General features: G+C 34.9%; 4 protein-coding genes across 4 annotated transcripts; 2 read left to right on the top strand and 2 right to left on the bottom strand.

Moving 5' to 3' along the window:
* Positions 1–41,852: 41,852 nt before the first annotated feature.
* Positions 41,853–47,940, bottom strand: LOC138334425 (phospholysine phosphohistidine inorganic pyrophosphate phosphatase-like). The gene is made up of 4 exons (XM_069283090.1): positions 47,755–47,940; positions 43,602–43,789; positions 42,216–42,369; positions 41,853–41,934 (listed from the first exon to the last, which is right to left on the bottom strand). The coding sequence occupies exons 1-4, from the start codon at positions 47,871–47,873 to the stop codon at positions 41,853–41,855; spliced, it is 543 nt and encodes a 180-aa protein (XP_069139191.1). The 5' UTR covers positions 47,874–47,940.
* Positions 47,941–47,948: 8 nt separating this feature from the next.
* On the top strand, positions 47,949–60,443 carry LOC138334837 (spermatogenesis-associated protein 24-like). Its single transcript, XM_069283603.1, has 6 exons — positions 47,949–48,145; positions 52,390–52,467; positions 53,438–53,500; positions 56,180–56,310; positions 56,817–56,887; positions 58,420–60,443. Exons 1-6 carry the CDS (start codon positions 48,020–48,022, stop codon positions 58,677–58,679), a joined length of 729 nt encoding a protein of 242 aa, XP_069139704.1. The 5' UTR covers positions 47,949–48,019; the 3' UTR covers positions 58,680–60,443.
* Positions 60,444–61,661: 1,218 nt separating this feature from the next.
* Positions 61,662–99,930, top strand: LOC138334422 (erythroid differentiation-related factor 1-like). Its single transcript, XM_069283089.1, has 20 exons — positions 61,662–61,828; positions 65,228–65,515; positions 66,621–66,746; positions 68,648–68,704; positions 68,983–69,062; positions 69,851–69,977; positions 79,919–80,068; positions 88,329–88,476; positions 90,691–90,902; positions 91,331–91,459; positions 91,822–91,989; positions 92,187–92,526; positions 92,939–93,139; positions 94,997–95,209; positions 95,679–95,905; positions 96,287–96,445; positions 96,930–97,079; positions 97,577–97,724; positions 97,969–98,182; positions 98,571–99,930. Exons 1-20 carry the CDS (start codon positions 61,793–61,795, stop codon positions 98,752–98,754), a joined length of 3,357 nt encoding a protein of 1,118 aa, XP_069139190.1. The 5' UTR covers positions 61,662–61,792; the 3' UTR covers positions 98,755–99,930.
* A 7,459-nt stretch (positions 99,931–107,389) lies between these two features.
* LOC138334421 (uncharacterized) lies at positions 107,390–143,586 on the bottom strand. Its single transcript, XM_069283088.1, has 15 exons — positions 143,574–143,586; positions 142,870–143,181; positions 138,543–138,671; positions 137,712–137,816; positions 136,422–136,535; positions 135,451–135,656; positions 134,466–134,736; positions 133,979–134,074; positions 133,517–133,699; positions 131,864–132,040; positions 129,058–129,234; positions 124,082–124,264; positions 121,836–122,015; positions 111,476–111,652; positions 107,390–111,046 (listed from the first exon to the last, which is right to left on the bottom strand). The coding sequence occupies exons 1-15, from the start codon at positions 143,584–143,586 to the stop codon at positions 110,583–110,585; spliced, it is 2,787 nt and encodes a 928-aa protein (XP_069139189.1). The 3' UTR covers positions 107,390–110,582.
* Positions 143,587–144,179: the final 593 nt, after the last annotated feature.

Raw genomic sequence — 144,179 nt, 5'->3', positions numbered from 1 at the left:
TAAATGACATGCACAATATGTTGCATTGTGTCATTGACTGTATGCTTTGGGAGGCTGCGGCATATTCGTGTTGAGTCTTCTTTAAGAGATGAACTCTTTTCCTCTTTTTATATTGCCATCTCACTGAAGCATTATCTTAAGAAAATGTGTTGTAGAATACATCAAGCACGCAATCTTATAAATACCGTACATAGAACAGTATTATTAGTCATTTGATTTTGATCAAATAGAATATTATTTCCCCACGAAAATCCTCAATTATGAAATATCTCTCCGCAACATCACCATGAAATACTGTCTTCAATAGCACATTAAAAAGACCAATAACGCGTAGCTGTGCTTCGCTTGATATTACTTCATCAGGACAAGACGGAAAGCTGATAGATAGCATTATGTAGAGATATCATACGCTAATACCTATCGTGGTGTGGACCATTATCTGTCTTAAATAATCACTTCATTTTTCTAGATGTGATCTGACTATTGATTGGTATATGTTAACGTCCTGTATTCAGGGTCATTTAATGACGACGTCCCATTTGCACAATGTGTTGCGGTGTGTCAATGTATGTATGTTTTGGGAGGATGCGGTATACTCGTGTTATGTCTCCTTTAATAGAAGGACTCTGGCCCTTGCTATATTGATATCTCACTAAAGCATTGTTGTATATATTGAGATATTGTTTCTGGTTACATCAATATTTCTGAACACAAACTTGAAATCTCCAATACGCTGCACAATGATTATATACTCCAGCGTTTCTCACTCAGTATCAGAGACGGACTTCATCTTACCTGCTGTTACAGTATATATATCGCTTGCATTTATATGTTATTTCAGAGTTTTAACTTAAAAAAGAAAATACCTTCGCCAGGCGTATAGGGTCTTACGTATGCCTGACTGCTCCTTTAGGGAATTTTATCTGCTTCAGGGATCTCGTGTTTCCCACCGCACCTTTCATCTTTCAATCTGAGAATTGACTCTGTTTTACACCTTTCATTAAGCCGACATATCCCGCAATCTTTCGTCAGCGATATGATGACTGCGATATTTAGCATTTATAACAAATTACTGGCTGTAAGTTAACATAGACGAATTTGTACTTTGATAAAAAAACAAAAACCTTCACATTGCTAATCTGACATCATCTGAGCGTTGAGCAGAGATATACAGAGATTATTACATCACAAGTGTGGTAATGAGAGATCAGACGTAGGGCGGGATTAAAGGGGAGTCAAAAGGGATTCACTTATCGTGACGTCAGACCAAATATTTCTGAATACCTCAAGTTAAGAAAGAGAGGAAAGCTGAGCTAGCACGAGCATATGGCGTTGAGTAATTACATGCACATACACTACTAGTAACCAACATGCACCAAACAAATTCTTATTTGAGGTAAGTTGTTCCTCTAACTTTAAAAATAATACATATAAATCTTTAATAATTTTCAACAAATAAATTATTTGAACAAAAAACATCATAATCCGAGCATGGCGCTCTGGTGTTGTTGTAACAAAAGGCAAATGTTCATAAAGCAAAGGTTTTGTTATAAGAATGGATTCTTTAATTGGTTGGTTAATTAAACTGAATTGATCTATGTTTAAGACAAACATATGAACGTATCTGTTTTGTCAAATGCAAAACAAATTACAAAAAAAAAAAAAAAAAAAAAAAAAAAAAAAAAAAAAAAAAAAAAAAAACAAACAAAAAAACAACGTTCATTGGTCTAATCGTTTTAAAACAAATCTCACTTTTCTTTGAATGCCATTCTATATACTGTAAACGACCTCTATTCTTAGGTGTCGAGTAAATCATCGAAGGCTACGGTACACAAACGTGCACAAAAACAGACAGTATCAGATTTTATGCTAAATCATTTATTGTGGATTTAAACATGCTTCACACAAATCAATTAGAGCAAAGCCCCTGGGCCACTCGGGGAAAACTTAATGCCTCTCATGTCGCTAGCCTGCTGAAACTGAAAAAAATACTGAACGCTCATTTTAGGATTGCAGGCCTTAGTGTGTCAAAATAAATCGATACAAGCCAATGGGAATCCCCTGGGGCGAAAGGTGCCACGTGACCGGGAACAGAAATTGTCTCGGATTTCGTGACAGGGTCTCGTACTATCGCGTGCCTGTCAGTCATCGTTGTTCGAAATAGCGATAAGTGCCGCAGGGGAATCGAACCCCACACCTCGGCTCACCAGTACTCTATGGAAGGAGGCGACGCGTCGCGATGAAAACATTGGCATTAGGCTGATTGGTCTGTAGAGTGAGTATCTATCCGATCGGTGATAATCTGCAGTATCGCTTGACAATTAGGTAGATAGCACTCGTAACAGGTACTCTTTATGGTCGTTATATATTGGTGTTTTTTTCTAAACAGAATAATACTAATTAAAATCATGGAGATGGGTAAGATATATGACATACTATATGATTACAAAGATTTTTTCTGTTCGACGTTGAATAAACAGCTATTGTTATTTCAGGAGAGCACCATTGTTTGAGTCGTGTGTGCGTGATTTGGAGACTGTTATTGTACCACGTGTCTCCTTCAGTATAAAATCTGGAGAATGCGGTATACCTATGTCATGGTTCATTGCTATATTGTGATCTGAACACTACAGTATATTGGTTACATTGAGATGTAAATAATCAACAAAATACGTCGATATATGCAGGTATATAACCTAAAGTGACTAATCACAAACAGTGAAACACTTGATATTTTACACCATAAATATATGAACTGCAACATCTGCTTAAGACTACGTTTTTGTTGTTGTGATTTGTTTGTTTTGGTTTTTATGCATTTTATTCATGGGATTTCTTTTAAAAGTACCAAGAACAAATAATTGTTTCGAAGAGAATATTAAATACAGTATGATGAGTCGAACTGACCTACGAGATATAACACTTTAGGCTTCTGAGATATTTATATCTTATTGTAGTTAAGGCACCTCCTGTAGCGATCTATCCTCAACTCTCGAAAGGACGACGCAACGATTGGGGAGTAAACTTCTTCTCTTTCTGTGAAATACTCATTGATTCACCTATCAAATTCTAAATCAAACATGCTGGCACGTAACCAAATGAAGTGCTCTGATTTAAAGTACTTTTCCTATTCCCGAATATTGGTGGTTTCCATGCACTGCTGAATTAAGCCGAATCCAATCTTGTTCGCGAGTTTTATGATGATAAGACGCTATGCTTTTAAAATGGCATTTGCAGAAAATCGAAAACGAGACTGGTTCGACCGTTCGCTGTTGATATGTTTATGTTGGCACATTCGTAGCAATATCTCATGTGACAAAAGTCAGTAGGATAATAAATAAGTCATCACACTTGTTTATCCTACTATAGGGACCCAACGCGCATGACGAAACGGAAATGCTATCAAAGTCAACAATGACTTTGTATTAGTACTTAGGGAAAACCTGTGGAACGTAAGGTCTGTTCCTATGTGTAATGTAAAATTACAGTACTTCCGAAACACTGTCTGAAAAAATATAAATAGTAGCAATGTTCAATGTAGAACACTTACTATCGCAATGTTCCTCTTTACTGGTTCTAGATTTTATACTCCTCATATTACAGGTATTATTCAGAGGCTTACTGCCATTACAAAATAATGATATCTTCCTCACAGATCTCAAATAAAACAACCAGGAAGATTGAAGACAAGCTTCAGCTTGATGACAAGAGCTGCGCGTTCGGCTGTAAAATTTGTCAATTTATGGTATGAACATTTTACTGCCAAACTTAACACTTCACGAATTTCATAATTAGGCATTATACGGCATCCATAACACATAAAAATGCTTCCAAAGTGTTAATGGCTTCTAAACGTCCACAGGAGAACAGCTGTTAATGGTGACTTCAAAATTATGATGTGGCAGGGAATCTTAAAACATATTCCGTTCTGAACTGATATCTGTGACTTCAGTACTTACGGAATCCCATATATAGCCATCACCTCCAACAACAATGGATTTATATCTTACGAAATGACAGAAATTGTGCAATATTTGCAATTTTAAATGCTTAAGTCATACTCCTCTTTGTATTCAAGTAAGCTTTTAATAGAGAAATGACATTTCAAAGGCCTTGGGTATTAGAAAGTAATGTGCCGAACATTTTTAATATTAAGTTTCTAGCAAACGAAAGGTACGCCATATTTTAATTAGTAAAAAGTTTAATTTAATTGAATTGCACTATAATTATCCAGTATAAAATCAATATAATGGAGAACATTTTGTAAGTAGGGCGTAATAAATGTACTAGCTGCAATATTGTGGCTCAAAAGACTTTTAGACAGAAAATGGTGTAGTCTTTAGAGGTACAATTGGTGCCTATTACTGCAAATGGAGCAAAGTAATGATTTTGCAAACTTTGTTTGTTTTCATTTTATCGTACTTGTTTGATATCGCTTACCTACAAGGCAATAATACTGAACCACATAAAATATAAAATACTCATCGAGGCATTATTTTTCTTACATGATACATTTGAAGGTCTTTCTGAAAGAAACTTAAGCGGCAAGTCCAAATTGTTAATTTGACGTCCTGTGAGCGGTACGGTAGATATTAAGAAAGGTAGTTATGTTTGTTTTGGGCAAAAAAATAATATGCAAATGCAAGTATACGCATAAAATAATTGAAAACCTATAAACAATTATACAAAACAGTACCCGAGTGATTTTCGGAGGCAGTGCTCCATCACGACACTTAGGGACCAACTCGTAACCGGCCGAAAGGTATATTAGGCCGGGTACGTATATTCGTTCTATAAATGTACCTGCTGCCTCTATTGCATGATCATAAAAGGCAACTAAATTTAGGATATTATCCTGGTGTAGGGTATGTTACCTGTTGTCTTCGACGGCATGCAATATGAAAAGGACAACATTTCCACCATTAAAGACGAAACAACACGATTAAACTGCAGTCTCCAAAAACACACATCCGCACTTCATACATGTATTTTTTGTTTATTTTATTAATAAGCATCCAATTCACAATTAACAGCCAGGGTCATGTAAGGACGGCCTCCGATGTATGCGGTGTGTAGCGTGTATGTAGTGCGAGATGCGTGTTTTGGGAGACTGGTATGTTCGTGTTGTGCCTTCTTGTATATTGGAACTCTTGTCCTTTTTTATAGCGCTATATCACTGAAGATTGCCGCCGAAGACACCAAGCAACACATCCCATCCTGTCACATTATACTGACAACGGGCGAACCAGTCATTCTACTCCCTGTATGCTGAGCGCTAAACAGGAGCGGAAACTACCTCTTATATAGACTTTGGTGTGTCTCGGCCAGGGGACAGAACCCAAGGCCTTCCTCACATGGGCGAATACTCAACAACAAGCCAAAAGTGGGACGGTGTCAAGGGGGACGTTGGGAAGAATAAAGTCAATAAGGAAGAAGAGAAAGATAAGATCCTAAATTAAGTCGCCTTTTGCTATCATGCAATAGGGACAACAGGTACAAAATACAACACACCACATACATGGGAGACCGTCCTTACATGGCCATGACGATTAATACGACGTTATTTCACCAAACAAATAATTTTTTTCATCTTTGGTATTCAATGGATTAAAACAGCAATTCGATATTAAAGATTCATTCATTATATATACAGGAAGGCAACTACAGTTTCTTGCTTCTAACGACATAAAAATACCAAAGGTTTCTCATTCTAAAATTCATGTTTCATAATTACAAAATACTGTCTAACAATGATAATTAGGTTCTCGAAGAAATCCTAGAACATGGTAATGGTAAATCTATTCGATTGCATTTGGATTCAATTCTAATTAAAAGTCCAACTCTGTCGCTGCACATCCTAACATAATTACACAAATTTGTGTTCGTTTTCCGGAATAAACTACATCTTCGTCGTAATTTTTTGTATAATAATTAAATATCGCGGTTGTCGTTAGAGTTGCGCGTGACAGGGACTTTACTATATAACCAGGTTTGTAATCGTAACTTAATGAGCAAAAGGAACATTGCTCTTTGTCTTTCTGGGTCTAATTAGCTTAAAACGACGTGTTCGGTATTGTCTTTGAGGTGTTTTTTTATGTTGAATATATGCTTGTGTCAAATTTTGAACCTAAAGTATATCTTAAACTAGAAAGCAATTTGTAAATTTAATAACAATTTTGAAATAATAGTCTGTTCGTTAAACAACGATCAAATAGCAATAAAGAAACTAGATAGGAACTCCATCTTAGATCTTACAATATATATAACATATTGTAAAGTTCTCTCACGATGTTAAAATCAATTAAGATAGCACAACCGTCGGTACAACACTCTGTTCGTGCGCGGTATAGTGACAATAAAAGTTAACATAGACACTTATCACATCTGTGCGCCTCTAGTATATTAACAATTTCATACCTTTTAGAAGAATTCTAGCGGTAGGTTTGCACACGAGTAAATGATAAAGCAGTTTAGAAAGAAATGTTTTCCGGATGATTCTTCAATTGTGCATGAGGCAGCTTGTCAAACAGCACCCGGAGGCCCTTTATCTGAGTCTCTGTTACAAAGGAAATGCTGGATAGGATTTATTGATCAGATTAACAATGCTCAGGCATTTTACGTATTTAATTTCGCAAATCGTTTCAAATAATATTTACTGGCAAATGCACTAACAGACAAAAGATAAAAATATTATAAGACTCTTTCATAATATGTGGATATGAAGGATAGGGATACTCTACCCGAGGGTATATATTGTGATCCCGAAGGAAGAATATGCCTATCCTTCATATACACATTCTGAAGGATTTTTTCTTTTGGGTCTCGAAGATACTTACAATTTAAATTTTTCAATTAAATTCATATTTTTTATATTCTTACTTGCTAAACCAGTATTGTTTCTGAAAAAAATGTTTAAATTCATGCAGGCATTAGAGAAAATATATCTATATACATTATTGCTTACTATACGTAACTAAGAATAACAATCGATCCCCGGACGACATTATTTTCAAAAGGCAAAGCAGAAATGGATAATTTACAAAATAAGGAAAATTCAAGTATTTGCCCTGCGTGTAATGCATTAGAATGGTACCTGCTGCTATCATTGTATTGAATTATAAAAGGCGACTTAATTTAGGATATTATCATTTCCCATATTATGTTCTCTTCCAAATGACACCACCTCACTTTCGGCCTTGAGTTGAGCGTTCCCACGTGTAAGGAAGACTGTGAGTTCTGTTCACAGGCCGAAACACACTATATTGGTATTTCTGCTCCTTCTTTGCGTTCAGAATCAAGGGAGTGGGAACGACTGGTTCGCCCGTAGTCAGTATAAATGTGATCGGATGGGTACGCGGTTGGTGTCTTTGGCGGCATGCTTCAGTGAAATAGCACTTTAAAAAGGGTCAAGAGTTCCACTATTATAAGGAGATACAACACAAATATGTCTTCTAAACATCTACAAAACGTTAATGATAATATACATACACATTATATTGCGTACAGGAGATGCTGTGCCTTAATGATCCCATCTGTTGATAGGGCTTAACGTCCGCATTTTACAACTTCAAATCACTTTTACATTGATTTTTATCTCAAGAAATGATATAAACGTTTCAATTTAAAACCATTTATCATTTTTTGTTATTTTCTATCATCTATCATATCTATTGGTCTCTCCTATTGGTTTATGTCATTACGTGAAGTGCCTGGTACATTACACACTAACTCCCGTTTACATTCCTAGCATTAGGCAGACATATTTCAGTTAGAAGCTTAACGCTAAATGATAATGATATCGCTCCAATAACTGTCACTTCTCAGCAAGTCGCAGGACTTTACGATGCTCGTGAGGGCAGTTCGTGGGATCATCCCCTCTAAGTACCCGGTTATAGCTTTTTTACGGGATACCATTTTACAGCCTTGATATAAAATGAGAAAGAGATACGGCCTCTAGACTTGAGGTCGCAAACTCTCCACCAACAGGGTCTCCACAGACAAAGCTAGTGTGGTCTGCGGTATACAACAGCGACCATTTAGCGGTTAAGATAAATCTTTATATATACGTCAGTAAATTTTAGAGTGGGACATTTATATACAACTTGATTATTTTGGCATATGGTCACAGAGCTGTATACAGTATGGACATTGAATTGTAGATAAGATGTATAACACGAAATGTATAGAATTCATCGCTGATATTGTACTACAGTCAATAGAAGAATCAACACAATAGATATTCCCCTTTATTGGAAATATAATATTTTCTTCTTATTCAGTAAAAGAAGTGTTGAAATTCTATAACCGACAAGTGTTTTATATAGACCAAATCGCAATGCCAGAATTTGATTAAAACATTAAGTAAATATATCGACGTCACAAAGAGCATCCTTATTGATTACTTTCTGCAGACTTACGACAACCACAAACGATTTATTTATTTATTTATTTCGATGTATTATAGGATGTTTTAACAAAGCCATGTAACACAAGATTCCCGCTATTTTGCTATTACCATTGAATGTATTTGTAGACAATACACTGAATTTGAATTGCATATTGCAATGCAATATTGTGTCTTGTCGCCTGCAGTCGATTTGTAGGATACAAGGTAAATAGACATACAAATGTGCCTCAGGTAAAAGGGAATGACACAATTTATTAGAATAGTCATAATAAATTCGTGTGAGTCTTTCTAAAGAACGAACTTTACAAAAAATCACTTTAGTTGAATAATAATTTTTCATTTTAAACAACGTCAAAATTGTTTAAAAAAATAATTTCATTTCAATTACGGCTGCATAATTAATGTGCGGCCTATGCTGTAGATAACATTTTGTAATTTGTCAAACGCTATAGACTGACAGGAGGAGTCTTTGGACTGGTATCTTCATTATATCAACAAACACCAGGAAGGCATAACACAGAAGCCCGTGAAAGTTGAATTATAAATTTATGTGAATTTAACGCTAGTGATTTATTATATTAGTATAATGAATGTTTAAACTTTAAAAGATATGATTTAACGATAAAACAGTTGTCCTGGCTAAGGACAATGCATTCTTCACTTGTCAAATACAGTAAGGTGTCTTCAAAAGTCATTAGCTACATATTTCTTCTCTACGTGGGTTTTACCTCAGAGTACGCCTTTAGATTTTACCATTGATAAAACGATTGTTGTTTCGGCTGTAAATCATCATGACAGTCAGAGAAATGTTCCAGACTGTTGATACAATACTGGCTGTTTACATCGAGGCACAATGGAAATCAAGTTTGACACCGATTATAATAGTCATATGATATTTATATACTTAAACAACGAAATTATTCCCAACGTAGACTTCGATGTGTTTAATTAAACAGATATTCTTCTCAATGTAAATTTTGATATATTTAATTAAACAGACATTCATCATTGGTATGAATTCAGGATATTCAAGAAACAGGAGCCGTATTATAATTAGTGTGAATTAACCAGACAATTTAGCGATGGACAGACAAGATAATAAAACGTGTATGGACAAATCTGGCATTACATGATGATCACATTATACTCAAGATAAGGTATTGCTATATAAGCATTGATTAAAACAGGTTGATAACCATGTAACTATCATGCATGCACTCATTACATGATGATAGAAGGTGACTAGATAGGAAATCTTGCCCTTTATCTTTTTTTTCAAAATAATAGTATTTTTTCTTATATCTTCCTTTGCATCTTCTTCAGCTTCTGCCTCTGGGATGACGACTTTGGACTGTGGCCAAGACACACCAGCCTTTATAGAAGTGGTCGATTAGGCGTCAACTTTTAATCCTTTACAAAATGTATATTCATTCAGTCCTTTAAGGACAGTATGCAATAACAAACCCTTATATTACATCTGGACACACAATAATTGGTTATTCTCTGCTATCTTTAACTGCTTTTATTCATTAATTGATTATTATCAACATTTCGATATTTGTGGCACATTGACACAATTGTAGCTGATTTAATTCTGTATTGAGATGTTTCATCGATTTTTTAATCTGGACATTTATTATCAGTTCTATGGAAATCTCCTTTTAAAGTCCTAATTGTTTGGATAATTATGCGGTAAGCGAGACCTGTCGTTGAACAATCATCACGTAACTACATGGTGCCGATTAGTGTTATTACTTATCACATCAAAAATAAAAATCTTTACTTTCTAGATAGTGTAAACCAATTGTCATTTCAAAATATGTTTGCGAAGATTTACTTTCGCGAACATTTTAATTGAATAACAATACCTTTCAATGTATGGAGATTGAAATTTGTTCGCGGAGAATAATTGTCGCAAAACTTACTTTTTAGATGAGTAAATCGCACGCGAAACAGTAGTAAAAAGTGTTATCAATAAAACAAAAATGCTAAATTGTATTCTTCTGGCATTCCTATAAAACATTCCTATGTCTAATAACGTAGTATCATAAAGCGAAAATTTAGTTCATTATGTTTTATAAGCTTGTCTTGATTTCGCTCATTTATATCGAAAGATTAAATATGGGAATTAATGTTTTACATCGTGAGGTAAAAATACTAGCTTTATTTCAAGGACATAGATTATTGCTAATTTGAAGATCATGAAATGAAGAGAATGGGCTGTATCAAATTGACCTAAATCTTGCACATTTGTTTTCACTATTTGAGTATTCTTCAGAGACTCCGAGACGTCCCGGTACTTCACGCACTGCGGATGTACATCGGCGAGAGTTCGCGTTGTTCTTCCTGTGTAAGGCAATTTATAACGAAAAGGCTTTTGAAATTAACTGCGAAATTGGTCTTAGGAATGGTTTTGGGCGTGTCCGCGTCGAGAGATCACGACTTTAGGACAGCTTTATTTATAGACATTGGAGATAAAGCTTGTCAGCTGGTCTAGGGAACCCCAAATCACTTTGTTTTAATCTGATCGTTTGCTCGTTAGATAGTCTCAAGTTTAACTTCTGCCGGAGAAGCTAACAGCTTTTACAGCCGTCAATCAACGTCCACGATCCATTTACGTTTACATTTAATGGAATGACATTTCACTTTTTTTTATTCATCTAAGGCTTTTTGTGTTTTTGACGTTTTGAATTATAATTGATTTGACATTATTTGGTAATAGTACTGTTCATCGGTGCCTTTAAGCGAACCCCTAGAACTTGACATTTACAGAAAGGATGACTCCCTTCCTGACATGATCTGGAGGGAAGCTTTACATCGCAACCCCTGTTAAAGAAGCATGATGCTAGTCTGGAAGGTGTCACGTTCTGTTTCCTGAATAAAGGTCACTTTAATACTTACTAAAGATGAGTCAAGCGCCACCATGCATTTACAGAGTTACTGGACAAATAGTGTGAAAAAGGTTGCGTATATCGTGTATCACATACTGTGCTAATTCATTATTATTGTGTCTCAAACGTTGGCATTTTGGTGTTTTGTTTACAGCGAATGCCATCGACAATTTACTTTTCTCAGAAGTTTTTAGTTCTGTTGACCAAGACATGTTGTCCCATTGATACAACACCAACGATGGTTTGCAGGATATCGCCACGATTATTGAACAATGACAGGCAAAGGCAAACTGTTTTCAATTGTCAGCAGGATAATTTATTTTTACATATCTTGTTAAATGTTCCAATGACACTGCACATGTCTGTTTGAAGGAAGCGTCATTACCGTCACAAATGGAATTTCAATGAGGAGATGTTTCCGAGAATTTCGATCACATAAATCAAAACAACTTCACAGAACATCCATCCCTTGACTTGTCTGAGTAATTTGCTAGGACATTGGTCAGGAATAGGAATGGTTTTTTTTTTAAATATTGCGTTGGATAACAAAACATATAGAATATTTATTTTGGATGACCCATTTCTATCTTTTGTAGCAGTTATTAAATGTGCAACTTTAAATTCATGCAGTATTGATAAATAGTAATGTGTCTCTATAATATATTATTATTTACTAGTCCGTCCAACTATTTCATACGACCGTGTCCTAAATATCGTCACACATGAGTAAATAACACCAGTATGACATTGGCTGATAATAAAGTCTTACCGAATCCTAAACTTTTGAAGAGAATTTTTGGCAAATCCATATTCAATCATAAATATGCAATATAACAGTGAACCCATACGAATTCGATTCCATCTAACCTCGATCTATTGTCATTCACTGTGTTAGTTTAGTTAGTCATATTCAAATCCACTAGCAAAATAACTTTGATATTGGCTGTTAAAACGCATAATTTAGATGTCAAATCTGATTAATGTTATTTGATTCAAAGACGATAAAATTGATTGGGGCTAAGTGGGGGACATTTTAAAATGATAATTGATGGTGTAGCAATGGCGGTTAAATTGGAGCGGAAAGAGATCGGTTATCTGTCTACCCACGTTTTGTTCACTTTTAAAATTGCACGCATAAAAGAAAAACTTTTATTCAAATGTCTTGAATGATCTAAACAAAATGACATATCACGGTTAGGACATACAATATCGGCAGAAATTAAAATTAATATTTAGAACAAAGAAACATTGTCACAATTAAGATAAACTAGTTTGATATGCAAAATATTGAGATATGTAAAATTATTACGAATTGACCTTTAAATAATCAAATGAAAATCAAGGTAAACATGTCAAGTTGAGTTGAATATATTGGTAGTTGTCGTGACTCGTTTTGAACGTTTTATGATATTAACAAGTCACTGTTATGAGGAGATGAGTACTTTTTTCGGCATATCAACTATCTCTATGATATACCATATAGCCGATTACTTTCGCAGGGATGTAACTTACCTGATATTTCGAGGAAATGCTGAAATCACAAAGATTGGATACATGGGCTATTGAAACATATTGAAGCTTTTTAAAAAAAAAAACCGCTTTCAGCAGATTTGTTGTTTTTTTACGTCTATAACAGCCAGGTCATCATTTTGTGTGGAGAAAGCAGTACCGGAGAAAAACCACGCCAGCGGTCAGTACCTGCAACTGCCCACATAGATTCGAACCGCATCCAGAGGTGGAGGGCTTGTGGTAATATGTCGGGACATCTTAACCACTCGGCCACCGCGGCCCCATCGCGAAAAGCTTGATCTGCGTAAAACAGATTTTTACTGTGAATATTAATATTTCAAACATATTGACGATAATGACAAACAAGCAGCCAACCATTCGGTGATACAGAGTATAACAGAGACAATCTGCTAAACCTGCCTATATCATTAGGCCCTTTTTAGCCTAATGTATATTAGGCAAAAAAACCTAATGATATAGGCATGTTCAGCGGACGAAACAGTAGAAAGTGATACTGTCTGGCGATATCTAATAAACATTGTAATATTCAAACCTGGAGCAAATTATCGATATTCTGCACAAAGATAAACTTTTGTCCTATCAAATAATGCCAATTTGGCATTCCAGTTTGAGCCCGGTACCGGCCAATCTCCGGACCAATCTACTATAATGGACATATATGACTGAGTCCGAAATGTTTTTTATTTCTCTTTTCTGTCTTTTACAGTCACGGTGCCGTGCATGTGCACGGTCGATGTCCCGTTATCAGATTGTAGTGTAATACACGTCCCCTTCAATATATAGACATGTGGCATTGAGGATTGTTTACTGTGTCTGTTTACTATTGCTTTATTATAGACATTATATTGACTTTAGCTGAAGTTTTCCCTCCACATTATTTTCCGCAGATTCCCAGATGGATTGACGGCTGTGTCAACTGTTCTTATGTAAATACTACCTGTACAAAGTTGTTTTTGTAGCCTTCAGACTATCGACCAGTGTGTTAAGAAATTAATTATAATCTTTCTTGAAAACTTCGCCATGGAAAAATAGCTATGACCTTGACAGTCCCTGCTGTACCCAGTGTCTAACTGCCTCACAAAGACTAAATTGGCCTTAACCTGGAAGGCACGGAGTGACCTCACAGTACCGGGCACCGCTGGACGAGTTCAAGGACGAGAACACGAAGTGTTTGGTTTTAATGATAGATTTATGTCTTTGTTTTTCTTTCAAGGTCCGATGCTACCTCTCCTTGATGCACCTGAGAAGGAAGAATCTGTTAGTTACCATACAATTATCATGCAAAAGATACGAAAACGTATATCGATAAAACATATCAATTCAGTATTGATGATATAAATTGGTTTTAAATTGTTTTTGAAGATTGTTTGCTATATCTATTATTAATATTGGCTAAAATAACCTAATAATAATAATATGTTAAAGTAAGCATGCATACGATATTATCGTAAATGTGTGACATCAATAAAATTGATACGGACAAATAATGAACTTAACGTGAATGAAACATATTTTGAATTAAATGTACGTTCTAAAAAAAGTAGGATGGAAAAGATATTGATATCAAAAGAGTAAAACCAATAATTTTCCATTCAATATTTCAAAGTATTAAAACGATCGTGAACGCAAGATAATTTTCATTGTTTTCATTTATTTGTAAAAAAAAACCCACTCAAAGCAATTTATAATCACAGCGGTCTACAAGGCTGTACATATTGGAAACCTGCAAAATATCTTTGTGATTATCAAACAAGGCGACGAAGTGTTCGAAAAGAAAGCACCTCACAGCGTCTTTATCCACTTACATCAGATTTCGTCATTTAAACTACATATTAACAGTCGAGTTTAAACTTTACACAACTCAGCATGTCTCGGTAAACATGTCCCGTTTGTTTGTGTACTTGAGTGTATACTAAGTGGAACCGTCTGCATATAAACAGAACGCTGTATCGCTTTAGCAGATATAACTATACCCATGTCTTGTTGATATAAGACCCACTTATCACCACAAATATATAGATGCTTATGGAAATAAAATAATTGGTTTACTAAAGTTTAACTGAAGGACAGAAGGCTTTCTGTTGAATTGAAAATTGCAACATCAGGCACTATAGAAAAAAGAGCAAGTTGAAAGTTTGAAATATTCGTACACCATGTCTCTTAATTTACGACAATATTGTATTCCTATACTTCGTCTGTAATGACGGAGCACGACTGACACAAACTTTCGGAAGCACGGTGGTTTGTGCTGGTAGCATTATCTTTTATTTCGATATTCTGTAGTCGTTTAAGGTTGCTTTGCTATAGTGGTAACGATGGAATAATAAATGTAATATATCGTTAAAAGGCTGCCCATATATCAGGGCTCTCTAGAGACGAGCTGAAGCCACTTTTGTGTAGGGTTGAAATGACTGATGAACGTAAAGAGCGTATCAAAGTTATTCAAATGAGCATTAATATAGCTTTTTGACATGATCTATGTACCAAAATGGTAGATATTTTACTTATATGGGTTGCATCCAGCGGTGCTGTGACAAGCAGTGAATTCGTTGTCAGGGAAATGTCGATCGAGGCCAGTAGCGGTGAAAGAGTCTAAGGGATATGTCAGGATTGGAACAGAGCAGAACACGGTACAATTCCATATATCCAAGGACATTTCATTGGTATCCTAAAATATATAAATACAATAACCGAATTTACTACAGCAGATAACTCCAGTGATGTTTTGAGAGCCTCGTTATCATATCGAGGCTACAGAATCATGTTCTGCCAAACGTTTTATGTGTTACAGATCGGTGAGTAAGCATATCTCTAACCATGTGTGCAATCTTACGTGCTAGGATGGAATTTCGCCACACATTTGCTGTAACTTAATAAAATATTGATAGCTGTTTTTATTGTGTTGTCTAGCCCGAAGGGCTCAATATAATATTAGCGAAGGGAATTTGTAAGAGAAATGACACTACACTTAGCGATAATATCAAATATAAACACAAACCGTATCGTACGTATCCAAATAGCATGCTTATTCGACCATGGACAAATCCATTAGATTGATTTCTAACCCGGGTTTTTCAAAGTTAAAACTCGTTGACTTAATTAGACAAGCAATGTACCTACGTTTCAATCAGTAATGTTAAATCGATCATTAATGCTAAATAACTTCATTCCTGCAATACAAAGTCTAATTCCTTCCCTAATCAGGATGCGGACGTTCAAAAGGTGATTAGATCAATAATTGTATTAGTGAAATTTTCAATTTTCAATGACTGCAGAACCTAACATCCTTTACATGAACAAGTAGGTAGAGAATGGAATACTTCAGAATTTCGCAAAGAAAACATTTTTTCTTGATTTGGAAACTTGCCGTCAAAGCAATCGAAGTCAATATTTGAAGCGAATATGTAGAGAGAAATATAGAGGTGAGTAATGATTTATTTCAGTGCTGGTATTTTGTATTTCAGGTAACAAACGAATAACCAGTTTCATTACAAACTTCTTTTTCATCACCATAACCTTTATAGAAATATATCGAAGTATATTGTTTGCTTTTATTGAAAGATAACAAAATGCAGATACTTATATAATTAGTTATATAAACAAATAAAAAGATAGATTGTGTAATTGTATCGGTTCACGTTATACTTTATCTCGAATTTCAGTATAAAAGACTGTATAATAGATTACTTGACTCGTCTTTAATATTATTGATTTTCAATTAAAATAGCATAGCATTCTGTAGATACTGTGTGAAAGAATCAATGCTCAAGTCTCGCTATATTTGATCAAAGATGAATCTGTATTCTGTCTAGTGTCCAGTACTGTATTATCTTTGGCAGGTCAGGACAGACCAGGGTCAAAACAACACGCTGAGCGCCATCGAGCCATGGCTTATAGTTTATCGTAATAATATTTATTAGTTAGAACAACATATGGTCGTTATACTGACGGACAACAAGTGTACAATATTATCATCTCGGTTGGTCTACTTCTTACTCGGTCATCAACAATTTGATGTAAACGAAAAACACATACTCATTATCCTGGAGTAAGTTTGGTGTGTGTTCATATATTGTTGGTTCTCCTTGTTGGTTCGCTGAAGTAACGTTGTATATAACCGCAATATACAGAATCATTTCCAGCACATGGAATCTGAAGTTTGTGGAATCCTCTTTTACATCCCAGCTTGTGGCATTTTGACGTTGTTATCGGGATTTTATTGTGATTTTATTGTCTGACCTACATTTTGAATCGTGGTGGCCTTATAATGAAATGACTGGTGCCACCTGTGGTGCAGGAAACTATCACATTAACCACACACCTGCTCATGACTCCAGAATGAGGAAGAGTAGTCGTCAGTTTTTGTTTTATCCGCTTATTGCAACCTTTATATTCATGTACATTTTAACGATCTAACATTAGGTGATATGGTTGTCCCCTCATGTTTACAATTTCCTATATGTAAATTCCTGTATTTTCTAGCTACTTAGTCTTCACACTTCAGATAGAGATTAAAGTCACGTTCGCGATTTACCGAAGGAGACACATTCCTATAGGTGTAGCGTTTGATACATTGTAGGTAGTAACCAAATCACACGCTACACCTATCCTATTGTAGCTTCGAGTGTTGTTAATAACATCGGCATAAAATTGATCAGCGATATTTTCCGAATCCGAGTTCATATAGGAGTCAAAGTGGTCTATATACGGTTAGTAACATACATATAGCTTCATAGATCTCTCATTACAATACACAGGACGGACAAAACTCAAAACGGCCAAGGGAAAAAACCTATCGCAGGATTCGCGTTGAACATGAAATTATCTATAGTAAAGAGGAAATTGCTTTCTGCGGGCAAAATGTCACATGACATTGGATCTAGTAAAAATAATCAAGCAAATTTCAGATGCATTTGACCTTTTCTTCACACAAAATTAATCTCATTTTCAAGTGAATTTCAGGTCAGGATTTTTTTTCATGTCAAATTTACCTGCATATAAAATGTGAAAGTGATCTATGATCACTATGTTGCAACGTGAAGACGCTTTTTATGATGGAGACATTTGAGTACTCGTTGAACTTAAATACAGAGATGAAGGTAATAAATCGTGCATGCATTTAAATCTTCTACGAGCAGTCGACATTAGTATCACTTACTATGTATCACAGAAAATGTGGTCTTATAATAATACGAAAAAACGTTTAAATAAGACAATCTACACGTGTTTAAAACAAAACCTGTTGCATTCGTTTTTCAGTACATTAGCATTCAAATTGCCAAAATAAATTATCAGTGCAAATGTATGTGATTGTAAGATAGTAAAGCACGAAGGATGTGTAACAGATACCAACGTGGGTTCAAAGTGCATACTTCTTGGTGAAGGAACAGCAGTATACGGTGTCACATGTGATTGTGGGTGGTAATTAAACACAACACTTATAAAACGTACTCAGATAGCACGTCACGTATTCATGACTAATTCCTCTGTATAATGATGTATCTTAAATCGAGCATGTTTGATCATTAACAAGGTTAGGAATATAAAAGCCTGTACTATATTACAAATATCTACATGTTAAGTGCATATCTCGTGAAACATGTTTCTACGCCTTCACACGCCTTTTCATTACTTTCGCATCACTATGTTCTCATTATAGCTATGTGAAAGATTTCTGGTTGAGTGTTTCTGAGTTTCTGAATATGATGCTTTCAAACCGATATCTCTGAGAGCAATTGCAAAGAACAATGACTGAATAAGATAACAATAAGTAAGTAAATAAAGCAATAAATAAAATCGAGTATAGGACAGTACGACATGACCCTTAAAATGTTGCCAACGAGGAGTATTCTGTATGATGTCAATATGTGAGAGCTCCCTCTTTATCTGTCATGCCGGATTCCTATGGTTTTCCCAGACCGAAAAGGCGAATCTGTTTTATAAGTTCAAAATGGTGTTTTGTCTTTGGATTGGCTCGTTATAAGTTATGCTACTGAGGCTTTATCTATGAGAACAAGACAATATAAATTGATAAAATTTATAATCAGAAGTAATTCTGTGCCCATATAAAGGAAGGTATACGTAGTGTTAAACCATTATATGAATACATGTGACTTAATCATTGCTACTGGTGTGGCTAAAATAAAAAAAAAATAGGTTCAAAGCAAAACGCAAGAAGTACCTGGTGTTAGCTTGCCGTTACAACTGTTTTACAACGAGGATGACAAGTGATTCTTAACGCTCTGGACGTCAAACATGGCGGACATACCTGGAACTGCACCTGTTCTGTAGGTGGTTCCGAACACATCATGTCATGTGATGTACCGATAAAATCTCACCTCTATCTCGTAAATGTTGACTTGTCATGTAAGGAAGACGCTGGTATAGCGTGTCTAGAAGAGTCGGGTTACGTCGAGCACGTGTTCTAATTAATATTGTATACATGGACAAACAGGTGTGCAATAATCGATATCGGAGTTTTATATTTGTGAAAATTATCTTATTATCTGTGACCTAATGCTGCTTAGAAAATCTATATATAAATAGTAATACTTGCTTTAAATGTTTAATTATGATATCATCTAAAATAGCCATTTTACAATCCGATGATAAGTGATATAGCTGATAATGAAAACGACAGGAAACATAACTCAAAACCGTTGTTATACCACCTAAAACCGCCAGTACCATCACACGAGTTATGTAGAGCTGTTACTAAGGTAACCTGATACTACATTGGCAACGGAATAAGATGTCACTCTTTGAATGCTGGATGGATGCATAATTATTCAATACATGCCAATCATAGGTAAATGACATCACTGACATATTATTTATAGCATGTGTGTGTCTGATACTGATGACAAATGTTTTCATATTTTTGGTCATGCTGTAATGATAATGACATTTGTGGAAAATGTCAAATGTAGAATGGAAATTCACGAGAGTAGGGATCGATAGAATCGGGATGATAAAAAACCGCTTGAAAACATAATTACCAAGTCCTAATTTGTAAAATTATTACTTTGTTATCTTTTAACATGATGAACTTAATTTTAGCTATAACAACGCTAACTAATCATAACAGCAGCGACTCTGTCATAAGTAAACATACGGCTGAGAAAGACAAACGGAAGAGTTGCATGTCTGTTATTATAGTGTAAAAATACGACAGAACTAACTTTAGATGTGAAATATAGACGAAGAAACATAATGGCGGTTTGTCTACTGTTTCTGATAGCCTATCCATGTGAGTTTATATATCCCGAACCAATCCCCTTATTATTGTTATTGTCCATAATTCCTGATAGGTATTATTTCAAAACAGAAAACAATATATGCAATAATACATTTTCGCTTTTATTGGAATTGTATTATTTTGATTATATTTTTACTGTGCACTGGAGGCAAAATAATCGCCGTGATATTTGACATTCTTCGAGTTTTTTATCAATCTGTAGAGTTTTATCGCACTATAGGGATATAATGGCATTAAAACAGTTACTGATAATGCAAGCAAATATTGGGTTATGAAAGTCAAACACAATATTGTGATGGCGCAATTATCGGCACCAATTAAAGTCTGTGTTCGCCGGGTGGTAGCTACAGCATGTAAAATGACTCTGTACTAACCATATCACATACATTTTCAATTCGATTTTGTCAGGGTTTAATATATAAATTGTAGATTATCATTTTTTTATGTAAATGAAAGACTTCCTTCATGCACACCAGGAATAGGAAATCGGGCGCAAAATGCGTCAATGAAACGGAGCAAATTGGCAGGAATAGTAACACAGTGAGAAAACTAGGTCAAATGTAAAACGGTTCGTATCTGGTTCTGAAAATTGAATGTCATTTTCATTTCCCTTGTGCTTTCGTACCGGTTATTAAAGAATCAAATAGTCTGTAATTCAGCTCAGCCTCATTTCCTTTCTTACCAAACCCAGGAAGTGTGTGATCGTCGTTTGTGTTGCCTCAAATCACAGTTGAGTACTAACAATTTGCTTATATACGGATAATAAATCTTCCAAAAGAATCGGTTTCTCATTTCTTTTATTTTTTAATGACTACTTAAAACAAAGTAGTATTATATGTTGTTTAAACTTAACAAAATATTGCTATCTTTCCAATAATCCAGTAAACCCCTTTATTACATTTTAGCAGAGAAAAATAAGGTTTTAGGGTGAACATAAAAGCGATATATTTCTTTCCAGTGAAAATATCAATTTTGATATTATCACTCGATTTTGACCAATTGGAATGCAGCATTGACAATATAATGAATATATCATTTTGATTGTTACGTCATACGCGAAAACGACGTCATATATTTGTGTAGAAATAGGACGTTATGCACAAAAATACGACGTAATAATTGCAAGGACAAATAACTCTGTACAATACAATGGCGGAATAATCTTTGACGCAAAGTGTTGATCTTCTGTAAATGGAAGCGGGAAAACAAACGTAATAGAATTTCGCACTCATGAAAAATATCAAAGTTTCCACCTCACTCGATGAAATATAACTGATATCCATCAGGAAACAAAGAATATCCTATATTTATTTTTTTGTATATAATATGTCGCGTCTTCATTAATTTCTATATATTCGTGAATACATAAAGCAATGACGCTTACTGGCAGTATGGCCACATATACGTTTTATGCACACATTCGCGAACCTATCGGAAAATGTTAGTTTCGCGAAAATACATACAGTGATTTTCGATTCATGTAGTATATTTTAGAATACCCTTAAACCATATTTAATTGCACTTTGATTACCATAATGAAAAAGAAAATACTTCGTTTTTGTTTTCAAATTCTTTTACTTCTTTTGAATTGGCTAAATTCTTAACAGTAGGCAGATGTATCATAAAATTCCAAGAACTTAAACCGCCAGCTCTGTAAAACATTAACATGCTACAAGCGCGAACATTTCATGAGCCATTCCAGACACACTAAATTTTATTTTTGGATTATTCCCTTTAATGATTAAACCGTATGATTCAATAAATATAAAAAGCACACTACTAAAATTGAATTATAGCCGTTGAAGGAGTTGTAGGATACATGCCTGTTCGGTAGGTTGTTAAGTTACTGTGCGCCTGGTGATGGTCTAAGTTCCATTGTCTCCCTGAGACTCCAGACGGCCATGACACTCCCACCAGTGGTACTTTAAATACCATAAAACTCAGTGACACTAGAAAAACCGTCCTCGCATAACCTTTTCTTTTACATGTTAATATTCCGAATGCGACCTCTCTTTCACCACGGCTGTCTATTACATTTTACTCGTTTGCATAATTGCAGCTTTCGGTTGTGAAGACAAGATACAAAATAAAATTCTCAGAGCACGTGGCCTCGTATCCCTTCCCAATATTTTAGGTATTCATTAAATTTCAAAACCTCATCCAGATTACCCGAACAGACTTTGACTGGTTTCATTTAATTTCAAAATGGCACTCGACGTTTCTGTATAATTAATTTTTATCACGTGAATCAACCACTACAAAATAGGAATAAAGTTGATTTGATTATTCGAGTAAGACCAGCCATGCACACTGACAGTCTGTGAAATGACCGGGTATGGGGTATATAACATCGGGTAGGATATTATACCACACCACCCTGACACCCTAATCATCGACATTAGGGTATGTAAATGCCTATTACGACATGAAACGCTTCGTTTAACGCTGTAATACAGAGTTGGTCAAAGTGAAACCAACAGACTAGAACGCGGCAATCGACTAGTTTACGGTAATTGCGGTAGGGCTCACTTCATTCGGACAATGCTGGGATTTGATATGAATGCGGCGATGTTATTTAGGTAGGTGTGAATGTCGTGATGTTATCAATCACTGCGTTTCCTTTGAAGTTACACCGATCAGCATCTTATCGGAAAATCTTAACCCGAAATGTATCTATTAACAGCCAAACGTTATTATGCTTTAGCTTTTGCAATTCATTTCAGCAACCTATCAATCAGTTTTAAGTTAACATGCCAATGTCTTGTCAATACAAGGAATAAAACGTATATGAATAACCGAACTCTGATAAACCTTCATCACATACTATACAGTCAAGTTCTTTTACACCCGTATTGTTATAAATAAATAGCACATCATCTGTATATGTTGTTCCGCATTACGGTACTGTTCCCTAGTTGCTGCCTCTAGCAATCCAATTACCGAGGTCCGTATGGACAGGAAGACTCAGTCGTTGTCAGTACTTCGGCAGATATACTTTTCAAGGAATACACTGTCTATTCTAGCACCACTTTTATGCCCTGTGTCTGTAGCACGCGCCGAATACCGGAAGTACTTCGCGTCTGACCGTTGCTATCGATTGGTTGAGAGTTATGAACATATACAGAATGCATTAGCCTATTAAATGTCGAGAAAATATCCCAAGATGTTTACAGTGACACGGTTGTTGTCAGTTCCCCCTTACCCTTGGGTTTACGAATACAATGCGCTGCTTTGCTGTGATTTATTTCTGTCCATATAGCGAGGACATATATTCATTGCATGTAAACGGAGCTATGCTGGGTTGCTTTGTTATCTCAAGATACACAAGAAGACAAAAACCAAACTATACTTTGATGTAACAATATAACCATTATTACTTAAACGCTAAAAAAAAAAATACCACTGATGACAATGACATGTTGGATAGTTTTGCAAATCGTATATGGTACTACAAATAATTTTCCAAAATTACTCTATCTTTAGAATGTCATTTAAGACAACCAGAAGACCAGAAGCACTTGGGGTCGAAGTTTTCGTTGATGCTAGACATTTTCTTCTTCTTCTTCTTCTTTTTCTTCTTCTTCTTCTTTTCTTTTTATGTTATTTCCCTTAAATAATATTGGAACTGCCTTACTGCTTTCAATTTCATTTTGATTCAGATCTACTCCTGACCATTACTTGTACCAAAACGGATTTACCTTTATTAATTTGATGCAGGTCTGTGCGGTAAATATGGGAACCATCATTTGAGAAGCGGACGTGTCAAGGCGTATCACCTCTCAGCGGAAATGACGTGACATTGTCATTTGTACACACGTTTTGTGTATTTGATGTGACGTCAACACCTCCCTTGTCTGTTCTGGTTCCAAAGTTACTCAGTATAAATTAAGATGTAGGCATCCTTCTGTATAGGCTATTGTAACAGTTATCGCTTCTAATGCAAATGTTCTGTGGAACTGGACATTTTAAATACGTTTCATGAAACGAAATATAAAGACTACGAAATTGAAATTTATCCTATACATAGATATAATCTTCAGATCATTTTCAATGCATACAGCGAACAATATGGGTGGTCAGTTGCCTAGCTTGACCAGGAAAATACTCCTCTAAAAATAGAGCGAAGTCAAGCTTTACATAGAACATGACGTATTTTTTTCCAAAACGAGGCCGCAGCAACAAACGGAAGCGTGCAACAAAATGTCAGATAGAAGTGACAGTCTTGCCACGGCATGTTTAGTTAAAAAACAACAACAACAAATCGAAGTGCGAGGGACTGTTTATACATATCATATCATACGCTCGCTAACTTTGTACACCAAATATACACGTAGTTAGTCTGCGGCTGTTTGTGCGCTGGCATATGTGTTGAAATTTAACTCACCACGTGCAATGCCGTTACACGAGTCCCAACAGATCTCTGAATTTAATTCCCTATAGATATCCTAGGGTGCTATCTAATCCATTATAATTTCCTCCACTTTGTTGCCGATTCAGATATATTTTTTTCATCGCACACACTTTCGTTCAGCCATTTTGTTTACTTTTAGTGCGTGACAATGCGCATGCGCCAAACTTCGACAACACAATCCATCGCAGCTTCATTTGCATATTATTTTGTCTGACGGACACCGTAATAAATCAAGGATTTCCTTCAATTTTGTATTCAAGACACATTTGTTCAATCTCAAACACATAAAGAAATTAAATTGAGATATTTTAATATGTATTTTTCATCTTTTCTTCCGCTTATCGCATTTCACAAAAAAATATTTATTTGGGTTGTGGAAACTGGATATTTTAAATACGTTTCATGAAACCCAATTGCAAATGATATGCTAGAATCAGTGATTGAGCCGAATCAATGGGAAAGGTCATCTCTTGGTTTAGCAAAATAAAAAAAAAAATAAAAAAAAAGCAAACGTTATATTCATTTAGTGATATGAAGTTAGCTTCATCCGATTGCCTACTTGCATATCGTTCTTATCTTTAATCTGTTGAAGCAAACTGCTCTGTTGATATTTTAGAATATATGTTTTGAAGGCTTAAATGGTACTGTAATTTTGCATGTATCTTCTTCAGTTTCAACAAATTTTATTGCAAATAAGATGCAAATGGATTTGGCATCAGGCAAAGCTTATTTTAGCCATCTGCAAAATGTATCTTATTTTTATCGCTTATATTAATAAATTACTTGCATAGTTATTATAGTGTGACATGCTTCAGTGAGATTGCACTATGATTAGGACAGCTATTACAATGGGACACAACACGAATATACCTCAGCCTTTCAAAACATAGCTTACACTGGGGGTCACAAACTATGAAAAAATGACATATTTTGTAAGCCCCTTACTTATCCTTTTCTTTCAATATAGAAAAATACCTTTTTTATATTAGTACAAGTCTGTCCTAGATGGCAGTTGATATGGCAACGAAATATCTGTAAGTTTCTTTGTAGCATTCTCTGCATTCAGTAATCCCTCTCAATACTGTGCGACTCTGAAATACGCTTGTTGTCTATAAAAATCACAGTGAGATATGTAACTTGGTTTCCCTGATATCAGACTCCCTTATATAGCGCCACGTTCGACGATAGCCTTTTTAAGTCTACTTACCATCAGTCAAACGAATGCCAAAGGTCGTCCCCCTCGAAGAAAGAAGATTGCTTCCGCTCCTATATTTGGAGCACGCATCTTGATGATAGTATAGTGTAAACGTGTAGACTAATGGGTACCACGATTACAAGGTTTTGCTTGTGTTGCTAGGGTTCATGTCGCCTTTAGGAGCATTCTCTAATATCGTTTAGTGAACGCAATACTTGTTCTAGGAACTCTACAGTTCAAACGACAGTGACTAATGACGAAAATTTGACGACAATATTTCCCGTGACAGTATACATTGGGAGCCGCTTAAATCATTAAAAGGTGGAAACCATTTGCAATTTTAAAGATTATTTTCTGAAAGTAAAGTTATGAAACAGTATATCAGTGTTTCTATTACACTTATTCTTCCCACACAGTTAACAACTCCCGATTGTCGACGCCTATTTGTAATGGTCTTCAGTAGTTTTAGTGGATGCAATGACGTCTCCATTTAAACCATTTTACCTTCTGTATTCCGAGTAAAAAAATGCTACATGCTTACTTTATCTCCGTTTTGGCAGGACGAAAAAACGGAAACTCATGAATCTCAACAAAACATTGATATCCAGTAGAACAAAACTGCCTGTTCTATAAACGGCTGACATTGATTTGTCTTTTTTGTTTTCATATCTCTTTAATAATGGTTTTGACCTTGCAGGTGCCTGGAAATCGATCTGACTGGATGATTGATTACTTTGAGCCAGGTCTGTAACTTCCGTTTCCACTCGATACCGGATGGCGACGTATTATCATGTTTTATTTTTTTCTGTTTGTGAGTACACGGAGTGCTAACCTGGTGAAGATTTCTTTAAGAACCGATACAATACACATCTCTTTGTAGCAATATTGAAGTCATATTGTAAATTCAATTATGTGTATTGGTAAAAAAAATCGTCGTCTTCCTACTGAAAAGTAAACGATGGTAAAATAAATATCAATATATTATACCTGATGATTAAATTATTCCCTGGTAATCAATACAGTATTTGTATTCAATGTACCCTATTTCTTCTTATGTTATAAAGTGCTGACTTGCATGTTTACTATCGATTTACGTATGTCTACAATTTGTAAAAGTTACTGTTAAAGTTTCTGATCGGCCTTATTTTTATACATTGTATGTATTAGTACATCAACTGTGATGAATAAGGAAGCTGGGCATTTGCTTATTAAAGCTTTGATCTTGTAATCGTTCAAAGTTATAGAAAGACATAGAAGCTGAGAAGCTCAAATCTTAATTAGGATTCGGTCATGGGGAATCAAAGTTGATGAATGTTTCAATTGCTGGATCTAACAATGTTATTTTCTTCATATTTTGAGGTAACAATCGGAGATTCAATCTGATTTCTTCTCCTTTATGGTCCGTAACAATTAATGGTCAATTACACTAAACAAAGCTCCATTGTGTCATACTGACACGTTTATGAATCCATGTTATCGACAAAAGTAGCAAATGTCTTCTGGACAAATACGAGTTTCCGCTTCGTCGCATACTGAGAATCGGATTGACCTACTATCCTAAAAGCAGTTTTTATTCTTTGAAATCTTAATTGGTTGTGAAACGACAAGGTTCAGTCAGAAACAGTGCCTCCTAATTGCCTCCATTTTTTATTTGTATTGTATTTAGGAAAGAGTGATGCTATATCGATAAACGTATCATACGCAAGTACGGCTGAGTAACCATTTCCATAGTTGTGACAGCCATGTCACGTCTATAACCCAACGCATTGTCAGCTTTAAGGATTACTCAATGACATGCTGTACACATATCTATTATAAATTGAAGCCCGGCATGTATGAAACATTTAGGCAAATATAGACGAAAAGCTGACTTTAACTTGGAAATATTCATGGAAGATGGTGATAGTTTCATCTGTAGCTATGATGTTTAGTATATGACGTTGTTCAAAGCTGACCAAACCATTCTGACTGTTATATGACTGAGGGCATCAGATGCGTGGAGTTGCTGATGCTCATTACGACAAAAGCAGATTCTTTATTTCAGTGGGTGGAACCCAGGAGGCACCTGCTCATAAAACTACAGTGCTAGTCATTTCAAGACAAAGTAATTGTAATCTTGTTACACTGAGCTAGAAGTGTTAATGAAGCCTTAAATAGAGAACATTTATCTTAGTGTTCTCTCAGCCGATCTATCTACCGTAGCTTTACCTATAATATAATTATACTTCAACAGAATAGATTAGTATTTGTTAGTGAGTGGGTAGAAATGTCGACTTAAAATGTAGAGCAAATCATTTTGAAGGTGAAGTAAAAAGTTCCATTAAAATGCTTGTAGTTCATACGAAACATAATAATACGAAATGATTTTTTTTTTAATTTGGATTCTGAACAAAAATGACGATATGCTTTCTTGTACATGTATATTCAAGCAATACGATATCGATTCAAATCATTCTTTCTTTGCCGGGTTTTGTCCTGCATAAGGATCACATGGACAATGATCATCTGTATCTGTCTGTAAGATTATTATGTGGATGATGAGCATTAATACTCGTGTAAGAAATGTGGAAAACAAATTTTTGACATGTTTTTTTAGAGTCAGAATATAATGAAATAATTTGAAAAATAGAAGTGATTTATGACTTTGCTTTGCAATTACATTATCAATATTCATCGTGACCTTATCAGCAAAAACATTGACCCAGACACAGAACAATAAAGTGTGCTTGGTACTGTCCATTGGCATATCTCAGAGTGATCGATCAGCTATTTACAGTACTGATCTTCAAAACAAACCTTTGTTCAATATTACAAATTCCACAACCTTGAAAATGTTTAAGCTTCTTCAAAGTTGCGTGTTTATTTTACTTGGTCGATACTGTATGTATACAGGCTTTCTCCTAGGTGTATTGTTTACATTGGTTATTGGTGATAGTTATCAGAGAAATCTCAAGTTTATTTTCAATACGCGCCTTCTCGTGTACTCACAGTGGCCAGTAACTTGAGAATGGTCATAGCATTTAATTATGTTTAGTTTCAACAAACAATCTTTTCGCCGAGAAATGACCATCCTCCCATGTTAAACTGTTGTAAGTAGAGCATAGGCAGTTTACCTAGGAGGACATGATTGTGATCCCATATTATATGTTTATATTACAAAAGTATCTTACATGTCCTGTCTCAAATACATGTACATTATAAATCATCTTCATGCGCCAATCTTACAGGATGCGTTGTGACATTGTGATAGTAGCATTAGCTTTTATCGTCACTGGAACAAAAAATGAGCACTCCAGAAAGATGCTAACTATGAAGTGAACTTTCTAACATGTCAGAGTGGGCGAGGCGAGGATCCGGCGACAAGTGTTTGGGGAGGTGAATGCGAGGTGAAGGTAGATTTGTAGACTAATTGGTATAATTTACCTGTCTCATCCATTGTTAACCAACAATCTACACAAGTAATGCCAGTTACTTATTGCTTCAACAGTTCAATCATAACAACCTAAAGAATGGAATTTTTTATCTAGACAAATCGGGTCGCTCATTGTCTCTTTATCGACTACATCTTCCTTCCTAGTCTGGGTCTCGCTCACTCTTTAATTAAAACGTTTGATCTGAAACCTGACGGTATAGTTCACCTAAAATTAAAAGTTGAGATTGGATGAAGAGATAGCTTTTAGCGAGCTGTCAATATTTATATTTGGTGACTGTTAATCACAATATCTACGACAGTCATTATACTGCACTAATCCCGGGCTATCTGATCTCAAAACAATTTGCAACCTAGCGTGCATTGTTGATGTTCGTTACGCCATTTTTAATCGTCAGTAAGCCTCCTTTGCCTAAGGTCTTTACTGTCCTTAGAATAAAAATCAATTCCTCTTCACGCTGAATATATATATATATTTGTAGTTGTTTTACCCGTCAAATCGATTTGTTTTCCATCGTACCGTCATTCGTGTCTGATAAGCTTAAAGTCTGTGAGGTTTATTCACGCAATCGACCTAACAGACCAAAAAATAATCAACATGCTGAGATATGAACTGACACGAATTATAAATATGAAAGATTAACAGGAAATATTTTATTTTAAGATTTTATTACAAAGTATCACATGAAAAAAAGTAATTGACATTTTTGTTTTGTTTAGCACTTTGATAATAAGAACGGTATAATTTCCCTTGCTGCTCAATTTCATTAAATGAACAAATAAGGAAGGTTTCATATATATCGTTGTTTATTATATTAAGAAAACAAAATACCCATATCATGCATTTTATGAAATGATCTTGTCCTTTTTCTTTGCTTCATAGAAGGGTTGTTTGATCGATGTGGTCATGTGTATATGTTGTATTCATGTTTGCAGACAAGGCTGAGGATACAATATCTGACCATATCTGCCCCTGGAACCAACTGTTGGATGAACAGTTACACATGCTCATGATTGAAACAACTTAACAAATGGAATTCATTTTCACAATTTATATGACAAAATATTCCGTACTTTAGAATATTGCCTTGATACTTTTTTGAGAAAAAGTAGTGATTTGTCTTTTTTTCCATCTGGTAAAAGTTAAATCCCAAGATTAAATCCGTATAAAATCTTCAGGCGACATATTGTTACGTGGTCGGCAAACTGTCTTAACCGCCATCCTGTAGTCGTCATTTGCCGGAATTATAAGCTCTGTGATCTATCACCGGTACTAGTAAAACAATAACTTTGTCTGGGCTGTAAAACCAGCTGCCTACCATGATGTAACGTGTTGCTACCGTTGGCGTTTTATACAAAATACATTTTTTGTTGGAAACAGCATAATTCAAAATGGTCGAAACAAAACGTTTTACTAGTACCGATGATAAATGATGTAACAATTCAATACCTTTGGCGTTTTATACAAATGCATTTTTTTAATTTTTATTTTGATGGAAAAACACAATTCACAATCGTCATTTTTTCACAATTTATTTTGTAATTTCAAAAGTTCTCCTACATAAAATCACCCGCATAATTGTCTTAATTTTTAATATTCAATGAATTATAAAACATACTATGGGACAGCGATATTCCCCATAGACCGGATTTTAAGGTTTTAAAAAGGTATTGTTCTTGACATATGTAATTGATACTTACAGTAAGTAATTATATGATTTGCATCCCATAAATCATTTCTCTCTAAACAATTGATACTTTTAAAAATGGATATATTTTCAGATGTGTCCGAATATTTTCTGAGGCAACGCCTATTTACATGCATAGGTGGAGCATGAACCCGGAAATACCTCCGCGCCACAACATAGTTCAGTTAATAGTGATCCCATCCGAACAATAAAATCAAAATCGCGTTTTCAGCAGAAGTGGTTGTATACAATGTAACCTTTGACTCGCCGGGTCGGGCGTGGTAGTATAATTCACAATGGGCTCTCCCATTGCGTGACCAAATAGGACGGAATATAAGTTTTTGTGACTTGTAACTTCTTGAATGGTGAGAAAGGCTAAGGATGCTTTGTTGTCGACCTCTGACCTTGCTTACGAGATACAAGTAAAAGGCCAGTTCAAGAGTTATAACTATAACTTTAATCAATTGACATCTAGATCTCACAGTTATGATCTGGATTCTGAGTCGCCACTAAACAATACATTGTACATATCCGCTTTTTTGAATAAGAATATGAAGATAGTATTAGTCTTGATTTATTAAAGTAAGAATTAACTTTACAAAAAAAGTACAGACTTATGCCAAAACTGGAGTTTTTCACCTTATGCAACTTATGTGTTTTTATTTAAGTGAATTTTCGATTTTGATCAATCGGGGCCAGGTCAATCTAATTGTGTAAACTAGGAAACATGATTTCCTTTTAAGTTATGTTTTAGTACTTCTAATCGATATTTCAAGCTTGCAGACAAGTTTATTTATAAATTTATCTTTTCTATTGACAGAACAGCAACAAAATTGAATTGCTAATAAGCATTTTTTCCCGTAATAATCGATGTAAGATATAAAAGAGTTCAACTATTACAAATAGACACAACATGAACTACGGTCTCCCACACCATTCAATTTAATTAAGTATAGCATAATCTCTCTAGAACACTCGCACATTGTGAAATATGTTTTTATTTATTTTATTTTTTCTTTATTTTTGCTTTCTGACATTTGATTGTTCTTTGGCTAAAACAAGACCTCAGTCTTTCACCGTCACAGGAATTCCTGGTTAATATATGACTATGTGTTTTCAATGTTGGAAAATATTTTTATTTGAATTTGTATAACATGTTAATTATCTGAGGAAGAGAAACACCATTTAAGATTTAAGCTCTTTCATCATTGTCGGATTTCCAGATTTCCAATCCATCATACTACACAAGAGTTTATGTTACCGTTCTTTTTTTCGTTTTATCAGCTTTGCATTAGCATTATGAGTTCTGTTAATCTGTTTCTACATCATTCTAGATATTTTTGTATTTAGCATTATGAATATAATCAGTATTCCATATCTCATTCACACAAAAGATGTTATTATTAGCAATCGAAATTAAAACTGAAGATGTTTAACTTAATAATAGTTTAAGACAAATCTATCCATATGCAGCTATGCGATTAAACCATGTAAATCCAGGCATAAGCTGTCAATAATATTTTAACGAGTTACATTTCAATTGTTACCATTGCGGACAGTGGTAGGATTAGTCATTACATCTGGTGTAAATGTAATGTGCATTGCTATCTAATCTTAATGATTTCACTCACCAATCGTTCCATTTACTGACTGACAATTTTTGTTTGTTCAAAAATCTTCTATCGAGTTGAATACCCCTACAGTAAACCATATATGTGATTGTACTAGCAGATACATAATATTCATCGGTTTAGGAGAGTCAACACTTGTTGACTATATATATATAGCTAGTCCACTAACATGTCCTGAAATTATTATTATTCAATTTTCATCAGTCGTAAAATTGGCTTTAAGTACTGATTTTTGCATATGAATACAAAGCTAACGTTCGGTACGTTGAGTATCAAAATGTTTTGAATTTTTTATTTTCAAACATTTTACACAGTATATATAAATGGACACCAACACACAAACACTTGCATACGCACTCATTCACAATACATAAAACATCAAGTTGTACGTTATGTTACATCATATATAAAACATTACCCTGTATAATATGCATGTATGTGTACTAACATGACACAATAAACATACATGCATGCAGACATACATACATACTTACATACATACATACGTGCATAGGTACATGTATACAAACATACTCTAAACAACACATGTGTACACAAGCATACACATATACATATGCACGTATGTACCTTCATACATGCATACATACACTCCTGCATGATACATAATAATACAAAACATATGTGTACATACATATGCATAAACATCATGGCAGTGGCATTGCATAACACACAAATACTTAGCATAACAGAACATATATAGCACCATAACATATATACATTTACACATATAGATATATCCATAAAAACGTATATAAGTCAACCATAACGCACATATATGCATGATCTCACTTTCTCTCTCTCACACACACACACACACTCACATACATACATACATACAGACAGACAGACAGACAGACAGACAGACATACTAAAGAAGGAAGAAGAAAGAAAAGGGAGGAGGAGGTACCATTACACATACACGTAAATTACAGTTGAAATATATTATACTAAATAAATTTAAAAAATAAAATAAAAATTGTTCTGAAGAATCGTTGTGCTGATCAGCAATATAAACCACAACAAAAGATAAAAAAAGAAAACTAAAGTAAGTTAGCAGTAGTAAAAGACCAAGTGAAAGACTAAGGTAAAGGTATATACTCAAAGGTTCAATAATAGTTATCTTTTGAAAATTTAGCAACAATTTTCTCGGCCATTATTGCGTATAACCCATTTTGAATGGCAAAAGAATATCGTTTATCCAGGATAACATCTTGCATATATGTTAATAATATAAAATCAATGTCAAATATTTATGACAATAGTATAAAATGTCAAAAGTCAATTTCGATTCAATAACATGAGCATTGCAGATGATTTACAAAGTACTACTGATGTAGCAATATTAAAATGACAAATGACCTCCCAGCAATGGAATAATGCATCTAATTGCCAGGTGCTACCCGAGGTCACGGATGTCACCGGAGGTCACCAAAGGTCACGAAAGTTCACGAAGACAGAACGACAATTGTGTGTTTACTTTTTCTAATGGCATAAGTCATATATTTCTAGCATTCCCTCGTAAATATTTGTGTGAAAACTCATATTTCAAATAATATTTAATCCTTTTTAAACGATTTAGGCCATTAGGGAAGACCCGAATCGGGGGGGAAATATAGTTAGTATTCAGAGTTCGTGTTGCCACGGAGAATAAACGGCCCTGTCGCGTACGGGACAGTTCAATGAAGACAGATGACTTGTAACAAATGTAGACAAATAGGGCTGTGAAATCTCACTCTCCGTACACTCGTTAGCCAATTTACGGATTCTGACCCCCCATGGAGCACCTACAATGACGGCGTGAAATATTAGACTCTGAAGGTCAATGGATTGTTTGGAGGCGGTCATCTATTTGGTCAGTACCTACGTCGCTGTCCCCAGGTCCAGTGATGTATTAGTCTGTAAATGATCTCGTGCGTCTATTAATCACGTGTCCTGTCTAATTAGTTAGAATCCCGCCATCATCACTCATGAGGTTATAGCCACTTTTCGTGAGAAGCTCAGAGGTGTTATGTTAGACCATACAAATTTGTTATGTTTAAGCATCATGTCTGATTTGATGACTATCTAAATCCATACATAATAAAGCTGATTCAGCAAAAATCTTCCAATGAGCCCACTGAACATTTACAGCTGATATATTTTATATGTTCTTTTGTTTTAAAACAAAAAAATAACACACTAAAAATCTTGTTTGAATGCATATTTAACCCGCATGGTCTACACATTGGTCTCGCCAGTGACATTGCGGGGTTATTCCCTCCTATTATCAAATACAGCATGATAGTATAATGCCTGTAATTTCTCCCCACTTTAAAGTATTGATTGTTTCTTATCTATTGTTCCATGATGTGAGGAATGATGTCACTGTCTTTCCCATGTAGTCACATATATGATGCAAAGTGTCATTATGATAAGCATACAATTTATTACATCAAGAACCTGAAATATCCGGTTTACTATTTATTTATCCCCATCACCTTACAAATTTTTACTCTGGTGACAAGATTCATTTCTTTGTGGGTCATTGCGCGGAAACAAACAAACCACACATGATTTACATGTTACATATCTTTTCCTCACCGTCTAGATGATGTCTACATTATCGACAAGATTCACGTATTTTTTCGATTCCATATCGATTTTTGGGATGACTTTTTTTCCTCTACCTTTTCACCAAATATATAGGTTGGTACAAAGAGCTAGATTACCTCTGACACGTTAGGTATGTAATCAATGGCCATATTTTGTCATAATAGCTTCTTTTGCATTAAATACTATGCCAGTCTAGGTGCCCATATCAGAAACGAATATGTTGTTACATTGTAGTTATATTCCTGGATTTACACATTTTAATAGTCATGTAAATGTTTGATTTGTAGCAAAACGTGTGGTATTGTCCTGGACCAGTAGAATAAAGCAATACTTCTACGAAATCTCTAAAATTGATTCAAACACATGATATTTCTAAAGCATCTAAAATGTGTGAAAGGCAAATAAATTCGTACAAGTAATGTTCTGGTCTGTATTGTCTGCAGATCGTTTGTGTGATATAGTGGTTCCTTTTCATACTTCATTTACAAATGATATCACCTCATACAGTTGTCTATCTACGGAATCACAAGTCTTTTATTTTTATTGCTGATGGCCACTTTAGATGTTGTCCGGTATCATATCAGTATAATAAATTAATGACAACAACATTAATGAATTTAATCAATCAAACTTATTAATTCTGCATGTAGAGCTCGGTTAGTCGTATTTAGAGTCAGCGACGTGTGTAAAAGGCATATACCACCCCGTTTGTCCGGAACCAATCAGGCAGGATCAAAGACAATATCGATACAGGTGATGGTAAGGTGATTTAGCTCGTCAGGTGAGTCAGTGATGCTTCACATGTCAGGATCTGTGTCAGCAGGTAGCGTTTGGTGAGTCACAAAATATCAATAAAACAATATTTGTATATATGATGAAACTTTATATAGAAGTAAATATAGTTGCCTAAGACCTTATTAAGCCACATGCGATTTGCCTGATCTAAAACATACAAATATTGGAAGAAAATCACCCTTATACAGTTTACAAATATAATATTACATTCCATTCATATTGGATATTGTTATTACGTGTCCGCTGTATGTAGGCTATTGATCTCAGTAACATATTGGAGGCAGGTTTGTGCAGACAATGTGATGTATTGATATAATTAGCTTCTCAATCAAAGTAGGCTGTGATACGGGACGGAGGAGATTCCTGACGTCTGCAGATCTTAGGACCGAATGATATGCCTGCTACATCATGATCAAGGTCGTATGACTACAGCGGGAGCCTCTATAGACAGAATCCACATATAATCATTGAAATGAACATTCTTAACTACAATGGTTTTTTTTATCTTGTTTAATTCTTTGTTTATGATTATCAAATTATCGTTATTATTTAAGGTTTAATGATGAAAACATATGTGGTGTTTTCCACCTGAGTGAAAATATTACTTTTCATAGTTTCACTCAATATTGACCAATCGTAAAGAAATATTAAAGTTGCCACCCTACTTGATGAAATATAACTGTTACCATCAAGAAACAAGGAATATTTTCTGTTTATTCTCGGGTATATAAATGTACTATAGTTTGCGTCTTCGTTACTGTCAACGTATACATCAATTCGTGATCAGGGACTGCTCTTTAGTACATTGTATGTTTATAATCATTCGCGAAACAATTGTTGAGTTCCCTAGTAAAATTACGCTAAAGTATCTCACCAAAATAAAATGGTGATAGCAATGTAAACAACCTTTTTGTTATTTTTTATTAATCATGTATGTCATTGTATGTCAATCTCAAGTTTGTATTTCAAAATGTGTAAACTAAAACTTTTAACCAAAGACTAATTTTGTTTCCGAAATGTACGTAGATCTAATCCTTGTACAATTACTTTAACATTTACCTTCATGAATTTGATAAGTTACTTCATAACTTATTTGATTCCCAGTCTTATTAGGTTTCAAATAACTTATTCGGTTCCCAATTTCTTATTCATACAATAAATGATTTAAAATTAATTATTGCAATTATTTATTATCATATCATTGAATCCAATCACAGCTCCTGCAGAGATTTCCTTTGAGGATTACAGAAAAGGGGGATAAAAAGAGGGGGAGAGAGAGACAGAGATAGAGAATTGGAGGGGGGAAAGAGAGAGCAACGGTCAACTTCAAAGCTCCACAAAGTACCATTTCTCGATTCTTTTGATGTACACCAAATGACCAAAGTACCTGTGTCTTCTGTTGCCTTAAGTTGTTCTATGACATATATAAGAAGCCCTAAAGTATCAAGGATGAATATTGTAGTTAACTTTTTATACTATAAAGATGAATATACTTGTAACGTCTAAATGTCTAAATAATACATTTAACTTTTATTGTGTTAATGATTAATTAGGAAGCTTGAGACAAAGTGTGTGTACCCAATTCCAGCAAAGAAAGCATCCATGTTTGAAACTCTTCTGTGGTCCAAAGCAAATCGTGTTCAAGATTTTTTAATTACATTCTTTGAACAATTTGTTTTTAGATGACATTTTGGAAACAAGATTATTAAATTTTAAAATCATAAAGGTCCAGCTACAATTACTAGAAGTATTTTCACATTTTGTAAATATATATGTTTCCTACTGTTACTAAACCGATTATAAGATCTTGCAGGATAAGAAACACCATTACAATTTAATATAAATCACGCAGTTTCATTTCAATGTCGTAATACGAAGATGGTTTAACGACCTCCTACTTAATTTACGGTTTTAATTTCTAATAAAATCGACACCTGTGTTTGACACTGAGGCGGTGTCACCAGTAGTTCATCCCCGTGTCTTCCGGGGAACACTCGGGCATTGTAACCGGGGGTGAATTACTCAACACCGGCATGTTTTATAGACATGGATTCTATTCACATTGATGATAATCATTGCCACGGGTTTAATGCCGTGACCCCATCAAAATGTCAGTTACCCTCTCCTGTACCAGTAAGGGACTCCTCACAGAGATATTGATAGGTTACTTTGATGAAATTCGAGCCATGATTCTGCATTTTTTTAATTTTAAGTTTTTCTTTTTAATTTCAATACAGTGTATGTCTGTGTTGTGATCTGCCGTGTCATCATTGTTAACGACCAGTGGAGAAACCTTGTGACACCGTAACGTCGCTTGATTTATCGTATTTATTTACTAGGCTTATTCAATACAAAAAAAAAATCCTTTCAAGAGCAATTGTATAATACACCAGGAAACAAAATTCCAAATTAAACACTAATTGCCAATTTTTCTCATTTATAATTTCATGCATGTGTGTTTTTGCTTTTTTTTTTCGTTTTTTGTATTGTCTGTTTATTTGATTTTTGTTTGTTTGTTTGCTGGTTTTTTTTCAGTTTCTAACTCAGTGTTTTAAACTAGAGAATTGCTTTCAGCAAAGTTTATGCAATTATTTCAGCAATATTTTCTAAATATGTATTTTTATGTTCAAGTGGGCGAATAGAGAAATATGTAAACTGTGTCAAATTCAAATTTAATAATAGGCAGCTTATGTAAAATGCATTACAAAATCAATAGATTGGTTTTGTCAAACAAAAACATTTAAACACAGGACAAATTAAAGTCGAGACATATGGGTTTCTGGTAACGATTCCAATCCTGACTGGATTTTCTGTCCTGTTCTCCATCATCATGTGATAAAAATGAACATCCATAGAACAGATCTCCTATCTTATTTCCCGCGGGCAATTCTTCTTAATGTTTTTGCTAAATGAGATTTTGCTGATTTTTCAAATTTTGAAATATGGCACGAAAATCAATAAATGGATTACTGTGTCGCTGTATGGCGCGCGTGCTTCATTTGTAACAACTGATGTCGCTTAATCTGTACTTCTTACACACAATGAACAATGGTGATATTTTGTTGTAGCAATTAGGCTAAATTGTGTAGCTATTCAACTTACCTGAGAGTCTTTTGGTTTTTTTTACAGCTATATATTTACTTTTTGTTTTACCTATGTCAAAGCTTTGAGCACACCTCCTGAAACATTGAATGATTTATGCTTTCAAAAAAATATGGGGGAAAACGCAATTCTCCTTTAATATTCCTGAAGCTAGGCTGCCAATCTATTATTGTCGGAAAAAAATAGAGTTTGCTTTGTTTTAGGAAAATGCACTGATTTGTTTCTGCAAACATGCTGATAAAATATAAATGTCTGTAAAACATCACAGATCCACACTCAACTTTTTCACCAACAAATATGGCCGTGAGATTGATATGCATGTATAATTGAAGCATATAAGGTATTAAAAATCTCTCAAGAAGGCAAAGTATAATTCTTTTCTAACGGCAGATATAAGTATGGGACAATTTATATGAAATAAAATCAACAATAATAAAAACAAACCTAGATGATGATGGCGTAATCAATAGCCACAGCAACAATATTGAGAACAAAACAGCTTCCTTTAACTAATTTGATGGAGAGTCATTGATAATCTCTGTCATATGTGGTAAAATGACATTAATTTCATGTAGAATGTTCCCGAAACTGTCAATCATAGTTCAGTTTCAGTAGCATTCTTTAACTTTCAGGAATTCCTTAAATTAAAATTCCACATAGGAAAGCATTACAGAAATTAAGAAAAAAAATGTTAAGTTAAGGAGCTTTCCATACCTTCTGTAGTGCTTTCTTAAGGATAATTTTAAGTTATGGAACTCCTAAAGTTAAGGAATGTTCGTTAAACTGGGCCCAGTTAAGTTCATTTATTCCTTAACACAGTTCGCCTTCCAGTAAATATCCTTCGGCATGCATGTGCGTGCAATCACATAGCTATAGTCTGACATTACATCAGGAATGTATGTGTATTGTTTATGTCATCAAAGTATACAGAGAATTATCAATATGATACCACCCATAAACAATGCACGTGAGAGCATATGACGTAGATGTGTGCAGCACGCGCCAAAGATTAAAGAGAGACTGACATTATGTCTACTGTAATACGATAATCCACAAACGTATGTAGACCCTGTTTTAGTTGATTTACTGTTGTGCTGAACATGTGAAACAATGTCTTAATACAAGGAAAGTTCTAGTTCTGCTATAGAATACTTTGTTAAAGTAACGACTAGTTTATAATTCTAGTACTTGTATGTATTATGGATATCAAGAACCTCCCTTATGACCTATCATCATGAAAAATATCATAAAAACGTTCAAATCTACATAATACAATAACGCAATCAGTAAGACTTAGTGTTTACCCTCAAAAAATACGTAATCATATGTGATTTATTTAACAACACACGTTGTGATATTGCTAGTATATTTTTACGCAATTGCAATATGTAATGAGCTGCGTCACAACCAAACTTTGTCAGAAACTGACCTAAACCTAAAGCGTTATTTTCACAATGCGATGTTTTAATCAAGAAATTCCATGTTTAATGTAATAAGTTAACATATTTATTTTAATGGTATAGCTCCTTCACTTTGTCAGAAACTGAGCTTAATGCAAATATTCGCAACGTTGACTATGAAGCAGCTGTCACCATCAGAGAAATAACCTCTAGCTATATGAGAAGTAATCTCTAGCTATATGCGAAGCCTCAGCGATTCCGTCCAAAACGATATAACGAGATAATTTACAAACGTAGTATGGTGTAACGAAATGCTTCTATTATCCTTTATTTTCTTTTTTTATCGATATATGTACTATTTCTAAATAAATATGCCGCTGTATAGTTAATTCAAATATTAGGAATGTTCTAGCTTTCACCCTCTCCATTCCTTTTTTTTTTTTTTTTAAATAATTTTACTAAAAAGAGAAATATATTGTATTCGGTTACACGTTACAATAACGAAATACACAATTACGTGAAATGTAAATTTGTTTTTGTGTTGTTGTACATGCATACTATGGAAACGTAGCAAATACAACGGTACACTAATCATCACACTGACTGACCGCATGTGAGCCAATGACATACATCGATGGGTTGGTGCATAGTGGCTTTTGCCAATTTCTGGGTGGTAGAATGTCGATATGCACGATGTTTAGGATCAACATGTGCAGTAATTTTACAATAAAATAAGATGAGAAAAGCATGACCCCAATAGCTCAATCTGATTAAAATCAGCTGTTTGATACTCCGCTAACTTCGTGCTCCGCTACAAACACGAAGTTAGTGGAGTATCAAACAGCTGATTTTAATCAGATTGCCAATGGCTTTTCTAAACATAGATTATACAAATACTGATGGACGAATTAATGTGTTTATTAAGACAACTACATGTATGTAACATCTGACTGACAAATATTACAACTGTTACAATCAAAGAGATTCAAATCAAAGATGGTGACATAATAGAACTACCACGCATTATGTTACTTATCAGGCAGATTGCCTGCAAATAAAACAACACACATCCCACCATCATCACCACTTTTGACCTTTATTTATTCTCTGGCATCCTCGATACTCAAGGGGTTTCGATCACTTATGATCTCTACACCCCTGGACTAACTCAAAGTAAAAATTGAAGGCAGCTCAGCGGAAAACATCTGAACCAATCACAGGTTAGCAAAGGTTTCCTTTGAAGACTACAGAGAGAGCGACGTCTAACATCAAAGTCACACAGTCAACCACAGTGTACCGTTATATGTCTCTTTCAATGTACATCAGACGGCTAAATTACCTGTTCTGTTGCCTCTAATTTTACTATGAGATGGTCCAGGGGTGTAAAGATCATAAGTGATCAGAACCCCTGGAGTATCGAGGATGCTTCTCTTGGTGGAGTCAAATTGAGATAAAATATGGTAATGTCTTGTTTGATAAAAAAATTCACTTTTATTTTATTTTATCCATCCATAATTACCTCTAATGCACGACAGAATGATCCAACATCTAAGGCCAAGTCCTTTCCATCTTTGTAGTATCTCCTGTCCAACAAATAGAAACTGGTCTGATATATGTGTATAAATATAAATTAATTCATTATAGGTGTACCTTTGTTACATGAAAATAATAATATCTACTCAATAAATGCTTTCATTTTGTCAAAAAATCATCATTTTGAAGGTTTGATGATCAAGGTAAGTGTTTTTGAAGAGACATTCAATTGACATCTTATCATGGAATCATGAACTTATCAATTATAAACTGGAATATATCAATAAGCTTGAAAAAATCAACAGCTGCATTACGAAGATCATGATCATACCCTTTGCCTAAAGAGAAGAGGATGGGTTTGTCTAAAGAGATCAATATCTGGAAAGCTTTGTTTAAGTTTGCATAGGAGAACTCGTCTACGGCATCCCCTAGTACCACACAGTTAGAATTGTCTGTTGGCACGCCACTGAAGTCAGCTGAGGCATCTGTCAATAACAATAAAATATCAACTGTAAGAATCATATGACGTAACAAGAGGCCCAAGGGCCTTAATGGTCATCTACTACGTACACTGGCAACAGTCCTATGGGAAATTAATTAGATATGGTGTCATGGTGGCCATCTGCGATTTGTGATCAACCGAGACGTAACAACACTTTGTCAGGACCATGCCATGATCATTTCTGGGAAGATTCAGTCAAATTACACCAGTAACCCTAAGAAGAAGTTCAAAATGTGTTTTCAAGATGGTGTCTGTAAAAGCCATCTTGGATTTTGGATTGAAAAAAAAAATAGCAACACTTTGTCAGGTCCATGTCACCATGTCAGGATCATTTCAGGTAAGTTTCAGCCAAAGCGCACTGATAGCTAGACCTTGAGAAGAACTTTGAAATGTGTTTTCAAGATGATGGCTGTGGTGGCCATCTTGGATATTGCATCCAACCAAAACAAGAGATCCCAGAGGAATCTTGGTGCCCAACACAGAATGACCTATGTCTGACATTGGAAAGATGGATCTTTTCTCTGCTTTTCAATCTTTTTCAAACATATTACATTGAAAATTTGAGACAGATCGCTTCAGTATTTTCTGAGAATAACGGTAATGAACTTCAACAAAAAAATCCAAGATGGCAGCTGGTAGCTCAACTTGCAGATCGATCAGTCCTAAAAAGCATTATGCACAACTAGGCCCAAAGGGGAACCTACGTATATAATTTAAGAGAGACCCCTTCAGTAATTTCCGAGAAATAGCGGTAACTATCAAAATTCAAGATGGCGGCCGGTCAGCTATTTTGTTGACCTATCGGTCCCAATTGCAATATGCACAACTAGGGCCCTAGGGGAACCCATATGCGAATTTGAGAAGAATCCTTTAGCACTTTCTGGGAAATAGCGGTAACAAACTTCAATGATTAAAATCCAAGATGGTTGCCTGTCGGTCATCTTGTTGACCGATCAGTCCCAAAATGCAAATTAAACCCCTAGGGGAACCTGTACATGAAATTTGAGACAGATCCCTTTAGTACTTTCTGAGAAAAAATCTCTTGTTGGACTTTCATAATTATAAACCTAGAGTGTTAGAAAATCTCAATCCAAGGGCCAATTCATGAATCTATCTGGGAGATTCATTTTTAATTGACCCCTAAGGTCATGATTTTGTTATGACACTTCCGAAGTAGGGAAATATCGCATCAATATATTACTAGGTAATACTTGCTTCGACTAATAAGTAGATGTGGACGTAGATTTCTTTCTTTGAGGACTTGACACATGGCTGGGATGGGTGCAAATACTTCCTCTGATTTGATATCAAACCCAAAACGGTTCAACTTGTCTACTAACACCTGCCTCGTAGTAGTTGTCTCATTGGTACAGAACCGAACTGGTAGTCCAGCCTCCTTCAGTCTATAAAACAAACAATATACATTACTCTTAGCTAGATTCATATAAGAAAGTTTTTTTTAAATGTCAACGGCATAATACCCTTGACATCAGCTCACTTCTGGCAATGAACATTTCATTTTTATTTGTGAGAAAGGCAGGATTCTCCATGTCCACTCCAGATGACATACGTTACTTGAATTGTGTTATAATGGTAATAATTAAATCACTCATTTGCTACCTGGGATCAAACCGACTGCATTTCATGGATATTTACGAATCACATAAAATATATAACATGAAGGTTAGGAAATTAAAAAAAAAAAAAAAAAACTTAATCAATGGCAACCTTTTACCAATATGAAGGTTTTGAGTAAAATTTCCTGATTCTAAGATTCATGGTAAATGAGAACCTAAACAAAATATAATTACGTATTCGTCCCAATAAGCGCCCATGTCCCTATAAGCGCCTCTCCCCCTTTTTGAGGCCTCAATTTCATTTTCCCATGCATAAATAAGGACCAAAATTACATAAAACAGTATAGATTTGCAATAATTTCGACTTATTAGCACCTTTTCATTTTTATCAATTTCTTAAGGGCCCTGGACGCTTATTGGGTCAAATACGGTATGGTACAGGTACATGATTGTGTGCATCTTAAACCATCAAAATCAGCCAAAAATCGAAACTACCGATTTCGCCGGCATCCATCTTTGATGACAGTAATATACATGTATATATAATAGGGTCACAAGTGTGTGCACAGTGACGTTATTCCAAACAGTTCTTTTTGTTCATTATATGAGACTAATTTCATTAAGTAAAGTTTTATTTAATAACTTTATTTAGCAAATGTTTGATGTTATACAATTTAATTCTGTCTTTTCAATGTTGATCTATTACATATATCATAAATATATATATATCTTCAAACGTTTGAAGCCTTTTCAAAAGTAGATTACTTTTCTAGATTTCATGTATAAAATATGTTTGTCACCTAATTTTGACCTAATGCTATTATGGTAGTCTTTCTTTGAAATGTAGTTTGAATACAGAAAATTTCATCAGTTATAATAACCATGCAGATCAGTTAGAGTTCAGTTCTATGATAACTATAAAATATGGTAAATCTTTTTACCGGGGTATATCATATCCTACATTTGTATTTTGTGCTTTTTTCCCCTTTAAAGCAGGATATGTTATGATATATATTTAGAGTTAAACTATAATTGCCATATATATATATATATATAGGTTGTCTCATTCAATAAGAATTAATTTAGAACTTATAAATAGATATTCAATAGCAAACTATATGGCATCTGAATGTACCTTTATATCCTTTACTACACCTGTACATACCTGGGCGGGGATGTTAGTTACATGTATATGTATAAACAACACCTCTACATACCTGTGCGGGGATGTTAGTATATAACAAACCCCTACCTGTATGTTGTACATGTATATGTAAAACAACACCTGTACATACCTGGGCGGGGATGTTAGTTATATGTATATGTATAAACAACACCTGTGCATACCTAGGCGGGGATGTTAGTTACATGTATATGTATAAACAACAACACCTCTACATATATATGTCTATATACATGCTAGAGAACAAAGATTGTGCCCTGGTTTAGCAATTTAGATGTGGAAGACGAATATCATTTTATTTTAATATGTATTAATTATCATGATTTAAGAAAGAAATATGTAAAACCTTTTTATTGGCGTAAACCATCTATGTACAAGTTGATACAATTATTATGTTGCGAAAATATAAGTGATATACGTAAATTAGCAAAATTTATATTTGAGGCCATGAAAATACGATCCCGCCTCCAATAATTTCAGTACAGTTATTTTAATGTTGTATACTTAACCTGTAATTTATGTAGCCTTTATATAATACACATTTTGATTTCAATGTATAGTACATTTGTAACTTGTCTATGATATTGTACTAATTACTATGTGATTGTATATATATGTGCGTATTTTGCACAATTCCAATAAGTTGTAAACTTAAGGATGGATACAAAACATATATACGTATATGTGCAAGTAAGGGAGCCATGATAAGTGGCCATGATGATGTCTTAAGAAGCATATGTTTGAAAATGCATTCACATGTCAATACATATGTAATTGTAAAACAACACCTCTACATACCTGGGCGGGGATCAATGTTAGTTATATGTATAAACAGAGGGCAGAATTAGTGTTTCAGTGTGGCGAAACAGGGATGTATACAAAACATATATATGTAGGTTTGGGTTTAAGTAAGGGAGCCCATGATCAAGTGGCCATGATGATGTCTTAAGAAGCATATGTTTGAAAATGCATTCACATGTCAATACATATGTATACCTGTATATGTATAAACAACACCTCTACATACCTGGGCGGGGATCAATGTTAGTTATATGTATAAACAGAGGGCAGAATTAGTGTTTCAGTGTGGCGAAACAGGGATGTATACAAAACATATATCTGTAGGTTTGGGTTTAAGTAAGGGAGCCCATGATCAAGTGGCCATGATGATGTCTTAAGAAGCATATGTTTGAAAATGCATTCACATGTCAATTTAAAAAAAATATTCACGAACATGCATCAAGCTAGGTTTATTTTATATGCAAGACATCCATCCTTGATGTAAAGTAATAAATATTAACACACAAAAATCAGGATACAGAACAATGTTACAATGTGTATGAAAAATCTTCATTTTGAAAAAAAATACATAAACAGTTTACATAAAATTACATGTTTGCACATTTTCAAATGAATGAACAAGCTAGTGCATTTTGATAAAAAAAAATTATCAACATTTTAGACCATAACATATAGTGGTGTCTTAGAATTTGTACATTTCTGGAATTTGATTTTAATTAAGTTTAAAACTACATGTAAATTAGAGTATATATTCATTTTTGACAACATCATTACATTCTTGACTTGATTTCAGAGATATGGTGAGTTAATAGTTGGAATTCTGAAGTTAAATGTCTCATTTCATGTATTCTGCTTACATCTGTGTACAACTGACATAATCAAGCCCAATATAGTCCTTAAATGAGTCTGAATAGCTACATGTAATGATGTTAATTATAAGACTGCTGAGACAAGATACATGTCAACATGTAACTAACTCAAGTGCATATGTGCAATGACACGGCCCATTACATGTATGACTAGACGTAGTTCACTATTAGTTTACCTGCATGCTGTTTGAAAGTAGTGCACTACAACTTAAGTTTAAACGAAGTGTACTCCAAGGTGTAAGCTTTGTACAAATTGTATGACATTGTACATGTATATTTTAGTGTCAAGTTAAGTTAAGTTTTAAGTTAAGTTTATTTTCCAGTACAGGATTGAGGTCCTCTACACTGGACTCATAATCATACAATAAATACATACATGATACAGTATATAATGTACATGTAGCATTGCAGGTAATATTCTATAAAGTTTCGTTAGTTAAGTTTTTAAGAAATGTTTCGATTTCCATGTTGATAATTTCAAGGTGTTCATGTTTATATTGTTAACACAGTTATAATGACAACTCTGCTCTATAATTATAGAGTAGGTCTTGGTTTTCCCAGAATTTGTCTAAATTATTTTTAAAAACAGTTTATATTAGATGATGATATAACAGATTCTGGAAGAGAGTTCCAAATTCTGACAGTTCGCACAGTAAAATAGTTTTTCCTCAGTGTTGATGTTGAATGTTGGGGGGTAAAGTTTTTTTGAGTTTCCTCTAGCACTATGTTTGGGGGCAACATCTGTCAAGTAGCCGTCAACTGTCAATCAGATGTTTAAGATGTCATACAATTTGTACAAAGCCCATCAGGTATAATTAAAATGTAATTCTAACTGAACCTCCTAAGTTGACAGTTAGTTAGCTGACGGTGGTGAAAGTGAAAGTAGAACGTTATACTACATAACTTTTGTACTCAGTCCAACCAAGTCTAAAACTTGCCTCTTTACGGCCTCTACTGATCCCGTTATAGCTTCTGACTCTCCACTTTCGTATAAGACTCCAGTTATGTCCAAAAGAATACCTTCCACTCCATCGGTCCATTTCCCTGTGCTTGTCATTTTGACTTTTGAAAGGTAGGACCTATTGCGTAAATCTTTTATGTTCTGCAATCCTTTCGGAACACTTCGATCTTGGGCTTAATGTTGCTATTATGGAGTTGACCTTGACATTGTCAACACAATACTCGGAACTTCATTTTTAAACGATGGCGGAGAGAGATGCGGGCAGTAGCCCTGAGAATGACTCTGTTCCTACGGACGTTCTCGTCCGAAATCAGATGAGAGACGTGATCTTTTTACAAGATGTGACGATCAACAAACTTCAGCAAGACGTAAGCACTTATTTACACCAAAATGGGGAAAATGTTTAACTCAAAATTTTAAACAACAGCTATGAGAACCTGTTACAGCCTGTCACTGTGCACATGTGGTACAGCAGTTAATTAGCCTAATGCATCTAATCTTTAATAACATTTACTGTTTGCTTGATATTTTTAGCTCACCTGGCCCGAAGGGCCGGTGAGCTTATGTCATGGCGCGGCGTCCGTCGTCCGTCCGTCCGTTGTCGTCGTCCGTCCGTCCGTCCGTCCGTCAACATTTCCTTTAAATCGCTACTAGTCATAGAGTTCTGCATGGATTGTAACCAAATTTGGCCAGAAACATCCTTGGGGGAAGGGGAACAGAACTTGTATAAATTTTGGCTCTGACCCCCCCCATGGGCAGGAGGTATGGGGCCCAATTGGGGAAATAGAGGTAAATCCTATAAATCGCTACTTGTCCTAGAGTTCTGCATGGATTGTAACCAAATTTGGCCACAAACATCCTTGGGGGAAGGGGAACAGAACTTGTATAAATTTTGGCTCTGACCCCCTTGGGGCAGGAGGGATGGGGCCCAATAGGGGAAATAGAGGTAAATCCTATAAATCGCTACTTGTCCTAGAGTTCTGCATGGATTGTAACCAAATTTGGCCAGAAACATCCTTGGGGGAAGGGGAACAGAACTTGTATAAATTTTGGCATTGACCCCCCCGGGGGCAGGAAGGGCGGGGTCCCAATAGGGGAAATAGAGGTAAATCCTAAAAATTCTACTTGTCTTAGAGTTCTGCATGGATTGTAACCAAATTTGGCCAGATACATCCTTGGGGTTAACAGAATTCGTATAAATTTTGGCTTTGACCCCCCTGGAGGAGAAAGAGTGGGGCCCAATAGGGGAATTAGAGGTAAATATCCAAATTTCTTCAGAAAAGAAACAATGAACTTATATTCAGAACATTACTTACAAACCAGGTGAGCGATACAGGCCCTCTGGGCCTCTTGTTTAGTTTTAACTTACTAGTTTTAGGTTTTTTTGTCATATATTTATAACAGTATGAGAATAGCATTTGAACATGTAACAGTTACCAAAACATGTTGGGCATCGGCGTATTGCCCACCTTTTTAATACAACGCGTATAGCGTTTGTATTATTGCTATCCGGCTAACTGTTGATTAGTAGGACTTGCCCTACAATGACATCTAGTGGTGACCTCTTGAACCATTTCATTCATAAACTTCCATTCATAAATTCCTTATTCATTGAATAATAATCCTTTGGACTAATCAGTAGTCATGGGAAGACTGCCTTCTGATTGGTAGAATACACAGAGTGGAGTGTGTATAGAATACACAGAGTTTTATTTAATAATTTTGGCTCTGACCCCCCCCCCCCCCTCCCGGGGGGCAGGAGGGGCGGGGTCCAATAGGGGAAATAGAGGTAAATCCTATAAATCGCTACTTGTCTTAGAGTTCTGCATAGATTGTAACCAAATTTGGGCACAAACATCCTTGGGGGAAGGGGAACAGAACTTGTATAAATTTTGGCTCTGACCCCCCCGGGGCAGGAGGGACGGGGCCCAAAATGGGAAATAGAGGTAAATCCTAAAAATCACTACTTTGTCCTAGAGTTCTACATGGATTGTAACCAAATTTGGCCACAAACATCCTTGGGGGAAGGGGAACAGAACTTGTATAAATTTTGGCTTTGACCCCCCGGGGCAGGAGGGGCGGAACCCAATATGGGAAATAGAGGTAAATCCTATAAATCACTACTTTGTCCTAGAATTCTACATGGATTGTAACCAAATTTGGCCACAAACATCCTTGGGGGAAGGGGAACAGAACTTGTATAAATTTTGGCTTTGACCCCTCGGGGCAGGAGGGGCGGAGCCCAATATGGGAAATAGAGGTAAATCCTATAAATCGCTACTTGTCTTAGAGTTCTGCATAGATTGTAACCAAATTTGGCCACAAACATCCTTGGGGGAAGGGGAACAGAACTTGTATAAATTTTGGCTTTGACCCCCCGGGGCAGGAGGGGCGGAGCCCAATATGGGAAATAGAGGTAAATCCTATAAATCACTACTTTTCCTTAGGGCTGTAACGAGTATCCGAGTACTCGAGTATTCACGAATTATTGAGAAAGATCGGATACGAATATTCGTTACTCCTGATATTTGTGGATCGCGATCTTTCAAAAGCAAAAAAAATAGTACCTTCTTTATTGCTGTCATAGCTCAAAAATGTGAAGGAATGTACACTAAAGTCTGAATATCATTGATGTTTTCACTTTGAAGTAGACCGGAAGTACACATGAGCTGCGTAATGTAAAGCTAGCAACATGTTATTTTTGTACCCACGCTTCGATGCAATGTTGTGAATTCTTCATAAAATAATAATGATAAAACATAATTATTGACTTCTAGAGATGTAAAAGATTATTATCGATTTCGTTTTCATTACGGGTCGGAAAATATGTAAAAACACGAATATATTATATTAGGCAAATGAGTACTGTAAGATGTGAACCCCATGTCAAAAACGAAAGTTAGGCTAATTATGAGTCAAAATCATAAATCACCTGATTAGAAATAAAAACTATAGTCCTAGAACCAAAGTAAATTGTAACTACTCTTATAGGATTTTAATTTTTGTTTTCTTAATTTCAATGTTTTTCTGTATTTGACCAAAATAAAAGTAACAATGAAATGTTTTGATATGGTGTTTTATGACTTACCATTATAATGTAATTACAGTGTACCTGTTCACAGATGGTTTGACTTTGATTCATGCCGTAATTGATGTGCAGTAGTATTTTTGAGATGACGTTTATTTCAAAATTCAAATGATTTGATTTTTTTACAGTTACAGTGACTGAATCCTACCTGTACTTCACCCGTAACTCTATTGCTTAATGTATAAGGAATGTAAAACTGCTAAAATTGGTTTTATTATCAATCAAACATTTATCAATATATAAGACCATTATTGATTTATCAATAAAAACAGTTTTACTGCAATTGAATCTTTTGCTTGTATCTAACTGGTGATTCGTGGTCCGATCTGTGAATCGTCAACCCTGAATCGTGGATCGGATCGGATCGCCACATGTTAGACAATCCACAGCCTACTTTTCCTAGAGTTCCGCATGTATTGTAACCAGATTTGGCCACAAACATCCTTGGGGGAAGGAAAAGAGAACTTGTATTAAATTTTGGCTCCCCCCCCCCCCCCCACCACCCACCCAGACAGGAGGGGCGGGGTCCAATAGGGGAAATAGAGGTAAATCCTATAAATCGCTACTTGTCCTAAAATTCTGCATTGATTGTAGCCAAATTTTGCCACAAACATCCTTGGGGGAAGGGGAACAGAACTTGTATATAAATTTTGGCTCTGACCCCCTGGGGCAGGAGAAGCAGGGCCCAATAGGGAAATAAGAGGTAAATATTCAAATTCCTTCAGATAAGAAACAATGAACCTGTATTCAGAACATGACTTGACATTACAAACCAGGTGAGCGATACAGGCCCTCTGGGCCTCTTGTTCTTTCACAGAATCCTACACTTAGGTAACTTTTTGATAACTCAAATGGGTAACTGTCTACTGATACCCATATGCAGGGTTGTGCCCAATATGCCAAATACAGGATTCTGTGAATTGAAAGCAATTTTTTTTAAACATTTTATCAAAAAAGGGCGTTATCATTTTCAGATTACCTTACAAGTTACACCAGATTTAAGACTATATATATCATTGTTCATGAACTATATGTATATATATATATGTATATATTGATTTTCATTGTCTCGCTTCGTTGTAAGATAACAACTGTCTGTACATGTGCTCCTTATTGCATTGACTACACAGTTTAAAGTCATTAGCTGACATTCAGTGCAAATGCCACATGGTCTAGATGAACGAGTTTACCATTATTTTTAATAGGAAACAAATTAAAAATTGTGACTTTTAAGACATCTGTGACAATGAAGTTGCACCATTTCATTTATAAACTTAACTCTAACAGTAGTAAATGTATGCACTTGCTAAGGAAGAAGAAGTTTGTCTGCTTTTGAGTAATAATGTATAAAGTTATATCAATTGATAGTTCCATGTAAAAATTATTGGTTATAAGGGATTTGCTCAAATCTATAAGAATTAACCAGATAATTGTTTAAAAATCTTACTTTGGAACAATGACATTGCATTTTACATTTATAAACAAAATGTCTTTAATCTTTGTATCTATTTTTCCAAATTACAGATAACACTACAAGAAACTACAATGAGGGAAAGCTTCCTGCCGAGAGATGTGTATGATTCCGAGCTCAAACAACTTGAGGTATCATATATCCTAATTCACTCTAGTCTGTCTTATTACTAAGTCGGTATACAGTACTGATGTTGTTATACAAGTGCATTTACTAGTGTGAAAATATAGAATTCTGTAGCATCACATTTTTATTGGTTTACAAAACTTAATTATTACTAGTGCAATTATGATATATAAAGAATTAGTTCTTGTAAAGTGTTAGATCTTGATAATATACCTTTTGTGTATAAACCAACTGAAAGCTTGTAAAAAAGAAATTTCTTACATTTTTAGCCCACCATCATCAGATGGTGAGCTATTCAAATCGCTTTTCGTCCGTTGTCCGTTGTCCGTCCTTATCCATCCGTCCTTCCGTCTGCTATTTCTTAGAAAGGGCTGAAGGGAACTTCTCAAATTTTGTATGTAAGGTTCCCCTAGGGCCCTAGTTGTGCATATTGCATTTTGGGACTGATCGATGAACAGGCCGCCATCTTTGTTTTTGATAATTGAAGTTTGTTAGTGTTATATATCTCAGAAAGTATTCAAAGGATCTTGCTCAAATTTCATATATAGTAATATGAAGTAAAAGTTTGAAAAGCAGAGAAAAGATCCCTCTTTCCATTGTCAGACGTAGATCATTCTTTGGTGGGCGCCAAGATCCCTCTGGGATCTCTTGTGTAAATATACAAAGTGATGAAGACTTAGTATATACCTGATGCATGTATTGTTGTAAATTCTAGAAGATACATTACAGTACTTTATTATTAAACTCATTTGATATTGACATATTTGTGTACATGTATCATTGTTTACAGTAAAACCTTTATCCTTCTATACTGATTTCTTAAATATGCAGTATAAAGTTTACATAATTTGTTATATGAAAACTAACAACTGTGCACAGTTCTTTGTGTATTACTACTATAAATGTAATTTACTTATACAAACAATAGTAGAAAATAGTTGGAATACTTTGAAACGTTTTATTTTTCAATTTCAGAAAACTTTACATGAAGACTATATTCCAAGAGAAAAGTATGAAGCTCTCCAAAATGAACTCGAGGTATACTTTTTCTCATTTCTGACAAATTCAATATCAAAGGTTTTCTTCAATGTCAAAATCAACATACTTGCATGATGACATTTAAAATTCATATGAAAGCTTTTGTCTTTGTGTCAGATGTTTGAAATGTAAAGGATATCATTCAATTTTAAATATTATATCAAAACAGTGTAACCCCTCTCGCTCATACTCGCTTTCCTCAAATACCCCACTTAATCGACTGATAGCGTAGTCCAGACCGTTCCTGTATCCCGGTATATATGATCTATGTAACAAAATCCTTGATAGCTTGAACTGCTATTTGTCAAATACCCCTCATTCCTAAAAACAGAAATATATCGGAAACCATCTATATTTGTATTTGTCTTCAAACAATGTATAGGTAATACCTTTAATATATGTTCTTCGTGTTAATTTGTTTACTTTTTTAGTGCGAGAGTACTCGTACTATTATTTTCTTTTTTAGCCCACCATCATCAGATGGTGGGCTATTCAAATTGTTTTTTGTCCGTGGTCCGTCGTCCATCCTTCCGTCCATCCGTCCTTCCGTCCGTCCGTCCTTCCGTCCGTTAACATTTCTTGTTACCGCTATTTCTCAGAAAGGGCCGAAGGGATCTCTCTCAAATTTCACATGTAGGTTCCCCTAGGGCCCTAGTTGTGCATATTGCATTTTAGGACCGAACGATCACAAAGATGGCCGCCAGGCCGCCATCTTTGATTTTGATATTTAAAGTTTGTTACCGCTATTTCTCAGAAAGTACTGAAGGGATCTCTCTCAAATTTCACATGTAGATTCCCCTAGGGCCCTAGTTGTGCATATTGCATTTTGGGACGGATCGGTCAACAAGATGGCCGCCAGGCTGCCATCTTGGATTTTGATAGTGTAAGTTTGTTACCGCTATTTCTCAGAAAATACTAAAGGGATATGTTTCAAATTTCATATGCAGGTTCCCTAGGACCCTAGTTATGCATGTTCTTTTGGGACGGAATCGGTCAACAAGATGGCCGACAGGCCACCATTTTGAATTTTGATAATTGAAGTTTGTTAACGCTATTTCTCAGAAAGTACTAAAGTGATCTGTCTCAAATTTTATATGCAGGTTCTCCTAGGACCTGCATATTGCATTTTGGGACCGATCGGTCAACAAGATGGCCAACAGGTTTTTGACAATTGAAGTTTGTTAGTGTTATATATCTCAGAAAGTACTGAAAAGATCTTTCTCAAATTTCATATGTAGTAATATGTAGTAAAAGTTTGAAAGCAGAGAAAAGATCCTTCTTTCTATTGTCAGACGTAGATCATTCTTTGGTGGGCGCCAAGATCCCTCTGGGATCTCTTGTTTGTGTGTAGAGTCTGTGTAATCCGTTTTGCGCAGATCCAACTGTGCACGCCATACTGGAAGTCAGTGTCTTATAGCGTTTAATAGATTTCGCCATGATTAGTGACACCAAACATTCACAAACATATATTAAGATATACTTGACAGCGATAATCTACTATAAATTTACAACAATGACATTACACAGTGCTAAACACATTTGTTTTGTGTATAAGCGGCGTATCATACAAACTCTTGCATTGGTCACGATATTTTAAGCATCTGATCGACTTTGGAAACTTCCGGAACAATACAATGCAATTCAGGTTTATATAGTCAATAAAAGAAAGTGACGAAACGGATAACTTTTAGTACCAGCCACATATTTAATTTATTTCACATCATCCTATGTCCTAGGTGTACGTTGCGCTATCGCTTACTAAACCCTGTGACCATTTACCGCATTTGCTGCAGTTCTTATTAATAATTATAAAATTACATAGCTTTCCGTAAGAGAAACAGAATAAAAACACATTATAAAATATCAGTCTGAGCTCTAGATCTATGTACCCCAGAGAGGCGTTCAAGCATGACACAGGTAAGTCACCACATGCACAGAGACTCCACGGTGTTCTAGGGGATGACTATTTTGAACAGCGAAACAAGTGTATCGTATCAATATCAATATGATAATAAACACACTTTTATGTAACAGGGAACTTCAAAGTAATTTCACATTTAAAGTTCTGATGAAGTAAAGGAAAGTATTTATTTCAATGCACCAAGGGCATAAACCATCTCCTTGCAATAGTCCCAAGGATAATGAGCGAAAGTGCTACGTACACCTGTTGTAGAGGATGATTACATAGCGGAAATTAGGCTAGGAAGTATATAGCGAACACTTAATGTCTAACAGACATAATTCTAGTTTTCAACTGAATCTCATTGCAAAAAAAAAATAGTTTCTTTTTTATTGTCAAACTACCATATGTGGCAATTTAAAATACATCAATATTACATGGATGGATTAAGACTAATAAGTGGAACTGTGGTTCATTGTAAAACTTTGAGATAAAAGTATATTCAAAGGATAAGATGTTGGAATCTTTATGTAGAATGTTTAGCCAACAATCACTTTTAAATACTTTCAGTTTAACAAAGTATTAAAGTTATTCCTGGGTGTACAAAGGATGAGGCCAAGCAATTTTCAAATATACAAATGCATTGCACAATTTTGGTTTTGAATATATAAAAGCAAGTTAAAAAAAAAAAGAAAAAAAGAAAGGAGACGAAAGTTGATAGAATACACAGATATTCTTTTTCTATATTCACAGATTACTATTTAATTGTCTGATTACAGCAAGAGAAGCTACGCCACATCCAGACTCAGGGACAACTGCATGAAGTCGAGGACAAGTTGGAGTTTGCCTGGGGCGAAGTAGAAGTACTGAAAAAACAACTGCAGAGGGAAAAGGCAGCATTTGAAAAAGCGTTAGTAAATAAAGGAATCTTCCATTTATCAGTTACAAATGTATTATCACAATTAAAATTATGTTACAGTGTTACAGTTACATGTATATCTATCCTTTTATAAAATATTATCTGGTAATAAACCATCAATAAGATCAAAGAATTTTAATTTGATATGTTTCTGCTTACAGCTTAAATGCATGACTGATGCTTTCTGGAAGTTTGATTTTGGTTAGGGAGAAAATAGTTCATAATTTGTTACCTGAAAAACTGCGGTAAAGCATTCTCAACATTGTTGTCTTTAGCTTGATTTCATTTATTCTTCTCTTCGAGTCAACATATTCCATCAAAAAAAAACCTCGTACATGTATGAGTATAATCAGTGATTCTGCTAGACTATAGTAATGAAAAGAGTAAAACAAAATATTTCTTCAGATTTTGCATACATGTATCAAATATTCATATTTGTATGATGACTGGATGGTGATGGGTGAAAATATCTACAGTATTGATTCTATCTGTTATAGGTTCGGATCTCTACAAAAGAAAGCAGTAGAAGAGACATCCAAAACTGCTCTACTGAGTGACAAGTGTTCAGGTGAGATTGAACTTTCTATATGACATATACCATATTTACTGTAATTAGTGCCTAGGGCACTTAAATGAAACAAAGAGGGCGCTTATTAATGATCCAAAATGTAAATTTATGGTTGAAAAAAATCAGCCATATTTTTAGCCAACCATCATCAGATGGTGGGTTATTCAAATCGCCTTTCTTCCATCTCTCGTACATGTTTCTGTACTCATGGTACATTAATTTGTTACAGTAAACTTGTATATATATATATATATATATAAGTAAAAAAGAACCGTGTCCATGTGATGGTTTCCATATACATAAAAAAACACACAACTATAAAACAGTTTTTTTCCTCCCTAGCGCTTTCTCGGCTCATGCCGGTCTTCAGAATTCAAACCCCTGTTTTATAGTTGTGTTTTCTTTTTATGTATATATATATACATATATATATATCTTTTATCCTTTGAGACAAATGATCATGTCATGATTCCCATGTAAAAGACTTGCAGTTTCATGTAATATGGGATACAATGCTGAGGGACAACATGTTGTAAAACATCATTAAATCCATGGGATGTGAGCGCTTATACAAATTCAAACTCTAGAGAGCTCGAGGGGTGCTCACAGGGGGAGGGGCACTAATTACAGCGAATACAGTATGGTAGTGCCCTGTCCAGGAATTGATCATGGATCTCCCATGTCATAATTTAAACTGGGGTCTGGGCACAAATGCTTTACCATTTACATGTGACTTTATTTGACCTTATTAACAGTCTGTGATGCTAATTATTTTCGCTGCTAGTCATTTGGACTAGTAAACCTCAAAATTTTACTAGGCTGACTTTTTAATCACTAGTCCAAATTAAGTGTCCAGCCGTTTGCTTCAGCACTTGAAATTCAGTCTTGATCAGTTTATAATTTTTTACCCAAATTGCAGTCTGGATGCTTTTCCGAAAACAAATTCTCACAAAATGTTGCATCCCAATTGAAATAATCGCTTTAAGAATGTACTCAAAATGTGTTGAAAAATGCAATTGACCACCGCACTTGTAAATGTAGCATATAACGATATTATTTGAATGGGGAGCCACTAGTCCAATCGGATAAGTTCATTACAACTGGCACTAGTCTGGCTGTGAAGTCGCAGACTGCTTATTATAAGGCAATAGGAGTCAAATTGTGTAACATCTTGAAACCACTTCTTTGCAATAACCAAGAACCCAAGAGAACTGAAACTGGTTCTATAGTAAGCTGAAATGAAGGGGTACAAAGTTTGTTCAAATAAAAGACCACGACTTCTATTAAATAGATCACAGAGGTCAAATAAACTAAAGTATTTGAAGAGCATTTCAATTACCAAGACACACCCAGAGCCCAAACGTTTAGTCTGTAGCATGCTACTTACATGTAGGTTGTCAAACAGTTGCTGTTGACCTTCATTCAAGCCCATGGACTGCTTGTAATGAAAAGATATTGTGAATTGAGTTGTTTATACTGTATATTTAGGACTGTAAATGTCAAAAATTGTTTGCTTAACTTTTTGGTTTCAGAAATAACTGAAGAAGTTCAAAAGAAGGATGAGGAATTAAGTTCAAAAGAACAAGAAATTCAACAGTTGGAAAAGAAATTAAAGCAGCAACAAATGAGTTATAAAAAGAAACTTAGTGATGCTGAAATTCAGCGCAAACAGGACCAATATATTGCCAAAGTTTTGGAGAAACAGGACAAAAAAGCTGGGTATGTGGAATACCAGAGACCCAACTCTCGCAGTACCAATAGTAAAACAGCTAGTAAAAATACATGGAGGTGACGTCAGTCTCATTGAGATAGCAAGATATTTATAATATATATACCATATTTGCATATTACAGAGTTATCTGCCCTTGTGGGTAGTTACTGGGTTTTGATTGTGATGTCATGTTTTTGCAAGGGTAACATCATAAAAGTTTATCAGAGAAAACGATGCGGGTTTCACTCACAAAATAATACTGGAGTCCCAATAAGTAACCTAACCAAGCATGTACATTCATATCGTGGACTACAACTACTTATTTTGATGTCATTATCATTGTGACATCATAATTGTCGTGCAAATTCAATGAAGTGCACCAATTGAAAGACGTTCAATGCTTAAATGGTGTCACCATGGATACCTAACCACAATATGCCAATTTAATATGCACTTTCATGTCTACCGAAATTTGATGATTATCTTCAACACCATGCAGGGATTCAAAGGCTGTCACCCATGTTCATACTGATTTAAGATCTGTTTTACTCATCTTTATTCTGCTACAGAACAGCAAATTTTGATTGCTGCAAATATGTTTCTTTATTTGTTTGCAATCTGATTAAAATACAGATCCCCATTATACACTACGTTACACTATAATGGGGATCTGTATTTTAATCAGATTGATTTGTTTTGTATCTTGTTTTACAAATGTATGTTGATTTTCATATTTATATTTTGGAATCAAACATATGTGATTGTTATCTGTAAGCATTTTAAGTATGGAAATGTTCAAGATCTGTATCAATACTAAGCCCTTAGACTCTGTATCGGTTTACATGACTATGAAGTTTAGAGTGTGGATGGTGATGTAATTTTAAACTCTTATACAATACAAGAATGATCGAGTGGATGAAATTATGATAATTATTGTTACTATGCAGCTAGCCATGAGTTTGATGTGTCTAATCTACGGTGCTAATTCTGATCGTGTTATCTGTCTAGATCATTGTATGAAGATGTGTTATAGCATGAGTATGAATACTATGATTTGTCAGAAATTTTGGTATCAGAATATACTGTGTGACATACAGGTTGTTAGACTGATACAAATTAAAAGTTAAGTATTGTACATGTATTTGCATTTTTTGTTTCATTTTATTTAAATAAGAACTAAAAGATACATTGTTTTCTACCTGCTAAAGCTGTATTATGTATCTTAGGCATCTTTTAATACATGTATGTCCGAATAATTTAATAAGATTTTGCCTCATATTGCGAAGACTTAAAACCATCAGTCTCCAATCACAAACCTGAGAGTTTACAACCCAGAAATAAGACTGATAAATTATTGCACATGTGAGAATTAATTTATGCACTTGTGAGAATTATATGGTAGATAAATCATCACTTGAACTAACTAAATTTTGAAAATTTAAGTTTGTAAAGTAATTTAGCACAGAAGTTGTTTTTTGGGTTTTGGGGTTTTTTTTTTGCAGCTTATACACATGCATGCAATTAGAATTTTGATTGAAACACGCATGTTTATAAATTTGTTTTGTGAACAGATTTTGAGACATTTCTAGATCGTGTGGAACAATGTATGTTTAGTATTGGCCATATTGGCCTATAGCCATGCAATAACCACAACATCTTTTATTTCAACTTTGTAAGAGTAATCTATATACATACATAATGAAAAAAAACTTATATATGACAGAAAAAAATCATGAAATAATTTCAAGTGTACTAAAACTGCAACAATCCCACTATCTGATTATGTGAACTAATGAATGTTTAATCTACCATTAACTGTTATTACATGTAATAAAAAAAAATTAAAACTCATTAATGTACTTGTTCAAGTATTTCTTGCATGATCAAAGTCTTATTAAAAGATCATATACTTATGTAACAGCCAATTCTTACCCCCTGCTGAAAGGTCTCCCAGAGAAAGAATCAGCTACAGTTTCACGCACAAGGAATAGGCTAGCTGATTCCCCTCGTGTTTCATGTAGTTATTTTATTCCCATGGGAAAGAATTGACTAGCTGATTCTTTGCCCTTCTACATTTTAGAGTAAATTGTTGGCTAGCTGATTATTTGCCCCCCTCTTAATTTACTTTTAGGGGGAACTTTTGGCTAGCTGATTATTTGCCCCCATTCAATTTACTTCTAGGGGAACTATTTTTGCATACTTCTAGAAGAACTATTGGCTAGTTTATTATTTTCCCCTCACGATTTAATTCTAGCCAATAGTTTCACCCTAAAAGTAAATTGAGAGGAGGGGAGGAATCAACTAGTCAATAGTCTTTCCCCTAAATGTAATTGGGAAAGGGAGTTCCCCTAAAAATAAAGAGACACAAGGAAGGAGAAAGAATCAGCTAACCAATATCCCCTCTAGAAATAAATAGAAAGGGAAAAGAATTAACTAGTGAATAGTTTCTCCACTAGAAATAAATCAAGAGAGGGGGGGGGGGGGGAATCAATCAGGCAATCTGATTCCACTGTTCCCCTAACATCGTCTCAACAGCAATTGGTGCAATATATCACATAGGGATCTGAGAATTAGTTACTGATTATATTATCATGTACCCATGCACCAGAGTGCCGTAAGACCATTTTGGACGTTTTAGAGGTCTAGTAATGGTACTTTAGTACCATGTAGAGTATGATTTTATTAAATAGTTCTTATGAAATAAAGCTGGTATGGTTAAATATAGCAGAAACGTATGTGTATGTTAAACCAGAGATACTTGGCGTCAACGCTACCCAAATTGGATCACTTTTTAAAGATATTTATTTAAATGGAAAAAAAATCTAAACATGTTCTTGGCTATATTTGGTATATTTTTGTATTTTGAATCATTATACTTAAAATCGTAGATTTCATATTTCAGTAAGTCATATAATTAATTTATTTATCTATATTTTATTTGTTTCCTATTATTTTATTATTATTAATTTCATTTTTCCGGATTATTTGATTGGCTTGGTTCCGGAATTTTAAGTCCCGGGTGCAGTAGATTCATTTACATTTTTAGATAATTCTGTACGCAGTCACTGAAGTGTTTGAATAGAACGGAATGATAATGGTACAAGTTCTGGAAGACACTGGAACATTTTGACAGGAAAAATGTAAGCGAAAGGAAGTTTTTCTACAACAAAGAGTATATTCATCAATCTAACGACATGGCGGCGAGCAGGTTAGCGAATATGGCACAACCGGTAAGTTGTTTTATTTTATGATGGACAAAACGCACGCGATATACCTAACAGGTCGACACTGATCGAGACTCCAGTAAAATCAAAAGTTCGAAAAAAAATCGCGTATCTATTGGATTTATGATATTTTTTACTGGGAAGACATGTCGTTAGCTACAGGCTAAAATGTTTCATTAATTTAGGACATTTTGAGTATTTAAATAACTGCGCCATTTATTTAATTATTTGTAGATGAGTATAGTGTCGCCTTCTTCTTCTTATAAAGAACACAATTCCATCGATGCCGATGATTATATTGTGCAGATTGGCAGAGGCGTGATTGTGGATAAAAAAGAGTGAAGTTTTTTTACAGTGATCGTGAAGGTGCATGTTATTTTTAAATTTTCTTTTAGTGACAGTTATAAGATAAAAAATTATGATAGAAATTTTAGGGAGTGGGGTTTAGGTCTTCAAGTTCTGTTTTTTGGATATGTGACTTGAAGACCTCTAGTGTAGTGCTTTTTACTGTAGCCACCGGTAGGATGTTCCATTGTTTAATTGTGTGTGGAAAAAAATGACTGTTTGAATATATATATGTGAATGGGTTTGATTGTCTAGTCCTGAAGTCTGTCAGATTAAGAATTTGACTATAGTTTATTGCCACATGATGGTGTTAATTTTATAAAAATAAAATGAATAAATAATAATTACACAATACACAAACTATACAATTATGGAATCAGCACAAGAACTGTTAAATGGGTAGAAAATTTTCTAAGTGATAGACATCAAAAACAAACACAAACTATACAATTATGGAATCAGCACAAGAACTGTTAAATGGGTAGAAAATTTTCTAAGTGATAGACATCAAAAAGTGGTGGTAAACGGATCTGCATCTAATTTACAGAACATACTTAGCAGAATTCCCCAAGGAAGCGTTTTTGGACCTATTCTTTTTGTCCTCTATATTAATGACATGCCAGAGAATACTGCTTCCTCATGTCCTCTATTCGCCGATGATACTAAATTATACCGCAAAATAGGAAATGAAGAGGATCGGGAAATTCTACAAGCAGACCTGGATAATCTTCAAAAGTGGTCAGATGACTGGCTTCTAAAATTTCATCCGAATAAATGCAAGGTACTGCAAGTTAAGGGATCGCCAAATAATAACAGAACACATCTTCTCGCGAACCAATCTGGAGAAGTCATACTGGAAAAAATTGTCAGCGAAAAAGACATAGGAGTAACGGTAGATGCCAATTCGGACATTCGGACCCATATTCAAAATTCTATAAATAAAGCAAACTCGGTCCTCGGCATTATCAGAAGATCGTTTACATATCTAGACGAAACGATGTTTAAACAGTTATTTAAGGCACTGGTAAGACCGCACTTTGAATATGTAGCCAGCGCATGGAGCCCATATAAACTTAAAGACTGTCAGATGATAGAAAACGTACAACGGAGAGCTACAAATACCAAGCTTCTACCAGGATTTAAAGATCTGTCATACGAAGAGCGATTAAAAAAAACTGAAACTCCCAACACTTAAACATAGCAGTATTAGAGGGGATTTAATAAACGTTTTTAAGATTGTAAACAAAAAATTCGACGAGAGAGTTACCTCTAACATATTTGTTTATGATACGAACGAAAGAACTCGAGGCCATAAATTTAAGCTGTATAAACAACGTTGCAACACGGAGCTAAGGAAAAACTCTTTCACGTTTAGGGTAGTTGATACCTGGAATTGTCTACCAGAGTCTGTCGTTAATGCAGAGACTACTAAAGATTTTGAGATACTGCTAGATAACCATATGAAGGACAATATCTATAATAATTACTGATAAATAATTTTATTGAGTACTTGTATACAACTTTACCAGTGACAATATAATTAGTTTATATTATGTCTTATGATATGGACATAGAGGCTTCTAGCCTGCGTCCATTATTTTCCATTAAATCCATTAAATGATTTTATAAAATAAAATTAAACGTGTTCTTGTTCTGCGTGTTTGTAGTGAGGTCCAGTTGAGGTTTTCCATCATGTCTTGTACTGAACTTGTGTTGTGGTATCTGCTTCTTTTGTAGCGTGCTGCTCTGCGTTGTGTTTTTTCAATTTGCATGATTTGATTTGTCTTGTGGGGGTCCCATACGGAGGAGCAGTACTCCTGTTTGGGTCTGACTATGGCTTTGTACGCATGTTCTTTTATATGTTGTGAGTTTATCTGTAGGTTTCGTTTCAAGAATCCTAGTGTCTTGATAGCATTGGCTGTTATGTTGTTGATGTGCGTGTCTCATCGTAAGTTATTTTGTATTGTGATTCCTAGGTATTTGCAAGATGTTACTTGTTGTAATTTGTGGTCATGGAGTTTGTGTATATTATAGTTGGTCTTTGTGTGTTTGTTTGAGATGCTTACACTTGTCCAGGTGGAAGGACATTAACCAATCTTCCTCCCACCTACCTGCTGCGTCTAGATCTTTTTGTAATTTAAGTGCATCTTGTGTGTTATGTATGGTTTTGTATAATATGCTGTCATCTGCAAAGAGTCTGAGGGTGCTGTGTTTGATGTATTCTGGGAAGTCGTTTATGTATATGAGGAAGAGTATTGGGCCCAAACAGGTTCCTTGAGGTACTCCTGACGTAACTGGTATTTTTTCTGATTGTTTCCCTTCAAGTACAACTGTTGTTGTTTCATCATAAATATGATTTTAAGGATGAAAGTTTTTATTTCTATATCTGTTACAGTTATGTGACTCCAACTTAAGGTATTAAATGCCTCTATTATTTTTAGATATTCCAGACAGGCAAGTATGTGATTAGCTGCAATATTGTAGCTCAAAAGACTTTTAGACAGGAAATGATGTCGTCTTTAGAGCTACAATTGGTGCCTATTACTGATAATGGAGCAAAGTAATGGTTATGCAAACCATTAGTAAAACGTTTGCATGCAGTTATCTTATTTGTTTTATATCGCTTACCTACTAGACAATAAAACTGAACCGTATAAAATATCAAATTCTCAGCTAGACATATTTTTTTTGCATATACATATATGAAGGCCTTTCTGAAGAGAATTTATACCGGAAGTCTTCAAAATATGAATTTGATGTCTTGTGAGTGGTACGATATATATTAAGAATGGTAGTTATGTTTGTTTAGGATAACAACATTATGTAAATGCTTGTATACGCATAAATTAATCGGAAACCTACAAGGAAGTATGGAAAATTGTGCCCGAGTGATTTTCAGAGGCGCTGCTCCATTACGACACATAGGGACCAATTCGTACCCGGTCGAAAGGTATAGTAGGCTGGGTACGTATATTCATTCTAGTATGTGATCAGCTTTAATTTTTAATATCAAAATTTAAAATAAATGACACTTGGTGTAAACATCCTGTTTGATTTCAGATGCCACATACTGCAGTTCAGAAAGAGAAGGATTCAAATAAGGAAGTAAAATCGATGGCCATTTTGAAGAATGCCACAGTTCATTTTTCTCCAAACTTCTCACTACTACAGAGGAACACAAACCTGAATGTACCGCCATCTAACTGGCTGAGGCAAACATCTGTGGTGGAACAGAATATCCACGACTTTACCCAACACCAGAGCAGCAAGTCTTATCTTAGTAGTATAGAGATGGCTGGTAACTCGTTAGATCTAACAGGAGAGGTGGATGTCATCACCAACGCACAGGTATTACTATATATCAATCAAAGTACTCAAAGTACTGCAAATACAATGCAGCAGAAACAGAAAAAATAGAATGAAATCAAATGAATTTCCAAAATCAAAATATATAAACCATATTATAAAGACTTTAATATCAATTATTTCAAGAACATATTCAACTGATCACAGAAAATACAAATGTTTTGTTTGACATTTTTCTTAATTAAAGTTCCTACATGAAAATTACAAAGAAAAAAAGTCTTCATTAAAATGAGTTTTTATCCTTAATATACTCTTGTTTCTAATGTTGCACATACACTTATTTTGGTAAAACCATGCACATATGAGGGCAGCCTTATAAGTTATATTGCCTTTACCTTAGATCTGTGTTTAACATTCATTTAAAAACATTATTTTAAAGTACACAAAAAGGGTTTATGATTAGCTTACTTTAAAACTCTTATGTCTATAAGCCTTAGATAGTAAGTCTAATTTGAATTATCATTAACAGAGATTATGTAAGTTGGATAGAGGAGTCACCAGCAGGCACCAGTTGACCTAGATGGGCTGTGTATTATATAACACTCTGTGTATTCTATACACACTCTGTGTATTCTACCAATTAGAAGGCAGTCTTCCCATGACTACTGATTGGTCCAAAGGAATATTATTCAATGAATAGGGAATTTATAAATGGAAGTTTATGAATGAAATGGTTCAAGAGGTCACCACTAGATGTCATTGTAGGGCAAGTCCTACTCAGTCCTACACATTAATAGTAAACCGGATAGCATTAATACAAACGCTAGTCGTGTTGTATTAAAAAGCTGTACATGTAGTAATTATTAAAAAAGACTTTGGACTTTCATGTCTCTTTATCTGTTTTAAACAGGGTTATTTATATCATTCCTGAACAAGAAGATTGGTTAGATGTTTATCTCAATTTCATAATTTTGTAATTTAAAATAATATTTAAAGTGTGCAATACACATGCAAAAATACTGTACTGCTTTCAGAATTATGAATTTCACAGAATAAATTTTCAAAAAATTTAATTATAAACGTTAACTCATACATTAATTGATAGCTTATAAAACAGTAGTATAAAATTCTCTGTTTTATTTTACAGAATATTAAGAAGCTACTAAAGATACCCTTCAGCCGGTCACACATTAGTATGATGGTTCATAGAATTGGAAAATCACTTCTACTGGATGAGTTTGATATACACAAACATTTACTTCGTCAACAACAGGTAAAACTTTCAAATGTTATGCATATCATATCAGCTTTGTCAGCAACAAGTAAAACTTTCTAGGTAAAACTTTCTAGTTTGTTAATTATAAACACAAACATCTACTTGTCAACTAGTTAGTTATACACAAACATCTACTTGTCAACTAGTTAGTTATACACAAACATCTACTTCAGTAGTTATACACAAACATCTACTTCAGTAGTTATACACAAACATCTACTTCAGTAGTTGTACACAAACATCTACTTCAGTAGTTATACACAAACATCTACTTCAGTAGTTATACACAAACATCTACTTCAGTAGTTATACACAAACATCTACTTCAGTAGTTATACACAAACATCTACTTCAGTAGTTATACACAAACATCTACTTCAGTAGTTATACACAAACATCTACTTCAGTAGTTATACACAAACATCTACTTCAGTAGTTATACACAAACATCTACTTCAGTAGTTATACACAAACATCTACTTCAGTAGTTATACACAAACATCTACTTGTCAACTAGTTAGTTATACACAAACATCTACTTGTCAACTAGTTAGTTATACACAAACATCTACTTGTCAACTAGTTAGTTATACACAAACATCTACTTGTCAACTAGTTAGTTATACACAAACATCTACTTGTCAACTAGTTAGTTATACACAAACATCTACTTGTCAACTAGTTAGTTATACACAAACATCTACTTGTCAACTAGTTAGTTATACACAAACATCTACTTCAGTAGTTATACACAAACATCTACTTGTCAACTAGTTAGTTATACACAAACATCTACTTGTCAACTAGTTGTCAACATGTTTGTGTATACTCGGGGCCGCGGTGGCCGAGTGGTTAAGATGTCCCGACATATTACCACAAGCCCTCCACCTCTGGGATGCGGGTTCGAATCCCATGTGGGGCAGTTGCCAGGTACTGACCGCTGGCCGGTGGTTTTTCTCCGGGTACTCCGGCTTTCCTCCACCAACAAACCTGGCACGTCCTTACATGACCCTGGCTGTTAATAGGACGTAAAACTAAACAAACCAAACCAACTAGTTAGTTATACACAAACATCTACTTGTCAACTAGTTAGTTATACACAAACATCTACTTGTCAACTAGTTAGTTATACACAAACATCTACTTGTCAACTAGTTAGTTATACACAAACATCTACTTGTCAACTAGTTAGTTATACACAAACATCTACTTGTCAACTAGTTAGTTATACACAAACATCTACTTCAGTAGTTATACACAAACATCTACTTGTCAACTAGTTAGTTATACACAAACATCTACTTGTCAACTAGTTAGTTATACACAAACATCTCATCTACTTGTCAACTAGTTAGTTATACACAAACATCTACTTGGCAACTAGTTAGTTATACACAAACATCTACTTGTCAACTAGTTAGTTATACACAAACATCTACTTGTCAACTAGTTAGTTATACACAAACATCTACTTGTCAACTAGTTAGTTATACACAAACATCTACTTGTCAACTAGTTAGTTATACACAAACATCTACTTGTCAACTAGTTAGTTATACACAAACATCTACTTGTCAACTAGTTAGTTATACACAAACATCTACTTGTCAACTAGTTAGTTATACACAAACATCTACTTGTCAACTAGTTAGTTATACACAAACATCTACTTCAGTTACATAAGTTCCATGTTTTGATCAGTAATTCTACATCAAATCTATACTCTTGTGTTGATTTATGATCTCATAAATTACATTATCAAATATCCATTATCAACGCATATAATGATTTATGTATTAAAAATTTGTAGATTAATGTTACAGTATTAAATAAAAAAAAATGAATCAAACAATTTAACACCAAATATTATCATAAATGAGGTGTCGTTTCATTTTCAGGATGATTGGAAGTGGCTAAGGGAGTTTTATTATGATTGTGTAGCTAGAGATATGCAGGTGAGTCATGTTAAAATTGTCCAGTATCTGTATCGGAGAATATAAGTTTTCTTTCTTTTTAAAGTTATGGTTTATGTTTCAATTTCATTGAATCATTATATTCTTGAAATTGAATATAAAATGGTGAGATTTTGGTTTCTCACCATATCGGTTTGAATTGAAATTTCCTTTACCGCTTTGTGGAGAATTACTACATCTTGGGTATACGTACCAAACTCTAGCAAATTAGTTTATTACTTTTTCTTAGATATTCCGATAACAATTTTGATACATTTCAGATGAAATGTGTGCCAAGAAAGGATAAAAGTCGACATAAACAACAAACAAGGAACATGTATTCCAAGTTTCTCTACCACAGGTAATCTAAATATAATTAAATTTATTTTAGATATCTGTAAACATTTCTAATTTTCTATGTTAACTTCCATCCTTATAAATGATGAATAACATCTTGTTTAGATATACTTGGTAAAAATATGAGCCACCAAGGGTCATTCCATGGGAAACTAAAACACCTATATTTACTTATGCTCATGGTTTTGATTCCCATGTAGGTAATTCATCAGATGATTTAAATATTTCTATCAATGTAAACAAAATTGACAGAAGGCCTGAGGTGAAGTAGATGGTTTAGTACCTCAAAAATTATAATAAAAGCAAAAAGGATATTTTACTGACAGATACCTTACTGAAATAATTACCATATACTGGCAGCTGGTAATATTTGTGGGGGGTGATATTTTTACGATTTTGCTGGACAATGCCATTATGGCCTGATTGCAAAAATTTCATTAGCAAAATAATAAGTAATAGATCAAATATATTATGTATTCTTCTGACAATATTGTGAATTTTTTTTATACACAAAAAATTATTTTTCTCTTATAAAGTCATAATCACCATAGTTTTGACTCAGAACAATAATTGGTTGTATGGTGATCATAGCCACAGGGAGCTGTCATATAACCATCATGGTGATACCAGTGCTCTCTATTATGGTAATCACACCTCCCTCATATACTCGACAGCCCGCTGTGATCCCAGTCAGTGTCTGCCACACTAAAGCATCAGAAGATATTATATTGTTATTACTATTGAATTAATGGTAATGGCCACTGATGATATCTCCATTGTTCTCTGTTTCAGTATCGCTGACACTAATCCAGAGGAGAATATTGAGAGAGAAATTCCCGTCTCCCAGGTCTTAGAGAAATTAGAAGAGAAAGAACTAAAACTGTTAAACGAAAACCCATCTGAGGTAATGTCCAACACATAATCTTTGGAAAATTATGAATTTCTTTAGTTTACATTACTCTGATCTGGTAAAAGGTATTCAAAAACTAAAAGGAATACAAGTTAGTATCTTTTTTACCTACAGAACTAAAAACATGAAAATAAAATATTGATAGAATCTTTCTGAAATTGGATGTTTCTATATTATTGGAAAAGTATAATACTGGTAGCCCTGTTCTGTTAATTTTCGTTCTTAAACTGTTATTTTAACCATATTCGTGATTTTTTAAATACTTATGTTGGTTATATCTGTTTTACTGTTATTATCAAAATTTTAGTTATCTTTAACTAAAAGCATGTTATTATTTTCTAGCACACGTTATATTTTTGCTGCTGTGTTATCTCTATCTTTGCATGCGTTTGTCTTTTTTAAATGATGTTAGATTTAGTGGCTGATGTTATTATTTATTTTGCATTGTTATTCATTTCATTTCACGTGTTAGTGTCAGCAATGATTGTTAATGATTTTGTTTCCCATGTTATTGCCAGAATGTTACGTGATTTTTATGTGAAACTTTGTTAGCATCAACAGAACATGTGATTATTTACGTGACCACGTTACAAGTATCGTTGGAAACGTTATTTTGTTTTGAAAGCGTTATTTTTTTTCGTGGAAATACCACTGCCTATTGTTCTCATTGACCCCCTACGGCGACAGCGCAGTGAGCCAGCGGGCAAGCTTCGCTAGTGTGTTGACCACTCACCCATAACGAGAGCACGGCTCCCAATATATAGTCGACTGGCGGTATCGCTGTCACTGTATCGCTACCGTATCGCATGTGCTGTGCAACTGAGCATGGAATATATATAGTTTTCAGTTACTATATTTACAGTTCTAGCTAAGTCTCTGCGAAAAAAATCCTGTATGAATAGATCCTTAGTACTAGTTACTATATGTTACATCCGTATTCTTAGGTTAGTAAACGTCCAAATTTGTCAAGCTAACCAGTCACTTCTAGTTGTGTTCAAGTACCTAACACAAATGCGGTCACTCCACGAGCTAGCTTTGGACCATATCAAATCGATATGTTGCATCATCAAGGTCACTATGTCATCGCGAAATATCAGCTCTAAAACAGTATGAGACAAATCTTCATGGTCGTGTTAGAAGTCCCCCTTCAAAATTATGAAGATAAACGACTAAGCCCACAGAAAAAAACAACCCCCAGGTCATTAAAGGGCCGCTTGTTACTGAAGTCGGGTCGGAATAAAATGAATTGAAAAAATTGTCAATTCAAGATTCAGCGAGAGAAGTGATGACAAGGGGCGGAGTCAATTAATACCAATCAAGGTACGCTTGTTATGTGATTGGGTAATAGTATTCATGACATAGCCCATGAGGCACGGTGACATTTTTCATAAAGAATAATGTTCATTTTTCAGACAATTTTAAACATTATAGCCAGTCAGGTGATACGACTTCTTTAATTGACTATTTGTAGACTTCTTTCAATTAACTGTACGGATAAGCAAAAGATGTAATGTCGTCCACGTGTTCTCACAGCATGTCATCACTCAACTACTGTACTAAACGATACTGATTTAACGGAGCAGTGGTTTTAAAAGTAGTATGCAGTTTTGACAAAAACAATAATGTATTCATAGACTTTATGCAGCAGATTTTGGACCTAGAAGATATGACGAATATGGACTCACACAATTTTTTTTTACCGTGGAAGGAATTATGAAGATATTTATGGATTGTATCGATTGATCTACAAAAAAAGTACAGCTAAACGACCCATGTCATCTGTTTTAATTATTCTCATTAATTTCATGTGTTTTGTCGATATACATGAAACACTAAATACTTTTGAAACCACTTTTTACCTGATTGTTTATAATCGGCCCGCAGGTTGAATCATTTAGATTGATCAAAGATCGTATTAAACTTGAAATAAAAAAAAATGAACAAATGAACTTTGTATATCAAGGATGTATTAAAAGGACCCCATTCAATCTGAGGACCTCAGTTATGGAACACCAGCGCAAACCCAGTAATGATATATATTATTTTATACTCGGCCGTTATGTCTTTTGGTCAAACTCACTTTACAAATTTCTTTACTATTCATAAAATCCACCGACTTATTGCGTTACGTGTTTTATTGAATCGTGTGCATTTATGGAACTATATTTCTGGTTATATACATATTTTTAGCGTGAATTGCCTGGTTAATTGTATATATATATATATATAATATAAAAAAAATAAAAATCGATTTCTCACAAAAATGTTATTTAGCAAGAGGGATATTTAATCCAATCTATCACTAACATTTCTCTTTTAACCTCATGTTTACGGACCATGGACAAAGGTTGGCCATTAACCGCCAGCGGGTACTCTCTAAATCACACGCGTGGCCATTCCAACGAACCCATAACGAAAATTGGCGAAGTCGTACCCAGAAAGTTACCTGAGAACTAATACGGTTGCACGGTTGCGTGGCTTGGCATGTAAATCGCCGCGGGGTTCTAGCGTGACCAAGACAACGGGGTCATACCTCACGAAAACACGTGGAAAGCCCACCTGTCGTGCTTTTGATTCACAGACTTGCCTAACCAGTGTACGGGTACTCTAATATGTAATTAATCCATGTCACTGCAACTCAGAAGATAGTTTCAAAGATTTCATTATAGTCTCCCAGACACATTAAAATGTGTTACATGGATTATACAAGTTACATTTTTAACTGCACGTGGCAGGATGGACAATATATATCATTACCAATTACTAAAATATGGAAAATTAATTTGAAAATTAACAATACTTATACCGTACTACTATCATAGCTTTTATTCACATCTACAAAAATACCATCATTTTTCTAATGAATAGAGACACCTTCTTCAATAATTGGATATTACAAATACCTATAAAGCCACCCATCTTATGAAGAGTGGGATTACTATAATAATACTGTGGGATATATTTAATACGTATATTTTTTTTATTTCTTCGTGTTTACATACAAAAAGATAGTGAAATTCATCCCCGATATTTTCATTGCATAAATGGCATATTCTTTCACGTTTCTCAACATTACGCCATCTTCCAGTCTCAATTGGAATTTTTAAATTTGATGTACGGAATTTAGTTATGTATACTCTATTCATTTCCGATAATTTTATAAGATAATTTTCAAATCCAAATTCTTTTTTATATATTAGATAAGTCTGTCTCTTGAGGAGTTTTCCACACCTGAGAACCATTTTTGTATAAACTGATCTTGAAGGCGTTGTTTCATAAAACTTTTATAAAAACTGTTAATCATTTGTATTTCATTGAGGAAGATATTTGACTGACCAGATTCGTCAAAAATATTTTTAATGAAAGATATCCATTAAAATGTGTATATTCCTTCGAAATGTAACTTCGAAATTAGTTTATAAAGTATGCTACTTAATTTATTTTCATTTTGTATAAGTCTATTCCAAAAACACAGCATTCTCAGTTTGATATTTACTTCGAGTGGGAATCTTCCCAGTTCCCCATACACCATAAAATAGTAGTCGAAGAACATGTACCATAAGTACACATGTACCATAAGTACGACTACACAACTGTGTGTTAATATTATACAATACTATTTATTTTATCTAATTCTTATCGGAACACATCGTCGTACCTAAATGAATAGTCAAGGACTCCAAAACCAAAAACTGTAATTAGATAGAAAGTTTCTTTTTAATCTGTTAAAATCGTGCATATATCTGGGTTTAGTGTAGTAGATAAACAAAGACGTGCGTGTCCTGAAAAGTCGTATATTAGAACGTGAAACTTTTTTTTTTCATTTTGAAATATTACCATTTAGTCTTTATATAAAATATCTCATAATACGTTGACTTGTATTTTGAAATGAAAAGTTGTTAAATTCTGTTGGTAACTCGATTTGGTCCGCAGTCACTTAAATAAAACACACCATATTACAGTTTACGCGTGGCTGCACACGTGATGACCAGGTACTGATAAAATTGACAGGAACAGAAAGGTCGTCATGGTTCACGCTGGGTGGATAGTTATTTCATGACGGGGAGGGGTGTGCGGTCTGTATACATGGGGCGGTGGCGGGCGTTTGTGTGACATGAGTGAGTCGAGGATGCAGACATTTCTTCGATATTTTTAGAAATTGATACTGATTAATACGTTCATAAAAATCACCAGAACTCAACTGTATGTAGTAAAAAAATCTTTGTATTATTACTCAATGATATGTCGAGCATTTAATTACGCCCCTAATTGTTTTCTAAAAGGTATTGTTCATAGACGGCACTGATTAAGATATACACTTAATTCATTAATATTAAAATATGATACTTATAGATAATACTTGTATATATGTTATCTGTAATTTGATGTATGGATAAGCAGTAATAAAATGCAAAGTTTGCAGAGGTATCACTATTTTAATTACTGATCAAATTAGGAACATAGTCTAAACCAGACTGACAGATGTTGTAATGGATTTGATGATCAGATTGATTTCTTTACGCAATGACGCGCAAGCGTGATATGGGTCTGATGAAATCCATTGTTAATCGTTGGAAGTTTCGAGTGGGATTGGCATTCGGGTGTCGACAGATCGGTGAGGGGTTGAAGGTTACCTGTGACCACATCAAAGGAACTCTGTGATTGGTGTTACAAAACGCCATTTATAGGGAAAATATATCAAAGTTTTTCAGGGATGTAAAAAAAAAAAAAAAAATCAACACGATCAATTTTATTGTCCTCTTCAGCTTTTCAACAGTTAACACAAGTGATGACGTCAGGTTGGTATTTCCTTCGATCTTCTCTTGTCCTACACTATGATATCTGTAACGAGAACCTCAGGTACATTTGTATACTATATTAATTGAATATCAATGATCTAGAACTACAGAATCGTCTTCAATCGCAGATCGAAGCCATGTATACAAGGTGTGTAGACAAGCTTTACAAATTGGAAATTGGTAAAAATTAACACGTGAACTTATGTCGTATAATTTCATTTATTTCAAGATTAATCCTCTTCAGCTGATAAGTTTTGCATCATAACGTCAGCCTGGTATTTTCTTCGATCTTCTTCTCTGGTCTTACGATATCTGAAACGAGAACCTCGAACAGCATTTAGTATCAACACAATTCACATCAGTACAAACAGTAATTCATATTTTACCGCTCGTATCGGAACTCTCCCGAAAAAAAGGTTGAAAATGCATGTTTCGCCAGGTAGCAAGAATTAGAGAAAAATAAAGTAGTTTTAGTGCATGCATGACGTAAACAGGGGTAGTCTACAATCGGATAGCTTGGCCCGTTTAATGTTTACCTGTGCAAGCCGTGTGTACTCGGCCGTCACGGCTCGGCGCGTCCGCTCGATAATTACCAACGTCAGTCAGAAAATCTGTTAATCTTCGCGCAGAAAGTATTAATATAACCGACGAAATATTTAATTCTATCGCCGAATGTGTTAATTTCACTGTCGCATCGGAAAAGTTTGACCCCGACTTTGTAACATTAGATAGCCGTGCATGTAAACAAAGGTGGGTACTTGTAACTGATAGCCTCTGATGGTTTGTTAGTCGGCCGTCACGGCGCCGACAGCGGACAGAAAAATACTTAAAGGCCCACTACCTTTCCGAAACGGCTTTAATTTTTTTTAATGGGAATGTAAAACAAGATCGATAATTTTGTAGAGTCGCAAAAATTATTAACTTTCCGTTAATACTATATTTATTATCACCTTCTGAACGATTTGATTAAAATAAATAACATGTTTATTTTCATAACGCGGGTCGTATTATGTTTCCCGCCGTCGTCCTAAATACCGGGCGGTAGTTGACTATCACTGCGCCAGACGGCAATACAGCGAATTGACTCTCCACTGTTTTCATTAGCCCGAGATACTCTGGCCCTGACACCAGACTTAGACATTATGACAAATAGTGTCTGGTTTAGGGCCAGAGCGCAGTAGTACTCGAAAACCTGGAATAAGCCGACACCGTTTGGTGTCAGGGCCAGAGTATCTCGGGCTATGTTTTCATATATTACGCAGGAAAACTTGCATATGTTTGGTGTCGTAACCTTATTTTAGGTCATCGGTACGCATTTTCTGATGTTATAAATGTTTTTTAACAAACCTTTATATTTTGCTCCGGAAAGGTAATGGGCCTTTAATTTTACGGCAGAATACTTAATTTTTCTGATCGAATCGGAATTCTAAGGAAAAGTCCTAATATTAAGGGTTAATACGGAATAAAAAGGCACATAGGCTAATCCTGACGAAACTTGTTAAAAATTAAGTATTTTGCCGTTATTTTAACAAATTCTGAATATTGGTGCTGGAAAACAAATCTTTCTTTGACACATAATCGGATAAAAATGTCAATTTATCATAAACCAATACATTTGTACATGTTTCTGTTGTCATACATACATAAATAAAGCATCGACTTGTTTTCATGTATATATGGTAATATCACAGGGATCCGAAAATTAGCTACATTTGATATATTTTATTTATGGACCCACCAGAGACCATTTATAGACGTTTAAGAGGTTTAGATCAAAATTCAGAAACCTCTAAAATTGGTCTTAGGGCCCTCTGTTGGTCCGTATAAAACTGTATTTATCAACAAAAGGAAGCAAATCTTTATCTTCAAATTCCGCCGTCAGCTGTCAACATAAAACTTGTTCGATGTCATACTTATAAATGATGGCAATTAGTACTTAAGGTTCCACTTGAAGTTTGGATCGATTCAAAGCTCACGAGGAAAGATCATCCCAATGTCTCCCGGGAAATATCGCGGCCTGTTTATTTATTAGTTTAAACAATACTTTTTACTCAAGTAAACTTCTTATAAGCATACACATACAAATGGATTCAACGATTACAGAAATTTCCCAAGATGTTCTCAATGGGATGCAGAACCTGGAATGGAAATATTAATATCTGATCAAAATCGTGATTTTTATTCATTCCTATAATTAATGTACATAGTTTTGTTTCTTAAACCGTTCTGGAATTCAAAATAAATAAAAAGAAGTAATTATTGTGTTTGTAATGCACTAAAACAGATTGACAATTAAAATGTTTCTGACAACATGAATTTTGACACGTGTAGTTCCACAATATTTAAATGTTATAATTATCTGCAGTTTTTGCGTGATTTCAATGTAGATCTAATGTCGATACGTATAAACCCCCACCCCCATATACAACATATGAATCAAAATTTATGATAGAATATTACATGTCTACTAAATTACAGTAAAACTATTAAGTCTCTGGTTTAAATACTTGTAGATGACTTGTGTGCATATTCTGAAGATTACTATACTTAACGTAACCACCCGCCCAGCTAATCCCGTACTTCGCTAAGATTTCAACCAATTTGCAACTCATAAAGAGAAATTTTTACGTCTACTAGCAACTTTCAATGTTAATGTTCCCTTTCAATATCTTTGTCTATAAAGTGTATACAATTATTGTCGGCCATTTTCTCGCTTCGTGCTCCTACTAGTGCCGCCTTAATATAAGCGCCCCGTAAGTCGAGCGTCGTAAGTCAGGGCGCATCACGATTCCGTTAACCTTCTCCACCGTGTATAGGTCTAGTGTGAATTCCTGTCTAAACAGGATAATCACACTAGCAGACATGGCGAGAACCTATAAGTGCTGTCACTCAGAGAGGGAGGCAGAGAAAGAAAGAAAGAGCGAGGGAGAATTAAATATGTAGGAAAATGTTAATCGCTAAGATGAATACAAGTATGTGTTACATTTTACTACAGTCTCTAGAAAGAATGCATAAATCATTGAAAAAAGGTAAGAAATCTACACGAAAGTTTTACCCTCATTAAATATACATAATTATCCACCAGCCTCCGCATCCAGGTGAAATTGTACAGGGTTACGTTGTTCATCGCGGTTCTCACAATTACGCTTTCGTCCCGCATTGCTTAACATTTTATAAGAAAACGAAAGTTCATGACAATGCTATTTAACAATAAAAAAAATCAGAGAAACGTAGCAACAATCCCCAATCGCTGAAAAGACGTTTTTGAAAATCACAGGTAGGTGTGTCGAGCGCCGTATGCAAGCATTGATAGTGATGAGCTGCGCTGCCTCGCAAAGGGTCGATGACGTCACGCACCAAATAAGTCTCGTTACCACAATACATGTCCTGACACCAAAATGCGGATATCTAGGTGTCCGGCAACTAATGACTCCGAGTGTCTTGAAAGGAGAACACACCTCATTTTATCATGACACAAATTCTTTGATAGTAGAGTATAGTTTTCCTTTAGCTAGATGACTCTATGTCGCGGTACCATTTTTCAATAATCTTTGTTGAAGTTAAAAGTTAACGGCTTAAGTTAACAAGCCGATTCCAAACAGTACATAAAAAAATAATGGTAACGGCCTTCTAGCGCAGATAATAATACTTAAAAAAAAAATTAAAAGATCCACGACTGCTTGACCCGCGGGCGATTTTCACGGGTCGCTGCGCATGTTACATGTCCCCGTGCGGTAGCAAATTAAGTCGGATACAATGGAGTTTGTTTTGACAGTGATTTTAGCATGAACTTGAATATATATTTCACTTTTCATAACGTAGACAAAACGTACAATACAGTGTATTTAATTAAATAAATGCATGTCAGTTTGCATCATGCGTATTGTAACTGTATTCAAGGGACGTGCATTTGATATTTATTTGTGTCTTCCCTGTACGATACGACATATCATATAGAATTATAGTAGATTTTGTAATGTTCATTTTGAATATATAGCACTTGTTCCAAAATATGCCTCAAATAATGTTGTAATATATATAAATCAGCCATTCAAGAAATGTACACAATTTCGTTAATCAAAACAGATTCCATAATATGCATAACTTCGACAAATAATTTTGTTAATCAGCCATACAAGAAATGTACACAATTTCGTTAATCAAAACAGATTACGTACGTTATCAGAAACATATTTATATATTATATTTATAACGTAATAATCAATAAACTGGAAATACACAATATGTTAAAAAACATCAAATCTTTGTACAGTGTAGTTAAACTATGACCGATTCCAAGGATTTAAACGTCCTTGCCGATTCCAACACAACCCTAATATGTCAGGAATTTTCAATAAGTTTATACAGTGAATGCAAACTTTGGAGAAAAAGAACTGTAAATATAGTAACTGAAAACTATATATATTCCATGCTCAGTTGCACAGCACATGCGATACGGTAGCGATACAGTGACAGCGATACCGCCAGTCAGATTCAGATTCAAATTCAGATACCGCCAGTCGACTATATATTGGGAGCCGTGCTCTCGTAATGGGTGAGTGGTCAACACACTAGCGAAGCTTGCCCGCTGGCTCACTGCGCTGTCGCCGTAGGGGGTCAATGAGAACAATAGGCAGTGGTATTTCCACGAAAAAAATAACGCTTTCAAAACAAAATAACGTTTCCAACGATACTTGTAACGTGGTCACGTAAATAATCACATGTTCTGTTGATGCTAACAAAGTTTCACATAAAAATCACGTAACATTCTGGCAATAACATGGGAAACAAAATCATTAACAATCATTGCTGACACTAACACGTGAAATGAAATGAATAACAATGCAAAATAAATAATAACATCAGCCACTAAATCTAACATCATTTAAAAAAGACAAACGCATGCAAAGATAGAGATAACACAGCAGCAAAAATATAACGTGTGCTAGAAAATAATAACATGCTTTTAGTTAAAGATAACTAAAATTTTGATGATAACAGTAAAACAGATATAACCAACATAAATATTTAAAAAAATCACGAATATGGTTAAAATAACAGTTTAAGAACGAAAATTAACAGAACAGGGCTACCAGTGTTAAGTTTTACCGATACATGTAGATGTACAAGTAGATGTGTCCTTTATTACAGATTAGACTGTTCTATCATTGTAATCATTTTATACCCAGGGACATGAGGACCCCGATCAACGTATTGACGGGTTTGGACTACTGGCTAGATAACCTAATGTGTAACGTTCCAGAGGTAGCCATGTGTTTTCATCTCAATGGAATTGTACAGGTAAAGCTCTTCTAAAAACGGTGAATGGATATGTACGGTAATGGATAGGCGCCTTGCATAGGACTTATCAACTGCAATATGTAACTGTTTCATGACATATTTGACATAGATATATAACTGTAGAGTATTCAAAGCATAAATTGTAATAAATTGCATGCATTGCTTATCTATCTGTAAGTTGTCTCAAAAAGCAAACAACCAAATTTTTACTTGTATTCTTACTCCAAGTCCATGTCTTAAAAAATTACATCTATGGCAAATGATGAAGAATCATGAAGAATGGAAGAGTTGTTTCCCTTTTGTTGTATGAATATCTGATCAGGTAATCATAATGCAAAATTCATACCTCATTTGTAAAGATACAGAGATATAGTTAAGTGTAGGTAGATAAGCAGGCAGTGGCAAATAAAATTGATATGTCATCTATTGCATTTCTTCATATGATTTTTGGCGAGGGTCACCTCGCCATTGTGATCGTGGTTGCAAAATTCTCTTACAGTCAATTTCCTCAATATGATTGGCTTAGAAATTGCTCGCAGATACTAGCGCTCCTAGCGGCAGTGTATTCAACAACTTTGATTTTACCGGGAATTTTAAATAGCAAATTTTGAATATGAAAGTTACTGAAATAAGCGTACATGTATCTGTAACGTTGAAATAGGAATAGTATATTACGGCTTTCATATCCTTACTATATACACTATTCAAAAGATCTTCTGTTCGAAAATGTTCACATGAATTGTTTACAAAGTATCTAGACTTTTCGTCCCCAAAATGGTGTTTACAATGAATGACGACGTTTCGTCCCAAAAATGCTTCGCTCCGAAGCTGGTTCCCCCAGACGTTTACTCCCTATTAGTGACAGTTATCCCGCAACGGAAACAAATGATATCGATACTTCACCTCGAACATCAAAATTGATACCATAACGAATTTTGTAATTTGAATCAAATTTGTCTCGGAGCAAATGCATTTCATGGCGAAATGGAAATGCATTTATCACGGCTGTGTTCAGGATGACATGGACGTAAAACTACAATTGAAGAAAGACAACTCTAACAAAATTTTGGACAAACTTGGTCTACTGATAAAATAGCACGTGACAGACGGTGAACATTTTGTAAATATCCAAGGTGGCGTTATCTTAAAACTAACAGCAGTTAATAAGGTATGAATATTTATCACATCCATAATTATCGATAATTTCATAAGCACATGTATAAATATCGGATTATATCTATATACTAAAGCACGTTCAGAGATTACCACTAAACCATACTTTTAAAACATTTTAGTTATTTTCACCACAGGAGCTTGCCGTTCTGATCATATACATACAGCTTATTCATTAAACTAGGTAATACGAAGTAAATTTTTGGCCGAATGACATAAATCATATATGGAATGTTCATATAACTCGAAGTGATATTTTTGGACTACTAGATCGACGAAAATGCCGATTCCTTTTTCATAATTCTTCCGTAAAACGGCACTTAAAAAGCTGTTTCAATCTGTAACAAATGTAGAGAAAACTGTTAATTGTTTAGCAATTATCCTGAGTTATATTTTACCAAAAAGCATCAGAGATTAGCAATTAAAACTTACATAAACATATTCCCGACTCTCACTTGCATTGTGTGATCACTCGAGCGGAACTAATCTCTACCACCTGGCACAGTCTTACAAATGGGTGTCTTCCAGTCTAGCCAACTTTTGGGATTTTAGGTGAGAAACAGGTAGGGTAAAAGGTTGGCCAGGGTGGAATAGGTGTGTTTTACTAAAACAACACAGGTTCTACTAGCACAACACTGACAGCACAGGTAAATCCCAGGGAAAACCATATCCTAGTAGATATTCATTAGATGTCGATATTTGATTAAGAATGATACACTTTTGGTTTATGTTGGTTTGTAATGAAATAAATTGTACATGCATAAACTGTAGTATTAACTTCATGAAACAGAACAAATGCTATTCAAATGGATCATGTTGATCAAAAATATTTTTTTATCAGAAAATTTGTGTACCACATATTAACTATTTAAAGAACGAAGTTAAACAAAAACCGTTACCAACAGTATTATACATTGGACCTCGTGTCACACATCTAGTGTATCTGAGTGAGATATAGATAGAAACATCTATCATTATACAGAAATATTCTAATCTGTCAATTAAATACGATTGGATTGAAATATACTTTACCAAAGTAACATTCGCCAATTCTCCCATGAATATCAAACATTTCCATCAGAATATCACTGTTCAATTATTTAGTCCATCAGGGTGTTGTCCTGCGCACATTGTCAAATTAAAGGTCCATTATACATGTAATTGATATATTTCAACATTTGAAAGTTGTGCATTGTTTTCTCATTTATGCACACAATACATATGGTATACCCAGAGTTTAATTGAATTTACAAAGAATAGGTAACGTTTCTTTTGATATGAATCAATTTCATATTAAGTATATTTTCAAAACTAATCAAAGCAATTTCAATCTTAGAATACCAGAAGTTTTAGTGTGTTTTTTTCAGTCGTAAAAGAGTCGAATAGAAAAAGAGGAAAAGTGTTCCATCTTGTATCAATTAAGATGAAGAACCTTGTAGTCTAGCTACGCCGAAAGGTATTATAATATTAAGTATCACCAGTATCTTGCGACGCGTCATTATTGCTGTATATGTATATACATGCATTATGTTTGTTTCCTCATTCCAATAAGTTGTAAAAAGATGAAAATAAGTACATTATGTAAATATAGAATTGTGAACAGTAGAATCAAATATCAAAATAAATATAGGTAAGTGACTACTTTTAACTTGAACATAATTAATTACCTGATGGTCACTCAGGTATGACCAAGTCTGACCAAGGTGTGAAAACAGGAAAGTTGGCCAGACTGGAATGATGTTCACTTAAAAAGTCGGCTAGACTGGAATGAACCTACAAATGCAATCGCACAAAAGCCCACATGATCACTGTTTTTACTGCGATTACATCTTATGTAAGTTTTTTTTAAACTATTTACTCAACAAAATAGACTTTACGCTTTTCATGATCAGCACCATCATTTTCTGTATAACTTATTAATTGACCGCTGTACCCATGCATACGTGTGTAAATTTATACTTCTTTGTGCATATTATATAACAAATGCTATATTACAATCAATTTATGAAGGACAAAACTCTTACATGTAAGAACAGGAGGACTGAAGAACAGCGAGAATTAAACTTCAATAATATTTCCTCTATGCTGGTATTGCTATTTATGATTAAAATGTTTAATTATATGATATTAGCCTTTTCAGTAATTACTCTGTTAATACATTTATTGTTTCCTTATGTTTTACAGAATGTCAGCATGCATGTATCATTTCAACTGGAAACAGTCTAGGAGAAGAATTGTGTGAACAAAAAGAAATAATTTTCAAATGTGGAAGCTTAATATTGTAATCATTTTCAATCCGAAAATAATTACTATAATCATCTTCAAATTCCTTATTGTGAATTTAACTGTAATATGATTTAAGCATATACCTGATATTTGTTTATATTCTATGACATGTACATGCTTAAAATGAAATGAATAAATAAATAAAAGATTATTTTAATTTAAAACACAATATGACTTTAGCTGTTTATATTTTTTGTCAAAAACATATTAAGCTTATCGTTAAAAACACACTAATCATCACCTTCGAGACAATTTAATGAAAATCAATTAAACATTAATTTGTATCTCACATGTCCTCTTATGTTTTCCCTGCCTTGACTATCAATGTTCCCTGATCACTCTGAAAGTAATGAAGTCTGATCCCGCTACAAATATTTATCTGGTTATTTTATCTCCCTTCCTATTTTCTATACAAGAGGCCCATGGGCCTTAACGGTCACCTGAGTTAGAATATATAATGAAACAAATAATGAAACAAATTAATGACATATAAACACCATATGCTGGGCCTTGAAGTTGGTTAGTGATTTATAAATTTGACTTTTTAGACTATGAAGAGTATTTGCTTCCATCAAACCTGTGAACTTAGAGGTATTTTTTGAAATTTTAATCATTTTTACCCTTTTTAGCCCCGCCCCTCTGCCCCCAGGGGGTCTGCCAGGACCAATGTGGATATGATATTAAAATGCTATCTCAGGCTAATAATTCTAACCAAGTTTGACTCATTTCCTATGAAAATTGAGCGAAAAATGTTCATTAATGTGTTTTTCCTATATAAACTATAGTAAACTTGACCCCTCCCCAAGGGGAAACAGGAGACCCCAGGGTCATATAATTTACAATTTTTATAAACAAACTTTAAGACCTTTTCATCTATAAAGTGTATTTGATTATACCATTTCCAGAATTTTAAAAGAATACTTTTGAAGTTTTAGCCTATTTGACCCTTTTTTTAGCCCCACCCCTCTGCCCCCAGGGGGTCGGCCAGGACCAATGTGGATATGATATTAAAATGCTATCTCAGGCTAATAATTATAACCAAGTTTGACTTGTTTCCAATGAAAATTGAGCAAAACATGCTCATCAATGTGTTTTCCCTATATAAACTATAGTAAACTTGACCCCCTCCCCAGGGGGGAAACGTGAGACCCCAGGGTCATATAATTCACAATTTTTGTAAAGGACCTTAAGACCTTTCTATTTATGAAAAGTATTTGATTCTACCATTTCCAGAATTTCAGAAGAAGATTTTTGAAGTTTTAGCCTATTTGACCCATTTTGACCCCGCCCCTAAGGCCCCTGGGGTCAGTCATTGAAAATTTGTTAATAGGATGAAATGGCCTTCTCATACTGTTAATTCTGGCAATATTTGACTCATTTCCTATTACAAATGACCAAATAATGTGCAAAAATGTGTTTTCCCAATATAAACTATAGTAAACTTAACCCCCTCCCCAGGGGGAAACTAGAGACCCCAGGGTCATATAATTCACAATTTTTGTAAAGGACCTTAAGACCTTTCTATCTATGAAGAGTATTTGATTCTACCACATCTGTGAGTAGAGAAGAAGATTTTTGAAATTTTACTCAATTTTACACCTTTTGGCCCCTCCCACAGCCCCCTGGGGGGTGGGGACCATATAATTCACAATTTTGATTGGCCTTATACCTTAGAAGGTTTGTGCAAAATTTCATTGAAATTGCTTCAGCAGTTTTGGAGAAGAAGTCGAAAATGTAAATTGTTTACGGACATACGACGCACGACGACGGACAAAAGGCGATTAGAATAGGTCACTTGAGACTTCGTCTCAGGTGACCTAAAAAGTGGTAGTTTCTGCTCCTGCTTAGCGCTCAGCATAACGGGAGTGGGACGACTGGTTTGCTCGTTGTCAGTATAATGTGACCGGGTGGGATGTGTTGCCTGGTGCCTTCGGCGGCATGCTTCAGTGATATAGCACTATAAAAAGGGCAACAGTTCCACTATACAAGAAGACACAACACGAATATACCGCAGTCTTCCAAAACACGCACCTCGCACGACATACACGCAACACACCGCATACATGGGAGGCCGTCCTTACATGACCATAGCTGTTAATAGGACATTAATTAATCAAACAAACAATCCTATTTTCAATCTACCTTTATGACTTAGAATCTTACCTGGTGGAAAAGAATATTTTGTCTTACAAATCTTGACAAATTATGCACACTGTGATTGTTGCAAGCTAAACTACGTATCCGCTAGCTGATTGCTGTTGATTGTTAATGATCTCAAACACACTAATTACTTATTGTGCTAATTTAAGTAAACTACCTCTACTCTTTTCAAATATTCTTGATTACTATTCATGTGTAATATCCCAAAACATTGACATGTGCACGGAGTACGGCGAACCAGACCGCCCATGTTTTGGACATCTGCTAGATATTTCAGTTTCAGGTTACGGTCGTCAATAAAAGAAAACAAACACAATGCGGTTTTCATATGTTATTTCTTCTAGATACAATACTTTTTGTGCAAGTTGTCAAGCATTTATGGGGAATATTTTGCATTGAAATTGTCGCCTTCATACATCGGTTTTTGGGACTCCCTGGACATTGTTTTTCCCCATTGTTTTGATGCGCAAAATATATTGATAGTAGATTTTTTAAGCATTTTCAGCCCTAAAAGGTACCTGCGCAAATTATACCAGTTTTTACGGTATATGATATTGGAATGTATCCCAAACTTTTTATCGTATTATTTGCCAAAAACACTGTTATGATATCAGAAATATCTGATGGTCTACAACAAATGTTACATGAATTTTAACAATATTGCATAACATGGAAATTAGAACTTAATATCAGAAAGATAAAAAAATTGTGATATTCTCAAGACGTAAATCGGCACAACAACACCAGTTGATGTTATGGAATACAGAATTAGATTTATAAAAAATGTTTACATATCTAGGTACAGAAAATAATGTTAATGGTAGCATTTTTAAAGAAAGGGGAAAAACCTGATGAACAAACAATTAAATCGGTGTTTGCTATTTATAAGAAATAAAGGATTGTATCTCTTCCTGTTCATCTTAAACTGAAAATATTTGATTCACTTGTAATGACAGTTTTATTATACTCATCAGAGGTATGGGGATTTGAAAATAAAAAATGTAGAAAAATTCATTTGTAATTTTGTAAAACAATCCTGAAGTTAAGAAAGTGTACAAACAATTTCATGGTCTATGGTGAGCTAACAAGTTATCCGGTTTGAATTGAAGTTCGGATACAATGTATATCAATCAACTTGCTGTTTTACAAAAGAATAATTACAAAACTTGTTAAAAGTAGACCAATTGACCAATTTATTCAAAAATCACATGGTGATATTGATAAGTCTTCTAGAGGACAGACATATTCTATATTTAAGACATTTTGGCATAGAAAAGTATGCCTCTTGTCTTTCTCTGCTGCAAAACAATACTTGTTAACTGATACTGTGGTCCCAGGAACTTGATGGCAATAGCTATATATAGTCATTAAGAATGGATATTTTCATTAACATCAAATTAACAAGGAAAATGCTAAAGGTGTTATAAAAGCATTTGACATATAACATCATAGGAAATATTAGAATGGGCTTCAAAGATTTTAGTATGTGTCTCTTATTTTACACCTTGGTGTCCAAGGAATCCTCAAAAGTCCAAACTGGAAGGAACACCAGCCAAATTTATTTCTTATTGTACAAAACTACAGTAGTATTGACCTTAGAAATATATTCCTCCTATCATCAAGACCGAGCCATTTAGTACTTTCAGTACTTTGATTTGATTATAAGATTGCGATACACTACATTAAAGTTATTATATAATTCAAGGTATTATATAAGGATTAACTTGAATATATTTTTTATGTTATGGAGATATAACACAAAAATCTGAGTGTACTCTAAATAAACCGCGAAGCGGTTTATGATGAGAGTACACTCAGATTTTTGTGTTATATCTCCATAACATAAAAAATATATTCAAATTAATCCTTATAATTCAATTTACTAAAGATAATCTCTTCAATATTCAAAATTCATTTTGGGACTCTTTTGTCTATGAAATCATTACGCCGTCATCTCAGCCAATCAGAAGCAACGTTATAAACGGCGACGCCATTTTTTCCTTTATGGGCTGATAAAGTAAATTTTTAAGCCAATGAAAATGCTCGTAACAAGCAAAATTGAATTATAAGGGTATACTTGAGAAAGAAAAGTACAGTGTGTCCTATAATTCATGTTACACTTTCAAAATGCTATTAGCTTTTGACAAACATGGACAACACAAAATATATGTATGGTATATGAAGGCATGCAATCAAGATTTGTGTTGTATGAATAATATATAAAGGAATAATTTGGTTCCGCTAAAAAGCATTGGCATCATAATGACGTCACCACTTTTAGGACATTGACGTGTCAAGACATTATAAGGTAATGGGAAATGTTCCATACTTTGTTAGACATGTGATTTTGGTTCTCTAATGCACCATTTCTCAAAAAATGAAACCATTTATGTGTAAGTATTACCAGAATAACAGAAAGTAATCACCAACCCCAGAAAAAGTTGTCCAATAAATCAATTAGAAAATAAGAATAAATCTTTGATACCAGTGTTCTTAAGTTGATCAAGTGTCTAGGATCATGTTGTTTTGACAGCATTTTGCAAAAATGTGTCTTTTAACAAAATCGTTGTTAACATTAAATATATTATTTTGTTAATCTGTTTTTATGAAGTAAATAAATGTTGCCACATTTTTATTTCAGCGGTATGAGCTTATCAAAACAGAGGATATTCCTAATATGGAGGACTCCCGTTTTAATCCCAAAGAGGTGACAGAAATTGCCAGGAACATCTTGTCGTTTCTGAAGGCCAATGCCACAAAAGAAGGACACACCTACTGGCTTTACAAAGGTAAGATAAAGATGCAGGGCTCGAATTTCAGGCTGTTTTACTTGCTTTTTGTAAGTAGATATACCACAATAGCAAGTGAAAAAAATATGCACTTGCTTATTTTAGCAAGTGGTTTTTAACAAGGACAACTGTAAAAATGGCATACTGATTGTCAAAAATTGTTGTAATGGAAAATATGGGAGCCCAGTTCTTACAATAATGTTGTTGATATTTATTATGTACTTATACACCTCACATCATCATGCAAAAATAAATGATTTTATATATAACATAACTAATTTGAATACGAATATTAATTATAAGTAAAATATATATTTTAGCAAGTAAAAATTTATGGCACTTGCTATTTTTAGCAAGTGGCAAAAAATGTAAAATTCGAGCCCTGAGATGTGCTGATACATTCGCTTTACAAAGGTAAGATAAAGATGTGCTGATACATTCGCTTTACAAAGGTAAGATAAAGATGTGCTGATACATTCGCTTTACAAAGGTAAGATAAAGATGTGCTGATACATTCGCTTTACAAAGGTAAGATAAAGATGTGCTGATACATTCACTTTACAAAGGTAAGATAAAGATGTGCTGATACATTCGCTTTACAAAGGTAAGATAAAGATGTGCTGATACATTCACTTTACAAAGGTAAGATAAAGATGTGCTGATACATTTGCTTTACAAAGGTAAGATAAAGATGTGCTGATACATTCACTTTACAAAGGTAAGATAAAGATGTACTGATACATTCGCTTTACAAAGGTAAGATAAAGATGTGCTGATACATTCGCTTTACAAAGGTAAGATAAAGATGTGCTGATACATTCGCTTTACAAAGGTAAGATAAAGATGTGCTGATACATTCACTTTACAAAGGTAAGATAAAGATGTGCTGATACATTCGCTTTACAAAGGTAAGATAAAGATGTGCTGATACATTCACTTTACAAAGGTAAGATAAAGATGTGCTGATACATTCGCTTTACAAAGGTAAGATAAAGATGTGCTGATACATTCGCTTTACAAAGGTAAGATAAAGATGTACTGATACATGTTGTATATAAATATCAGCTGTACATAATGTGCTATAGTGTTCCCTACATTACTAAGTTAGAAGCTTGATTACTTTTGATATTTAATGAAAACCATTTCAATCACAACAAAGCTCCTAGACGATTTCCTTAAAACTAAATAAAACTAAGTATAAAGAATTTGTGATATATTGATGATAGAATGCTTATCGTTCCATATAAGATTAATAGAATCCCATGTCAAGTGAACAGCAATAACCCACAACATTGACGACAGTGTAGTGAAGGTCATGTTTGATCTAACGACCTTGGTCTGTTTTTAGGTATCGATGACAGTGTAGTGAAGGTCATGTTTAATCTAACGACCTTGGTCTGTTTTTAGGTATCCATGACAGTGTAATGAAGGTCATGTTTGATCTAACGACCTTGGTCTGTTTTTAGGTATCAATGACAGTGTAGTGAAGGTCATGTTTGATCTAACGACCTTGGTCTGTTTTTTGGTATCAATGACAATGTAGTGAAGGTCATGTTTGATCTAACGACCTTGGTCTGTTTTTGGTATCAATGACAATATAGTGAAGGTCATGTTTGATCCACGACCTTGGTCTGTTTTTAGGTATTGATGACAATATAGTGAAGGTCATGTTTGATCTAACGACCATGGTCTGTTTTTAGGTATCATTGACAATATATAATGAAGGTCATGTTTGATCCACGACCTTGGTCTGTTTTTAGGTATTGATGACAATATAGTGAAGGTCATGTTTGATCTAACGACCATGGTCTGTTTTTAGGTATTGATGACAATGAAGTGAAGGTCATGTTTGATCTAATGACCTTGGTCTGTTTTTGGTATCAATGACAATATAGTGAAGGTCATGTTTGATCTAACAACCATGGTCTGTTTTTAGGTATCATTGACAATATATAATGAAGGTCATGTTTGATCCACGACCTTGGTCTGTTTTTATATATAGTGAAGGTCAAGTTTGATCTTACGACGTTGGTCTGATTTTAGGTATCAAAGACGAGGTTGTGAAGGTCATGTTTGATCTAACGACCTTGGTTTGTTTTAAGGTATCGATGACATTGTAATGAAGCTGTATGATCTAACGACCTTGGTTTGTTTTAAGGTATCGATGACGACGTTGTGAAGCTGTATGATCTAATGACCTTGGTTTGTTTTAAGGTATCGATGATGACGTTGTGAAGCTGTATGATCTAACAGCCCTCTGTGGTGACAATATGGAAGGTTCCAATCCATTCACAGTACCACTGGGTATGTTACTATACAGAGTGGCACGCAATCTCAGACAGCAACATCAGAGAAAGAAAGCTCCAACCGTGCGGACACTTCTAGAAAACTGTCTATTACTTCTTACAGAAGATAAACATTCACAGGTTAGTGAAGATCAATACTTCTTATATACTGTGAGCTTATAATGTACCTTAATTAAATTATCTTTAAAGTAAAATCTTAAATCAATTACTTTGCATTTGTACCAGGTAATTTACAGCAAATTATAAATGTATACGCGGCATAGCAACAACCTCTGTATAAAGATCACCTGCTTATTAAGACCACTTTCTTAGGGTCCCAAATGGCCAATTTTAACACAATTTGTCCTGTGTACAAAGAGGACTTGGCTATAAAGACCTTATTTTCTTTTTCCCTTTGGCAGCCTGTATAGACAGGTTTGTATATATGCATGTTGGTCAAAAACATTTAATGTCAGTGAGAAGTTAATGATCAACCTGAAAGAAGAGAAATAAACTTGTACATGTTATATACATTTGTAAGAACAAATCTTAAACTTATTATTAAACAGGTGTGTACGTCTGCCTACTATTTGTTGTCGGACCTCTACGTGCCTGACAGTACAGCCAAGGATAGTGAATGGGAGAACTCTGATGTGGGGGAGTCGGACGAGGAAATGTATGATAACGACACCTGTCAGGTAAAAATGGAGGCATTCATCTCTACAGTATGTTAATGGCTTTCATAGAAATGTTACATCTACCCAGCAGAAAATGGTTTTTACAAGGGAAATGGCAGATGTGATATTTCTTTATTGTGATCCATCAAAGCAATCTATAAAAATCAAATTTAAAAAAAGATGGTGTTCTTGTGGCTGATAAAAATGCACTGGTTTTTAAGATAAATAGATATATAAATCATATTAATGGTACCTATCAAAATCGATTGATTACTATATTAAAATATTCTAATTCAAGAAGAATTCAGTCATTGAGATGACCTGAAATCTGTCTGTTGATAAGGTACAAGATGCGATTTGTGCTTTGGTTTTATAATTTATAGGAGGAAAAGGAAGATCCAGGAGATTCTACAAGATCATTAGATGTGAAGAACTTGTCCAATAAAAACCCAGAGGGTAGAAAGCGAAATACACAGGACATTACCCAAGTGCGTCCAATTGTTGGAAGTGTAACAGAGAAGTGTATTGAGGCGCTCCACAACATACACAAGGTATAGCATAATGTACTGTCTATAATCATTGAGTTGAACAGTGTGAGGTAAAATTCAAACATAGATAAAAGATACTTTTACAGTTTAATTTATAAATTGAAATTTATTTTATTTTATGGTAATGTAAATGACTATTGGGGCAAATATACTGCTGGTTGACTCATCATCATTTTGATTTATCTTGTATACTTGTACAGGGTCTGCAGTGTCTAGACCGAGATTTCACCGAGCAGATCCGTAAGAGTAAGAACATTGTGGAGGAACAGGTATGGTGCGACAGTAATCAGGCCATACCACTTCATTACGTACCTCTCCAGAAGTCTGCTCCGCCTGCCAATGAGTCTGAATCACCTCTCCATGACCTTGACCATCTACAGCTGGCCGAAACAGAGTCCTCCTGTTCCTGGCATCGCTTGTCCAAGGTCTTGTTACTACGGAAGGCAGCGATGGCCTTCTACTCCCTAGCTAGGTGTTCTGTGTCCTCTCAGAAGACGGGCTGTGCCATGCGCTACATCAAGTCTGCCATGCGTTGCTTTGGTAAGAAATATGCATATTCTAGTGTATGATTCATCTTATATTATTGCAAGATAATATTGTTTGGTGTGATTGCAGTGTTTTTGTGATATGGTCGTGTCTCGGGGATTTTCAGGTATCCTGGTTCTGCAGGCTCTGCTAAAAGTCATACTTTATAATTAATGTTAATGTGAAGTCCTTCTGACTAGAACTTACTGTTTACTTGAATCCCCTAAAACCAATATGCAGTGTATTGCAGTAATGTCTATTCAATATGACCTGACCTCTGAGTCAAAGGACAAATGTAACTAGTTATTTAAGTCATTGCAAAAAATGAAGACTTGACCCCACACTTTTAAACAGTTGAAGGAGAGACTTAAAATGCCTTATTTGCTAACATAAAATGTAATACATTAAATATGATTTTCCATTTTAGCTGGAGTAAGGGTGCTGCTGCCTCAGAAGTTTGAAGAGAACAAAGAGCTAATGATGAAAATGCTGGGTTTGGCTGGCGACATCATACTAATGTTTATCCATGGAGGCCAGGTGTACGAGGATATTAGTGTTAACCTGATCGACTATACTGAGGAGGAGATGGGCATTCTGGATAGTGTGGAACGAGAACTAGACACATTTGGTAAGGATGTGAGAGTATCACATTGATACAGATGTAGTTAGCTGTTTTTAGTATCCTAAAATTATGCTTTTACCTGAGGGTTTTCTACAATTTTTTTAGCGTAGCTCCATCGTAGCTTATAGCATACCCCCTAGTTTTGAAAATCACCTTGTGAACAGGATATCCCAAGTTATACACCATTAACAGCAATGAAATTTGGCACAGACATGTAGTTATAGATAAGGACGGAACTGATAAAACTTGGCGACAAACAGACATAAACTGTATTTTTGAGGAATTAAAATATATTTCATTCCTTCTTTGTCTATAGTAATATTTAAATGAGATACACAATGCATTATGGGAAATTATATGGCTGACGGTACCACTTCATACAAAAGAAATATAGTTTAAGAAAATATTAAGGCAATTAAGAAATATTCATTATTTTTCTATTCTTAAATATGTTACTCAAAGTGTGATGACATCATGATTACCTGTGTTGGATAATCTATATTCCCTGGACAGTGTCACAAGTCAGGTGCCCTAGTTTCATCTAGATGCTGTTTATAGGCCTATATGTGTGTGTAAATGTGTTACATATACCATTTACTGTTAAAGGGAAAAACAATGGTTGAGAGTTAATTAATGTATTTTGTTATCGAGGCCCTGGGAAAGGCTTGACTGTAGCTGCCAATGTCAATTTGTTGACCCGTAGTACACATTCCGTTGTGCCGAGACCCAGCCAATACAACTTGTGCATTGTTATCTTAATTGTGAAATTTATATTGTGTTGAAGAAAATGAGATAAAAGAGAAGTAATAAATTTCAACATATTGAAGCAAATTCAGTTTACCTCTTATAACCAGGACAGCCAAACATCTTTGATTTTTTTTTTTTTGTCACCTTTAATGAATTAAGCCCTCCTCCAGCAGGTATCTTTTAAAAGTCTAGTCAACTTAACACTTTGATTATACATAGTTGTACATGTGTGATACCGATAAGCAATCATACAGGAAAAAGTTTCCCCAATTATTTTTTATCATATAACAATATTCTGATAAATTTGAATAAACAGCATTGTTAAATTTTGAATTTTATTAAATTTTCTAATATTAAAGTTAAGTTGATGCTATTTGAATTGGTCCCAACAATATTCTTACTAAGAAGATGCTGCTTCTGCATACGCTCACACTAAAATCCTGCTCAGAAAAAAAAACTGTTCTGCACAAATCAATTTTTTTATAAAACTGTAAATATATAACTTAACATTTGATGAATGACATCTGTCTTGAAAGAATTTTATAATTGTTTTAATACCAACATTGATAACAATTAAATACCAGTGGTCATTTGAATTGTCCTAATTAATTATTAGTTTAAACAGTGCATATGAGTGATAATCAAGAATATTAGTCAAAACCAATCATTGAACATTAATTAACTGGACCATTGTGCTACGAGGCCATTGGCCTCTTGTTATCAATATAATAAAAAAAGCGTATCCATGGCCATATAATCTGTGAGTTCTCCAATGCTATGTTTTATTACTTTTACTTACTTCTATAGCTCAACTTGCCTGTACACTAGAGCACTGACCTGTTGATTATGTAAATTTTTGGAAGCAGGAAAAGGGAAGCTTTTCAGAGTTCTGTTGCTGTTTTATTTATCATTTTCATATAGGGTTGAATAATTTTTCATATATAAAAGGTTTTATAAATAATTAGATATTATAAAGTTGTGAATCAAATTTTTTCAATGACATCATTGTCCTTTGTCCGGTAACGGATATTTTATGATCATGCACAATTTATTTTATCTTTATTCACTGTGGATGTTTTTGATTTTTCACTCCATTACATGGAAACTGTTTAACAGAACACAGCTGGGCATGTGACTTACGAGGAGGGAAGGAAAAGTTACTACAGCAATGCTCTGCCTGTTACAAAAATGCCCTTGACCTTGCAACCGGTCAAATGTCACCTGACTCTCAAGTATTTGTGGTTACATTGCGGAAACGATATGGTAATGTCAAGAATGAAACGGGAGTGTTCTTCATGGGTCAGGCTCAAGTCTTCCTACAGAAGTCAGGTAAAGTGTTCAACGCCCAGTATAACTGTCAGAAATTTTAATGTTTTAATTTTAGCTTTTCTTGTCATTAAATGTATACAAGGCCTAGCATACTGTCAGAAATTCATTTTTTAAAGCTTTCCATTTTCATTGCTGTTAACATTTATGGTTGTATGGCATGTTGTGGAAGATAATTAAAGAAAATGGTCACAGTTTCATCAACATTGTTTAACTTCAGGAAATTTCTGATCTTAAAAATCCAAAAGAAAAGCAATTGATAGAAGTAATAAATTCTCCGTTAGTTAGGTGTTTTTTTATTACTTCTAAGTGCATTCCTTTTGAAAATTTTAAAGTAAGGAATTTTCTTAAGCCAAGGAATTCTGATGAACCAACCCTACAGAATTTGATTCATTATAGCCTTATTAAGGATCTAGTATAGTCTTAAGTTGAGCTATACTCTAGTTTTGTCCATACGTTTTCATCGCTACAGACTTCTCTTCTCCTGATGATGATATGAACCAGTTGTGTGAGAAAAGCGAGGAAAGTTTGAATGAAGGCATAAGTAGCTTTGAGTGTGTGTCTGACGCAGCCAATCAAGCCTTGCTCCACTCTAACAAGGGGCGACTGATGAGACTGCGGGCCCAGGCTTATACACAAGTCACTCTACTAAGGGCTAGTCCTGAGTTCAGTCAGCATGAGAGGACCTTTTACTGCAAGGTAATCTGTTTATATCGTGTCGATTCCTTTCAATTTCTTTTCATAATAGGTAAAGAATACAATTCATTTTGTTTAGTTAAAGAAAACAATTTTAGAAATTTGTTAATTATGAGGAAAAGAATCAAATTTATGAGTTCCTTCATGATCTTTATTATAAATTTGAAAAACAGTCAAAGTACCTTCAGTTGTTAACTTGAAATTTGCACAACCACGGTAGCACTTAAATTATTTGTGTTCAATTTAAGTTTACTTGAGTATACACAGTGAAAAATTGGAACCAGCAAAATACTTAAACACAAAATGTACAGCAAAAAACGGTATTGTCATTCAATGAGTTTGGTACCAAATCTTGATCTGATGATTGTGTGTTGGATCTGTTAGGCAATAGACTGTTACCGTGTAGCTCTGACGTTACTGAAGTCTCCAACGCGATACCCAGATATATGGGAATCTGTTTGCTGGGAGTTGTCCACTACGTATTACAACATGGCCGTCCTTCTACAGGACTGTACACCGCTCTCTACTGAACCACGGTTAAAGGTAAGGTAGCACAGCGAATCCAATGGGGATGTAGTGATTTATATAAACATCCATGCATCAAATTGTTAATACTTCTGAATATGTGATTATGTGATGAATTACAACAAATTAGATGATTCATAGTGTTTTTATGTATTGATATTAAATTCAATTTCTCTTATTTTGTTTTAAAAAATCGTTTTCATTGGCTTGAAATTGATGTCATCCTCTAATGATTTATATTTCTGTTTGTCATGCTGTCTCTGATTGGCTGATTGTTATGCTGTCTCTGACTGCCTGATACAACGATGAAATATGATTTCATGGAAAAATGAGTTCCCCAAGAAATCTGAAATTTCACAGAAATCTTAATCATAAGGAACATAGTTATACTATAAATAATGTGCAATCTTGGATTAAATAAATAAAGTTCAGAAGTCAGAGATCAACCTTCAAATTAATGAAAATATCATAAACATTTTCTCTGTTTGTGTTTGTGATTAAGATAGAGAAAGAGGTAGCAGACTTGATGAGTAAGTCGTTGAAGTATTGTGATATGGCCAGTACCTCGGCCCGACAGCCAATGTACCAGTACCGGACTGGATCTGTGAACCATCGACTGGCATCTCTCTACCACAAGTCTATCCGCTCAGAGGTAATTATCAGTGGAATTAATAGAGAATGACTAGAACAAATTTAATGTGACAAATGCGATCGAGAAGCGAAAGAGACCGCCTATGAGAGACTACATGTTGTAAAAGGAATGAACCAAGTGTTCCAACCCTGGTATCCCTCTAATTTGTGGGGGAATAAAATCAACTTTATTGATTGGAATAATATCAATTTGAAAAAAAAATGGTAAAATCAATTTGAAAAACAATCAATGGTAAAATCAATTTGAAAAAAAAGATCATTCAATTTGGTGAAATCAATTAAAAATAACAACCAAGAACCGTAAAATCAAGTTGAAAAAAATAACTATGGTAAAATCAATTTGAAAAAATAACTATGGTAAAATCAATATGAAAAAAAAAATCAACAGAACTGAATTGTAAAAAACTGTATTTTAAGTAATCTAGTTTCAAATTAACAGAAAGCACAAATGAAAGTATACATTTTGTGATCATATTGGAACTATAATTTGCTGTATAGGTGAGCGAACAGAAGAAGAAATACCTGCGACATTTGGCTGAGACACATTATTCTAAGGCTGCTCATTTTTTCTCTGCCATGGAATGTCATGTAGAACTTCTCCGGACCAGACTGGAGCACTTTGCTCTGCTCGAATTCATCTTGTCAGGTATGGAACGTGACAGAGAGAAATTGCTGAATGACATGTATGTTCAATTGACATGAAGGAATGTGATAATAATAAACATATAATGTAAGTTTTAAAGGTGTTTTGACCGTCCAGGTTCAATGCTGATCCCATGCAAAAAAAGTATGCCGTATTTTGGTTGTGTCTTTATTTTAAAAAAGTTAGTTCTTTAAATTTCTAAAGCTCTATGATGTGTTTATATAGAAATATTTTAAACCTATTACAGGTTTGACCAATATGAAGATGCGTCTCAGGACACTGACCAGTGGTGTGTCCTATTTACTGGAGTGTGAGAGTGTGCTGACCGCTCTGCTGGCCACCGTAGGGGAGACAGACGACAAACAGAAACAAGAAGCTCTCAGTCTCCTCGGCATCCTTGATTCACGTCTCCAGTTCTCACTCCTACAGCTCGTCAAATGTTACACAAGTCTTAAACGCAGGTAGGTGGCTTTCTCTCTTTGTAGATTATTTGTATGTAAAGTGTTGGTGGTTTGTATCTAAAGACGTGATTACGTATGTATATCAAACAGGAATATTAAAATTGCTGCAATTTAAGGACAAGGTCTATCATTTTTACAATATACATTTACTGATTAATTGTTGCACAAGAAAATGCAGTTAAAACTTTTAATATCTTTACCTTGTAAGCACATGGGTGATTTTGACATTTTTGCACATGACATAAACGAAGAAGAATGAGCAGAATAATATTATAGCACAAAATTTCTGGTGCTTAAAACGCTATACTTAGTTGTTACTGCTAAAATATACATGCCTGTTGACAGTTTGTGGTTAGTTTTAAAGCTATCAAATTGTTTACTTTTATAGGAAATCTGACCAGGAGCAGTTAAAGTCTCTGTATGCCAAGAGTCTGAAGAAGGACTATAATAGTAAAAGTGTGGGAGATAAGGGAGAGTGCAATGAACTGACTGTGATAACTACGCATCTTGTTCATCTGTTGACAGAGTTCAGGAAACTGTATAAGGACACACTCCTTCACGACCCTGGATAGACCAACGCCCTGATTTATAAAACGTGCCTTTTAGCCTTGAACTGAACTAATTTTTTATTTTGCTTACAAATAAAAGTCTATAAAACTAAACTAAAGGCAATTTGACAATTTGGATAAAAATTGCATGGTTTACATGTTATTTTATTGAAGTCTTTGAACTAAATGAAATGGACATTTTTCATTTTCTTTCCGTTAACCATTTGAACTATACATTTTAGTAGAAATTATATAGAAGATGGATAAAACCATTTCCTTGCAGTGATTAAGCATACTGTACATTTATCATGATCTCCTATTTGGTTAGCGATTATTTTATGATCCTATTGTTTTAAGCTTCAACATAATATTTTTGTAATTCTAGGTACAGTGTACCATATTTTCGGACAGCAAATTATATTGTGATTATTGTTACCATTTTATGTTAATATTGTAATAGTATTTCAAGGATATTGCTTTCACAAATGTTTCCAAAACTATCTTAAATTAAGTGATTATTTTCTGATGAAACTTAGGAATGTCATTATTAAAAAAGATGAAGTTGTAAATGAGAATTATGAATTCTATAAACATAGAACCAATGCATTTGGAGTAAAAAGCTTTGTTTGATTCTAAATACAATTTATTGAGATAGGGAGTAAAAGCTAAATATGGTGCTGTAGTGTCTTCGGCTTAGCCTACTATCTATACATGTAATCTTAAGGTCACTTTCAGAAAACCAATCACATTTCTACTGTAGGAAGCTGCACGGTATGTCTGTAATTATGTGTCTGTAAAAAGCCAAGCAGTACCAATTATATACTCTAGTCAAGGAACTATTTCTGTTATAAAATATAGTAATTGTTATTGCTTTCTAATTTTATATATCTCAAATAAAAGATCTGAAGTTGACCTGAACTTCTGGTGAACAATTTTAGAGTTCACAAAAAATATTTTGGACAAATTTGACCTAAATTGACCTTATTTTCAGGCGAATTTCAGGCCAAGCTATTTTCAAATAATTAATCTGGAAGTATTTTCCTATGTTAACTGTTACTTCCTTGCAATACAAGTTTTTCTTACTGTAAAGTAACAGTACAGTACTTTTTTATTTATTGATAAAGAAGTGATTCTGTGATTTTACTTTAAACAATGCTCGGCTTCTTTATTTTTTACCCAATAAAGTTAATTAAAATACTACTTTTCCTGTTTGTGATATTTTCTTTGCCAAAGTACATATATGACATTTTTTGTTCATTTCTGTATATTACTATTATTGTTTTATAATAAAGTCACTTTTTTAAAGGCGATGTTGAGGTATCTTGTCTACAGTATAAATTGGAATTATGTGAACATATTTTTGATTTGTAATGGTTTCAGTAAAAAAAAAAAAAAAAAAAAAAAAACATACATATATCTTACATTATGTACATTTTTGGTTTCATTTTAAACTTGAGATCATACATATTTAGACTTGAAAGGTCTAGTAGAAAAATGTTATGGGGAAATATGTTAGCATGATTGTACTAAGATCTTTTTAAGGATACCCGTATTTCGAATGGCAAGTGCCATATATAACGTGGTTCTCTGGCCATGACATGACTGGATTCCTGTTTAATACATTTTCTTTTGGTTTCGTCTATTATAGATTGATATTTTATTAGTGGCACAATGTCGTCTTGAAATTGTAGATTACATGTTTCTGTTAGTTGACTGAATTTGTTTTTACAACCTTCGCAGACATCTTTTCCAGCGTATTTATAAGTCTATAACAGGAAGTTAATTAACAATTTGATGGTTGTCTTGGTTTGGCTATTGACGGTGGAGTTAATGCCATTCTAATTGGCTTCTGCCTCACTGCCTTAATTCTCCTTCGCCAAAATTAGTTCCCTTTCCTTTTCCAAGTATTCTTTTTTGGCGGTATTACTGGCTTTAGTAGCAGGCATTCGACACTCTTTGTAAAACTTCTCTACCTTCGCGTTGTTCTTTATATCGTATATTTTCTTTTCGTTCTAGTCTTTCGAAAATGTGTGAACTTCATCTTTAAGTTCATGTGAAAATGTCTACCATGATAGGATGTTTCCTGTACCAAAAAGAAGAGGTTTGAGGAAGTATTAAGTTAAAGTCAGCATCTAATCCCGTAAAATTGTGCACTTCATGAGACTAAACTTTATTTTCATAAAAATGACTGGTTTCTCAAGTTTACTCAAACATTGTGTCATTTTTAGAATTCAGGTAAAACGGCTGTTCTCTTTTGCTAGACCGAATTATCTGTCTCTTAAATAAATGCTATTTTAGTTCACCTGGTCCAAAGCAACAATGCGAGTTTATGCCATACCGTGGCGTGCGGCGTCTGTCGTCTGTCAACACTAGACTTCTTGAAATCCACTGGAACGAAAAGACCATTTGGGTATAAACGACTTCTCCTCCAAAAGTGAAGTATGGATTTCGCTCATAAACTGTATGTAACATCCTTATAGGTGGAGGATTCGAAATTGTATAAACGGTTGCTACATGTAGCTGACTCCCTTGGGGCCTGAGGGACGGGGTCAAAAGGAGTCATTTGGACATTCTGAAAGTTAAGAATTCTTGTGTGTGTCACATCCTCATGGAATGTACAAATGGTTTGGCTTTTTCTAAAATCACTATCTCTATATATGGCCATGTATTAGCCAATGATATTAGAGAAAGCATAGCATATGTAAAACTATTGCAATGTCAGTTTCTTTCGTTGACTTTTATTCTTTCACTATTAACAGTTTCACTAGATAAACTTTAACAATCTAATATAAAGTGTAGAATACAGCAGAACTGTGTACATTAGTTGACACACAAATCGTACAGCCAAAGCAATCAGAGTGTAGCAAATAATGAAAAAAAAATGTTCTGTCAAGTTTATGAAGCATGTCATTATAACAAGAATCTGTATCGAATAAGTTAACAACCATCTAAGTATTATAAAGCAATTAGTATTCAACAAATAATAGTATGAAAGTATAGCCGGTTATTTTCAAGGGGTTGATATTTTTGCAATTTCGCGACACATTGCTATGATCGCGAAAATTTGATCCCCAAAATTTGAGAAGTGGCTGAGTCATATGTAACCTTAAAGCCAGATTGTGGAAATTTAAAAAAACTTTAAAATTGGATTTCGCCATTTTAGTTCAAATCACGAAAATTTTGACCCTCACAAATAACCGGGTATACGGTATTTAATAATGTTACGATCACTAAACAGAAAATTAAAACGTTCACATCAAAAGTATTTAACAAACCCTGGAGCCATCGCACTGTTACGATTACTAAACAGAAAATTAAAACGTTCACATCAAAAGTATTTAACAAACCCTGGAGCCATCGCACTGTTACGATTACTAAACACAAAATTAAAACGTTCACATCAAAAGTATTTAACAAACCCTGGAGCCATCGCACTGTTACGATTACTAAACAGAAAATTAAAACGTTCACATCAAAAGTATTTAACAAACCCTGGAGCCATCGCACTGTTACGATTACTAAACACAAAATTAAAACGTTCACATCAAAAGTAATGAAAAAACCCTGGAGCCATCGCACAACAAGAACTCCGTTCTAGCAATATCAAAGTTGATCTAGAGAAAACGTCTAAACAATTTTTTAAGGGTAGGGTGTCAATTTGCTGATATACAAGATGTTATATTGGCTTTAGATAGTCTCGAACAAGAATAAATCTTATCTTATCCTAAAATTAAACATTTAATAGGTATGTGCACATAGCGATGCTACTATGAAACTATGTATATTAAGTATATACAGAGATGAGACCAATGTGATGAGCTATGAGACCAACAAAATATCTACAATATTAACCATTTGAAATATTAAGATATTAGACTAACTGCGATATAATATATACAATACCAGGTCAATGGAAATGCTTGTACCTACACAATCAAACTTAGGAAATTACATGCTTTAAGATTTCATGATCAAACAAAAATCATATGTAAACAAACATCATAAGTTAAACAAAATAAATTAATTTATCAGATCATTTGACAACTGTTTGCTTTATCAAACCTCTGCACAAATATGATAATAAAGTTTCGATATTTAGACTTGACTATTCACTTATCAATATTTCGTACAAACCAACAATCATTGACAGTATAATGGTATTTAATACCATTGTCTACCATCAACTACACAATTATGACTAGACATCTCAATAATTATTTCGTCCAGAAATGAACAGCATTAATACTTTGAACAGCATTAATACTTTTGATGCTGTTACAAGTTATTTTTTTTTTGGAAAGTAATTTATACTAATGTAAATTATATTTACAAAAAAACTGAACTAGTTTTTAAGACTGTATGAACATTTCAGTCAAATTACTTACCTGATATTAAACAGCCGTTAAACATCAAGGAAACACGGTCATGCATATATATACTGTATCTGACTAAATTTTTATAAAGAAATTGTTGTAAGAGTCATAACCATGCAATATACCAAAATATTTTGTTGTTGATATCTCTTGGAACGTCTGTAGTTGTCATTATCTTTCGTGTTACTGATTGCATGTCTGGACATGTGAAATGGTGAACATCGTCTACATCGCACTGTTACGATTACTAAACACAAAATTAAAACGTTCACATCAAAAGTAATGAAAAAACCCTGGAGCCATCGCACAACAAGAACTCCGTTCTAGCAATATCAAAGTTGATCTAGAGAAAACGTCTAAACATTTTTTTAAGGGTAGGGTAGGGTGTCAATTTGCTGATATACAAGATGTTATATTGGCTTTAGATAGTCTCGAACAAGAATAAATCTTATCTTATCCTAAAATTAAACATTTAATAGGTATGTGCACATAGCGATGCTACTATGAAACTATGTATATTAAGTATATACAGAGATGAGACCAATGTGATGAGCTATGAGACCAACAAAATATCTACAATATTAACCATTTGAAATATTAAGATATTAGACTAACTGCGATATAATATATACAATACCAGGTCAATGGAAATGCTTGTACCTACACAATCAAACTTAGGAAATTACATGCTTTAAGATTTCATGATCAAACAAAAATCATATGTAAACAAACATCATAAGTTAAACAAAATAAATTAATTTATCAGATCATTTGACAACTGTTTGCTTTAACAAACCTCTGCACAAATATGATAATAAAGTTTCGATATTTAGACTTGACTATTCACTTATCAATATTTCGTACAAACCAACAATCATTGACAGTATAATGGTATTTAATACCATTGTCTACCATCAACTACACAATTATGACTAGACATCTCAGTAATTATTTCGTCCAGAAATGAACAGCATTAATACTTTTAATGCTGTTACAAGTTATTTTTTTTTGGAAAGTAATTTATACTAATGTAAATTATATTTACAAAAAAAACTGAACTAGTTTTTAAGACTGTATGAACATTTCAGTCAAATTACTTACCTGATATTAAACAGCCGTTAAACATCAAGGAAACACGGTCATGCATATATATACTGTATCTGACTAAATTTTTATAAAGAAATTGTTGTAAGAGTCATAACCATGCAATATACCAAAATATTTTGTTGTTGATATCTCTTGGAACGTCTGTAGTTGTCATTATCTTTCGTGTTACTGATTGCATGTCTGGACATGTGAAATGGTGAACACGTCTACATAGGTACTTCCTTCATACATTATTTTATAAACAAACCCATTTCAGAGACACGAGATATTAAATGTTCGTGTAATAAATGGCGGAATTAAACCTTCCAAATGATAACCAGTATGTTACTCATCAGTATCGTTTGTAAAAATATATTTACTAAGCAGGCTAACCCCAGCAGCCCCCTCAGTATCCAATGGTTATTCGAGGCATTATATTTATCTTAAACTACTTTTTACTATCCTGTTATGAGAGTATCTGTTCTTATTTTGTGGTGAATTACAAAAATAGACTTTTAGAAATGAATTCAATGTGTTTTGTATTGAAATGGTGCCATTGTTTTACATGTGAACCTCGATTGTTGCGAACTGGTTATTTTTGGACACGGACATATCCTCACTATGACTATGATATTACATAATGCCAGTTGACTATTTATCTCACCGTGTCCATACCGGTTTGTATCATGTGAGGTCAAGTCGGCTTCCTTTTAGTAAACAGCTAGATTTACTTTGTATTCTTGGTATTAATTTATTTTGTCTATACCAAATTCGTGCCCTACCTGTCTTAGTTTTTCTTTATATGTTTCCAAAAATCAAACCTTCTAAGAGTAACACTACTCATAAATTGAACGATTGTGATACTTTAATTGTAAAAATATTGATGTATACAATATACGTTATTTTGCTGACATGCCTTTTCTATTTTAGTTATGTTAAATCATGTTGTAAAATGTACCCGATATTTTATTACATGTGTGTAAGTAGGGTAGAAAGTCTTTCATCTCTACTTTATATGACATTACTTACCTTTCTTGTAGAATTACTTCTTAGATGTGGGGATGTCGAAAGTAATCCAGGTCCTGAATCTTCCTCCTCCCTATCCGATTATTCTGATTTATATTTTCTTAACCAAGATTTTTTGTCGTTGGTACGCTATAATGTACAGAGTTTATTGCCAAAAATTGACTTAAATTTCAGTGAATTACACCAGCACTATATTCTGTCCTTCACAGAAACCTGGTTATCCCCAATCACAGAAAAATCAAATGAGCTTTTTAACCCTGAATTCCACGACCCATTTATCAAATCACGGTCAGATAGGATTGGTGGAGGTATTGCAGTGTACGTAAACAAGACTATAACTGCCATTCGTCGTCAGGAATTTGAATTAAATAACCTTGAATGTATTTGGATTGAATTACAAATCAATAATAAAATTATAATGTTTGGTACTTTCTACAGGCCTCCAAACTCCGGACACGAAACTTGGAATTTAATTGACCATTCTATAGATATGGTCGCGAACTACAGATGTGATAACATTGTAATCACAGGTGATTTTAATGAAAATCAGCTAATATTAAACCCTAATCGTATTTTAGACATGATGTATAGATATAATTTAAATCAAATCGTTGACGAACCTACTCATTTTACAGAAAACTCATCCTCCCTCTTAGATCTACTTTTGACCAGTGATATAGGTATCATCAAAAAAGTTGTTGTTGGTGAATCATTTTTACCTGCTGATATTAGATATCACTGTCCCATATATACTTTCCTAGATATTGGTCGTATGACTTTTAATATAAATATCGAAAGACAAATTTGGTTATATAAGTTTGGGGAGAATAATATCAACAGTATTGATTGGGCTGGTCCGTTAGAAAATTTATCAGTTGATGAATTTGCAATTGTTTTTATACTGCTGTTCTAGATACAGCCAAAAATATATTCCTAATAAAACTGTTTTCATTAGACACAAAGAACCACCTTGGATGTTTAGTAGAATTAAGAAATTGATAAGGATTCGTAAGAGACTTCATAGAAAAGCGAAATCCACACAAAATCCACTTTGTTGGCAGCGATTTAGACAGGCCAGAAATAAATGTACTGATGCAATAAGGAAAGCTAAAAGTGATTATATTCTAAAGCTAACTGGTAAAATAACATGCATGTCTACGTCCACGCGTGACTGGTGGAAACTTATAAACACTTTCACACATTTTTCAACAAAGACCGCACATATTCCAACGCTTATACACAATAACATAAATTATGGGGATGATAAACAAAAAGCAAACATTTTCAACAATTGTTTTATAAATCAGTCAACATTAGACGACTCTAATGCCATTTTACCACTTAACGTAACATCTCCTGAACGTAAACTTGAAAATATTATTATTACAGAACAGGATGTTAAGGATGCATTAAGTTTGTTAGATATTTCTAAAGCTTCTGGACCTGATAATATAAGTCCACGTATCGTTAAGGAAGCAAAATCAGAGTCAATGATTTAAGCAATTACCAATTTGTTTTAATAAATCTATTAATTGTGGTATTTATCCTACAATTTGGAAATCAGCCAATGTTACGCCAGTTTTTTAAGGGTAATAAAAGAACTGTCTCAAACTATAGACCTATATCTTTGATAAGTGTTGTAGATAAATTAATGGAAAGGTGCATTTTTAAACAAATTTTAAATTTTTTAAGGGACACAGATTTTGTCACTAAAAATCAGTCAGGTTTACGACTGAAGATTCTGCAACTAACCAATTATTAGACATTACAGAAGAAATTGGGAAGGCTTTAGATTCGGGGAAGGAAATTATAGCTGTATTCTGTGATATAAGCAAAGCATTCGATCGAGTTTGGCATAGGGGTTTAATATTTAAATTGAAACAATCTGGTATCTCTGGGAAATTGTTATCTTTGTGTGAAAACTATTTATCCGATAGACATCAAAAAGTTGTAATTAACGGTACTTCTTCTGAGACACATATTATTAAGGCAAGTGTACCTCAAGGTTCAATTTTAGGTCCACTCTTCTGTCTTGTTTATATTAATGATATAGTGACAAATATCAATTGTAAAATTAAATTGTTTGCTGATGACACTTCCTTGTATATAACAGTTGACAATCTTACATTTGCTGTTGATACCATTAATTATGACCTTTTAAAGATACACGCATGGACAAACCAATGGTTAGTGCGTTTTAATCCAGAAAAAACAGAATCCTTATCAATAACTAGAAAAAAACAACACATAGACACTACGACCCCATAATTATGAATAATACTAATATATCAAATGTAAAATCCCACAAAGATTTAGGAGTTGTATTAAATGAAGATGGTACACGGAAAAATCACATAGATTATATTTTAAAAAAAGTTTCTCCAAGGATAGGTGTCTTAAGAAGTTTAAGATATACTCTAGATAGGAACTCTCTCCAAACTATCTACTTTTCATTTATAAGACCAATTCTAGAATACTCTGATTTTGTATGGGACAACCTACCAAATTATATAAGCCAAAATTTAGAAAATATACAATTGGAGGCAGCAAGAATAGTAACAGGTGCTACCAAATTATTAAGTATAAGTCTATTTTATAAAGATTTAGACTGGGAAACATTATCTAAAAGAAGAGAAAATCATAAAATTTTGCAGTTCCACAAAATGTATCATGGGAAAACTCCAGTTTATCTATCACGTATAATTCCAAATAAGGTATCAGAAGGTCATATGTATAATACTAGACATTCAGACACTTTACAGCTACTAAATTGCAAAACACAATTTTATAAAGATTCTTTTTTAAATTCTTCAATGAAGTTATGGAATTCATTACCAGTAGAAATTCGTGAAAATCCGTCTATTGGCATAATCAAACACTTTTTGCAAAAAAAGTATAAATAAACTCCCCTTATATTTTAACTCAGGAGTTAGGAATCTTCAAATTTCACACACTCGCTTAAGACTAAAATGTAGTAATCTAAAACAACATTTATATATAAGAAACTTAGAAGATAGTCCACTTTGTACCTGTGGTTTAGTCGAAACTAATCATCATTTTTTATTATCATGTTCTAACTATACTATAATCAGACAAAATGCACTACATCAATTAGATATAATTCTTACCGAAAACAATTTTACTTTGGGGAGATGATAGCTATTCAATACCAAAAAAAAACGAAGAAATATTTCTAGCGGTACATACCTATATCAAATTAAGCAAACGATTTTGTTGAAGTGTAATTTCATCAGTGTTGTAAATACTTGCTGTTTATTAATAGCACTACTTTATACCAAATTTTAATAGAACTATGAATCCATTTTCTTATATTGTAATCACCACATGTATGTTCATTGTATGTATTTATCTTGTATTCACCACATGTTTCTATGTACACGTATTTTTCTAATTTTAATATTTTTCTGCGATAAACTTTCTCTAAACATATCTTGTAAAGGTGGTTCCAGTGCCGAACATTCCTCTAGCTTGATATTTCAGGGAAAGGAATTTATATAAGCTCTAAGCTTGTTTTTCGATCCCGAAATGTGTTTATTTATTGTATTATATGCATCATTATATGAATAAAATACTGTTAAAACTAAGTAATCAGCGCACTTTAAAATAATAAATTCATGAATACCAACTTTAACATTGCTTGTTACAATGCTGGAAATACAAATACATAAATATCGATTAAAGGATAATCTCTGATACGTAGTCATCGCACTCCAAAGTAATAAATTCATAAATACAAACTACAATGCTAGTCCACTACTAACTCGGCAATATCGGTTAAAAGTTAAACTGTTTTTGTTCTGAGTTTAATATTGAGGGGTTTCTTTGTTTAGGTTTTTAATCAATTACGAGGTTTATCGAGAGCGAAAAAACAATATATGACAATTACAAGGCTGTTAGGATCACCTTAGCAAGTACCTGTTATTTTGTCCGTTGGCAAACAAAGACAATGGTTAGGCCTATATTTGATCAAAATTGCAACTTTAGAAATTTTAACATACATGTATAAGATGAAATTTAATACAATGTGCGTTCATTACATTAAGCTTATACAATCATAGAGTTATAAAATGAAAAATTGTCACAAATCAATATTTCCCTACCTAGAGGATGTGACAACAAAATCATAACCCGTGGGATAATTTCCGGGGCTTGCCGAGGGTTGGACATTCAGGAATTCCCTCGAGGGTTGTGATTTTTGTCACACCCTCATAGGTATGTTTGATTGTTTTTCTCCCGAATACAGAGAAAAAAACAGAGGTATTTTCACCGCGACATGAACATAGTTCATCGTCTGAACGTCAATATTGATGACGTCATCATGCATGAAGTCATGACGTCACGAAATTGTTTTCAGGTTCAAACGGTTAGCGCGCGCAATCTGTCATACCCTAGGGGTTGACCGAGAAATTTCCCACGACTAAACCCGGTGACAAATCAGTGAATGGTGGGAGAATATTTAATGAGCATGTTCATTCAGTTGAGTTGGTTAGTGAAGATGTCTAATCCAACTATGCATTGCAAGCGCCTGATTCCCTAGCCGGTAGGTATCCATTGTGATATCATTTTTTGGGAACGGAACAAACGTAACGTTGCTTTCTGTGAAACTCTTGCAAAAACATGACATAATTTAATCAACACCTACCTGCAATATCAGATAACTATATAAAATGTTATAGGAAAATACAAAATATGAACGACGACAAATTAACAGATGCATTAAATTACGTAGACAAAAAAAACAACATTGACTTGCAATATTGCGCTGTCTTTGTTCAGAAATATGTAGGTGAAACAAGTAATATAAACTATTGTAGGCTCCGCCAATATTATAAAACATTATAAAATTATTTTAATTTGCTTGTTTAAGGTTATTTCCAATTGGTTTAAAGTGTATGGTGTAAAGTGTATGCAAATCTATGTTGGTTCACTCCCGGTTTACAGCCTGATCTAGCAAAGTTTGCAATATGTATCTTTGAATGGATTCCCATACCAAACATGTATAAGTCCAATGTATATGTCATTCTTTCACATTCTGATTTTTTTCTGATTCTGATTATGATTCGTATACTTCTGTCAATTGAACGCACGTAATTCCAAATGACCCATAATTACAAAATGATTGTAAAACTTACACCGTCACTGACAGACATGTATACATAGACAAACTAGTATATCGATATTCTGATATATAAGCAGTTTGATTCAGATTACATATACGACTGTGTAAGATAATGGTAGATCTATATGTTACAGTTCTATTCCATTTGATAACAAATAACAAATCAAGCGTCAATAACAGTATCTTAACAGGAATATGGAGTACAGTAGTACTGCAAACTGCACAAATCAAACGCTAACAAATATATCTGCTGGACTATCACAGAGGTTTTCGTCGTCTGTCAGATTCTTTGGCTTTGGTGGGTTCTTTTTCTTATCTACGTTGCTTCCCATCTGTCCAGTTTTTCCGTTTCCGCTATTCCCACTTCCACTCCCACTTCCGCCCACTTTATTTCCGCTTGATGTCATGGAGTGACGCATCACATAGTCTACCGTGTCAACAACTATGGCGAAAACAAACGGAACTGACACAAGAATAATCCCAGTAAACCCAATAAATTTGGACATCCATCGATCGTCAGGAACGCTATATAATGTTCGTTTGTAGCGATTGGTTGATTTATGCGGGACCCGTAGCAGTATAATATCCTCCTCTGTGATTGGAGGATTGTTGTTCGGGGATCCTCCTATACCAAGGAATGGCATGTATGGTGGTGTTCCGTTGAATGGGTTTAAAAATACCTGGTAAACTTCTGTAGGTGGGAAATGTCATCAAAAATGTTAAAATGTTATGAAACTAAAAAAAAACTGATTCACCATATTTTCGTACTTTTTTTATATTGTTCCAAACGTATAATTTGAAAATTGTAAAATTTAACATTCATAGCTATTTTTACCACATCATTTTCGCGTGCATATTTAGCGTGTTCAGTATTATCAATATATTCAAGAATATGTAACTTCGCGTGCAAAGGTTCTTCTTGACATTCGATTATGCACATATTTAAGCAATTACTTGCGTTTAATTCGCGCCAAAGTTCTCCTTGCACGAAAATTAATACCTCGTGACAATTGTGTGGTTTAAAACTACTGTAGCACTTTCTCTTGCAATTTAGTAACAAAAATAAGGGAATGAGAACGAAATGTAAGTGTATATTGATAACATATTATAACGTACTTACCCCCACAGAATGGTTTTGTGCCGGACCACACTCCCCCGTCCCCACAAACCCTGGACGGGTTCCCATACTCTATAGCGAAGCCGACGTCACACCCAACAATCACCATGCCTTGATAGGCAGTATCCAGGTGATATATTGTACCATTAGCAACTTCACCAGGATCAGGACAAACGATATCTATAATAGAACACCATACGTGTGTCATCCTAACAAGATCATTCACTTTATAATTCGCTCAGACAGGTACTTAGACACGCTTAATCATAGTTAAAAGACTCAGAAAAAAAGAGTATTGCATGATAAAACACTATTATATCAATGTTGTATTCTTTATTTTTTCATACAAATATCCTAATGCAATTATTGTTTCGTTCAAATGCAATTATTACTTTTTACGTACGCACTAGTATATCGTTACAATACAATAATATTTCGATTGAACGAAATATTTTGAACGCTTTAATTTCATTTTCCTCATGTCACTTCCCAGCAATCGGTGTTTTGATGCAAATAATGAAGGGCCAAATAGTCTGCTTATACGTCTGTAACCTTGACAACACGACACTGCAGGTAGGGCGTCAGAATTGTACAAGATGTCCTATTGTAAGATCGTAAAAGACGGCTAAATTTATTATCTTAATTTTTCTCTTCTTAATTAACTTTCTTTTTCCTTACGTCTCCCTTGACACAGCCTCACTTTTGACCTTGAGTTGAGTGCTCGCTCCTGCGAGGTAGGTCTCTGAGTTCTGTCCCCCGGCTGAAACACACCAGAGTCTATAAAAGTGGAAATTTCTGTTCCTGCTTAGCGCTCAGCATAAAGCGAGTAGGACTGGTTCGCCCGTTGTCAGTACAATGTAACCTGGTGGAGTGTGTTGCTTGGTGTTTTTGGCGGCATGTCAGGTGGCCGCTATAGACAAGAATATTACTTACTTGGACAGACTGACAGCGTTCCGCTCCAGCTGTTGTCAGGTGGCCGTTATAGACAAGTATATTACTTACTTCGACAGACTGACGACGCTCCGCTCCATGTGATGTCAGGTGACCGTTATAGACAGGTATATTTAATGCCTTTGACAGACTGACGGCGCTCCGCTCCATGTGATGTCAGGTGGCCGCTATAGACAAGAATATTACTTAATTAATTGGACAGACTGACAGCGTTCCGCTCCAGATGGTGTCAGGTGGCCGTTATAGACAAGTATATTACTTACTTTGACAGACTGACGGCGCTCCGCTCCATTTGATGTCAGGTGGTCGTTAAAGACAGATATATTAATGCCTTTGACAGACTGACGGCGCTCTGCTCCGTGTGATGTCAGGTGGCCGCTATAGACAAGAATATTACTTACGTGGACAGACTGACGGCGCTCCGCTCCGTGTGATGTCAGGTGACCGTTATAGACAGGTTTATCACTTACTTTGACCGACTGGTAGTGTTCCGCTTCAGGTGTCGGATGACCGTTATAGAAGTGCTTGTTGTTATTTAATTTATAAGGCCGCTTAATGTCCTATTACAGCCAGGGCCATCTAAGGACGGCCCCCCATGTGTGCAATGTTTTGCGCGTGTGGATGTCTGTGTATATTCTTGCTATGTCTCCTACCTTGTAATAGTAGAACTCTTGAATATTTTATAGTGCTATCACACTGAAGCATTCCGGCAAAGACACAAAGCAAAGACACAAAGCAGCACAACCCATCTGGTCACATTATACTGACAACATTATACTGACAACGGACATTCGTCCGACACTCTATGATGAGCTCTTAAGTAGGGACAAGCATTACCACTGCTATAGACTATAGTATGTGTCGGCCAGGGAATAGAACCTAGAACTTCCTCACAGGAGAGAGCGCTCAACGAAAGGCCAAAAGTTAGGCGGTGTAAGTGGAGGCGTTTGGTAGACGAAAACAATTTAGACATAATTAGAAAGGACGAGATCAAAATTAAGTCGCCTTTTGCGATGTGACAGTAAAACATGTACCCAGCCTACGATGACTTTCGGCCGACATCAGCATTATTAGCTAGAGGCCTTTATAGCTACAACTTAGATTTTGTTAATTGAAGTTTGTTACCACTTTTTCTGAGAAAGTACTGGAGGGATCTGCCTCAAGTTTCATGTGCAGGTTTCCCCAGAACTCTAGTTGTGCATATTGCATTTTGGGACCGATCGGTGACCAAGATGGTTGACAGGCCGCCATCTTAGGTTTTGATAGTTGAAATTTGTTACCGCTATTTCTCAGAAAGTACTTAAGTGATCTGTCTCATATTATATATGAATTATTTAGTCAAAGTTTGAAAAGCAAAGAAAAGATCCCTCTTTACATTGTCAGACATATATCATTCTTTGGTGGGCGCCAAGATCCCTTTGTGATCTCTTGTAGTATTCGACTTAAAAATGCCTAATATATAGCCTTTATATTAGGCAAAGAAAAGCCTAATAATAAAGGCAGGTTTAGTGGACTACAAGACGCGAGGCAATAGCTTAGGTTCCTTCTCACAAACCCAAGCGTAGAGTTCGTCTTTATGATCATATTTGTGAAGTAGAATCCAAACTATAATGTTGCAATAGGGATGTTTGCTGTAGAATGTGGTTTATTCAATTTTTGTAATGTTAAGATTTAAAAAGCAGTCGCCCGCGAATAGCCGTAACTTGATATAATTAACAATATCCGGGACGGGTGGGGGTAGGGTACAGAAGATAAGTATTACCCCCAGTTCCCAAGACAGAAATAGGAACCCTTCGTACTACGATTTATGCCCTATAAAATGCATGTAATTGTGACGATTACCGGGTTCGTACCAGTCACAATTAACTGATGATCTACAGTGTCTATATTATGTACTGTTCCTATCAAATTACTCAGTGCAAATATATACAAATAATACACAGCTGACCTAGCTGTGATTCTATCTATCCCTAAATATTATGATTTACAATATCAATCCTACTGATTACTCAGTCTATCAGTATGGATTACTTTAGGTTTCCCCTTGTACCCACATGAGACTCTGTAAGTCACATCTGTCAATCTAGCAAGTATCCTGAATGGTCCTCGCCAACGACTTGCTAACTTGTGCGTGGTGCCAGCTGGAATATTTGGGAAAAAGACATACACAGAATCACCGGACTCAAACTTGGTCCAAGACAGCTTCTGGTCATGATAACGCTTCTGTCGGTGCATCGCACCTTTTGAGTGTTTCCTTAGTAACTCATGTGCAATTTCCATTTTCTCTTTCAAATGCCACGCCCACTGATTCTGGGGAATCGCTCTGATGTTCCTAGGCATTTCATACTGTATGTCTAATGGAGTACTCGTTTCCCTTCCTAGCATCATGGCGTTCGGAGAGCTTCCTGTCGTCTCATGCTCTATGGAGCGATAGGCCATCATCACATATGGCAGGTGTTCGTCCCAATCCGTTTGATGGGTATCCACAAACGCACTCAGCATGGTTACGAGGGTCTTGTTGAATCTTTCAACCATGCCATCTGATTTTGGATGGTAGGGAGTGGTATGCGTCTTGTTGATCTGTAGCAATTTACACATCTCCCGGAACAACGCGCTCTCAAACTGAGATTCTTGATCTGAGTGAATGGCATAAGGAACACCAAACCTAGCAATCACTTCTTCAACGAGAATCCTGACCACTGTCTGGGCTTCCATGTTCGGCATTGCAAAGCTTTCCGTCCACTTTGTGTAGTAGTCTGATACAACTAGTATATGCCGATTCCTCTGTTGTGTGAGAGGGAGTTCACACAGGATATCGATTGCAATTCTTTCCATGGGGAACCCTGACTCCACCATTTGCATAGGAGCTCGTTTAGTTTTACTTGGATTCTTTCTTTTACTGCACTGCGGACATCCTATTACGTATTGTTTTACGTCTGCCTGTAATCCTGGCCAATAAAAACTCTGTCGGATTTTTGCCAAAGTCTTCTTTATTCCCAGGTGTCCCGAACTCCGATTGACATGACTGTGAGTCAGCACGGTTCGTCTTTCCGATGCAGGTACAATTGCCTGTAGATTTGCCTCTGAATGGGGATTTTTCCGATACAACATGAAATTATGTACCACCAGGGATTCAAATTGTGCCCATTGTGTTTTCACTACTATGCTCCGGTCACCAATTTCTTTGTACGGAGGTTTTCCTCCTCCCTTCACCCATTCAACCACTACTGCAATATCAGCATCATCTTCCTGCTTCAGCTGAAGAGATGGCTTCATTTCAATTTTGTGATCTTTTGAATCCACCATTGCTACGGGATTGCAGGCCTCAATATTTGCAGTTGTCTCTGATTTGTTCTCCCACATGGGGTCAAACCCGCATTGTCGACATGGTATCCGACTCAATGCATCGGCATTGCGGTGTTGAGTTCCCGGCCTGTATTTGATGTCCATGTTGTAGGAACTCAGAACCTGTAGCCATCGGGCCATTTGCCCTTCTGGTGTCTTAAAATTGAGCAGCCAGCGCAGAGAACTGTGATCCGTTCTCACTGTAAACTTCCTACCGTAAAGGTAGTGTTTAAAATATTTCACGAAGTGTACGACTGCCAACAACTCTTTTCTTGTTACACAGTAACTTCGTTCCGCTTTGGTCAGTGTACGACCTGCATAAGCAACTAGTCTCTCCTTTCCATCAATGTTCTGTGAAAGAACTGCACCGATAGATTTGTCGCTTGCATCGGTGTCCAAGATGAAAGGCTGCTTAAAATCTGGATGAGCCAGTATGGGGGCATTAATCAAGTGATTCTTTAGGGTAGTGAATGCCTCCTGACAGGCTTCAGTCCACTCAAATGCCCTGCCCTTCTCAGTCAGTCTGTGTAGACAGCTCGCAATCTGTGAGAAGTTTCTGACAAATCTTCTGTAATATCCGCAAAAACCCAAAAATGATCTCACTTCCTTGGTATTCTTTGGAATGGGCCACTGCTCTACAATTTTCACTTTGTCATCATCAGTGGCTATACCTTTCTCAGATATCACGTGTCCAAGGTAGACTACCTCCTTTCCAAATAGTTGGTATTTCCGGCTCTTTAATTTCAGCCCTGCAACTGAGAGTCTCTCAAACACAGTTTCTAGATTTAGTAGCATATCATCAAAATCTTTTCCTACCACAATCACATCATCTAAATAGATGAGGCAGATCTGCCATTGAAGTCCGGCCAACACAGTCTCCATTAACCGTTCGAATGTAGCTAGGGCAGACGTCAATCCGAATGGCATCACCTGGAATTCATATAATCCAGTTCGAGTCGAGAAGGCAGTTTTAGGACGATCTTCGCTTTCCAGTTCAACTTGCCAGTATCCTGCATTGAGGTCGAATGTAGAAAACCACATACACCCTGACAGTTGATCTAGTGCCTCATCAATGCGTGGCAATGGATATGCATCATGCACGCTCACAGCATTGAGTTGCCTGTAATCAACGCAAAATATGAGACTTCCGTCCTTCTTGCGTACCAGAACAATACCTGAAGACCATGGGCTAGTAGACTTCTGGATTACTCCTCGATCGAGCAGATCCTTAGCTTGTCTATCTACTTCAGAACTCAAATGTGCTGATACTCTTCTGAGAGGTTGTTTGATGGGTCGAGCATCACCTGTTTCTATCTTGTGTTTTATGACTGTAGTCCGTCCAAGATCACTGTCGGATGCTGCAAACAGGTTACTATATTTCAATAGTAAAGCCTTGACCCTGTTGCTCTGTTCTGAAGTCAGATGTTCTTTTGATCTCTCTAATAGTTGATCCAAATCTTCTCTGAATTTTCCTGTTGGTGCATCACTAGAGGATTGCACTGTCTCCATCACAGTCGATACAGGACTAGCATGAGCAACATTGGTTCCTGGGTAAATGGTTTGTGGATCCTCCTGCAGATTCATGAGCCTCACTGGAACAGAAGTCTCGCCACTCACCAAGGATCGGGCTACCAGAGCTTTATCATTCTTCAGAAAGGAGTTGGTACCTTCTATAATAAGTGATTCATCCTTCATCTGTTTACCCACAGGAAAATTAACTTGTCCAGTAATGATCATTTCGCTCTATCTAGGAATGGTTATTTTCTCAGTAGCCACAACTCGAAAACATCCAAGTGTTCCCTCATACTTTGTGTCAACAGGCATATCGTCTAGAACAAGCGATCCACGCTTCAGATAAATCAGACCATTTCTTGATCTCAAGAAGTCAAGGCCAAGGATTCCTTCATTACTTATTTGTCCAACTACTGCCTCAAAGTAAACATCCCTGCAGCCTTCAGGTTTTATCATAAAGCCTCCCTGACCAAGGACTTTGAGTTCACTTCCATTAGCTGCCAAGACATCCTTTTAACTTCTCTCAGTTTTGGTCTCCGCTCTTGTGGAATTCTCTCATACACTTCTTGTGACAAGATTGTCACAGTAGCTCCGGTATCGACCAACAGCTTCACATTGGTATGTTGAACTTCTGCATTGATATACAGTCCAGCCTCCTGAGCTGCAGAGGATACTCCGATTCCGGCTGATTGTTTACTCCTGCGCCTTCTTGTTCTAGTCCTAACTGGATTAGCAGCTCCATTCGATCTCTTATCTGATTTCTTTTTGAGCTGAGGACAATCCCTACGAAAATGTCCTGTTTCGTGGCATTTAAAACAGCGTAGCTCAAAGTTCGAATCCTTCCCACCTTGTTTTTGCTGATTGGGCTTATACTGATTTTTCATTCCCGATTGTAACTGGCTGATATCTCCTTGCATCTTTTCTAACTTCTGTTGGATGCTACTCAACATGGATTCCATCCCAGACTTCTCAGTCTCTACTGAATGTTTGGCATCAGTACCCTCAGTACTTGTATTCCTCAAATAGGCATGACCATCATTTCCATGTTTCTCTGCTTTCTTAATAAGCCTCCAACTCAACCGCCAGATGAATCGCATCTGTAAGGTTCTCAGGTCTCGCTTGTTTAATGCGAATACGCATATCCGAATCAGCTAGTGACTCTAGAAACTGTTGCTTGGCCAAAGTTTCTCTCACTCCACCTTCAACAGTTGGATAGGTTAAATCAACTAACCTACGAATAGCTTGACCCAGCTCTGGAAGTGTTTCATTAGCCCTCTGCCTCCTTTCCAACAACTGTACTCGATAAAGTTCAGTTTGATTTGGTGGAGCAAATCTTTGCTCGAGAGCTCTCACTAATGAGAAATAGTGATCTTGCTTCCGGGTAGGTAAATCACCAAGTATACCCTGAGCTTGTCCTCTCAAGCTCACAGCAAGATATAGTCCCATCTCATACTCTGACCAGCGATTAATTCGAGCACATGTCTCAAAATGAGACAAATAATCCCTCCATGGTTTCGTGCCATCATATGTAGAGGCTTTTACTCAGTCATTCACTCAGGCTTTTACTGACACATGCTTTACATTGGGATTCCTACTCAATGATTGGTCCTCATAATTACTATCATCCATATCAGCACCAGACTTTGGATTCATTCTCCTCCGCTGAGGGGAATGATAGCTCGATATATCATCTTTCTCGCTAAATCGAGCTGTACCTCTATGATTTCTATCTCGATAAGTGATATTGTCTGCTCTATCATCATCAAATCGCGAGGAATGGGTGGTCTCCGAGAATCTCACCTTAGGAGTGCTCTCCCCTTTACTTCGGACTCGAAAATTTCCTTCGTGTGATGATTTCTTCAGTCTTTGCTGACTAGCAGACTCTCGCAGGCTCTGATTCTGAACATCTAGTTGGCGTAACTGTTCTTGCATTTTCTCTATCTCCCTATCAATCTGATGAGATGAAATATATTCAGGCGTGCTCATACTGCTTCTGCCATCTGCATACATAGATGTTATACCAGAATCTCTATAATGACTGCTCCCCTTCGACATCTGTAGTTTTGGTGTAGAGTGAAATCCCTGTCCACTATCCTCACCAAAATCCATCTCAGAATTTCTCAACTGAGTGCGATATGTCTCATCAAAAATCATATTCAAAACAATATAACAGTTAAATCTAAAATCAAATTTTATTTAAAACTGAGTAATCGAACAACACAAAAATATAGACAAGATCACCACCGCTTGCCAAAAAATTATGTGACGATTACCGGGTTCGTACCAGTCACAATTAACTGATGATCTATAGTGTCTTTATTATGTACTGTTCCTATCAAATTACTCAGTGCAAATATATACAAATAATACACAGCTGACCTAGCTGTGATTCTATCTATCCCTAGATATTATGATTTACAATATCAATCCTACTGATTACTCAGTGCCTCCGAGTGATCATGATAACTTAACTTCAAAATATACAAACAGCATAAATCATACAGATCAGAATAATTATTAAATGATTAGCAACAAATACTGAGTGATCTATAAGCCTATGCGAGTAGTCTCCCCTACCTCGGGTGATTCGATAATCCCTACTCGCACATATATAACAAGACTACGATAAAATCAATGTAATATTATTTATTAAGAACCTTTCCCTAAAGCCTGAAACAACCGAGCTACCGAGTACTCAAAATCACTGTGTACTCACAGTACTCACTGCTACTGAGCACTCACGTTTACCGAGTACTCTCAGAGCAATCACTCCAGCAATGATTTACACACAACCATTACATATTACCGAATACTCACAGAGTAATCACTAGTACTCTCAATGATTCACGTAAACGCAATCATTCAACGAGCAATCCCAAGGCTCAGTTTACAACTTACTCTCCAGAGTATTTAACGCAGAGGAGGAAAGCCTTATTCAGGCACGTCAATCTCCGATCTCAACTCTACCGTAAGTTATTATCAACTGATGTATATAGGCAAGCCTTGTTCAGGCACATCTATATTTACCTTGTACATACTAGAAGGTGTTCTCGCTTCAACAGCTCGTTCAACAATCAGAAAAACTCTCGCCGAAACCTCGGCTTTATATACTGCCGGGCAACGACATTAGCGCCCTCTATTTACAACAATCCTATGCCATAGAACGCTTAACTTACATATAGCTTAACATTACAAGCGTCTACTTGACGGCGAGACTAACAGACAAAATAGAGCGGACAGCGATTCCGGATAGCATGGTAATACAACCGTATTTCATCACATAATGAAATAATTATAAATATGAGTCAAAACATAACAGCTGGTGCAGAAATTAGAAGTCACATATGATTTTCATTAATTTTGTACTTTTCCATTCAAAACATTGAGTAGGAGATGGAAAGCATCAGATTGCCATGCACTGACCTAAACCTAATTCTTATGATTTTGCCAAATTCCCAGCATCGAACAAAGTACATGTATGTCAGTAATAGCTAGTACCTTCGGGGATTTTTTCTGTTTCTTATCTGCGATGTTTCTAAGGATTTCTATTAAGTTTGTTGACGAATCATCCTATTCGATGATTGCAACAGGAGATTTATTAGCACTAAAGAGATACCATACCAGAGATAGCTAGATAGTAATTAACACTCCGATGATTCTGTTCCAATTTATATCTACCTTTGGTTATTAATATCATACTTGTCAAAAGCAAGACGTTCCTTGATATCTATTTGTATGTACTTACTTCAATCCTATTGAGTAAGATGTGTTTGGAACCCAAAGAGGGTTCCTCATTCTTCATATACAGGCAGGTTCTATTATAATAACATTGTCAAGTTATCGTCTGGAAACTGATATTTTGTGAAACTAATATATTTTTAGTAGTAGTGACCTTTGTAGTTGACCTTTTAACCCCAAATTCAAGACCAAGCTATGTTATCTCCTAAGTTACCATTGTATATAGTTTGAACAAATTCCGTTGATGAGTTCTGAAGTTATTGTCCGGAAACTAAAATTTGTGTAACAATTTATTATTAGTAACAGTGAACTTTGTAGTTGACCTTTTTTGACGCCAAATCCTATGCCAAGCTGTATTCTGTCATATGCTACCATTGTGTGAAGTTTGATAAAAATCATTGGTGTTTTCGCAAGGTATCGTCTGGAAACTAATATTTTGTGAAACAATCTGTTTTCAGCAGCAGTGACCTTTATAATTGACCTTATGAACCCAAATTCAATCCCAATTTGTGTCACCTCCTACGCTACCATTGTATGAAGTTTTAACAAATTCTGTTGATTTGTTATAGAGTTATTATTCGGAAACCAATAAGTTTAAACAATCTATTTTTAGAGCTTTGTAGTTGACCTTTTGACCCCACATTCAACCCCAAGCTGTATTTCCCAAATGCTACTATTGTGTGAAGTTTGATTAGAATTCATCTATTCGTTCTCAAGTTATCATCTGGAAACCAAATCCGGACAGTCAGACGGTAACAAACACTATAGTCCCCTCTGGTTTCACCGGTAGGGAACTAACAAGTAGCATATTAGTTACCTTGACAAACTGGCGGTGTTCCGCTCCAGGAGGTGTCCGACTGACACGTACTTTGAAGGGCACCGGACACTAGCATCGTTCCGACTTGACACTGATATTGGATCACGTTTCCGTACTCAATGCCCTGTGCAGACGTTATATCTGCCTTAACTCCCACTGGGAAAGCAGGACACAGAACTTCTACAATAAAACGTATATTGGAAATGTTTATCTACAGAGGTAAACTTTGCATTCAATAGAAACAAAATGCTCATTTTTTATAACTTGCATTATCACTCAAAACTAAAAGCCCTTTATGCTTAATGTTTAAAGTCCACCTCGAGTAGGTTCTTCTGAAAATATACCCACTTGGGTGTCATGCAAAGGACTTTTTAATATTGGTAACGTTTAAGCTAAAATCCATTTCATTTGTTTTACATAATGTCACAAAAAATTCTCAAAAATGATGTCATTTAGGATAATATTTTTATATATACAATAAAATTGAAAAATGGTTGTCGAGGTTTGCTCGTAAATATTTAAACTGATATTTTCACTGACAACACTTAAGTGTACTTTTTCCCTTAGACTGTTGGGGCATGATTTGTTAAGTATGAAACAGACTATAAGAACTTCCTGTCATGACCAGACCTAATAGGTTATCCTATCCTGAACTTAATCTTTGAATTTGAATTTGACCATCGCGAAAATTTCATGTAACTGTTAAGTTAAGATTTTAAGTAATATGTATTTTTTTCCACTCAGAGTTGAGAATATTAATTTTTGTGTGCATTTTCTTTTATTCTTTTAATTTTCATAAAAATACCGATTCAGCAATATACCTACCTACCTACCTATCATAGAGACTACCCAATTATAACCAACCTACCTACCACTCAGACATAATACCGATTCAGCAATACATACCCTACCTACCTACCCACCTACCTACCTACATAATACCTACATACCTATCTACCTACATACATACCTACATACCTACCTACCTACCTACCTACCTGCTACCTGCATACATACATACATACATACATACACACTGTAAAGTAGTATGTATTAAGTTTAGTTGCTTCGTGTCAATTTCCAGTTAGGTTATTGACCATGAAATTCTTGTGAATATCTAGTCAATTTTAGATTAAGAATATTTGTCTGTTTAGACTGATAGCAATTGATATTTATATGCTTGTTATGTTGTTTAGTTATATAAATGATGGCATTGGTAAATGAAATACTGAAATCATTCATGTGATAAACGTGCGACACAACCATAGAAAAACAAATGACATCCTTGTCCCAGAAAGACTGATACCTTTAACATGAAACATTAATTTGGTACCACGGTATGTTAAACCATCAATTAATTCACTGGAGCACTTTTGGTTTAACGCCAAAGTACTAGACTCTAGTTAATGGTATGCATTGTGTTGTCTGGACAAAAATGTGTCAGGCGAAGAACGCAGAATCACTCGGTATGCCCTACTCTAAGTTTAATGTTATTCTTTATGCGGATCAAAAAGAAAATTATGGTTCGAATATTTTTATGACCTTTTCATGTCATTTTAAAAAATTCTCAAACTAGGAAATTAAAATGCATATAGATTAATATTTTTTTCTGTACGAATAATTTCGCCACGGTAGCTGACTGTACTTTAGTTTACAAAATTAATGAGCTAAAATAATCATTTATGTAGACGATGCCACTTTCCCCATTATATAGCCCATAGGGAAATGTAATCTAATTAGTAGCACGTTAATTAGGTAAGCTATACCAAATATCATAGTGTAAAGAGGCCAAAAACCTTTTAAAATATTATTTTTTCTTTTTTAAAGTGAATAGTCGGGCAAAGAAAACCAGTCTAAATGCGTTCATTGGCCTTCCAAACGTTCTCACATATTAATGCGACGGCCAAGTTCTGCTTACGTTTCCCAGTTCTGACCATTGAAATAAAGAAAAGGTGAAAACATTGAAAGCGAGGCTGCGTGGAAATGTAACCACGGGCATAGTCAGCCGGGAGGACGTTTTAGGATTCCTATACTTTAAATTAATTTCTGCGTGCGCAGACAGATTTTGACGAGAAAGTTTATTTTTTCTATTCCATAAGAAATTATTCTGGATACATTCACACCATTTTACCGACTTTAGCTATTCTTGCCCGACTGTTCACTTTAATAACTACAATACTGATGCAAGAATGAATGGAGATGTAACTATCCATAAATAGTAAATATGTCGTTTTTGTTGGACCTACTTTCACAGACGCTTGTCGGTGACCAAGTCTTATCCGCCTGGCACGTAGTTTTGAATGATGTCTTGTTGGCAATATGGTAACCAGCGTCACAGGTATAAGTTGCTTCATCCTCGAACAGAATGCCGTTGTAGGATAGATCACTGTTGGTGCCGCTGGCGCTTGCAGGTGCGGGACATTGTACTCCTATAAAATAATACAACATTAGAATTGAATGATCACAATATGTAGTGTCATAGGGTCAAATGTACTACGTTCATTTGTCTGTGTCGTGTAATTGTTGCGTTACCGTTTACAGGGAGTGTGTCCTGTTTACCTGTGTGCCATTTATAGTTAGTCCATGTGTGTCCAGGTTTCCTGTCAGTCATAGCTTGTTTAGCCTGTTTGTCCGGTTTGTGTACGGGTATGTTTGTGCGTGCATGCAGGAGTATACATGTAGGGGTGTGTGTGTGAGCGGGTATATAAGTAGTGTGCAAGGGGGAGAGCGACGTTAGACATTTCATTTGCGGAGCTGAACTAGCCTTTCGAGGTTACTCCGAGACACAGGGACTCCTTACTCCACGACACTTCCGACTAATTGTTACCAACTAGTCAAAGGGGTTTCGTTCCCGCTTCAAAAAAAACATATGTAGACGACGCGCTCCTGTGAGAGTAATAAAGAACCAACAGAAGTAAACCACGTCTTTGTTTATTTCTATCACAAATGGTGCCCATGTAGGGACAGGAGCTGTAGTGGTACTGCGCTGAGAAGTTCGTCTTCATATTTTGAGAATAGGAGATTTCAGAAAAGATGGCGATGACGTCACACAAAGGTACATCCGGGCGCTCAAAGGTACAACTCCGTATATCTGCACATAAACATAGAGGGAAATCAGCCGCTTGCGATGTTTGTTTACATTTTATTGTAATAAATAGTACGACAATCCGAGAACTATTGCGTTATTTTAATTATAAAAAGGGTAAATAAAAATATTTAACAATAATATTTAGATATAAACATCTGGTATTTCTATATTTTACTCCGTTTATACTCCATTTTCTACCGCCACGAGAAAAAAACACGGTCGCCATTAGACCTACGTATAAACATTGACAGAAGTTACAAAATTGACAGAAAATACAAATTAAATTCCAAGTTTCCCCAAATATTATACTGATATTTTAATAAGCAATTACTGTTTTCTAAGTCTTACTTGGTAAAACACCTTACGATGTGTGATTATGACCAAATTAAAATTTGCCTTCGTAGATACCCCAAGCGCACTGCAGCCATTACGTACATGTACAGTACTGCCGAGATCCCGAATTTCGTCATTTTTCATAGTCACAAAATTATGTATTCTGGTTAACTTTTTCGTTAGAAATTTTGGAATTTAGTTTATAACATTCAAATGAGTCATTTTATAGTTACTTTTTATCATATTTTAAAACAAAACTTCGAGTATTTTAGAATTCTCAAAGCCGTGCGCAATGTGTCCTGGTCGGCATTTATAGTAATTACGATCTACATTGTAGCTATATTCAAAAATCTAAATGTAGTCTATCTAACATGTATTCAAATTATTTAAAAGTAATATCACCTCAATTTGGGACTTCATATAACGGCACATGGAATAAAAGTGATTAAAAAAATAAAAAAAATAAACTCATGAAATTGAACGATTTCACTATTTTATTTTTCGAGATATCGGCAGCCATACTGTACGTCTACGGACACATACATGTATATCTTCATTTATGTGTAACGGTGGTTTATACCATTCATTTGAAATAATATATACATGGGAAATAACGAAATATATATATTTTACAAGTACTTATTGAGATATGTGTTGGTAATTACGTATAAATATTATTAATTTCCCAACTATCGGCTGTTGCCCGAGGTGATCTACCAGCGAAGCCATGCACGAGCGCCGTGGTCTGGCCAGGTGGTTCACATTTCGTTATATTTATATTAAATAGTGTTATGAACAGATTGTTCGTGTATAACAGAAATATGATACATTGAAATCAATTATCTATTCATAACTTTTTCACAACATGGATTTCAACGTGTGAACAAAAAGCGGGTACGTGTGACGGCCCGGCACCGCTTCGCAAGCTGGCTTCAACACTAAATCTAAACAAATATATTTAGCAATAAACAATTGTAAATATAAATGTCTGTAACCTCTGAAACAATAAGAAACTATTTTGAAATCAGAATTTGCAAGTATGAAAGTGTATACTTTTGTCAACGTATCGATTGTTCACAGGGATGTACGTATCTGTTATTGTTTTTATTAGTCGCCATACCGTGTTTGTACCTTTGAGGACCCGGATGTAAACTTTCTGTGACGTCACGCCATCTTTTCTGAAATCTCCTATTTGGAAACCCCGAGCGGACGACGTGAACATGGATATCGTGAGCCAACGCCCTATTTCCATTTTCATCGTCATGGTTGGAGCCACATGTTTTTCGTAGGCCTACGAGTTTCAACCCCGCGGGAATTGTGTGGAAGTCAAAATCACTAGTGTGTCAACATAATATTATCTTGGTGAGCTCATTATAATGTGCACATCGCGGTACCGTATAGGTTACAGAGCGTGTCAACAGAGTGCGTTGTCAACAGCCTGCGTCAACAAGTGCCCGATTTAAGCGCGCGGAGGACCACGACACCGAGCTAGAGGTCAAGGCCACGTACGGATTTACGAACATTCAGTGACTCCTGTAAATAACTAAATGTTATAAAAATATATCAGGTATTTTGAACTATTTTGTAGTACTAGTATTTACCATTTATTTCGCAGCTATTGTATTACGTTGTTGACATAATTTGTACTCTGCATTTACTGATTGACTCACTCTGACGACTCAGACAAGACTGTTTGACTGTTATAAGTACGAACTGCTTTAGGTTGAGTAAGAGAGTTAGGTTGAGTTGTATATATTTTGTGCGGAGTGTTTGCGAGATATTTATTCTATGTTTTATGTTAATATTTCAATGTTGTGTTTCTATGTTCTGTGTTCAATATTTCTATGTGTTGACCCGGGTACAGGAACTTCGTTAGTTTTTTTGAGCTTCTTACCTGTAGTCGTACAGTCGACGGTTCTTCCTTTAAGCATGGCGCAGGGAGGCCAGGACATGAAACTCCAGTCTACCGAAACCGGTACCAGACCAAAAGAATCGGTAAGTGTCCATGAACTAATAAGTAGTTTAGATGCTAGGCATTACAAGATTTTAACTACTGAGGAGTAAGAGCAGCTGCTTGCTTTAGGAGGAGCAGGTAAGACCAGTACACCCATGAGAAAAGGTCGGGGTCGGGCACGAATCAGTTCTAGCGTATTTGATGATGTAACGGTAGGTAAAGAAAATAACTCACAAAGTTATAATGATGGAGTTGTTCCAAGGAGGGCTAGTAGAGGTCGTAATGTTTCAAGTTCTAGTAGAAGTATATTTACTGGTAATACCAGTGAAAGTATATCCAATTCCAGAATTTCACAAAATTCAGAAAATAACTCACAAAGTTCTAATGATGGAGTTGTTACCGGTACGACCGGGGCAGAGAGGTCGGAGGAAACTCGGACTAATTCCCATAGCGGGAACACTACTACAGTAGATATTGATTATATTAATTACACACCATCTCCGAGACGCTCCAATCGAGTGCGCCGAGCTCCTAGTAGGTATGGGGAATGGCAAATGCAACAGATTGTCGAGGGAGATTGGGTCCTTTGCTAAGGAAAAAATGATGCGTTTCATTTTCAGAAATTTGCAGAAACTTGTTCATAATGTTGACCATTGTTTGTACATACTTGAAAATGCGATAATACAGGTTTATAAATAAAAAGATGTATAAATAAACTTTATTTTTAGTTCCAGGAGTGTTTAATGATAGCTGTAATGCTGTAAGATAGATTGTAATATTAATTGTGTCGGGACGTCTTATTTCAAAACGGGGAGTATGTCATAGGGTCAAATGTACTACGTTCATTTGTCTGTGTAGTGTATTTGTTGCGTTACCGTTTACAGGGAGTGTGTCCTGTTTACCTGTGTGCCTATTTATAGTTAGTCCATGTGTGTCCAGGTTTCCTGTCAGTCATAGCTTGTTTAGCCTGTTTGTCCGGTTTGAGTACGGGTATGTTTGTGCGTGCATGCAGGAGTATACATGTAGGGGTGTGTGTGTGAGCGGGTATATAAGTAGTGTGCAAGGGGGAGCGCGACGTTAGACATTTCATTTGCGGAGCTGAACTAGCCTTTCGAGGTTACTCCGAGACACAGGGACTCCTTACTCCACGACACTTCCGACTAATTGTTACCAACTAGTCAAAGGTAATTATAGAATGTAATTACAATATATTTGTGGATGTAAATAGTATGTGTATATGTTCAGAAACTTATAGAAGCTTACGTATTATGTTTGCAGGGGTTTCGTTCCCGCTTCAAATAACCATATGTAGACGACGCGCTCCTGTGAGAGTAATGAAGAACCAATAGAAGTAAACCACGTCTTTGTTTATTTCTATCACAGTAGTTATTCACACAAAGCATACTGGAAACTGCCGTGCCGTACACAGGCGAATTGATTCACGGCTGAGCAGCATTCAACATATTATTATAATCTCTACGGGGCTCAGAATTATATTTATCAAGCTAAATGGAATATCATAAAACAATAAAAGGAGTGTAAAAAACACTCGCATTACAGTTTTCATGCGGCTCAAGTATTGTGAAGCTATTATTCAATGTCTTAAAGGATCAGTCTACTTTTCTCTCATGGCTGAGAGAATGTTGCAAAAATAACCAAACAATCTATTGCTACAGTTGCATACAATAAAGACTTAACCAAGTAAATATTAATGGCAACAATTTAGAATCTTAAAAACAAAACAATACTACAGAATAGTTCGAGACTGTAAAACAGCAAACATAATCTCGCCGATGTTTTCAATATAGCGATATCACATACCAGGTAAGACTCTATGACAGACTTACGTGTACAAACTGGTTGGACCCCACTCCATGTTGCGTCCGTCTGACAGAGCCTGTTCAGGTCTCCACTGTCGTACTCATATCCGATAACACACTGGAATGTGGCGGTCACTCCGACAATCAAACCTGTGTTAGTTCGCTCTACGGTTGTAGGGGTTTCCATAGGATCCATACAACTTACTGAAATCACAATCAAATAACAGACAGTACTAATTTGTATTATTTGAGTTTTAAAAAAGCTGTTCCATCCAATAATATAAATGCCTTTCATCTTTGAGAAAGCATTTTTTCATGGCTCCTTAATTTTTAATCTAGTGCGTATTTTGATTTCCCAGATCCAGCAATTATTTTTTAATCTTTCTTACGGGGGTAACAACATTTAGTCCATACTTCTCAATCCTTAGTTAATCTGCTTCGCCTCGTGGTAATCAAACTTACGATAGTGATGGTGTTTTCCATAGCAATTGTCTATCCCTATTAACAGGAAATGAAAGAAAATGACTTTCTTTCTGACTCTCCGATTTTTGTTTTAAAAAAATTGGAAAACTCTTCCTTTTGACTAAAGTTCGTTTTTACATACAAGTGGGAAAATGGTTTACTGACTTCACAATCTTAATTATGAGAAGGAATGAGTTCCCCCTGATTTTCAAATTATTTACCATAGAAAAATCATTCTTTCTGATTTAAAGGGAGATGTTTTCAACCAATAATCGTACTTACGGATAAGGTTTTTTTTTGTAATAACGCTACTTACAACCTTACTCAATTTCTCGATTAGTAAGTTTACTTACGAGCACAAACATGTGCTAATCCACTCCATAGCTGATAAGTAAATTTACTTACGAGCACATACAGGTGTTGATCCACTTTATAGCTGCTTAATAAGATTACTTACGAACACATGCAAGTGCTGATCCACGCCAATTGCTGATTAGTAAGTGTACTTACAAGCACATACAGGTGGTGCTCCAATCTATAGCTGATTATTAAGTTTATTACAAGCACATACAGGTGGTCCTCCAATCCATCGCTGCTTACTAAATTTACTAACAAGCACATACAGGTGCTGATCCATTGCTTTGCTGATTAGTAAATTTACTTACAAGCACATACAAGTGCTGATCCACTTCATTGCTGATTACTAAATTTATTTACACGCAAATACATATGCTGATCCACTTCATTGCTGATTACTAAGTTTACTTACGAGCACATAGAGGTGCTTATCCACTTCCTAGCTGTTAACTCAATTTACTCACAAGCACATACAGGTGCTAATCCACTGCATTACTGATTACTAAATTTACTTACAAGCACATACAGGTGGTGCTCCACTTCATTGCTGGTAAGTAAGTTTACTTACGAACATATACAGGTACTCATCCACTCCATTGCTGATTACTAAGTTTACTTACAAGCAAATACAAGTGCTGATCCACTTTTTTGCTGATAAGTAAGTTTACTTACAAGCACATACAGGTGCTGATCCACTTCCTAGATGATTACTAAATTTACTTACAAGCACATACAGGTGCTGCTCCACTTCATTGCTGATTAGTAAGTTTACTTACAAGCACATACCAGTGCTGATCCACGTCATTGCTGATTACCACTACGAACAATACAAGTGCTGATTACTCCATGGCTGATTATAATCTACTTACGAAGCACGTATACAAGTGCTGATTTCCACTCCATGGCTGATTACTAAATTTTACTAACAAGCACGTACAGATGCTGATGCACTCCATTGCTGATTAGGAAGTTTCCTTACGAGCACATACAGGTGCAGATCCATTCCTTAGCTGATTACTTAATTTACTAACAAGCACATACAAGTGCTGATCCACTTCATTGCTGATTAGTAAATTTACTAACAAGCACATACAAGTGCTGATCCACTTCATTGCTGATTAGTAAGTTTACCTACGAGCGTATACAGGTACTGATCCACTCCATTGCTGATTAGTAAGTTTACTTACAAGCACATACAAGTGCTGATAAACTTCCTAGCTGATTACTAAATTTATTTACAAGCACATACATATGCTGATCCACTTCATTGCTGATTAATAAGTTTACTTACGAGCACATTTAGGTGCTTATTCACTTCATAGCTAATTGCTAAATTTACTTACTAGCACATACAGTTGCTGATCCAATATATAGCTGATTACTAAATTTATTACAAGCACATACAGGTGCTGATCCACTCCTTTGCTGATTAGTAAGTTTACTTACAAGCACATACAAGTGCTGATCCACTTCCTATCTGATTACTACATTTACTTACAAGCACATACAGGTGCTGATCCACTCCTTTGCTGATTAGTAAGTTTACTTACAAGCACATACAAGTGCTGATCCACTTCCTATCTGATTACTACATTTACTTACAAGCACATACCAGTGCTGATCCACGTCATTGCTGATTAGTAAGTTTACTTACAAGCACATACAAGTGCTGATCCACTTCCTATCTGATTACTACATTTACTTACGAGCACATACAGGTGCTGATATACTTCCTAGCTGATTACTCAATTTACTGACCAGCACATACAGGTGCTGATCCACTTCATTATATATTAGTAAATTTACTGACAATATAAACAGGTGTTGATACACTCCAAAACTGATTACTGAATGTACTTACGAGCACATACGAGTAATCCACTCCCTGGCTGATTACTAAATTTACTAACGAGCACATATAGGTACTGATCCACTGCATTACTGATTACTAAATTTACTTACAAGCACAAACAGGTGGTGCTCCATTTCATTGCTAGTAAGTAAGTTTACTTACGAACACACACAGGTGCTGATCCACTCCATTGCTGATTCGTCTGACAAGTTCTCTCCAAGTCGCCGCTTTCCACCCCATATCCATCGGCACATACGTAGGTCACCACCTCATTAATTGTGAGTCCTGCCACTGTCTTTGAAGAGTGTACGCCTTCTTCTGGCTGCCCGCACGACAAAGCTAGTGTCGAAAAAAAATTATATAGATAATTCTCGAATATCAACTAGACCTGAATGCCAATGATTATGTTCCATCATGTTGCCATGGTAGCCGGTGGGAAGTTATAGACATCCATAGGTTACAACAATTGACCAAATTTGAACAAATTTATTATCATTTCACAAAACCTGTGTTACCATGGCAATCACAATGATGGTAACAACTGTTAGTACATTAATATATAGTCCCAAAAGTGGTTGCCAAATGTCACTTTATAGGAAGATATATATGGTCATTTCATTTTTTTTATTAAACCTGTGTATAGTGACCTGGTCATCTGGTCATCCGAACTGTGTACTTATGCTGCTTAGTCATTTATCTTATTATGCTGCCTGATCTTAATCAACTTGTCATTTGTCTGATGTAGGTGACAGTGTACAAATCGTACTAGTAATCAAAGCGTCACACACGAACCTTCCACTGGTTGTGTAACAAATATCATTACATAAGCCTGTGTAGCTTGAGGCTTTTACATGTGCAAGCCCAGGCGAGGGGTCTGAGGGCCGCATAGGCCCATAGCGGGTCAAAGGGGGCTTCGACAGAATATGGTTTTAAGGAATTGTTTTGTCCCGGAAATGATGTTTGATAATGCTTGGTATTGCTAAACTAGAAAGGTCTGTTTTCTACCTGTACCTGATTATTATGCGTTAATGTTTAGTACAAAAGCATGGAAATCTCATGATAAGTCCTACATGTATAGGCAGGTGTTAGCGGACTATCTAAGTAGAATCTACTCTGTGTCACTATAATTTGCGAGGTGTCACTTTTCGATATTTCGGTTTAAGCTTGAAAAAACCATCTTGTCTTTAATTCTGTCTTCTTCATATTAACGCACCAAACAACACAAGCACTAATCACCCAGAACCCGTAGGTTGGTCGTACTTCAGGTTTCCATTTTCCGGACTTCCAAAACGGGTATATTTCAGTAACATTAATTTTAGATAAATCATCTACATTTAGGTTATTTTTTTACTTTGATATTACATTACATTCAAGACTTTGACGGATCGACGTAGATGTTTTAACTTTACAGGACCATGAATAACTCATACTAGTTTTATTTATGTACAAGCCCGGGCTTTTTTTTTATAGAGGCGCCCCTGTTAAAAGTCATACATGTACTTACAACCCAAAGAAAATGTTTATGCATCAAAATTCTTCTAAACACTATAGAAACACAGGGGCGAAATAATTATACTTATAATGATAATTAGCACGTAGTTAAACTTGGTACAACATTCTTCTTACTTTGGTAATACTCAGAGCGTTTGTGAAAACCATGCTCATATAACTGCGACAAAAGCATGATGTAGAACCTATCAAGCAATCGTTCAACAATGTTATTTTGTTAAAGAAAATTTTACCAAACTGTTCAGTGTCGTGGCTGCAATCACAAGAGAAACAAACTAATGAATGACACAAACAAGCATTACTTACGGGTACAGATGTACGGGTCTCCGTTCCAGGCCTTAAAAGCATCACACATCGACTGCTTATCACCCTGTTGATATTCATATCCATCCTGACACGTGAATGTTACATTGGCTGCGAAATCGTACATTAACTGCACAGGGGCGTAGTTTGCATATTGATGACCACTTGGGGGAATACATTGCACAACTGAAAGGGATAAATGGTTAGTGAAAGCCAATATAATTTTGTGTTGTAGACACACGTACAACGGCGTTATAATGAAAATGGCTGGTGACAAACAATAGTTTAAGTAAAATTGTTTCATAATTGTTTCATACCAAGAAGAAATTATTAGTGCGTGAACGTTTAAATCTATTTCTTGAGAGTGCCATTTGACTGCGTGTATCTTTTCTTAGTGTCTGTTAAAATAATAAAGTAGATTTTCGTAGAGAGTTAAGAAAAAGGAACAATGTAACAATGACTTACGTGCACCACAGTATTGTCCTTCATATCCGGAACCGGCACACAAACACGTAGGCCCTATATCGGACGGGTTGCAGCCTCTTTCCCCACATGGGGGTTCTGAAAATGTTTAATAGTGAAATGCTTTTCATGGTTAGGTTGACAAAAATGTAATGGCGAAAAATGAATACTAAAACTTATGAAAATGCATTAATTAGATTTATTTTGCTTTAAACATTCTCATTGTTTCTTACAGCATTACAAAAGTGTGGTTGACATTTACATATATACTGTTTCTTAAGTTTTCATTATATCATATGTGGCCTATGATATATCCATTAGTTGATATTTTCAACGAATGCCACAGTGGAAATATTGATGACACTTACGACAACGACAAAATAATCCACCGTTATCCTCAAAGCCCATTAAAAGAAAAGAGATCCTTAAAATGTTGAGGTATTTTACTTATGGTTAACAATTAACTCATTTTCCATGAGGAATTTCGTACCATCAACATCCGCATAGGCCAACTGTATGACTATCTGACTGTCCGCCTCTTTGATACATTGCTGTTCATTGCCGTCCCCCCACTGACCGTATGCCATAGCTAGACACCCATATGTCTCAGAGTCGTCTGGGTGCCACATCATGAGAGTATCGTCCATAATTCCATAAAACACTCCGCCGTAATACACAGACGGTCCTAGATTATCTGTGGTCGGACCAGTCCCGGCCGTGTAAAAGCGGTACCCCTGGTTGGTACCCACATCTACCTGTACCTGTAGTAATGAAATATTATGTTAAAATATGTAAGCAAGGAAGACATGTTTATAAAACTTTTTGAACCAGTTTTAAAGCATAGATAGGTGTATGACGCTATAATATGAACAATTCCTTCATCTTATTGCGTTCCTTGCAATATTATCTCCCCTCCTACTATTATGGCGTCAGGATACACATCCTCGATACTCCAGGGGTTCCGATCACTTACGATCTCTACACCCCTGGACTATCTCATAGTGAAATTGAAGGCAGCTCAGCTGAAAATATTTGACCAATCACAGACCAGCAAAGATTTCCTTTGAAGACTACAGAGAGAGCGACTCCCAACTTCAAAGCCACATAGTCAACCACAGTGTACCGTTATACGGCTCTTTTGATGTACATCAAAGGACTAAATTACCTGTTCTGTTCTGTTGCCTCCAGTTTTACGATGAGATAGTCCAGGGGTGTAGAAATCGTAAGTGATCGGAACCCCTGGAGTATCGAGGATGCAGGATACAGTGACTATGATATGACGTCATAATACATACCCAGGAGGTCTGAAAACGTTAGCGGCGAAATTCATATGTACTTAGTTTTTTCTTCTTGATAATATAGTAGTATAAGGTAGTGATTCTAAACTAAGCTATCGTACTACATATAACATATGTGAAATATGACATTTTATGAAGATTAATAAACAGTTTGATGGTTCGATCATTAAGACATACCGTTACTGTGACAAAGCCGTCGTCTATAATCGACATAGATTGTGTAGACGTCCCATCAACGGGAAGTTTCCGTAAATAAGTCAATAGTTTGATCGGATCATTTTCCAAGTCCCCGAAGTTCCATGCCCAGATTCGTGCACTAGCTGCATCGTCGTACATAAATTGACCGCCATTACCCCAGCCGTCCACTGCATTAAACACGACACCTGGAACAGATACATTCAACCTCTAGAGACGGTTGTACAAATATCAATTCGGTATGTTGAGTGTGATATAGTTTGGCGTACCTTAATACAAGGACGTATATTATAAATCCTTGCTTAATATAACATTTTTTTGTTGTTTAAAGTTTAATGTGCTATAGCTGGGCGAAATGTTTGACATGCTCTTTTTCTTCACTTATCTACTGAAAACCAGTACTGCCAAAAATCCTTTTCAGCTCTATGTTTTGTTAAATCAAAACCTATGCATAGTAAGTATTGTGATTCTCAAAATCATAGAACATTTTGTGAGGAATATTCTTTTTGATTCATGAGTATTAAAATTACGGCACATATAACTTAAATAATACAACACTAGATAGTTTTAGCATTTGTATAATCTTTCATAAAAGGATTTGATGTCGTTAATTAAAAGGGTAACAAATTACTATAAAGATTCGTGTCGTGATGCAATATTACATTTATGTAACAATCTTTTTTATTTCAATTAAAATATCGCTTGTTGATGGGATATCCATGGCTGAAATCCCATTATATAGCGTGATTCATGACAAAATACAGCATCACGGTAGGCCCCGATGCCTTGAAACACAAACGGACAATATTTCATTTCAGCCTTAATTACGATCTCGTACACCTTGGTAACTACGCATAAGACAATGCAAAGAAATCATAATCATGTACTCTTCTTATCGGGATACAAATATGTTATACAGGTATTTATAACAATCTAAATCTGATTCCACCTACCGTTAGACGCAGATCCTGAACCTTTTGTAGGTGTCCACAAGCGAATACTGTACTTGCCGAATGCAAACATTACACCTCCATACGACGTAGTACTTTGAGAGTAAAACGACATACCTAAACCAGAAGACACATTTTATTAGTTTATATACTGCACACGTACTTATATTGGGGCGCAACATCGATCGCCATCACTGCCATAAAACGAGCAACAGAAATCAAATTAGACCAATAACAATATTTCAATGCAGCATTTTTCGCACGAAAAATAAAATAACCACTAAAACATATACGTATACCGAAGTATTCTTATCAGATACTTGTAGGTTTACTCGAAGTTTGATTCATGAATGAGTGTTTATTTCATGTGAGATTTCATAAAACGAGTCTTTATAAAAAACATTTTAATTAATTTCAGATACCTTTTTTCAAAACCTATATTTCGAAGAACATCAACTTTAACATTTGTTACGGGGTCATCATTTACTAATTACGTCAAGCCGTGACGTCACAATAAATTTCTAGCCAATCAAAAGCGCTCATGCAGCTTATATTACACAAGTGTCTTGTGCAATACCATAACACGGGTAACGTCGCTGGATATCAGGCGGATTACGTGATAAACTATTATAACATTGGAAAAAATATACTTTTATGTTTAATGGAGCAAGATGATGAACCTATCAAATTACAAAGTTTACTACGAACAATTCATTTTTACAAATAATAGATATTTTATCAAATCGAATGCAGTGTGGAGGTGTTTTGATGTGGCGTTAGTGGCAAATTGATCTAAACGTAAACATGATTTGTTGTTTATTATCTGGGCATAATGTCATCAAAATTTTTTAAACTTCTACATAGGAAAGCACTATTTCCCCCTTATCTTCTGTCATTACATGTATATGTTTCATTGCTATCAATGGAGAGCATTGTGAGCAGTTCATTTCAAATAAAGTTAAAACATAAAGATTATTAAGCCTATAAACCTACTATCTGAACCATTGAATTTTGGCAAACAACAATTATGACCAAATTGGATATATTTTATCAGTAGTAGTCCGCTAAACATTTAGGCAGTAACTCCTGGATTTAAAAATTAGCAACCATTTCTTAGTTTTTATCTTTGACATCTGCAGGATTTCTAGATGAAATTTCGTGATACCTGTACATTCCCTAGCAACTTTACAATGTGTTAAAAGCATAGAAAAATAAATAATCTAATCTGAAACGGATGCATTGTAACTGTGACTGTAATACATATCATAAGATTGATTTATGGTATTATATTACCTTGTGCATCTGTTACCCAATTGTTGTCAAGGTGCACCTGTACAATGACGAGATCCGGAGCCAACCCAACGGAGTGGAACACTTCTTTGTAAGATTCCTCGGCAGCTGTGATAAAAACAAAGACGTTTCAATGTAGAAAAATAACACAGAGAGCAAGCCATGCGAAATTCATATAACAATAAAGGCGATATTAATTAGACAAAGAACACAATTTGGGATTTTGAACATAATGTCGAATAAGATAAGATAATCAATCTTAGACATTGTTTTACTTTTGCTCACACATTTTTAAAGACGTAAATATAAATGATGCAGATGCTACTGCCTAATAGGACTGATTTCGGATACAAATTCAGTAATATTGTAATCGCTTATTTGAAATCTCAATTCCTTACATCAGAAACATAAATAGCGCACAAGCATATCAATATCAATAACGTGTTTTCTATCATACCAACATATGTATTACTTTCTGGTCTCATGCAATACACGCATGTAGTCATAGTTGTTAAATTTCAATAAAACATCGACGTATAAGAAAAAATACTTTTTCAAATGTGGATATGAAGGATAGGGATAGTGTACCCTTGGGATAAAAATATGTAAAATCTTCGGCAGACTTCGCGATTACATCATTTTGTAAACTTATGGTAGAATTTCTCAATCATTCATATCCAAATATGAAGGAGTCTTATAATGCAACATACCGATAGATCTAGTTGATTTCAAATCAATGTGGAAATGATCTGACATACCTATAGTCTTATAACATATCTGGTAATTGAAATTTGAAATTTTTCTCCAATCCACACTTGTATAAGAAATACATACTATTATCTAGGGTTACAAGATCGGACACATAGGCGGGTTTAGCAAACTCGCACATCTTCCACAACCGTACTCGAACATGTCCTGAGGAGAAGTCCCCGGTTATAGTCGGTCCTACGTATTTAGATCCGCCTGAAGTACAAGTACAATGTTATAAAATTACATATGCATATTTGATCCATTATAATATCATTACGCATATACATAGTGTGTTTAAAGTTACGTAAATAAAAATAGTACTAAATATGCATGGAACAAAGACTACATGAACAACAGAGGCACATGAAAGAACAGGGCCTTCCTTAAAATCTTAAATACTTTCCTGTGGATAACTTTAAGCTAAGAAATTCCTGAATTTTCTGAGAAATATTCACAGGTAAATAGAGAGAACGATAAGAGACTTCAAGAAAGAAATGACATACATGGACTATCATAGATAAATATTAAAACAAAATATATGATTCTAACATCCTATGGAGCACTACATATGATTCACTTCGTACTAGGCATAGATTATTCCTCTAGGCGATTCGTTCACACATCAGTACATAAACCATACTGTTCAACCTAAAGAAAATGTTTCGAAAACTGGGAAAGAAAATATAACCTTTGAGCTTGTTTCTCAATCCCACAATAGTGAATGCTTCCTATTATTCTCTTATGATAATTTAGATATCCCGATCATATCTGGTATGAGTGTTCAATAAGTTATAGATGTAGCGAGCATGACTGATAAAACGTTATGATGAATATGTTCATTTTGATCATTGCTATCTCGTTTTGGTAATCTGCATCGACATCAGCGCATGAAAGGTGTCAATGCACTTGTGTTATCCCTGCTAAAACATAATTAATGTTTGTAACATATCAAACTTCGGTGTATGAAACTACTACATATATCAGATGACACTTATTATCGTTCAATCAATAAATCAACAGAGTTTGGTTTGGCTAACTGTGCCTTTGTATACTGCTTTCATTAAATCTTATAATGCAGTCCATTTAGTTCAAAACAGTCACTTCGTTATCCAACTGCCGGTACATGTTGTTTGATTACCCATGTCTATTATCAGTTGTTCTCATTGTCCTTTCGCTATATTCTGCCAATATAGGTCTGCTTAATGATGTCATTATGTGACGTACCTAGCTATACCACAAAGATAAAGCCAGTTACACACCTAGGGGGGAGGAATTATTCTCTGTTGATCGTGCTGAATATTAAGGCTGTGGGAATTCAATGCTTGTATGAGACAAATAATGTTCAAAGTGGTTGTCACCTAACTGGTACATGTGTTGCTGGCTTTGTCTTTGTGATATAGCTATATTGTTTAGGCACTTGATTATTCAACAAACATTTATTGACAGATTGATCTTTGGTAGCAATTCCGTGCATTTACTACACTTTTAACTAGATACCATTCAATATAAGTATGAATTTTCATTTATCATTGATTTTTTGTAAAAGTTTTTTTAATGACGAATATACGAATACTCTATCATACATGTCTTTTATATTAAAAGATGCTCAACCAACAGCGAATGGTATTGTTTCTTTATCAAAAACAGTAACAGATGAATGGATATTTTTCCTTAGTTACAAAAGTTACTTACTTTACACCATAATCACCACTTAATTTACTTAAAGATAAAAATATTAAAAATAATAATTACGTCCCGAAAGACATCACGATGCCCTAATGGAATGAAGTACCGATTGCGCATGCACCAAAGGCAAAACAACAATTATAATGGAGCATCTTTAAATGTCTATTCAAAGTAATGCACTTACGTATTTGGAATATTTGACTATCTATTAGGAACTTTAGGCCTCACTGATAATGATGCTAATCCTTATCCTGTGATATACATTAATTACCTTGCACTATATAACGAACATCAAATGTAACAGCTAATCTGTTATACGTGTTATGTTCAATTTTATTGTTGGCCGTGTGTTCATACAAACATTATTCTGCTCGCCTACTTTGAATTTTTATTCTGTAATTATGAGCCGTTGCCATGCGGATGTTTATGGAATATCAGATTTACATGAAGGTTTACCAGATACAGGAGTTCATTATGCGGTTTGTTTTCAAAGAAACATTACATGGTTAATCCACTGAACATAATCTGAGGAATGGCTCCAGCAACATAGCCGGTAATGATTTTCGTACCGTTCTTTAGGATCAGATAGTGAACCGACTTCGGATCACAATTTTCAAGAAATCGAAAAATGTATGTAAACAATCATGTTCCATTGTAACCGTTTGAAAATGTTTTGTTTGGATTGGCTGAACGGCCTGTTAATAGCCTTGGCCATTAAAGGACGGTCTCTCCTGTGTGCAGTACACTAAACCTTCCTTTAATCTTTTTTTAGAATTTTTGCCAGATATATATTAGGCAAAAAATAATAAAATCCAAATATTATAGACAGGCTAAGTAGACTGCATGTGTGTAATGTGTGATTGTGTGAATGTTTTGCGAGCTGCGATATTTTCATATTGTAATAACTCACTGAAGCACATCCAACCCAGTTACATTAAATTATGCTTAACGCTAGGTAGGAACAGAAACAGCCACTGTTATAGACTGCGGTGTATCTCGCGACCGGTCAAAAGCAAGGCGGTGCCGAAGACGAAAGTCAGTAAGGAAGAATATAACAAAGGATTATTACGATGCTGCAATGCACCAGCAGGTACAATTCCGGAATTCAGTATATAACATTGATTAACAGAAAATAGAAGTTAAAATTCCATAGTCATGATTATTATGACAGTCTGTGGTTTATCTGCTCTGTTACTCTAACATGTTAGCTGCACTGAAACAAATTGATTTTAACGCTCCATCATCGACTATGTACTACATGGATCATGCAAAAGACGCAATTATCAAATATTTATAGACGGATAATACAAATATTATAAAAGACGCAATTATCAAATATTTATAGACGTATAATACAAATATTATAAAAGACGCAATTATCAAATATTTATAGACGTATAATACAAATATTATAAAAGACGCAATTATCAAATATTTATAGACGTATAATACAAATATTATAAAAGACGCAATTATCAAATATTTATAGACGTATAATACAAATATTATAAAATAGACGCATACATATCAAATATCAATATTTATAGACGTATATTACAAATATTATAAAAGACGCAATTATCGCAATATATATCAAATATTTATAGACGTATAATACAAATATTATAAAAGACGCAATTATCATATATTTATAGACGTATAATACAAATATTATAAAAGACGCAATTATCAAATATATTTATAGACGTATAATACAAATATTATAAAAGACGCAATTATCAAATATTTATAGACGTATAATACAAATATTATAAAAGACGCAATTATCAAATATTTATAGACGTATAATACAAATATTATAAAAGACGCAATTATCAAATATTTATAGACGTATAATACAAATATTATAAAAGACGCAATTATCAAATATTTATAGACGTATAGTACAAATATTATAAAAGACGCAATTATCAAATATTTATAGACGTATAATACAAATATTATAAAAGACGCAATTATCAAATATTTAAAGACGTATTAAACAAACATTATAAATGTAGATATTAAGCGGTACTCCTGTCTGAACGCCTTTAACGTCGATAATTTTCTTATCTAATATATCTGATTAAGAAACGTTTTTATATGCCGTAATAATACAATAGTTAAAAATTCACGAATATATCATTTCTTGTTGTAATTGGTTTCATGCTATGACTAAATATGATCCGAAAATGGCACAAATGATATCGTGACGTCACAATAGAGACACTGAGAATGGGTGTTGATTTAATGACATTTTAAAATACCTTGATAAATCAATGAATCGTACATTAAAACATATTTTATTTTGTCTGAATTGGATCAAAAGATTATTGAAGTAAATATAAGATAATAAAATCTGAGTAAGAATTAATCCTTATAATTCAATTTACGAAAGGTTTTCTATTAAAAATTAAAAATTAATTATGGGACTTATTTTCTATGAAAGCATAACGCTGCTATATCTGCCAATCAGAAGCGACGTTACAAAAATTTTCTATTTTTTTTTCAATAATGGGCTGAATTTTAAACCAATGAAAATGCTTATTTCAAGCAAAATTGAGTTATATAATAAAGAATGATTACTATTTGATACATTTTCATAGCATGGGTTACGAAAACAAATATTTCCATTTTTTGTGGCGGATTGGTAATTAAAACATATTTTCATACCCCTATGGAATTTAGAAAAATGACATTAATGATTTAATGAATATTACATCACCTAAGTGTACAAGCTTTCCTGTGCCAGCGCCATTTGACGAGCCGGGGGCTAACATTTTTACTTCATTGCTATTATAGACATATATCACTCCCCCATACTCTGATCCATCGTCCTCTCCTCTATGACCCGAGTTGATGGCGTTGAAGATAATATCCTTATTCCGTGTGGTATCTCTTATCCGAACCTGAACATCAACTTTTATTGGCACTTCGCCCAGACCATGGGTATACGTCACTTCCGGGTTCGTATATGCAGCAATTGGTAACCAAGAGCTAATTTTTGTCGGTGCATTAATTCCATGCACTACACCAACTGAAACATCAATAAAACTCCAGTTACCAAGACCAAAATGTACGATTGAATGTCAAAATCTAAGCAATACAAAATGTTCTTTAAAATCTTCTCTTTGCAAAAATATGTACATACTTTTGAGTATATATGAATTGGCAAATATGTACATTAATAGATAGAATGAAGTAAATGTTATTTCTGTTACCAACTTATCAATGACCAAATCTACAGTTTTTAAATTGAACAGATATAAACTATTTATTGAATTACTCATCAAATCACTAAAGGGGTATTTAAATTCCTACTTATGAACACAGATGTGCAAATAATTACAATTTTCAAACAAAGGTGTCATTTATTCTTACGTTTGAATCAAAGTCAACTTAAGCAAATCAATGTCTATGAACATTTACTTGGGATAATCATATCAGAAGAGGCTATGTCTAAATCATAACAAAATAATGTTTAGATTCAAACTAAAAAAAACAACGAAGACCAGACCAAACCAGATCGGCGATGGGAATTTGAAGAATGCAATACAACCAAGAATGGTTTGAATGGGACTTTCAATAAAGCATTATCTACATCACGTCAATTCTCAGACAGCATTATCGACATAGAAATTTCAGTAAAATGACAAATAGGTATTTATCAAGTATTAGTATAAGTATTAAGTCTGTTGACTTATTGTGTTATTTACATGTAAATATAATTTTAGTATTGTCGTTTCGCTATTTTCCCGCATTCTGTATTTTAGTGCTTGTAAAACTTGATGTACTTCCGCAATGTTTTACCGCGCCTCGTTTTCAATTGACATGTGCTTCAACAGCCACGCTAAAAGCTGATTATTTTTTGCTGATGATTTTTGCTGAAATATGACTGAAGGTAACGGCGGGGCTCTTCCCAAGCGAACGAAAGCGGGAGCAAGACTAAAAGTGTTTATCGACGCCCTTCAAAACGAAGAAGAGTCCCGCGAAAGTGATACGGAAGACGTTTTCCATGAATCTTTGACGATGCCA

This window comes from Argopecten irradians, chromosome 11 (assembly GCF_041381155.1).
Source record: "Argopecten irradians isolate NY chromosome 11, Ai_NY, whole genome shotgun sequence".
Taxonomy (NCBI): Eukaryota; Metazoa; Mollusca; class Bivalvia; order Pectinida; family Pectinidae; genus Argopecten; species Argopecten irradians.
This window is presented reverse-complemented; position numbering and strand designations above follow the sequence as displayed.

What these genes read in the sequence shown, in the direction of transcription:
- LOC138334425 (XM_069283090.1), bottom strand. Translation starts at nt 47,873, where the DNA reads ATGACAAGCACAGGGAAATGGACCGATGGAGTGGAAGGTATTCTTTTG. An exon ending in TCAGTAGAGGCCGTAAAGAG is followed by an intron (nt 43,790 to 47,754) that starts GCAAGTTTTAGA and finishes TTTGTTTTATAG; the next exon opens with ACTGAAGGAGGCTGGACTAC. An exon ending in CTCTTCTCTTTAGGCAAAGG is followed by an intron (nt 41,935 to 42,215) that starts GTATGATCATGA and finishes TTTGTTGGACAG; the next exon opens with GAGATACTACAAAGATGGAA.
- LOC138334837 (XM_069283603.1), top strand. Translation starts at nt 48,020, where the DNA reads ATGGCGGAGAGAGATGCGGGCAGTAGCCCTGAGAATGACTCTGTTCCT. An exon ending in CTCTCCAAAATGAACTCGAG is followed by an intron (nt 53,501 to 56,179) that starts GTATACTTTTTC and finishes GTCTGATTACAG; the next exon opens with CAAGAGAAGCTACGCCACAT. An exon ending in AAGGCAGCATTTGAAAAAGC is followed by an intron (nt 56,311 to 56,816) that starts GTTAGTAAATAA and finishes TATCTGTTATAG; the next exon opens with GTTCGGATCTCTACAAAAGA.
- LOC138334422 (XM_069283089.1), top strand. Translation starts at nt 61,793, where the DNA reads ATGGCGGCGAGCAGGTTAGCGAATATGGCACAACCG. An exon ending in TAGCGAATATGGCACAACCG is followed by an intron (nt 61,829 to 65,227) that starts GTAAGTTGTTTT and finishes GTTTGATTTCAG; the next exon opens with ATGCCACATACTGCAGTTCA. An exon ending in CTACTGAACCACGGTTAAAG is followed by an intron (nt 96,446 to 96,929) that starts GTAAGGTAGCAC and finishes TTTGTGATTAAG; the next exon opens with ATAGAGAAAGAGGTAGCAGA.
- LOC138334421 (XM_069283088.1), bottom strand. An exon ending in TCTTGTAACCCTAGATAATA is followed by an intron (nt 137,817 to 138,542) that starts GTATGTATTTCT and finishes TTTTTATCACAG; the next exon opens with CTGCCGAGGAATCTTACAAA. An exon ending in GGCCTATGCGGATGTTGATG is followed by an intron (nt 134,075 to 134,465) that starts GTACGAAATTCC and finishes AAACATTTTCAG; the next exon opens with AACCCCCATGTGGGGAAAGA.